Genomic DNA, 144,179 nt, shown 5'->3' with positions numbered 1-144,179 from the left:
GTGGCCCCTCAGTGTTTTAGTTGGGACTTTCCTGTTTATATAGAGAGTTGGAAAAACTTTACAAGTGAGAAACAATTTGGGTTTTCTCTTTCAAAAATTTTCTGTTTTATCTTTTCCTTTGGTTCTATCCTATCTGGAAGTGGACCAACAAATACTGGGGCTTATGCAAACACAGAGGAAGGGCAATATCCACTCCTCTGGGAGAAGAAAGTTGAAATACAAGTTAGGAACGAAGCAAGCATAAATCCAAAGACCGGTTTCCTTACAGCAGAGATGTCAAATAAACAACCAGCATGGAGTGTGGTCTATAGAACTCCCGTGCCAGGTTAAAAGGTAATTCCTATCTGATTTTAGTGTGTTGATGTATTCATTTTTAAAAAATTATAAACATGTATAAAATGTTTATATGAAAATACAGTTTTCTGAGTTAACACGTGGCCCACAGGAATCATTATGTACAGTTTAAGTGGCCCCAATTCTATTTAAGTCTGATAGCCTTACTTTAGAGAATCAAAACCTCAAGAGTTAAGATTAATGAGGAAAACTATTCGCAAAAGCAGGTCCTCAGATCAGAAGGTCAGTATCAGAATAAGAGATAGGATATCAATAAATGATTCATTCAATTTATCTTTCCAGACCCTTCCCACCCTCCTTCCCCCCAACCCATGCTGTGCCACAGTTCAGATCCAATATGGTCCCTCATTCATTAAACCTATGTACACCACTAGCCGTTTTTATTTCAGAAAATAGTGTTACTCATAAAAATATCACTTCATTCTTTATGTAAAATGTCAGAACACTTAGGTGGTGCAGCTGGATAATCCTGTGAGCAGTTGGAATCAGAAATATGACTTCAGACATTTGTATGATCCTGGACAAGCTAGTTGCATCATCTGTAAAATGGGGGTGATAATAATAGCACCTTAGCAGGGTTGGTTGTGAGGATCAAATAAGACCGTGTTTGTAAGATGCTTTGTAAACTTTAAAGCTAGATGTAATTATCATTGTTGCTGTTGTCATAGATTATATATTGATCCGTATCCCTGAGTAAACCCTTTCCCTGGGTCTCAGCTTCCCACTACCTCTTACTCCCTTTTGAGGACCAGGCTCATTAGAGACATCACAAGAAATTATTGAGAGGTAGAAGAGGATGCAAGGAGACAGATTTCATCTCAGTGTAAGGAGCTGCTGAGAGGCAGCGTGGCTTGGAGGAGACTGGCCTCCAAACCAAGTCAGCTGTGAGACTGACTATGGGCAAGTCACTTAAAGTCTTGTTTGTGTAGGCCTGTGTCCTCCAAGTATTCTGATGGTGCAGTAAAAATTTTGTTATTTATAAATTATAGCTATATATTACTGTAATAATAGGTTGTATTATGAAATGCACACAAGAAATAGACATTAAAAGGGGATAAAGATCAATGCAGACAAGACTAGAAGGGAAGCAGAAAGCTGGGAAACAATTTTACAGCCAGAGTTTCTGTTAAAAAACATTTCCATTATATATATAGAGAATTGACTCAAATTTATAAGAATATGAGCCATTCCCCAATTGATAAATGGTCAAAGGATGTGAACAATTTTCAACAAGAAATTAAAACCATATAGTTATATGAAAAGATGCTCTAAATCACTATTGATCAGAGAAATGCAAATTAAAACAATTCTGAGGTACCATTTCACACCTCTCAGATGGGCTAAGATATCAGGGGGAAAAAATGACAATATGGAGGGAATGTGGGAAAACAGGGACACTAATACATTGTTAGTGGAGCTGTGAACCGATCCAACCATTCTGGAAAGCAATTTAATACTATGTCCAAAGGGCCATCAAACTGTTCTGAGTCTGTATTCCAAGGAAATCGTAAAAGAGGGAAAAGGTCCCACAGGTGCAAAAAAATGTCTATAACAGCTCTTTTTCTGGTGTCAATGAATTAGGAATTCAGGGGATGCCCATCAATTGGGGAATGGCTAAATAAATGGTGGCATATGAATGTAATGGAATATTATTGTTTTATGAGAAATGATGAGCAGGCTGATTTCAGGAAAGCCTGGAAAGACTTACATGAATTGATGCTGAGTGAAGTGAGTACTAGGAAAACATGATATATGGCAATAACAAGATTATGTGATGGTACACCTTGATGGGCTTGGCTCTTTTCAAGAATGAGATAATTCAAGGCAATTCCAATAGACCTGAGATGGAAAATGCCAATCACATCCAGAAAGAGAACTATAGGAGACTGAATGTAGATTGAAGAAATTTTTGCTTATTTGTTTTTTCTTGTATTTTTCCTTTTTGTTCTGATTTTTCTTGCACAACATGACAGATGCAGAAATATGTTTAAAATGATTGTATATATTTAACCTATATCAGATTGCTTGCTGTCTTGGGAAGGGGGAGTGAAGGGATGGAAGAAGAAAAATTTGGAACACAAAAACTTATAAGAATGAATGTTGGAAAATATATATGTATTAATAAAAATAAAATACTGCTGAGAGTGTAAAAAAGGGAGAATAAAGATAAAATAAATAATTTTAAGTTATTCTATTTAATAATTATACAACATTTTTGCTCATTTAAACATTATTTTTTTCTCTTTTTTTAGTTAGCTTTTTCTTTTCTTTTCTTTTCTTTTTTTTTTTTAAGCTGGGGTTAAGTGACTTGCCCAGGGTCACACAGCTAGGAAGTATTAAGTGTCTGAGGGCAGATTTGAACTCGCATCCTCCTGAATTCAGGGCTGGTGCTCTATCCACTGCGCCACCTAGCTGCCCCTGAAGCTTTTTATTTTCAAAACATATGCACAGATAATTTTTTAACTTTGAACCTTGCAAAACCTTGTGTTCCAATTCCCCTCCTTTTCTTATTCTCTCCCCCAAATGTCAACCAATCCAATATATGGTAAGATATCTGTTAAATCCAATATATGCACACATATTTATACAATGATCTTGCTGCACAAGAAAAATCAGATCAAAAAGGGGGAAAAAAGAGAAAGAAAATAAAATGCAAGCAAATAACAATAAAAAAAGTGAAAATTCTATGAGTGCTATCTACACTCAGTTCCCACAGTCCTCTCTCTGAGTGTAAAACATTTATTTTTTTAAGTGAGAACAATTGATTTGATATATTTTAGTATTTTTTTAAACTGTGAATATCCTAGCAGATAGGGAAGACTTACAAATATAATTGTTTTAATTATTGACTATTCAATTAATTCAATTTATGTAGTTAGGCAAGCTTGTGAACTTTTCTCAGCTACTTTACTGAAAGTCACAAAAGACAACATTCAAGGCATAAATCAATAAACATTTTTTTAAGTAATCAGAGTAATCACTTTTGGGACAGGACCTGAACTTGGGTGAGTTTTTTGGGATAGGGATCTCCAAGGGGAGGAAATACCTTTTTATGAATGCAGGCCTGTTTCTTCACTACCATTGAAAACTTAATTACTTATCTCAGTGATATTGAACTCAAAGGAATTGGGAGGTAACTAATTTGTAACATGCCTTGGCCTGCTGGGCCCCAGTCTGACACCTCTGACCTGGAGCAGTGAGAAGTTAAGTGATGGTCCAGGATCACCGGGTCTGTGTCAGGGACCGGGCTTAAAACCCAAGTTTTACTGGCTCCCAAACTATTTATTACCCCACACTGCCTTGTGTAATTTGCACTGCTTTTTATATGGTTTCTTTAGCCAAGTTATTTTATTCTATTCTTCTTTTGAAATGATGTGTAGCTACTATTACATTGTGTTTGCATAACTAGTTTTATACAATTATATTCTAACCAGAAAGGACTGGATTCCCCAAAGTCCATCTGTTATCACCTCACTATGTATTTGCAAGTTTTCCCCTCCTCCTTTCCCCTTCCAGTCTAGTGCAGAGTCTCTGAAGAACAGCCAGACTCATCCTTCTCCTGTTCTTCTCCAGGCAGGAGTGAAGATCTCCCTTGCAGAAGGACAGGAAGATCAAATTATTCCTAGGAGCCATATGTGAATGCTAGTCCATAAACATATATTCAGGGCCTGCTACATGGCGGGTACAGTACAAAGTGCCCAGGATACAAAAGAGGCAAAAAGGCAATACCTGCCCCCAAGGAGCCCATAATCTAATAGGTGAGACAATAAAAAACATGTAAAGACAAGGTAGAGGATAAAGAGGAAATAATTAAGTGATGAAAGGTACTAGAATTAAAAAAGAGTTGGGAAGAGATTCTTGTAGAAAATGGAATTTTCACTGCACTTAAATAAAGTCAGGCCAGTAGGCAGTGAGGAGGAAGAGTATTCCAGGCCTAGAAGACAAAGAAAAAGCCCAGTACAGAGAGATAGTCTTTTTTTTTGTAAAACAATGAGGCAGTGTCATTGAATCACAGAGTACCTGATGGGGAGTAAGGTGTAAGAAGACTAGAAAGGTATGAGGGAAGGGCACTAGGAAAGGCAAGAGAAGTTAGGACCAAATAAGATAGAGCATTATAAAATATAAAACACAATTTTGATTATATAAACTTAAGAAATCTTTGCACAGACAAAACTAATGCAATTAAAATTAGAAGGAAAACAAAAAACTGGAAAAAAATTTTCAGCAAGTATCTCTGATAAAGACCACATTTCTCAATTTTAATTAGAACTGAGTCAAATTTGTAAGGATGCAAGTTATCTCCCAATTAAAAAATGATCAAAGGATATGAACAGGTAGTTTTCAGACAAAGAAATCAAAGTTATTTATAATTGCTTGAAGCAAGCAGATCCACCAGCAGACTATTGCAATAAGCCAGGTATGAGATGATAAGGGCCTGTACCAAAAGGATGACAGTGTCAGAGAAGAGCAGGGTTATTTAGAGAGATGTTACAAGGTGAAATCACCAGGCCTTAGCAAATTAGAAATTCTGAGGAGTTGAGAATGATATCTACATTATAAGCCTGAGAGACTAGGAGACTAGTATCACCTTCTACACCTTTCTAGAGAAAGAAGGAGTGGAGGGGGATTTATTTAGGAGGAAAGATAATAAATTTGGTTTTGGACATATTGAGTTTAAGATGTCTTCTGGATATCCATTTTGAAATCTCTAAATGTGCATAAAGTCACCTCATGTGAGACAGGGGTGAAGGAGGAGAGAATGGGGGAAGAGATGTGAGTAATGTGATATGAAAAAGAGCAGTCCCACATATTACCTACGTGTGTAAGACACATCCTCCATAGCAAAGGCCAATGTAAGTATCACATTAGAAGAAAAGTAAAGATGAAAAAAGCACTATTTATGATGACAACAGCTCCAGCCCTTCCTGTGGGAACAAACTGTCGCTTAACTGGTGGGATAATTGTATTCTGCAAACTTTTATACCACAAAATGTTCTTTCCATGGTCATCTGTATGATACTCATCTTTAGTTCTTTGAATGCATTGATATTTTAGGAATAAGTACAAAACAGTATCACTGGTAAAATTTCTGGATTGAAAAGAAATTTTATTTGCTGGATTCTTTTGGAAGACCTGTGATCCTTAATCCAAGGATCTTAAGTTATTTCTGCATATTTCCCTTTAAAAAAAAAACAAAAAAACAAAAAAAAAACCCAGTTGCTTTGTCCTTTATAGAATTAAAATGTTCTTTTTAACAATATTGCCTTTTGTTTTTCTCCAGAATAGTTTCTCCTACTTCCATACTTTCATGTCATTAAAAAAGAAGCTTGAGGTCACTGAAAGTGCTCTAAAATTTTCTGAAAGCAATACAGATTACTTTTCTCCTGTTTTTCAACTCTGGACCCAGCTCATTTTCTCTCTCTATTTTGTCTCAGATACACTCATTCACACATTACTGTACAAACTCCAATGTGTACATCCAGATGATTATTGAGATCTGGGAAAGAAACATTCCTCATCCACTTGGTTTTTCCATATAGATGGAAAAACCAAACTTCTCTGAGAAATCACAAGTCTCCTCTAAAGAACTTTGCAATTTCTTGGGACTATGAAATCAAAATAATGTCATCAGCAAACAAGATTCTGGAGGACTTTATCATCCCAAAGAACCACCTCTTTAACTTGGACTTGGCTCTGGACTTTCTCCATCATGATGGCTAAAGCTTTTTGTGAACATGGATCCTTCAGTTTTATGCCTAGACCAATGTTTATTATCAGAGGGTCATTGAACAAGATTATTTTCATGGTTATATTTTCCAAAAAAATCTTGATATATATGAATGGGAGACCTTGTTGTAATAGTCTACAAGGAAGCATTTTATTCTACTAAGTCAAATCCTTTTTCATAATCAATAACAATAAGCATAATATACTCTCAACATCTTTACTATCTTTAATCATGTGACATAAAAATGAGGCCCATTGTTGAATAAAATTTGAAAAGCTGGTTTGTTCCTGCTCCTTTACTACTTTACTACTCTTGCTATGCCTTCAGTTTCTGTCTTAATGACTTTCATAAATACTTCATATACATGGGAGAGGAGGAATATAGCTTGGCAGGGTTTTTTTGTGGTCCTTTTTTTTTTTTTTTGATGAGGTCTGAGATTTCTTTTCATGTCCTTGACATCTTCCCCTTTTCTAGCTATTTTGCAGATTCATCTCCTAGTACCTTCATAATTATTATGTTCTTTAGTATAGATCCAATTCAGCTACTTTTCTCCATTTTTGTTATTAGTACCATTGTTACCTTCTCTAGAAGTACTTTAGGGATTATGATGCTAGGGTTCAAATGTACCATCCCAAATGGAGAAAACAGTTTGTGGCAATTTCTGCAAATATCTTCAATTTTTCTATGTTTGTAGTCATACTTATATATGGACAAGACATTAAAAAAAAAAAACTTTGTTTGCCTCAGTTTCCTCATCTGTAAAATGGGGATAATAATAGCATAGACTCCTAGGGTTGTTGTGAGGATCAAATAAAATAAAAATTGTAAAGCACTTAGCACATTGCCTGGCACATACTAGGCACGGTATAAATGTGAGTTATCATCATCCTTGAATATCCTTGGAATGATTTTGCTTAGGTGTATAGCTTGCCAAACTTTCTTTAGACTGAGCTTGGCATTCATTACAGCTCTCTGCTTTATGAGACGATACCACTCATAACTGTCCATCATCTTTTTTCAAAATTTTGTAGATGAATTTATATTCTAATCTGATCATGGTTCTTGCAGACATCTTTGTCTGGCAAGTCAGTCAGTCTAATGTTTTCTGAGTAAGGTACTTTCTGGGCTTTTTGGGTATCTTTTTGTAGTAACTAATTTATAATGATTTAATTTGTGGATAGTCAGTACTAATGTCATTTCTCTTATCTATTTTCCATTATTTGATTTCTATAGCTTGTTTAAATAATTCAGAGCTAAATCTTTTTAATCACATGGCACATATTTTTCTCATTATTGTTCTTTCTCATGTATTATATATTCTGACCTTATTTCTTAAGAACTCAATGGTTGCACAGAATTTCAGCATTTATAATAAAAAGGAGCAGGAAAATTTTAATATATTATGGTACATGTCTCCAAATTTTTGTCTTTCATATCTGTTATTCTCTTTTTTGAAGCTTCAAAAAAGAGAATAATAGATATGAAAGACAAAAATATCAAAGCAGAAGAAAAGTAGAATACAATAATGTTAAAAGAACACTTTAATTCAACTGAAACCAAGGTGATTAGTCTAGATTACTCTAAAAGATAAAGACAGGATTACAGAAATAATTTAAGATTATAGGACTGATGGTCATACATCTCCCAGAGGAATACGGCAAAAAAAAAAAATGCTCTGTGATAAGAAATTAAAAAAACTGCACAGAACTTTTAAATATAAGAAACAAATGCATGCATTAAAACAGCTCACAGATTGCTTCTGAAGTATGTAGGGAGAATTCTTCAAATTTTAAGGTATGTAGTTATTCCATTTCAATGTTTCAATAACACATTTTATATCAAGACAGAAGAAAGAATTTAAAATATGAAAGAATGACAATTAGACTAATATAGTATAATAGTATAATAATATAATAACTGTATATATAATAGTATAATAATATAATAAATAGTATAATAATATAATAAATAATATAATAATAAATATAATTATATTATATAATAATATAATAGTATAATAACTGAATCAATACACCAACCATCACACTCTACTAAAAGTAACTAAAAGAATTTTTTATAACTTTATTAGGGAGAACCCTTCTATTGAATCAATCAATTAAAGGCATTCAATGAGGTATAAAAAAGTCTTAAATCAGTTTTGGAGAAGTGAAAACCATTGGACAGGATGAAATAACATCATTGGAAATTGGGATTGATTGATAAGGAAAAGCTCATCTCCTATAAGGCTGGTGTAAAATAGGAAGCCTTTGAGTTGCAGGCTTGCCTAGAAGGGGGAACTCTTATGAGGAAATCACTTGGGGGGAGGAGTGCAACCTGTCTCTTAGCACCCACATCCCCACACCACTGACTAGAGAATGGCAAGAAGCAGCTTTGATGGGCTCCTCGGTATCTTAATATCCCCAGTGGTTGGTGGTAGTATCTAGGAACCAAAGACCAAGATATTTTGGGAAGAGACAATGTCAGGAATCTCCAAGGTGCCAGCAGAAGGCCATGGAGACTTAATTGAGCTCCTCACAAAAGGAACATCCAGGAACTACAAATTAGCCATATTTTTGCTGAACTTGGACCCACTTTCCTCTGTATTCTGTACCTACTTTTGGAAGGGAGTGTTCCCTTTGAGAGCATTGGGGCACAATTGGGGGATATTTACCTGAACTATTTTTACTAGGTCTTTGTAAAATACTTGCTTCTGAGAGTAGTTAAAGCTCAGTCTGTCCAGCTATTTGTTATAAGCTGATAATAAGTGGGTAAAGCACACCTGTGGTGGTTTCTGAGTTCCATGCCCTCAGCGTTACTGCTAGAACAGAAATAGCTGTTGCCCTCTGGGGTCCCAGCCTACTGCTTGTAGGAGTCAAGATAATTTTCTCAGATAGTACAGGATTGTTCTGCATCTGCAAGATGTAACTGGAGAGAAGGAAATGAAATCAATAATCTATTTCACGAGTTAGACTCATACCAGGTGCAGGATGATGTCATGGAGGCTTCAGGGGGAAAAGTAACAACTAGCAACTTTGTCATTCACTCCCCAGGGAGGGATCACAGGCCAGGGTAGACTGAGGAGAGAAGAGGAAAAGTTTCTTGGAGAAGGTAGAGCCTGAGCTGAACCTTGAAAAAAACAAACAAACAGGGATTTTAAGAGGCAAAGGCAAGGAGGGAATTCATTCCAGGAAAGGGGGTACACAGGTGAGAAATGGAGGTCAGGTGTGAGAAATGGCAAGACTGTGGAGTGTATGAAGAAGAATAATCTCTAAAATTAGAAATTTTGGAAAGGTTCAAGTTAGGAAAAGTTTTAAAAGCCACAAGAAAGGATTTATGTTGGATCTTATGGGTAATGATGAACATTGAACTTTGAATAATGGAATGATGATATTCTTATCTTTACATATCCCTCTACAAGAAAGGGAAGATGTGGACAAATCAGATAAAATCAGACAAAAGAAATGGTGACTGGACTATAGAAAGAATGGACACCGCTAAGAAGTATTCTAAGGGGAGTTTAAAAATTTAGGGAGAGGATTTATCTTGGGGATGGAAATTTGATTGTAGCACACCCTCCCTTCTCTTAGAAAGGTTTTACCTACGAAATGCATGCCTGCTGAGGAAAAGAGATGTATAAGTATGCAAAGACAACTAATGCAAATGGAGTGGCAAGGGAGGACTTAGAACCAGAAACAAAATAATATACCCTCATTCTCTCATCAGGATAAGGGTTAATGGTAGATTTTTATCTCAGGATCTGGGACAAATAATTATACTGTCTACATTATATTGTTTCCATCCAACACTATTTCCTTCATGAATTTACATTTGTTGAGATGAGACACAACAGTAGGGAAAAAAAAATAGCCATAATGGCTATAAAATAAAAATTGGATAAAAGAAGGTCAAACCTAGTATTTCAGAAGCTTTACCCTCATGAGGAACACAGAGAAAATGAAGAAGGAATAATGAAGAGAATACCCAATGAATTAAAAAAATAAAATTTAAATTAGTCTGGAAAAGAAGAGAAAAAATGAGGAAAAGAAAAAGGAAGCTTTTTTGGAAAAGAATACAGCAAGAGAAACCTCCTTAAAAGACTGGAGGTCAGGGAAGAAGATTGTGAAACATTTCCTTAACAGTGGGGGAAAGAAGGGTAAAAGAAGGGGAGAATTCAATGAATAATTTTTTTAAAAGATAAATTAACAATTTAAATAAATTCAAGGAATTGGGACTAGGCTGGCAAACAGGATGTGGGGGAAGAAATCAGAGCCTGTGGAATGTAGTGGAAATAAAACTAATTACAAAGGCAAAACATTAATTATAACTAAAGGGATTTAAAAAATCAAAACAAAACTGTAAGAAAACAGAAAAAAATTTAATTTTAAATGTGAATGTTTTAATTCAATAAAATGTGAGAGCATGATGTTGTCTGTGGACAATATTTTTTGACTTTTAAAAAATTTATAGTTTTTTATTTATAAAATATATGCATAGGTAATTTTTCAACATTGACCCTTGCAAAACTTTCTGTTCCAAATTTTCCCCTCCCTTCCCCTCCCTCCCTCCCCCAGATTGCAGGTAGTTCAATACATGTTAAATATGTTAAAGTATATGTTAAATACAATATATGTATACACATTTATACAGTTATCTTGCTGCACAAGAAAAATCAAATCTAGAAAGAAAAAAAAAACCTGAGAAAGAAAACAAAATGCAAGAAAACAACAATAGAAAGAGTGAAAATGCTATGTTGTGGTCCATATTCAGTTCCCACAGCATCTCTCTGGGTGAAGATGGCTTTCTTCATCACTGAACAAGTGGAACTGGCTTGGATCACCTCACTGTTGAAGAGAGCCACATCTGACAGAATTGATCCTTGTATAGTCTTGCTACCATGTATAATGATCTCTGGGTTCTACTCATTTCACTCAGCATCAGTTCATGTCAGTCTCTCCAGACCTCTCTAAAATCAATCTGCTGATCATTTCTTACAGAACAATAATATTCCATAATATTCATATACCACAATTTATTCAGTCATTCTCTAACTGATGGGCATCCATTCAATTTCCAGTTTCTTGCCACAAATATTTTTGCACATACAGGTCCCTTTCCCCCTTTAAGATCTCTTTGAGATATAAGCCCAGTTGAAACACTGCTGGGTCAAAGGGTATGCACAGTTTGATAACTTTTTGAGCATATTCCAAATTGCTCTCAAGAATGGTTGAATCCCTTCACAACCCTACCAACAATGCATCAGTGTCTCAGTTTTCCCACATCCCCTCCAACATTCATCATTATCTTTTTCTGTCATCTTAGCCAATCTGACAGGTGTGTAGTGGTATATCAGAGTTGTCTTAATTTGCAATTCTCTGATCAATAGTGATTTGGAGCACCTTTTCATATGACTAGAAATACCTTCAATTTCTTCATCTGAAAATTGTTTGTTCATATGCTTTGACCATATTTCAGTTGGAGAATGGCTTGAATCCTTATAAATCTGAGTTAATTCTCTCTATTTTTCCTGACATATTTTAAAAGCATCAAGACTGATTGATTATCTTGACAGAACTATACATAAAGGAAGGGAGGAAGGAAGAAATAAAGAAAAATAAATAGATAGAAGAGAGGAAAGGAAGAAAGGGAAGAAAGAAAGGAGGATAGAAAGAAATACAAGACAAGAAAGGAAGAAAGGAAAGGAAAGAAGAAAGGGAGGGAGGTATATGTAACCAGGGAATAGCCAATGAGCCCAGTCATTGCTGTTCTCTACTGATGCAAGCTCCACATGGAGCATGTACCTGCTTGAAGTCCATTAATCATATGGCCACAGAATTGGATTGGTGTACTTCCAAAGTCATCCAGAACCTGGTTCTCCATCAGTTTTTTTTTTCCCCTGACTAGCTGCATTTTAATGAAAAATGATGTTATAAAGGGAGGACCCATGGGCCTGCCCCAGTCTGAGGTGAATTTACATCAGAGGCCTATGAATATGAGCCTCTGTTTTTTGACTATTTGTGCTTATTCTCTCTTGTTTAAGGGATAGGGATTTGACTTTATAAACTTTAAAAGTGAAGAGAATTAGCCACTAAGAAGTCCAAGAATAGAGTCCATACCAGGATTTATGAGGAGGTAGTCTAGCACTTTGGTCCTGGAGCAATGACCTTTGGGACCCAGCAGTGTAACTGAGATATGGACCTTCAGTAGCTATGCTGAATTCAGATATGAACTTGATGGTATGACTGCTATGTAGAAATTGTGTTAAATCTAAGCCCAATTTCCCCAAAGATTGATGTAGTATAGGGAATAATATATTCCAAGGCACTGGGGGAAAATATCTGTACCTTTGTACTTTTGTTTTGGCAAAGTAAATGTCCCTTTATAAAAGATAATGGATATTAATTGGTTAAATGGATCTAGAGCATTACTCATTGGCAGTTAAAAGTGAGAAGAACACTTTAGAATGGATGTCTGAGCTGGTGGAAGTAAAGAAAGACTTAACCTGACACTTTTTTTTCTTTTTTTATTATAGTTTTTTTATTTACCAGATATATGCATGGGTAATTTTTCAGCATTGACAATTGCAAAACCTTTTGTTCCAACTTTTCTCCTCCTTCCCTCCCACCCCTTTCTCCAGATGGCAGATTGACCAATACATGTTAAATATGTTAAAGAATATGTTAAATACAATATATGGATACATGTCCAAACAGTTATTTTGCTGTATAAAAAGAATCGGACTTTGAAATAGTGGACAATTAATCTGACACTTTTGAGAACTCTGAGGGAAAGATATAATTTTTGTCATTTCAGAAGTATTGGTACATATATTTTGATGTTAAATTTGTAAATTACTTAAAATTCAACCTTTACTCTCTTTGTAAAATATAAGTGCCTTAGTATCACCACCACTTTTCCCCTTGTTCAGCCTTTGGTCTGACCTTTTCTTTTTTATCTAATTCTTTATGTATTTAAAAAAAAAAAAAAAAAAAAAAAGATTGGCTTTTTTCCCCCCCACATCCCACTATATAAGCACCTATCAATGACTTGGTCAATGTAATCTGTGATTTTTTAAAAAAATAACCCTATAAAAAAAACCTCTTACATTAAGATAAAAACTAGCGAGCAGTTTAAAAAATATTTTTATGTAACATTCAGGAATTCCTCTCTAGTTTTATTACAAAGCCTCTTTCCTCCCTTTACATTTTTATTTTTAAAAAATAACAAAAGATAACTTTTTAAAATTGATTGTGTTTTTCTCTGGTCCCCAAATTCCCTCTCCTCAACCTGCCCCCATTGCCCCAGGCATGATTATCATTTGTTATGGGATCATAGGAAATGCTAGAGGGTCCTCAGATCAGATTTCAGTTCGCCATGCCTGCAAACCCCCCACACACACTCCATTGGCAGCCTGCTCCCTCTCTTATGGAGGGCCCATGGTCCAGGCTGATCTCAAGAGAGAAGGAAAGCCTGAGCCTGCAGACCACTGTCTACCTGAGCCAAAAAAATTTCCTTATGACCCTTTCTCCTTTCCCAGGCAAGGCAGAAAGGAAATGGAAGAAAGAGGAGGAAAGAGAAAGCAAGGAATTGAGCCAGGAGATGAAGAAGACACCAGGCATCATTGCTACCCTTCCAGCCTCACAAACAGCCTACCCCCATGCCTGGAAAACAAAAGGCCAGAGCAGGAGACAGAGAGCTACTATCCTGCTGCTGAAATTATTGCTGCTGAAACTGCTGCTGCTTGTTGCTGACTAGCTGTTGCTGCTGAAATTGCTGCTGCTGCTACTAATTGCTGCTGCTGAAGCTGCTGCTGCTGACTAGCTGCTTGCTACTGACTAGCTGCTGCTGTGGACTAGCTGCTGCTACTGACTAGCTGCTTGCTACTGACTAGTTGCTGCTGCTGAAGCTGCTGCTGCTACTAACTAGGTGCTTGCTACTGACTAGCTGCTGCTGTGGCCTAGCTGCTGATACTGACTAGCTGCTGCTGGTGAAACTGCTGCTGCTGAAGCTGCTATTGCCCCTGACTAGCTACTCTTACTGACTAGCTGCTGCTACTAACTGCTACTGCTGACTAGCTGCTGCTGTTGACTAACTGCTGCTGCTACTGACTAGCTGCTTATTTTTGTCTAACTGCTGCTGCTGGCTTCACCATCTGGTTGAGATAAAACTTGACAAAGTCCTAAACCACAAAGATGGTCTTTGGATTCCAAATCCATCAATCCTTTATCCATCCAGGTGGGGATCCACCCAGGTATCAAGCCTGTTTGTGAAGTGGAGGCTTTTCTCCACTTTTCTCCAAAATCACTTCGCTTTTTATATATCTACCCTCTGCCTCTCGGAACTATGGGAGACTAGTTATGGAAGTGTAGCCTAGGTTTTAAAACTTTGTCATATTTGAATTTCAGATTAAAAATCTGATAAGATTCTAACCTATGTCTATTGATACTTTTTTTTCTCTTGCCTTTAAGGATTTTTTTTTGGGGGGGAGAGGGGATGCTGAGGTTATTGTAATTATGAAGTTTGATGGTGATAAGGCCTTAGTAAATTGAGTTTTTAGTTTCCCTTTTTAAAAGAGGTGTATTGATTTTTATGACCTCTAGACTTGGAATTCTAGGAAATTAAAAAAAAAAAACAATTTACTAAAATGTGATTAGGACATTCTTTTCTTCAAGGTTATTTTCCTTTGCTTCTTTAAAAAGGTGAAGGGAGACTATAGGTATGGAACATTGTATGTATTCAGACTCAGTTGATATGTTTGCTAGTTTTGCTGAACTATTCCCCCAACCCCCCTTTTTTTTTATTTTATGTAACAAAGGGTGGTTCTGGGAAGGAGAGACCATAGTGATGTGTGACATATACACAAAAAGATTTCAGTAATAAAAAAAAATTTAAAGATTATTCTTTTCAATATTTTGAAGAACACAAGTAACTGAAGATTCCTTTCCTTTATCTGTTCTCCAAATTCAATGCTTTCATCTGTATTGTTTCCAAATCTCTTTCTAGATGAGTTACTTTCTGAACTTGTATATACTTCAACTGCATCATCTACTAATTTGTTTTTCACTGTATTACTATTGCTTTTGGTTGTATCCATTGATATTTTTAAATCTTTATTCATTATCTTTAATTTTGTTGAAATTTGCCATTATCTTCATACAAGACTTTTTTAAAGCTGCACTGAGTTCTTTTAATTCCCCCAAGGATTTCTTATCTGTGTTCACTTCCTCTTTTAATTATTCTCATTATTTTTTTCTAATTTTAATTCTTCCATTAATTCTTTGAGTAGATCTGTTATACGTTGGAACATCTCTTGAGATTTCTTACGATGTTTCCTATCCCCTTTCTAATAGTTTCATTATGTAGTGTTTTTTTTTTTTTCCTGGAGCTTTTTAAACTTAGTTCTCTTGCTCCATAATATTTTTTTAATTTTGTTTTATTAATTAGATTCATCTTTAATTTGTTCATTATTGAAATTCTTTCTATGAATTTTCATTTTCCTTTGAAAATTTCCCTAAATCATATTTCCTTTTAGCATTTCTATGGTTATTTTGAGGGACAGCTTGAAGAGCTTTTTTGTTCACTATGCTTTCTTCTGGGCATTTCCTCTCCCTCTAAACTTTTTGAAAAGACAAATTTTAAAAAGTTCAGAGAAAAGGTAGGTATGAATGATCCTTTGGTCTGAAGCTCTAAAAGGAAAGATGGTTTGACAGGAAGAAATATAGGTATGAGATTCAAAATTCTGATGCTAGTCACGAGTGATCCCCTTGATCCTATTGAGTATATTAAGCAATAAGCATTTAAAGATCCCAATATGGCTTCATAGGGAGTTCTCTAATGAACTTTTAAAAGAAGATTATAAAAGATGGAAACTGGGGCACTTAACCACACACAAAATAGATTCTGCAGAAAAATCACATGGCATTTTGAAAGAATACTGAATTTGGAATAAAAAGACACAAATTTGATTCCTGGCTCTGGCACTCTACATAAGTATTTGGCCTTCGAGATGTAGATGCATTCTGAACTTTAGTTTTTGGTTTTTTTTTTTTCACATTTGAAATGTAGATAATACCTCTGTAGTAGTATTTCTCCCTTCTCCCTCTATGGTATCTCAAGTTTAAAGCAACCTATCACCAAAAAGAATTTATAGAGTATTTATAATGTATCAAGTATGTTAGGGGTCTGGTTGATATTTAATCAAACAAATTAAATATCATAGATATAAAAATAGCATATTCTTTATATTGAGATACAGACTGTAACTATCCATTAGGAACAGGTAAACCAAAATGAAGGACTCTAAAAGGACAAGAAAACATAGGTATCCTTGTCTCAAGGTGATCTAGTTCTACTTCATTTAGGAGAATAACAAACTTCCACAGAGAAATGGAGCCTCCAAAAAGGAGACTGAAAAGAATCTAGCATAGACAAGTTGTATGTGATTTCCATTTTCTCCAAGGGAAGTAGCAATTATAGCAACCTGATTTGGGAAAGTGCCCTTGGGAATCTTTTTTTCCCCCAACAGTATTTTATTTTTCCAAATACATGTAAAGATAGTTTTCAACTTTTATTTTTGTAACTTTGTGTTCTAAATTTTTTCGCTTCCTCTTACCACCTCACCCCAAGACATACATATGCAATCCTTTTGAACATTTTTCTATATTGGTCATGTTGTGCAAGAAAAATCAGACCATGAGAAAGAAAAACAAAAAGCAAAAAGCAAAAAATGAAAATGAAAATACTATGCTTTGATGTTCATTCAGTTTCCTTAGGTCTCTCTTGGCCTGTGATTGGCATTTTCCATCTTCCCTTGAGAATCTTTACCATAATCTGGTACTACAAGGAGGGATCAAATACAAGTCAAGGACTGTTGAATACCAATGGAAGCTAGCAATAGGTCTGTTGGGATGAAGTGTCCAGGGATAATCATAAGTCTATTTTGCTCTTCCTGTCCCTTACTGATTTCTTACTCTATGTAAATAGACCGCTGCCTGTTCCTTGCTGTCCATCTGACTATGTTATTTTCATTCTTTCCCTCTGAAAATGGGAGAAAGATGAATGATAGGGAAAGAAAAAAAAAAAAGAGGGACCTTGCTGAGATATCACAACAGCCTGAGATTGGAATTCTATCCTTTTAAATGTTTAGGAATATCTCTTTCTTTGGTTACTTAAATCTTCAATTAAACTCTAGTTTATGTTACTTTGATTTGTATACATGTCTTTTGAATGTAAAGTTTGAGGGTGAGATTGACAAACTCTTTCCTTAAAGGGAGAAAAAAATCCCACTTTTATCCTTCAAGTGAAAGTTGAATTGGGGGCTAAAGCCCCCTCCCAATTTTTATTATTTCTGATGATTTTCCTCAGTGTATGTTTAGCTCCTTTTGTCCCTGGACTTTATTTCTTCTTGAATTGAATTTGAGAAGAATTAGTAGTGATAGAGTGTATTGCATTAAAAAAATGCATAAAGCATTTATTAAAGACCTTCTAAATGTCAGGCACTGTGCTAAGTGCTGGATATACCACAAAAGATGAAAATAGTCCTTTCCTTCAAGGAGCTCACATATGGGGGGGACACAACATGAAAAAAAACTATTTGTAAACAAGATATATTAGGAAAAATTGAAGATACTCTTAGAGGGAAGTCAATAGCATTAAGGAAGTCTTCTTGCAGATCAAATTGTAGCTAAGACATGAAGGAAGCCAAAGAAGTAGAGATAAGGAGGAAGATGGGGAACAGCCACTAAAAATGTCTAGAGTAGAAAAATATAGTATCTCTTTCAAGTAATAGCAAAGATATCATTGTCCCTGGATTATGAAAGTCTACAAAGGACAGCTATAGGATTTTATATATTTGTTTATTATTTATTGTTTATTGAACTGGGGAGTGACATGGTCACTTTTGGAAGCTCACTGACAGCAGAGTGAAGGATGGACTGGAATGGAAAAGACTCTAGGCAAGGAACCCAATCAGCAGGCAGGCTACTGCAACTGTCCCAGTATGAGATGATGAGCATCTGTACCAGGGTGCAGAGGGGAAAAGAAGCCAGATCCAAGGGAGTCTATGAATGTTAAGGCTGGCTGGATAAGGAGACATCAGGGAAACAGCCAAGGAGAGGAAGCATGACAGAGGGAGCAATCTGATGGAGAAGTTGGGATGGAAATGAATCATTTGTGCATGTAGAGAAATTTGCTTCTGCAAAGAGAAGGCTCACCTCTTAATATGGGGCAGAAGAGAAGGAGATATTAGGGAGTCATTTGAACGGAGTGAGATGAGAAAGGAAGAATTCAGAGCGCTTGACAAATAGCCTCAATTTTAAAAATAAAATAGGAGGTAAGATTCTCAGCTGAGACAGTGGTGGGAAAGAGCTATGGGAGGTTCTTGGAGGAATAAAAAAAGTTTGGAAAAATTGTTGTGATAAGTGGGATAAGGAATTCGTTAGGGAGGTATAAAAGGATTGCTTTGCTACAATAAAGTCTCAGTTGAGAATACGTAATAATAATTTGTAGTCAGTATAGTTTTAGGATTCTCCTAGCTCATGAAAAGCAAAAGCAGTAGGGGTGGGAGTAATCCAAAAGTGGGTCTTAATAGGGAAAGATCAGCAATAGGATAAGGCAACAAGGGACTAGAGGTGATAGTGAAGGGCACCTGGAAAGGGTAGTATGATAGTTAGAGCGATGGACCTAGAGTCGGAAGACCCGAGTTTACATTTGGCTTCACATACTTGTGAAGTGGGCAAGGGTGTGGACATATTGCCCACTGTTTGTCTCAATTTCCTCAGTTATAAAATGGGGATAATAATAGCTTCCAGGGTTATTGTGAGGATCAATGAGATAATATTTGTAAATACTTAACAGAGTGCGTGGAACATAGTAAGTGTTATATAAAAATTCTTCTCTTCCTCCTCCTTCTCTTCTTCTTTCCTCTTCTCCTCTCCCTTCCCCTCTTCCTCTTCCTCCTCCTCCTTCTTTTCTTCCTCCCCTTCTTCTTCTTTCTCTTCTTCCTTCCCCTTTTCCTCTTCCTCCCTCTTTTTCTTCTCCTCCTCCCCTTTGTCTTACTCTTCCTCCTCTTCCTTTTTCTCCCCTTCCTCCTTCTTTTCCCCCTCTTCCTTCTCCTCCTCCCCTTACTTTTTCTCTCCTTCCTCCTCCCCTTCTTCTTCCTTCCCTTCCTCTTCCTAGATTCTACTCTAACATCCTTAACATAGCTAATAGAAGCCTAACTGAGGACATATTATCTCTTATGGGGGGCGATATCTTTACCTGAATATTACAGGTGACAGGAGTTTCTCTTATACATATGGGTATATATTTCCACAGGTATCATACACTAATGGGGGGGGGGAGCTGGACACATAAACAAAGAACACATAGGATGAGGGAAGTTTCATGGAAGACATGCAAGAAACATGTCTGAGGAAAGGAATATCAGTGACCAGAGACCATGAATGAAGGGGCATGAATACCAGGGAAAATGCAATGGAGAAGGGAAATTAAGTGACCAGCAGAGGGCTGCATGATGAAATTGCCAGAGGACATTTGCTGCTCTGAAAGAATTGAAAATATGAATTGAAAATATGAGCTGCCGCAGTTATTGTTTCCTGGCCACGCAGATGGAAGCTCTCTGCTGGTGGATACTCCTCCTGTGGTACGTGGCTCCTTCTACTGTCTGCTGGTCTTCAGGCCATTTGCTCCTACCCTCGAAGATATGAATGAATTATTTATTGGGAAGAGGGCAGATTAGGTCAGAAAACTTTCAGTTTTGCTTCGGAGGGAATGAAGAACAACAGAAATACACAAAGTCGGGGTAGAGCAATTGTTCTCCCAGAAAACTCTGGGCTTCCAGGAGCCTGAGGGAAGTGCAAACACCTGCAGATCAGCTCTAGAATTAACAAACAAACTGCCCCGGGAGCGGCTGGGGTAGGGAGGCTGCCCCAAGTCCTAGAAACTTTCACCCACACGTCCCAGGCCAAGCCCTATATTGGGTCATTTTTGGGGTCCTGATAGACTCAGGATGAATGTAAATAGAGGTCAATTCTGCTTTAACCAGAAACCCTGAGCGGCTTCCCCTCCAAGATTTATTTATTGGGATTTTTGTTGTTGTTGTTTTTAACTAGGTAAAACAGAACATTCTTTGCCTCAATTGATGCCTGATGTAGGTTAAATGCTTTATCCTATTAAAGATAAGATTTAATCTATTAAATCCTATTAAATACATATAAATAAATATAAAAATAAATTAATAAATGTCAATTAAAATTAAATAAATATAAATAAATATTAAAATCCTATTAAAATATTTCCATATTTGTCATATTGTACAAGAAAAATCAGATCAATAGAAAAAAAAACAAGCAAACAAAAAAGGTGAAAATACTGTTTCAGTTCCTATAGTTCTCTCTGGATATGGGATAGCATTTTCCATCCCAAGTCTATTGGAATTATCTTGGTTCACTGTATTACTGAGGTGAGATGACCAACAAATAATGTTACCATGTACAATGCTCTCCTGGTTCTGCTCACTTCACTCAGGATCAGTTTAAGTAAGTCTTTCCAGGTTTTTTTCTAAAATCAGGCTGCTCATTATTTCTTATAGAATAATAATAATATTCTATTACATTCATGTATCAACTTATCCAGCCATTCCTCAACTAAATAAATGGACATTCACTCACTTTCCAGTTTCTTACCACTATAAAAAGCTGCTACAAACATTTTTGCACATATGGGTTCTTTCTTCTCTTTTATGATCTCATTGGGATATAGCCCCAGTAGTAAGTCTGCTGGATCAAAGGGTATGGATAATTTTTAAAATGTTTCTTTCTTTATTTCTTTAAAAAAAAAAAGTTTCTTTTTTCAAAATACATGCAAAGATAATTTTCAACATTTACACTTGCAAAACCTTGTGTTCCAAATTTTTCTCCCTTGCTTTCCCTACCCCCCTCCCTTAAATAGTAAGTAATCCAATATATGTTAAACATATGCAATTCTTCTAAATGTATTTTCACAATTATCTTGCTGTACAAGAAAAATCAGCTCATAATGAAAAAATGAGAAAGAAAACAAAATGCAAGCAAATAACAACAAAAAAAAATGTGAAAATACTATATTATGATCCAAACTCAGGCCCTATAGGCCTTTCTCTGGATGTAGATAGCTCTCTCCGTCACAATACCATTGGAACTGGTCTCATTGTTGGAAAGAGCCATGTCCATCAGAATTGATCATTGTATAGTTTTGCTATTGCCCAGTATAATGATCTCCTGGTTCTGCTCATTTCACTGAGCATCAGTTCCTGTAAGTCTCTCCAGGCCTTTCTGAAATCATCCTGCTGCTCATTTCTTACAGAACAATAATATTCTATAACATTCATATACCATAACTTATTCAGCCATTCTCCAATTGATGGGTATCCGCGTAGTTTCCAGTTTCTGGCCACTACAAGAGTTTCCACAAACATTTTTGCACATATGAGTCCTTTTCCCTCTTTTAAGATCTCTTTGGGATACAGGCCCAGTACAGACAGTGCTGGATCACAGTTTGATATGCACAGTTCAATCGCCCATTGGGCATAGTTCCACCATTCTCCAGAATGGCTCTATCAGTTCACAACTCCACCAACAATGCATCAGTGTCCCAGTTTTCCCACATCCCCTCCAACATTTATCATTATCTTTTTCTGTCATTTTAGCTAATCCAAGAGGTGTGTAATGGTACCTCAGAACTGTCTTAATTTGCATTTCTCTAATCAATAGTGATTCAGAATATTTTTCTTCTGAGTATAAATTGCTTTAATTTCTTCATCTGAAAATGATCTGTTCAAATCCTTTCATCATTTATTAATTGAGGAATGACTTGTATTCTTATCAATTTGACTCCGTTTCCTCTATGTTTTATATATCAGAAACATTGGCTATAAAAAATGTTTCCCAGAGCTTTCTGCTTCCCTTCTAATCTTGGCTGCATTGATTTTGTTTGTGCAAAACCCTGCTAATATAATGTAATCAAAATTATCCATTTTGCATTTCACAATTTTCTCTTGTTCTTCTTTGACCATAAATTCCTCCCTTCTCCACAGATCTGACAGGTAGACTCTCCCTTGCCCTCCTAATTTGCCTATAGTATCACCCTTTATGTCTAAATTATGAACCCATTTCAAAATTATTTTATTATATGTTAGATGTTAGTTAATGCCTAATTCCTGCCATAATATTTTCCAATTTAATTATTGTCCAATGCTGAATTCTTTTCCCAGAAGCTGGAGTCTTTGGGTTTATGAAACACTTGCTTACTTACTGTAGTCATTGACTATTGAAAAAGGGTGTCATTTTTATTTGGGTAGTTTGAAAGTAAGGCTTGGGCTGTGATTAAGGGAGATTAAAATTAGAGGGGATTAAATTAATCCCCTAAAAATTAGGAGAGATTAAAAATTAGAAACTATCTCATACAGATGAGACAAAAAAGAAAAAAATGATATAGAAGTTTGTAAAAGGGAAGGTTAATAATGTTGAAAATTCACTGTCATTGGGAATGAGTTAAAGAAGGAACAACAGATATATCTAGAAGGGTATAAAAGTCTTCTAAATTCAGGAAAGAAATAAGAGGGCCAGAAAGGGTGAGGGGAGAGGATAAGGGAAAGATTCTTGGAGAGCTGAGTAGGTAAAGAAATAGGAGGGCAAGGTAGTGGGTAGAAGTAGAGTGAGGAGGAATAGGAATTGGATGAGAAAGATAAGGAAGAAAAATAGAAAGGAAGAAAATATGCAATAGCTTAGAATATGAATAGAAGGAATTTCTTCATAAAATGAAAACTGATATCAGATTGTTCTCAGGAAATGCTATAAAATGAGAAATACATACAAATATAAAATAAAGGTAAGGAGTAGAATTTATTATATTAAAAAATTTCAGACAAAGTTAAAGCTAAAATAGATTTACTATATGTGAGCCATATTATTCAGTATTGTTTTAGACCACTTAAAATAACCATACAGTATAAAATACTTGAGAGTATATCTGCCAAAACAGACACAGAAACTATATGAATATAAACATAAAATACTTTTTATACAAATAAAATTAGATCTAAATAATTGAAATAATACTTTATTGTTCGTGGGTACATAAAACCAATATAATTTTTTAAAAAAGACAAATTTATCTAAGAAATCTATTTATGTAATGCCATTTCAATTGAATTGCTAAAAAAAAATCATCTTACTACATTAGAAAAATAATAACAGAGTTTATTTAGAAAGTTAGAAGTTCAAGAATTTCAAGGAAACCAGGAGGAAAAAAGATGTAAAGGAAGCTAGTTCAGTAGTATCAGACGTTAAACCATATTTTAAGGTGAGAGTTGTTGAAGTGTAAAATGGATAATTTTGATTATTTTAAATTAATATTTTCTTGTATAAGTAAAACCTGTGCAGCAAGTATAAAGGGAATTCAGAAAATTTGGAAAAAAAATTTTTATAGCCAATCTCTTAGATAGAATGTGATTGGGTTAGAATATTGCTGTAGTATAGAAAATGATCAGGTAGTTGATTTAGAAAAAAACACAAAAATAGATGCTATTCACTTTCAGAAAAACAAGTAACAAGTGGAAATAAGCATAATGTAGTCTTACATATATGCAGAGTGTATATTTGTATATATGTATGTATTTATATATATATATATTTATCTATCTATCTATTTATATTCATGCTTAATTATAGCCTTCTTTATGGAGTAGGGAAGGGGGGGAATAAAATGAAGTGCACAGCAGAGAGCAAAAGAAAACCTACAAGGATGCAAAGAAAAGCTGGGCAGTTTTGAAAATAATGAATAGTATTTATTATGTAGATTTTCTTGAAATAGAAATTTATTGCTTTATGTTGAATCATCTCTTATGTTCTATTGTGTACATGACAATGTGTTTCTTCTGTTTCTTATTTTGCACTTGTTTAAAATAAACTTTAAAACATTTTTAAAAGAATGAATTATTAAATAAATAAGGTTGTGAACACTTAGAAAGGAAAGAATTGGTTACTAGTAGCCAATATAGGTTTAATAGAGAATCTACAGGTATAAAAATTAGCTTAATTTTCCTTTTTTTTTGTGACAGATATATTATATTGACAGATCAAAGAAATACACAGAATTTAACTTTCTTCAAATCGGTGGTTAGAACTGGCATTACAGATACCAAAAGCAAAAAAACAAAAACAAATAAAAACCTCCAAACAGTCCTTTTAATCAAGAAGCTTCTACATTTAACAAAATTTAATTTTAATCTTCTAACCAGGACCTCTAGATATGATACTTCTATTCCCTAGGGAAGTGAATTCACTGACTTTTGGAATTTCTTTCCTAGGAGCTGGATTATAATGCTTGTTAGTCAGTCAACAAAGCATTTGTTAAGTATTTTATTGGCAAAGAAGTTCTAGCCTTCTCCATTTTCCCCACCTGGACTAGTTCACTCCTCCATAGATCTCTACTAGGGGCTCACTATATTGGTGGGATACTTAGCTTGGACACATTAGTCTCTCTGGCAGCAGGGACTATGGGCATGAGGGCCCTATGAAGTCTGGGAGTAGCCATATAAAGGAAAACAGAGGTCAAAAACTGTCTCAAAATTCAAAATAATCACACTGTGGTTAAGTGACATGCCCTACAGCATTATGCTATTCTAAACTTATTCATGGGGCTCATGCATTTTGAGGTCCTACAAAATATTTTCCTTTCTAAACATTTTTCCCACCCCCAGAAAATTATAGGCGTCTCCCATAGGGCCTAACTAAAACTAGTCTTGCCTAAGGATGGGATAGTACATAAGTGCTTTCTACAATTCTGTCTTGGGTCACTGAATTTTAAATCTGGAAGATAATTGTGTTTTAAGGATAATTTTTAAATTTTGTAATGTTTTATTTTTATGTCACCTATATTTCTTTTCTTTTCTTTTTTTTTTTTTAATAATATCTTTTATTTACCAGATATATGCGTGGGTAATTTTACAACACTGACAATTGTCATCACCTATATTTCCAATTTTTTTTTCTCCTTCCCCTCTCTGAGAACCATCCTTTATAAAACAAAGAAGATAAAAGGGGATTGGAGTTTGGGGGCTGGGAATGCAGCAAAACTAACCAACACAAGAACTCAGTCATATGCAGGGATCCCAGTCTGTAGCCTCCCACCTCTGCAGAGAAGGGAGGAAGGTACATTCTCAGAGCACTGTTCAGGGGCCAGCAACATTCAGTTTCATTGTTTTGTTTTGGTTATTCTTCTGGAGATACTTTTGAGATTATATTGTTACATCCGGGCTCTCCATGGGCTCCCAGGGACGATTGGGCAATTGCAGAATAGTCACAATGTCAGAAATCTGGCCTTGGCTGTAACTGACTAGCTAGATCACTGCCTTTCAGGGCCATGGGAAGGAAGGTAGCAAGGGCTTTTCTCTCCTGCTTCCTCCACCCGAACTAAGCTAAAAACCTCCCCCACATGCTGGGGCTGACACTAAATTTATTACTGGGGCAGGTCTCCTGCTCCTGGCTCATCTGCTACCCAGAATTCTAGATTTAGAAGAGCTTCCCTAGCCTAACCCACATGCAAACTGAAAGTGCTTCTGCTAACTTTCCAGCCATTTTTGAAATCCTCCAGTGACTGGGAAACAATCGCTTTCAGAGGTGGACCCTTCCACTTTTAGACAGTAACCATTATTATTATTTTGGGGGGGTGGGAGGAGGAGGCAATCAGGATTAAGTGACTTATCCAGGGTCACACAGCAAAAGTATCTGAGGTCAAATTTGAACTCAGGTCCTCTGATTCCAGACCCTTCCCCCTCTCCCCTTCTCCTCAGCTGCTCCTACAGTAACCATTGTTAGCAAGTGTTCCCTTTCTAGTCAAAAGCTGCCTATTTGTACCTCCTGCTCATGGCAATACAGCACTAAGCTCTCTGGAGCTCTGCAGGAGACCTGTCTTTCCTGTTGTCATGACAACTTCCTAAAGATTCGAATATTGAAGGCCATGTTCTCTCCATTACTCCCTTCAAGGAAGCTATGTCTTCCTCATCTTTTGAGGTTGATTTTTTGAACCTGAGTGTAAAATTTTCATTTATTCCTACTAAATCTGATATTGTTAGATTGGGCCCATTCTATTTTTTTTTTCAAAATCTTCACTCTGTAATCCAATATGTTAGCTATTTCATTAGTTTTTTTCTCTCTTCTCTCTCTCTCTCTCTCTTTTTTTACAGTAAACACTTAGAGGAGATATGGTAGCTGGGAAGGTAAAAAGGAGACTAGCAAAGAATAGTTTCCATTATTGAATTTGGAGACTAGGTCTGGATTGATCATAATACTTCCTGTGTTTTATTTTTTTAAATAATTTTTATACAAATGATGAGGAGAATAAGACAATTTTGATCATGCAAATTTAAAAATTATTGTACAAACAAATCTAATACAATTTAAAATTAGAAGAGAAACAGGTAACTGAGGAAAAAAAATCTTTGTAATAAGTTTTTCTAATAAAGGTCCCATTACTATGACATACAAGGAACTGATTAAATTTATAAGACTAAAAGCAATTTCCCAATAGATATATGATTAAAAGGATACAAAGAGCTAGTTTTCAAAGGAAGAAATCTAGACTATCAGCATACATTTGAAAAAGTTCTTCAAATTATGAATAATTAGAGAAATTCAAATTAAAGTGACTTTGCAGTTGTATGTTATACTCACCAGATGAAAATGGCAAATGTTGGAGGAACTGTGAGAAAACCGGGTACATTAATGCACTATTGGATGGAGCTTGAATTTTAGCAATTCTAGAAAGCAATCTGGAACTTTGCCCAGAAATTTACTAAACTGTGCATGCCTTTGACTAAGTTATAACACTATTAAGCTTACCCTAAAGACAATTGTTTAATCCATGTAGAAAGATATTCTTAGCAACTCTTTTCATGGTAGCCCCCAAATGGAAACTAAAAGGATAGTTAAACAAATTTTGGTATATGAGAGAAAAGCTGGTTTCCATTAATTAAATAAAATGTAAATGAAAACCAAAAAATATATGATTATAATGGAATATTATGGTGCCAGAAGAAATGATGAATGGATAAGTTCAAAAGAAACTGGAAAGATCTTAATGAACTGATGCATAGGAAAATGAACAAAGCTAGAAGAACAATTTATGGAATGATAGTATTATAGAGCTTACAAATTTGAAAGAACAAAAAAGGAACCCAAAAGAATGAAGCAAACATGCCATGCACATCCTGCTAGAGAATTTATAAACTTATGCAGAAGAGACATATTTTCATACGTGTCCCGTGTGGGAATCTCTTTTGCCAGACTACTGAGGATTTTATATTTTTGCTCAGTTGGGGAATATGAGGGGAGAGTAGTTAAGGCCAATTACCTATTTCCCTTCTAATTTTAAAAAAGACAAAAAAAAAGTTTCAAAACGTTTTTAAAGAAATTTGGGTCATAGCCATAAACTATGATACAAAATCAGAGCTGAACTACCTATAAACCTCAGGGTTTTAAGATTGAGTTAAACATGTAAAACAATGGAGTAAAAAGAATTGCTGTTTTTCCTTTGAAAATGTTAACAGGAAAGGGGAAAAAAACAAAATTAGTAAGAAATGGTAAAAAGAACAAAATTCTGTTTTTGAAATCTAATTCCATATGCATATATGTTTATAATTAGAATTATTTTATTAAAATTATTTTTAATAGACTTGGGATGGAAAATGCCATCTGCATCCAGAGAGAGAACTATGAAAATTGATATGAATCTAAGCATAGTGTTTTCATTTTTTTATTTATTTACTTTTTCTTTCTAGAAGTTTTTTCTCTTTTGGTCTAATTTTTCTTGCACAACAACGACAAATGTGAAAATATGTTTAAAAGGACTCCACATGTTTAATTTATATCAGATTGCTTGCTGTTTCGGGAAGGAATGAGGTAAGAAAGGGAGGGGAAAAATTCAGAACTCTAAGTTTTACCAAAATGAATGCTGAAAACTATCTTTACATATATTTGGAAAAATAAAATGCTGTTGAGAAAAAATGTTTTATAATCTTAAAAATCTTTTGCTATTCTTAGATGTTCTTACCTTTTAAATCCTCTTTTACTATTACTCTCTATTCTCTAAAGGTGATGTTTGTGTTTAAAACTATCCTCTCCCCCACTCTATATCCTCTCTTAAGTCCCTTTTTCTTTTCTATATCCCTCCAGTTTATCTGTTGAATATCAATCTATCAAGTTTAATATATAAACTCTATGTGTATGTGTTAAACGCTCTTTGTTCTATTCAAATAAGAATTAGATTCTTGCAATGTCCCCCCCCCCCATCTTTATCTCTATTTATGGACTTTTCTTGCACATCCCAATTTTGAGCTTTTCTTTCTGATCTGGTACCTTGAGGATTTGTAGGAGAGCTCTGCAGCTCCATTTCATGCCATTGTCTTCACCAGACCCTTCAGAGTTTTAAATGATAAATACTCAGGCCTATTCTCATGCAGTTAAACACTGTGATCTATAAGTTAGAGCTAACACTAATCTGAAAGAATCACTTATTTTCCAACTTTAAAATACCAAATAAATATGTTTCTATGATTCTTATTGTTTATTCATTACCTTTATTTCCGAATATATCTCTTCTCCCTCCCTTGTATGATGAGCCCAATCCCTTATAACAAACAATAAAATGAAGATAGAGAAAAATAAAGCAGTTTGGTAAAACTAACTAATCCATTAATAAAGTTTGCTGGTGTATGCTGGTGTATGCAATAATACCCATATTTTCCCAGCAATGACACATGGTTGTGATCCTTGTAAGACAAAAATCTCTAAAAACTCAAAGATGCAGGTGACCTAAAATGAACAGAGACATACATAATGGGCCCAAGACAGTGGGCCAATCAATCAGTCAATTAGTATTTATTTTCAATCAATCAGTCTATTGGCATTTATTAAATACCTACTATGTACAAGGCACTGTACTAGGTACTAGAGATACAAAGAATGAAAGAATTCCTATACTTAATGAGTTTATAATCTAATAGAGGAAACAACAAATAGATATTACATACATGTAACATAAATAATGTCAATAAATACAAATATATATACAAACTGATGTATAATATATAAATATATTCAAAGGTAGCTTTGGAGGGAGGCATTAATATTGGAGGGGACATTGGAAAAGCTTCATGTGGAGCAAAGTGCTAAAAAGAGCAAAGTAGAGCACTGGTCTAAAGTCAGGAGGACCTGAATTCAAATCTGACCTCAGACACTTAACACTTCCTAGCTGTGTGACCCTGGTCCTGGGCAAGTCACTTAACCCCAGCCTCAAAAAAAAAGAAGAAGAAGAAGAAGAAGAAGAAGAAGAAGAAGAAGAAGAAGAAGAAGAAGAAGAAGAAGAAGAAGAAGAAGAAGAAGAAGAAGAAGAAGAAGAAGAAGAAGAAGAAGAAGAAGAAGAAGAAGAAGAAGAAGAAGAAGAAGAAGAAGAAGAAGAAGAAGAAGAAGAAGAAGAAGAAGAAGAAGAAGAAGAAGAAGAAGAAGAAGAAGAAGAAGAAGAAGAAGAAGAAGAAGAAGAAGAAGAAGAAAGAAAAATTAAGGGGAAAATGGGATTAAATATATAAATCTGTCAGTCATCTACGTAGAGATGATAGTTAAACACAGGAAACTAACTATGGATGCTCTCTATGGCCCCTTCTCTTCTCCTGCTATATACTCTATCTCTTGGTAACCTTATTAGATTCCCTGGAATAGAGGGAGAAAGTAGGAGGACCTAGGGAAGAGTCTTGGGGAATATCTACAGTTGGGGGCATGAAGTGGTTGATAAAACCAGCAAAGGTGACTGAGAGGTAATTAGAAATGTAGGAAGTGAAGTTGGAAAGAGTGGTGGGTGCCATGAAAATCCAGAGAAGAAAAAGTATATAGGAGGAAAGAGTAATCAATAGTATCAAATGCAGCAGATGGGTCAAGATTAGGACTGAGAAAAGACCATCAGATTTGGCCACTTTGAAGAGAATAATTTTATTTCAGTCTTAAGGTCAGATGGATACTCATTAAGTTGTGAAAGGAATATCATGAAGGAAATATATAGGTATAAAAGAAAATGGGTTGCCCTTTGGTGAGAGCAAGGGATAACCCACAGATTACTTGTGTGCTGCCTTAGTGCCCTGGCTTATAAACACAGATTGGTGAAGTCTTATAGACGACCCTCTGAATGATCGATGGGACAATAGGGATGAGGATCATATAGGACAATAAGGAATAGAAGGGCTGTGACTGGCACATTAATTAGTGCATTGATGAACTTTGGAGCACAAGCAGAAGCTCTCTTTTACTAATACCAATAAAGCTGGTATATGTGTGTTATGGAACATATGATCTCAGAAAAGTTACAACTTTACATGATTCAAAAGACAATGGAACATTTATATAGCTCCTAGTAAGTGTCAGGCACTTTTCATATATTATCTCACTGATCCCTAGGAGCTATTATTACCCCCACGTTACTATTGAGGAAACTGTGGCAGACAGATTAAATGGCCAGCCCAAAGTCACACAGCTAGTAAGTATCTGAGGCTGCATTTGAACGGAGATGCTCATGATGAGAGGCTCAGCACTCCATCCATCACATCACCTACCTCCGAAAATTACAAATAAAGGAGTATAGACTTCAGGATGTTATCAAATATTACCATATTTCATGACTTGGCAGGAAATGAAAAACTATATAAAAGGCATCATCAAGGATATTTATGACTGGAAAGGATTGTGGGTTTATCTTGGAGAAAAAGTGAAGAGTAACAGAGCAATAACCTAAATTCTACTTTAGTGTTCACAAAAATAGTCAAAAGAATTAAATTAAGCACCTGTGCCTATTAGGTAAAATATGGGTAGAAGAATTATTGGAAAACACAAACGAGAATGGCAAAAGACAAGAAGATATGGAGGGAATGCAACTGATATCACTAGAGGAATCACATCTGGTGAGATCATGGATACATAAAGTAAATATGAAAAAATTGTCATTATAACTATTGTGATTAATTGTGCATTTGTATTCATTGAAAACTCACTAATTTATCTTAATTTTTAAAAGTCAGTCTGACAAAAAACCCTAAATTACAGAATCTTTAAAAAATAAAAATGAAAGTAAAAATAATGTGTAGACAAGATGGAATAGTGGATAGACATTTATTTGACTAAGAATCAGGTAAACCTATAATCAACTCTCACATCTGACACATACAGGCTGTGGGATCTTGGGCAAGTCACTTAACTTCTCAATACCTCCCCTGCAATAATCTAAGGCAGTAATTGCAGAACAACAGAATAAAAACACATAGAAGAAAAAATATTTATAGAAGGAAAGATTGGTCAGTAGTGTCAAATGCTGTAGAAGGGTCAAGAAGGTTGGGGGGAGTGACAGAGACAGCAAGAGAGAGACTGGGGAGTAGAGGGAGGAAGGAAAGGAGGAGAAAAAATGGAGGAAGAAGAAGAGGAGAGAAGAGTAGCCAGAGGGGAATGCAACTGAGGAATCATATATGAGGGTTAGATCATGGATACATTTAAAATATCATTGAGAGAAGGAGTTTCCTTCTCAGGAGCTCCCTATATACTAAAAAAAAATTAGCTTTTTTTGTTTGTTTGTTTTTGTTTTTGTTTAAATCATGAATAAACAAAAATGCTGTTAATAAGTCGTTTTCTTTCTTTTCTTCCTTCCCTTCTCCTATATCTCCTTATTTCCCTTTTCCCCTTCTTCTATCCCTCCTTTCCCTTCTTCCCTCCCTTTCCTTCCTTTTCTTTCCTCTCCTTTTCTCACCCTCTCTTCTTTCTTTCTTTTCTCCTTTTCCCTCTCTGCCTCCCTCTTTTCTGTCCTTTTTTCCTTTCCCTCTTTCCCTTCCACCTTTCCTTTCCTTCCCTCCTTCCTTCTTTCCTGTCCTCTTTTCTTTTCCCTCCCTCTTTCTTTCTTTCTTCCTTTCTTTCTTTCTTTTTTTCTTTCTTTCTCTCTCTTTCTTTTTTTCTTTCTTTCTCTCTCTTTCTTTCTTTCTTTTTTTTCTCTCTCTCTCTTTCTTTCTTTCTTTCTTTCTTTCTTTCTTTCTTTCTTTCTTTCTTTCTTTCTTTCTTTCTTTCTTTCTTTCTTTCTTTCTTTCTTTCTTTCTTTCTTTCTTTCTTTCTTTCTTTCTTTCTTTCTTTCTTTCTTTCTTTCTTTCTTTCTTTCTTTCTTTCTTTCTTTCTTTCTTTCTTTCTTTCTTTCTTTCTTTCTTTCTTTCTTTCTTTCTTTCTTTCTCCTCCTCCCTTCTATCCAATTTTGCCCAGGCCAGAAGTGCAGTAGCCATTCATATCTTATGACTCTGCTTTCTGACCTAAGCCACTTTACCCTTCCTTGTGCAGCCTGGTGCTTCTCTGCTTCCAGGAGCTTACCTTGCTGGTGAGGGACTTAGTGCAGGCTCCCTGCTGGGAGTCCTGAACTCCAGAGCTCAAGTGATCTACCATCTTCAGCCCTCCTCACTTCAATCCAATTCACTTGCATGTCATGGTCCTCTTAGAAAATGAAGAACAACCAAAAACAGCAGCCACCACAGAGACTACAAGGTTGTACCATCTCTCCTGACCAAACTGCTATTCAATGTGCCTAAAAGTTTGACATTTGAATTTAAATAAATTAAATTCTCTCCAATATTTATAGCAGTAATTTGGGTAGCAAACCCAATCTAATAGTTCATAAGCAAACTTTTGTCTAATTATTCTTAAATCTTCAACTAATCATAACTGAATGAGATCTGGTTTTTTTTTGGGGGGGGTTAGCAAACTTGAAATTCTGATTGATTTCCCTCTTATGACTCTATTATGTAATAATTAAGTAAATGGGGCTTTAGAAAGGGAAGGTAACTTTTGTTCCATTTCTGTTCCATCTGGATTTTTCCTATAGTGATGCACATTTGTAGAGAAAAAATTCACTTTGACCTATACCAAATAACAGAGTAAGGGTGTTATAACTGCTAACAGAAGCAGATGGAGTGATGACACACAAAGAGTAACCCAAAAGTTTAACGTGGTGTGTCACAGAAAATGTGAACTTGGATTAGAAGGATGCTAAAGAATTCACAACTTTGGGATGTCTGTTTTGATTTTGAATATCCTCAATGTTAGGACCATTTAGTAGGACCAGTGAATTTTAAGACAACTTAATGATGTAGCAGAGTTAGATTCTGTTACAGAGAAAATTAAAGGCCTAGTTGTGTTAGGGTCCTCTGAGCTGTCTATAAATGCCTCTAAACTTCAATTAAACAAACTTATAAAAGATGTGTGTGCCCATATGAGAGAATCCATGAATAGATCTCAGGTCTGAACTACCCATAAAAGAGAGAGGAGACCTAGGGGTAAAGGAAGGGAGAGAGAGAAGGCTGGCAGGGCCCAAGACTACCTTGAGGTTGGATATTATTTTCTCCAGGCTTGCAGAGGAGTAAAAGACTAGAATTATGTTTATCTGTCCAACCTAAATATTTCTAGCTTTGGGATATAATTATTCTTATGAGTTTAAGCAAAAGATATATAAATAGATATATTTCTATAGTCCCTTTTAAGGGAAGAGATGGATAGCCCCAAGTTTACATCCACCGACTTACCTACTTCCCACCCAAAAGCAACTGAAACCAGAAGATCGTCATGATTAACAAATGAGTAAGTCTATTTACCAAAGTAAACTAGCAAGCAGAAATTAGAGAACTTCTACATATTAAAATACATCAAAAATCACAAAACGGAATGAGCTTTTTATTGGAAGTGAGATGAGAGTTCAGCTCAAACTAAGAAAGAAGCCCCAGATTTAGAGAGGGGGAAAGTCTCTCAACTTTAGAACAAACTGGTGATCCCAGGGTGTTAAGGAGCCATCTTTCCCTATATATCTACAAATTCCATAGGCTTTGGATGAGTGACTCTCCTGAAAAGTGTGCACAAGTTCCTCTCTGAAAAAGTGACTTAAACCATGCATGTCTCTTTCCCCAGTTCCGGCATTAACTCCATCCTTCACCCAGGTCTGCAACATAGCATCAGTATTCTCTCTGCCAATCTGAAGTCATCTCTTCCATGACCAGAGCAGCACTCAAAATATGTCAGGCTTGGGTCAAAGCCTGGATATATTTGCAAGGAGTGATGGCTGGTCATTCTTTCCTGGATCATCTGAACCGTAATTCACAGAACTATTACACTCAATAGTTGTTCAGGGCTTCATCACCCTTTGTGTTAGGGCTATATGTTGAGAGCAACATAAAACAGGAAAATGTATTGATTCTCAGGTTTATCATAAAATGATTTATTATGGATTCTTAAGATGGAGTTCATTAATTTTTTTTAAAGTTTTGGATTTAGAATCACAAGTTAGAATTATAATTCTATTTATTTGGTTTTGTGTGTGTATATATGTGAGGCTATTAGGATTAAGTGACTTGCCCAGGGCCACACAACTCATAAGTCTTAAATATCTCCATTGCACCATCTAGCTGCCTCTAAGTTTTTTTAGAAAAATATTTTGACAGCTGCATTTTACTATATTGGTTTCCTTTGTAATTGTATGTATTTTATTTCATGCATTTAAAAGCGTTATTCTGAGAATAATTTCACAGGATTGTTGTGAGAATGAAATTCATTAATATTTGCAAAGTTCCATATTAAATTCTGACTATTGATGTTAAAGGGGGTTAAAAGGGGTTTATAAGCTTCATTAGATTACCAAAGGGGTCTAGGGTTAAGAATCCTTGGTTTGGATATAATTGAAATTGCCTTTGATTTGAGATAGTTTTCATTTAATTAAATGAAAAACTAAATAAAATAGCAGTATTTGAGTCCCAGGAAAAAATATTTTGTAATTTTGTGCTACTTCTTATATATCTTCAACCAGAGTGTAGCAATATTTGGTCTTTGTTCTTCTCTTGTGCCACCCACCTACATAGATAGCTGTTTTACAAGAAGCTGAGCTTGAACAACAGAGTAGATGAGATACTTTGGGGTCCCTTGGGGAACATAAAAATTAGGCCTTTTATTCTTAGAGCAATTTAATGATGTCAAGCTTTAAAATAAGAATTTCTCTTTGATAACTGCAATCTGAGAAACCAACCTCCACACTAGGTAGCATGGTGGGATGTTGGCAAGCACATCATATAATACAGACGTAATGAAAGCAGCCCACAAAAAAAAAAAAAAAAATATATATATATATATATATATATATATATATTTGTCTGCTGGCATCTGATTTTTGAAAATGGGTCTTTAAAAAATTATTTTTATATTGGAGAAAACTTGGGAGTACTTCCTATTTCAGAAAGAAATGTAGCCATAATGACTATTTAAAAATTTTTCATTTTTCAGAAAGAAACACAGTCACATAATGACTATTTGGTTTCTTAGAGTCAAAGCTGGCCCACCTTAGAGGACAATCGGAACTCTCTCTGGGGACTTGTGAGATAACTTGCATTTCTTGCATTTTTCTAAAACTGTAAAGCAGGAGTAATGAAGTCTTGGAGGACTATAAAAGAACTCTAACTCCTGGGTCTGCAAATTTGTTTTCAAAAAATACTTTGATGACTGTATTTTGATATAATTGGAATCTTTTTAATCAATATATTTTATTTTATTCATTGAAAGGATTATTCTCAGAAAAGGTCTAGAAGTTTCACCAGATTACCAAAAAGGGTCTCTGACATATACAAAAAAGACTTTAAGAACTGTTGGAAAGGCCTGATGTCAAATAGCTGCTTAAGATGTTAGGATCAACAAGGTAAAGATTTGATTTCAGCAGTTTTCATGAAGGCAGAAATAATATTCCTTCAAGTTCACCATGCATGAAATTTTCAAGTATTTTTACTTGGGGAAATTAAAGGAAAAGCTTTTGCTTAAGCAAAAATAACTGGCATAATCTAGGAGGTAAAAGGGAAATCTGCTGAAGATGAATAGGAATAAAATGAAACATTAAGTTACTCAGTGATAGAAGTAAAATGGAAATGAAACAAGATAAATATATTATTTTACTGGAAGATAAAAACTGCATTTACATGAGTGTGTCTGAATTGAATTGGGTGTTTGTTACAGGTTATTTAAATCAACCATTAAAAGAGATACCTCAGTGGAGAATAGCACTGCAAAGGGAACACGCATTTAAGTGTATTGAAAAGAGAGGTGTATTTAGTAATATGGGGGAAAGCATCTTAAAAACTTAATACAATTCCTATTAAATGAAAGAAGCAGAAGGTAAACAAGATGATGCAGTTTCCTAAGTATTTGCAAAATACATGCTGACAAAGAAATGTATAAGAAGTAAAAAAAAGAAGAATCTAACCTAAAATATGGAAATTCAGAGATCAATCAGAAAAGTCATGACTATTAGAAGAGTGACTTAAAATAAATAGTTAAAAGAATTAAACATATAAACATATGTATCTTTTTTTTTTTTAACATATATCTTATTTCACAATGATTGTTGAAGATATTTATGCCTGAATAAATTTGCTTTCACAACTGAGTCTGCCTTCCTGCAGTGAAATTGTAATCCTCTGTTTATGGGTCCACAGTATGTTGCTATTGAAATGATAATGTTGACACAATTACAACTGGTTGGAGCAGGAGATAGGCCAAATGAGGCCTGTGCAGAGAGTGTGGAGAGGAGTGGAGTAGGGAAAATTCAAATAGGTGGACTAATTCAAAATATTTCAAGGAAGGGAGAAAATGGGGTAAATCAAAATTATATCTCACTATAAATAGTGATAACAAATAAAATGAAGGACAGAGCATGTATACAGGAAAAAAAGGCTCAAATAAAAAGTCTTGTGGAACTATGACAGATGAAAAAATTTAAAATATAAGGCTTTATACACAGGAAAAGAGAATTTTAGAACTGACTCTTATTTGAATAAATGGAGCTTTATATTAAGGTCAAGAAAGCAAGTATTTATTAGGCACTTCTTATGTGTCAAAGGCTAAGTGGCACAGGGCATAGTGCCAGGCCTGAATCAAAAAGATTCAGCTTCCTGTTGGTAGTTTCTTACGGAACGATAATATTCCATAACATTCATATACCACAATTTATTCAGCCCTTCTCCAATTGATGGGCATCCACTCAACTTCCAGTTTCTAGCCACTACAAAAAGGGCTGCCACAAACATTCTTGCACATACAGGTCCTTTTCCTTCCTTTAAGATCTCTTTAGGATACAGGCCCAAAATGTTTGTGGCAGCCCTTTTTGTAGTGGCTAGAAACTGGAAAATGAACGGATGCCCATCAATTGGAGAATGGTTGGATAAATTATGGTATATGAAGGTTATAGAATATTATTGTTCTGTAAGAAATGACCAACAGGAGAAATACAGAAAGGCTTGGAGAGACTTACATCAACTGATGCTGAGTGAAATGAGCAGAACTAGATCATTATACACTTCAATAATGATACTGTATGAGGATGTATTCTGATGGAAGTGGATATCTTCAACATAGAGAAGAGCTAATCAATTACAATTGATCAATGATGGACAGAATCAGCTACACCCAGAAAAGGAACACTGTGAAATGAGTGTAAACTGTGAGCATTTTTTGTTTTTCTCCCTAGATTATTTTTACCTTCCGAATCCAATTCTTCCTTTGCGATAACAACAACAAAATTCGGTTCTGCACATATATATTGTACCTAGGATATACTATAACATATTTAATATGTATGGGAATGCCTGCCATCTAGGGGAAGGGGTGGAGGGAAGGAGGGGAAAAATTCGGAACAGAAGGGAGTACAAGGGATAATGTTGTAAAAAATTACCTATGCATATGTATTGTCAAAAAATGTTATAATTATAAAATTAAAAAAAAAAAAAAAAAAAAAAAAAAAAAAAAAAGGATACAGGCCCAATAGAAACCCTGCTGGATCAATGCCTATGAAGTTTGATAACTTTTTGAGCATAGTTTCAAATCATTCTCCAGAATGGCTGAATGCCATCACAGTTCTACCAACAATGTATCAGTGTCCCAGTTTTCCCACATCCCCTCCAACATTTGTGATTGTCAACAAACGTCAGAAGAGCCCCTAGCAATTAAAGTCCCTATAATCTAGTTAGCCCAAGGAGGACAGCTATTCTTAAGGAGTGACCTGTTTGGACCAACCCAGCAGTAAAGTGCCCTGATCACCAAGATGCCAGGTCCTGCAAGCAAAGGAGAGACTGGTCCATATCTAATGAACTTGATAGGAGCAATGTTTGTAGCAACCATTTTAAGTTTGAGTCTAGGGGCTTGTAGGTGGTAAAAAACTTCAAGTTTTGAAGTTTTGTACTTTGGGTCCTGCTACATATCTTCCTAGTAAATATCCCTTTATAAAATCTAATTGGTGTTAATTGGTTAACTGATATTGAGATCAATGGGTAAATTTATATTTGGGTTAGATGATATTAAGATTATAAATGGCTGATTGATATTGGAAGAGATGCAGCAGATAGGGACTTAATGGTACTAAAAATATCCTCCAACCCTAACCCCTAGGATCCTGAGGGGAGAAATAGCCAAGCTCTGGGAATTCCCTATGCTTGACTTAGTACAGATTTGGAAAATGAGCCCCAGAAATGAGTGCTAATATGAAAAATCCTTGAGATTATGACTAGGAATGCAAAGTTTTCTGACAGCATAACTTTTTAGGGTTAGATATGGATAATACAGAAGTTTTTGCCCTTTTTGAATAATGCCCCTTTTCAATAATCTATCACATAAAATGTAACTTTCTCAGCACTACTCCAACTTGAACATGCTTTAGTTGTGACAAGATAATTTCTAATGGCAACTAGGAATTATAAACAGAAGATTATGATCTCTCTGTAGGAAAGAAAGATGGTTGTAAAGGAGGGTTTTTTTGAGGGGAGGGTCAGAGATATCTTCTATAAAGACATGAGTTATAATTTTTTAAATTGTCCTTTTAAAAATAATCACATCTAAATGTTACCTTCACTTAAGAATTTGTGACAATATGGTATGCTTTGATAAGCTATTGTCGAAAAAATATAACTTGATAAACCTAAGTTATTTTTGAAGTAGTCATACCACTTTTTAAATGCTAAATGTCTAAGTAGAAAATATAACCTTAAATATTATAATTATTCTATTATTTATATAAATTTAAGTGAAAAATTCACTTAGGTTTATCAGTGAATCAGTAAAAGCTAGTAAGTCAATAAGCATTTGTTAACCACTTACCATGTGCCAGACATTGTGCAAAGCACCAGGGACATAAAGAAAGGCAAATAGACGGTCCCTGCTTTTTGGGAGTTAACAATTTAATAGAGACAAAAAATTTTGTACAAACAAAATGGGAAATAATCAATAGAGTGAAGGTAGCAGAATGAAAAGAGATTGGGAAAGGCTTCCTGTAGAAGTTAATATTTTAGCTGAGGCTTGAAGGAGGCAGGAGGCAGAGACAAGGAAGGAGAGCATTACAGGCATAGGGGATACCCAATGAAAACGTCAGAGGTCAAGAGATGGAGAGGTTTGTTTGAGGAATAACAAGATCACTGGATCAGAGTACTTGATAGGGAGTGGGGTAGTATTAGGTGTAAAAAAATGAAAAGGTCAGAGGACATATTGATGGGATTTGAGATACTGAAGGGATTTAAATGCCAAGCATATTATGTATTAGATCCTGGAGGCCACAGGAAGCCACTGGAGTTTGTTGAGTAGGGGAGGGTGACATGCATGGACTTTAGGAAAATCACTTCATTAGCTATTAGAAATGGGGAGAGATTTGAGACCCATGGGCCCCCTGCATGCTATTATAATAGTCCAGATCTGAGGTGATAAAGGTCTGCATCAGTGGTAACAGTGTCAGAGGAAAGAAAGGGATCAATATAAGAAATGTTGCAGGGGGGCAGCTAGGTGGCGCAGTGGATAGAGCACCAGCCTTGAATTCAGGAGGACCCGAGTTCAAATCTGGTCTCAGACACTTAACACTTCCTAGCTGTGTGACCCTGGGCAAGTCACTTAACCCCAGCTTCACCAAAAAAAAAAAAAGAAATGTTGCAAAATTTAATCAACAGGTTTTGGCAACAGATTGGTTCTGGGAAATAAGAGAATATGATGAATTGAAGAAAATATCTAGGTTTTGAATACCTAGTGTTCTCTACATAAATAGAAAAATTCAGAATAAGGGAGTATTTTGGGGAAGGGTGTGTCTGAAAGATGATGTACATAATTTTAACATAATTTAAAATCACATTTTAATATGCTATTGTATTCCACTATTTTATTGTAATTCACTGTACATTTAATTTTCACTTTTCAAAATTTGAAATAGTATATATCAACTACTGTATTTTTCATATAGCTCTCTCAAATATTAACTAATTAGTATTGACATTAAAATGTTTTGAGATTCTTCATTTATTGGCATAATATTAATCAATCAACAATATATATTTAGTATATGTCATGAAGAAGTTACTGTGCTGGTACTCTGAGTGATTATTCTGATATTATTTTTTTTAAGGGCACCCCACCTCAATATTTCTTTAGTATAGGAAGTGACTGGTAAGGAAACTTCCTCTGTCAATGAAAATAACTTACAATTTTAGTGAGCAGGGGAAGACTTGAAGTAGGCAGACTTACTATTGCAATAATCCAGACATGAAGTGATGAGGGCTGGCACTAGAGGAGAGAAGATGGTATATTTAAGAGATGCTACAAAGGTTAAATCATCAGGCTTTGTTACAAGATTGAATGGTGGTAGGGGAGAGATAGTGAGGAGCCAAAGATGACCCTTAGGTTTTGAGTCTAAAGAATTTGGGAGGATGATGTTATCCACTACATTAACAGGAATGGGAAGAGAGGGGGGAAAATAATGAGTTTTGTTTTGGTCATATGAAGTTTAAGATGTCTGCTGAACATCCAATTTGAGATGTCTAAAAGGCAGTTAAAGATGTAAAATTGGAGATCAGCAGAGAGGTTGGGACAGGAAAGGTAATTTTGAGAATCATAACTTAGAGATAGTAATTAAATCCATGGGAACTGATGATTTCACCAAATGCAGTAATATAGAGGGAGAAGAGAAGGGCACCTGGAACAGGATCTTGAAGGACTTCTATAGTTAGTGGATGTGAACTGAAAGAGGATCAGCAAAGGAAACAGAAAAGAAACAGGAGAGAATCAGAGTAGAACCAGGAGAGAATGGTGTCCAGAAAACCCGGAGAGAATCCAGTATTAAGCTGGAGACAGTGATTAGTAGAGCCAAAGGCTGTGGAGAAGTCAAGGAGAATGAAGACAGAGAAAAGACTATTGAACTTGGCAACTAAGAGATCATTAGTAACTTTGGAGAGAGCATTTTAGTTAGAAAAATTAGGTTGGAAGCCAGATCATAAAGGGTTTTTTAAAAAAAAGGGTGAGAGGAAAGAAAGTGGGAGTTCCTAGTAAAGACAACCTTTTCAAGGAATTAAGCCTCAAAGGGCAGAAGAGATCTCGGACAATAGTTAGCAGAGAATGAAAGTATCTTGTTAGGATTTTTTCAGGAAAGGGGAGATGTGGACCCTTCTCACAATAATAATTTGTTACATAAATAACTGAAAGAAATAGTAAATTTCATTTAAGAGGTTAATAAAAATAAAGATGTAATTTTTCCTAAACAAGGTAACAGATCTCCTTAAATCTGTGGATTCATGAATTCCTGGTTAAGAACCGTCAAATTAAAAGATGTTTAAGGTCCTTTCCAGTTCAATAATTTTAAGAATCCTCATTATACCATCAGTCTAGAGTAATAAAAATGAGCCTTAAAAACAGTAGTGTACCTCATAAGCTTATTTATAGTAGGTGAACTCACATATGCATGATTCAAAGTTAAAATATGTAAGTCATTCTAAATGTTTTTCCTACTTAATATTATTTTTTCCCAATTACATCTAAAGATAATTTTCAACATTCATTTTTGTAAGCTTTTGAGTTCTAAGTTTTTCTCCCTCCTTTCCTTTACCTCCCCCCTTCCCCAGACAGCAAACAATCTCATACAGGTTAGACATGTACAATCATGTTAAACATATTTCCATATTAGCCATGTTGTGAAAAAAAAATCAGAACAAAAGGGAAAAACCACAAGAAAGTAAAAACAAAAAAAAATGAATGTAGTATGCTATCTGCATTCAGTCTCCATAGTTCTTTCTCTGGACATGGATGGCATTTTCTATTACACATTTTTTGCAATTGTCATGGATTGTCATGTATTGCTGAGAAGTGCTAGGTCTGTCATAGTTGGTCATCAGACAATGTTGCTATTACTGTATTGTGTGTTACTATGTGCTGGTTCTGATCACTCAGAGTCATCCATCTGCTCATCATTTCTTATAGAATAATAGTATTCCATTATGTTCATATGCCACAACTTATTCCCTTCCCCAATTGATGGGCGTCCCCTCAATTTCCAATTCCTTGACACCACCAAAAGAGTTGCTACCAACATTTTTGTACATGTGGCTCCTTTCCCTCTTTTTATGATCTCTTTGGTATACAGACCCAGGAGTGGTACTGCTGGATCAAAGAGTATACACAGGTTTATAGCCCTTTTGGCATAGTTCCAAATTGCTCTCTTAGAATGGTTCACAAATCCACCAACAGTGTATTTATGTTCCAGTTTTCCCACAACCCCTCCAAAGTTTTCCAGTCTTTTCCTGTCATCTTAGCTCAGGGTGGGGAACGTCTGGCCTGCAGGCATGAAATTATTTACTAAGACAACTAAAGGTGATGATGAACTGAAAGCTAGCTACAACCTCCCACTTCTCGGAAGTTGATAATTTTGCAAGGCCCATGAATGATAAAATAACCAAATGGCCTTTGGAGAAAAAAAAAAGGTTCTCCACCCCAGTCTTAGCCAAATTGATAGAAGTGAGGTGTTATCTCAGAGTTGTTTTAATTGGATGTCCCCAGTCAATAATGACAAAGAATTTTTTCATAAAACTATGTATACCTTTAATTTCTTCATCAAATTCATCCTAAATTTAAGAATTTGGAAGAATCACAAAAATTCTTAAGTCTTCTGGAAACAGAATAAGCAGATAACTGGTTTCAACTTAAATTATTTACTAGAATTAATGATATAATATTCTTCATCCTCAATTTCAACTTTTTAAGTACTTTCTTGGTTTATTTGCTTGAATGGTAGGTGTGCATTTTTTTGTAACTGTTAAAAAATGTTTAACAAAAATATAGAAATGTACATCCTCATCCACATCTCTCACATTTAAAATTAATGTTTTTTAAATGTCTTTTTCCCCCCTTTACACTATTATTTCTCAACCTTTTTCAGGTTTGAATTCTCCCTTGTGAAAAAGAAAAACAATCATATATACCAATTACAGAGATAATGTCTGATACTTCTTAGTAACATGCTACAAATTATATGGAGAGGTGCTTATAGCAAAATTTGGATTCTGTCTTCCAGTCCATGGCCAGCTATATCTCCCCCTCAGGGTTCTAGGGACATCTCCAAGAGACTGGGAAAACTTAACAGCTTCAGAAAAAAATTTTTTTTGAAATTTTCTAAAATGTGACCTGCCTTAATCTGTTTTTATTTTCTGGGTACAGTGAGGGCTATCTGTAGCTTGAACTAAATGGAATAGTATTGATGTAATAAACCCAGTGAATTGCCTATGTGAAAGAGGATAAGGTGAGATCTCTTAAATCAGTTGTGAAAATCTAGTTAGGCAAAACCTTACTCCAACTCCCTAGAGTTGGAGTAGGCCTGAAGGTCCTTGAGCATTGATTGACTCAAGGTCATACATACCTAAATTCCCTTCCAGCTATCCTCCTATGACATCATTTTCTCCCTACTTCTATCAAATATGGGCAACTATGTACGTATTGGCCAAGTTCAATTTCTTGGGTAGTTCCCGAGTTTAGAATGTAAGACTTCAGTCAATGAGGAATTGATGGTCAGTGGTGAGAGGGGTATTTGCTTTAGGGACTATTTAAAGTGTAAAACCTGTCCCAAAAGGTGCCTCCTCCTTTCGATTGCTTGTTGGACAGAAGGGACACCTGCTTCTCCTGAGAATGTACAATAAACTTTTGTTTTGCTCCTAGAGATCTCTCCAGCTTTTTATTAAATGGTGACTGTTAGGATTACAAGGTGAGAACTCAGGTTGTCTGGACAGTTCTCTGGCTCAGAATTCACACCTTTGGTTCGGGCCTTTAAAGGGAGTTTATACCTTTGGAATTCTGAGAAAGCAAGTCCATTGGTTGAAGTGTTTCTCACAAGCACCGTTGAGTTCTCACTACAATCCCTGAGAGGATAAAAGATGGTAGCATTGGGTCTGGAGAGTAGTCTACTCTGGGACAGAGTTGGGACGGCACTCTGGAGGAAGAAGAGTCTAGTCTGGGATTGAGTTGAGACGGCGGCCTGGAAGGATAACTTAAGAGATGACCGGATCTTTACAAATCCGGACCTTCAGAGGTGACCACTCACCATTCTGAGCCACAAGATGTAATTGCATTTCATTTTCTGGGTCTTTTTGTATGGATGCTTAGGTTTATCTCTCTTGAAAAACCACAGAAATCTATAGTATATATCTATTTACCTGTCAAATGTTTATCCAATGCTTACTGCATGTCAGATGTTTTATAATTGTTATCTCATTTGATCCTCACAACAACCCTGGCAGGTGGATAATATATTATCATTTTATAAATGAGGAAATTGAGGAACACAGGTTAAGTGACTTGCCCAGGATCACACAGCTATTAAGTACCTGAGACTGGATCTGAATTCAGCTCTTGCAGACTCGAGGTCTTTGGAATTCCAGGCCTAATGCTCTATCCACTATACCACCATTGAGACAGACATATTGTACCCTGGAATTCAGTCCTATACTACTTCTTCACTCAGTAAAGGGTAATCTGCCAGAGTAGCATCAGTAGAATTTCCGTCATCACAATCCTTCTGCTATTTGAATTTAGAATCACAGAATTATGGCAGGCCAGAGTGGTAAAAAGACCTTTAGATGTATGTCTCCATCATACCTAAACAAGAATCCCCTTTAAAACATCTCTGACAAGTGATCATCCAGTATCTACTTGCAGATTTCCAGTAAAGATAAATCTGCTCTTTCCCAAAGTAGTCTTTGTTTTTGAACAGTTCTAATTTTATAGGAAATTCTTCTTTATAGTGAGCCAAAATCTGCTTCTCCAACTTGTCCAACTTGTCAAAAGAACTCAATCTCTCTTCAACATCCATTCCACTACTTTAAGACCATTTCCATGTTCTTCCTAAGAAGAAAGGTCCCCTCTAGGGTGGGGTGATTAGAACTTTTCTACTTTTCCATTAAATTTAGAGTACTATGTTTCTAAGAAAAAAACCAGACTTAAACAAAAAATTTGATCTACATCCACAAGACTGAAGAGAAACAGAAAAAGGTACACAGAACCCTTGAGAACTGTAACTCTGTTGTGGGTATATAAAAAATACTCAAGGATAACTTGATTTTACTGATATAAAAGAAAAAAAGGGGGGTGTAGTAAAGGGAAGGAGGTCGGTTCAGAAAAAGGGGAAGGAGTGATAAAAAGAGGGAAACTACATCCCAGGAAGAGACATAGAAAATACACCATATCTGAGGGAACTTAGTGAGGGGGAGAATCATTGTGTGAATCTTACTCTCATCAGAAGAGGCTCAAAGAGTAAATAATTAACATATTTGTTTTTCAGAGAATTTTCTCTCACCTCATTAAAAGGGGGGAGAGGAAAAGGGAAAAGGAAAAGGGGAATAAGTGAAGGGACTTGGAGGGAGGGGGGAGGGATCCTAAAAAAAAAAAAAAAAAAAAAAAAAAAAGAGGGAGGGTTGCGCGTCACAAGGGGGGTCTGTAAATTAAATATCGGGGAGGGGGATCAGGGGGGTCAAGGGAAAAAAGCATAATCTGGGGATAATACGATGGCAGGAAATACAGAATTAGTAATTTTAACTGTAAATGTAAATGGGATGAACGATCCCATCAAACGGAGACGGATAGTAGATTGGATCAAAAAGCAGAACCCTACAATATGTTGCCTACAGGAAACACACTTAAAGCAGGGAGATACATACAGAGTAAAGGTAAAAGGTTGGAACAGAGCCTATTATGCTTCAGGTAAAGCCAAAAAAGCAGGGGTAGCTATCCTTATCTCAGATCAAGCAAAAGCAGAAGTAGATCTCGTTAAAAAAGATAAGGAAGGAAACTATATCCTGCTGAAAGGTAGCATAAATAATGAAGCCATATCAATACTAAACATATATGCACCAAGTGGTATAGCATCTAACTTTCTAAAGGAAAAGTTAAGAGAACTGCAAGAAGAAATAGACAGTAAAACTATAATAGTGGGAGATCTCAACCTTGCACTCTCAGAATTAGACAAATTAAACCACAAAACAAACAAGAAAGAAATTAAAAAAGTAAATAGAACATTAGAAAAACTAGGTATGATAGACCTTTGGAGAAAACTGAATGGCAATAGGAAGGAATATACTTTCTTCTCAGCAGTTCATGGATCCTATACAAAAATTGACCATATACTAGGACATAAAGATCTCAAAATTAAATGTAGGAAGGCAGAAATAATAAATGCCTTCTTCTCAGATCACAATGCAATAAAAGCTACATTCAGTAAAAAGTTAGGGGTAAATAGACCAAAAAGTAATTGGAAACTGAATAATCTCATCTTAAAGAATGACTGGGTGAAAGAGCAAATTATAGAAACAATTAACAATTTCACCCAAGATAATGATAATGATGAGACATCATATCAAAATCTTTGGGATGCAGCTAAAGCGGTAATAAGGGGAAATTTTATATCTTTAGAGGTTTATTTGAAGAAAATTGAGAAAGAGAAGATTAACGAATTGGGCTTACAACTTAAAAGGCTAGAAAAAGACCAAATTATAAACCCCCAACCAAAAATTAAACTCGAAATACAAAAATTAAAAGGAGAAATCAATAAAATTGAAAGTAAAAAAACTATTGAATTAATAAATAAAACCAAGAGTTGGTTTTATGAAAAAGCCAATAAAATAGATAAACCTTTGGTAAATTTGATCAAAAAAAAGAAAGAGGAAAATCAAATTGATAGTCTTACAAATGAAAAGGGGGATCTTTCCACCAATGAAGAGGAAATTAGAGAAATAATAAGGAGTTACTTTGCCCAACTTTATGCCAATAAATTTGATAACTTAAGTGAAATGGATGACTTCCTCCAAAAATATAGACTCCCTAGATTAACAGAGGAGGAGATAAATTGCTTAAATAGTCCCATTTCAGAAAAAGAAATAGAACAAGCTATTAATCAACTCCCCAGGAAAAAATCCCCAGGGCCAGATGGATTCACATGTGAATTCTACCAAACATTTAAAGAACAATTAGCCCCAATGTTATATAAATTATTTGAAAAAATAGGGGATGAAGGAGTCCTACCAAATTCCTTTTATGACACAGACATGGTACTGATACCTAAACCTGGTAGATCGAAAACTGAGAAAGAAAATTATAGACCAATCTCCTTAATGAATATTGATGCTAAAATCTTAAATAAGATATTAGCAAAAAGACTTCAGAAAATCATCTCCAAGATAATACACTATGATCAAGTAAGATTTATTCCAGGAATGCAGGGCTGGTTTTAATATTAGGAAAACTATTAATATAATTGACCATATTAATAATCAAATTAATAAGAACCATATGATCATCTCAATAGATGCAGAAAAAGCATTTGACAAAATCCAACATCCATTCCTACTAAAAACTCTTGAGAGTATAGGAATAAATGGATTATTCCTTAGAATAATCAGGAGTATATATTTAAGACCGTCAGTAAGCATAATATGCAATAGAAATAAACTGCAACCTTTCCCAGTAAGATCAGGAGTGAAACAAGGTTGCCCACTATCACCATTACTATTCAATATAGTACTAGAAACGCTAGCCTCGGCAATAAGAGCCGAGAAAGAGATTCAAGGAATTAGAGTAGGAAATGAGGAAATTAAACTATCACTTTTTGCAGATGATATGATGGTATACTTAGAGAACCCCAAAGACTCTGCTAAAAAGCTACTAGAAATAATTCAAAATTTCAGCAAAGTGGCAGGATACAAAATAAATCCACATAAATCCTCGGCATTTTTATATATCACTAACAAAATGCAACAGCAAGAGATACAAAGAGAAATTCCATTCCAAACAAATGTTGATAGTATAAAATATTTGGGAATCCATCTACCAAAGAAAAGTCAGGAATTATATGAGAAAAATTACAAAACACTTGCCACAAAAATAAAATCAGATTTAAATAATTGGAAAGACATTCAGTGCTCTTGGATAGGCCGAGCGAATATAATAAAGATGACAATACTCCCCAAACTAATCTATTTATTTAGTGCTATACCAATCAGACTCCCAAGAAACTATTTTAATGACCTAGAAAAAATAACAACAAAATTCATATGGAAGAATAAAAGGTCAAGAATTGCAAGGGAACTAATGAAAAAAAACTCAGAGGAAGGTGGTCTAAGTGTACCTGATCTAAAGCTATATTATATAGCAGCAGTCACCAAAACCATTTGGTATTGGCTAAGAAATAGACCGGTAGATCAGTGGAACAGATTAGATACAAAGGACAAAAAAGGGTACATCTATAGCAATCTAATCTTTGACAAACCCAAAGATTCCAACATTAGGGATAAAAATTCATTATTCGGAAAAAACTGTTGGGAAAACTGGAAATTAGTATGGCAGAAATTAGATATGGATCCACACTTAACACCATATACCAAGATAAGATCAAAATGGGTCCATGATTTAGGCATAAAGAGGGAGATAATAAATAGATTAGAGGAACAGAGGATAATCTACCTCTCAGACTTGTGGAGGAGGAAGGAATTTATGACCAGAGGAGAACTAGAGATCATTATTGATCACAAAATAGAAGATTTTGATTACATCAAACTAAAAAGTTTCTGTATAAATAATACTAATGCAAACAAGATTAGAAGGGAAGTAACAAATTGGGAAAATATTTTTAAAAACAAAGGTTCTGACAAAGGTCTCATTTCCAAAATATATAGAGAACTGACCATAATTTATAAGAAACCAAACCATTCTCCAATTGATAAATGGTCAAAGGATATGAACAGACAATTCTCAGAGGAAGAAATTGAAACTATATCCACTCACATGAAAGAGTGTTCCAAATCACTACTGATCAGAGAAATGCAAATTAAGACCACTCTGAGATACCACTACACACCTGTCAGATTGGCTAAGATGACAGGAACAAATAATGACAAATGTTGGAGGGGATGTGGGGAAATTGGGACACTAATACATTGCTGGTGGAGTTGTGAAAGAATCCAGCCATTCTGGAGAGCAATCTGGAATTATGCCCAAAAAGTTATCAAACTGTGCATACCCTTTGACCCAGCAGCGCTACTACTGGGATTATATCCCAAAGAAATACTAAAGAGCGGAAAGAGACATATATGTGCCAAAATGTTTGTGGCAGCTCTTTTTGTTGTAGCTAGAAACTGGAAGATGAATGGATGTCCATCAGTTGGAGAATGGTTGGGTAAATTATGGTATATGAAGGTTATGGAATATTATTGCTCTGTAAGAAATGACCAGCAGGAGGAATACAGAGAGGGTTGGAGAGACTTAAATCAACTGATGCTGAGTGAAATGAGCAGAACCAGAAGATCACTGTATACTTCAACAACGATACTGTATGAGGATGTATTCTGATGGAAGTGGAAATCTTCAACATAAAGAAGATCCAACTCACTTCCAGTTGATCAATGATGGACAGAGGTAGATACACCCAGAGAAGAAACACTGGGAGGGGAATGTAAATTGTTAGCACTAATATCTGTCTGCCCAGGTTGCATGTACCTTCGGATTCTAATGTTTATTGTGCAACAAGAAAATGATATTCACACACATGTATTGTACTTAGACTATATTGTAACACATGTAAAATGTATGGTATTGCCTGTCGTCGGGGGGAGGGAATAAGGGAGGGGGGGTAATTTGGAAAAATGAATACAAGGGATAATATTATAAAATATATATATATATATAATAAAAAAAATTAAAAAAAAAAATTTAGAGTACTGACAACACAAAATTAGTCAGCAATAAAAACAACAGAACTCAATATGTAATTTTTTCTTCAGTATTTAAACCTGTGCTTTCATCAGTGTGGGGAAATTCTTAATATGGAAATCTTTGCTAATGTTTATCAGAATGTTTTCTTTTACACTTGTAGCCTTGCCTGAAGCATTGAGTTATAACTAACATATTGTTACATAGCAAAAAGATGTCAGAGCCAGAACCCAAGTCTTCCTGGCCACCTACCACCTACCTGTCCAGCCCTTTATCTAGTACACCTTTTCTCTCACTTGTACCTATTTAGGAAGGAAATTAATTGAAATTGGAAACTAACAGATGGTGGGCAGAGGTGAACTTTCTCCTCTCCCATGTGACAGCCTATCCCAGCAGCAGTCTTATTCCAGCATCAAGGCCAATTTAAAAGAGCAAATGTCTGATTTCTCTCCCTTCCACCTTTCATCCCCTAATGTTCAAATGAAAATAATTTACCTATGCACAAAAATAATTCAGCTCTTAAATCTTTTGTTTAGGCTTTACTTTCTTAGCTTAATTCATTCAACTAATATGACTACCAATTTTTATGAATGTCATGTGACACTGTTGACTTATATTGAGTTTATAGCCACCCAAAACTTAAAATCTTTTTCATATGAACTATATGGTCTAATAATATTTGGCACAGCAGATAGAGAATATTCTGATCTTTACTAATTATAAGACTATGGGCAAGTAGTAGTAACCTTTTTTTGGCCTGTTTCCTCATCTATGAAATGGAATAAAATATTCATCATATATATATAAAATATAGAATGTTGTGAGGCTCAAGTGAGATAATATATATAAAATGCACTTCACAAATTATAAAACATTATACTTACCCTCATTAAATTTCATTTTATTAGACTTGGCCTGTCATTTCAGCCTACTGAAACCCCCTTAGATTCCATCTGTGCAATTTGGATTAGTTATCCTTTCAACTTTCATTCAGTCTGCCAATCTGATAAGTGGGTCACCAATGTCTTCCTCTAAATCACTGACAAAAGTGTTGAACAGCACAAAGTCAAAAATAGGTTTCTGGGTCACTTCAGTAGTAAATTTTTTTTTTTTTCAAATCATTATCAGCTCACTAGTATTTAAATCTAGTCAATAAACCAATACTAAATTCAGTTAACTGTGTCATCAACTAGCTCACAGCTCTCCATTTTGCTTCTTAGATTAGTTGCTCCAATTCATAGCACCATCAACAATGCATTCATGTGCTTATTTTTCTAGAATTATCATTTCCAAAAACTGTCATTTTCTCTTTTGGAGTAATTTTTGCTAATCTGATGGATGTAAAATGGAACCTAATTGATTTAATTTTAATTTCCCTAATTACAATTAATGTTTAGCATTTTTTTTCTAATCACTAGGGATATAAAGCTTGGATTTCTTCCTTTGAGAGTTATGTTTATATTCTTCGACCATTTAGCTACTGGGAAATGGCTCTTCATATATATTTAAAAATAAGACCTTCATTAAATAAATTGCTACAAACATTTTCTCCAATTAACTATTTCCTTTCTAATTTTAATTATATTAAATTTGCTTGTACAAAACTTTTAAAAATTTATATAATCAAAACTGTTTTATCTTTGATGATACTCTCTAGTCCTTGTTTTTTCTGTATTTTAAAAATATTTTGACACATTTTCCCTTTTTATCTCTAATACTACTTTCTAACCACATTCCTGACAAACACAGTCAGGGAAAATAATTCAACATTTTGGTCATATCTGAAAATGTACAAATCATTCTTGATTTCCTTTACATTATTGTCATTATTGCGTAATTTGTTTTCTTGGTTATGTTCATTGTACTCTGAATGAACTCACAAATCTTACTAAATTTTTCTGAATATGTCATATTATTCCTTACAATGAAATAATATACCATTATATCCATGTACCGCAATTTGTTAAACCATAAATATATAAGTAAAATAAGAGTTAAATAGATATGAGTAGTTCTTTCCATTATCATTGTCCCATCTATCCAAGTGATGGTCTTAACTTGTTTTAATCTTCTAGCTCTTGGGGTAGCTAAGAAAGCTGTTTGACATACTTAACATTTATCATAGCTTTGGGTCATTCTGAGTTTTAATCCTTCTGATGCTTCTTTAGAATTGTGTCACTCTTCTCTTTTTATGCTCAATTAACAATCCTTGATTCTGTTGTCTTGTTAATGCATTTTTGAAATCTAAATTGATCAGTAAATTTTCTGTGCATCATTCTCCATGACACTGATAAGCACATTTTTGGTGTCCACATCTTCCTGTGGATATGTTAGGTGGATTCTATAATGTAATTAGATATTTTTCTTTTAAAACCAGATTGTTTTGGGAGAAATTAGATGATTCAGTATATAGAGCACCAGCCTTGAAGTCAGGAGGACTGAGTTCAAATATGACCTCAGACACTTAATGCTTCCTAGCTATGTGACTCTGGGCAAGTCACTTAACCCCATTTGCCTTAGGGGGGGAAATTTTTTTTTAAAGATCCATGATTAACACAATCAGATCCTTTTCTTTTTATGGCTCAGATTTTTGTGTTTTTTTTTCCTTAGGTTTCTTTCCTTGAAATCTTAGTACTTTAGCTTCTGAAATTTCAGAAAAATACAAATATAACCAACATATTTTCATCAAATCTACAGAAACACGTGTCACTTTATTACATGATCCAGCAAGGGAGTTCAATTAAGAGGGAACACTTATCTGAATTGCATACCGGATGATGCTCTACCTGAACTATCAATTTAAGATTGGTAAATTACTTCCTTGGTTCATGCACAGGGTGGCCCTTTCTTAGATGTCTACAATAACCCTACAGGTCAGTAATGGATACAGTGTACAAAGGCCCACACCTCCTTTGCCAGGTCTATATTGTTGTAATACCAAAACAGCCTTGATCAGCCATTCATTAGGGAAATAATGAAATACTGCTGAAAGTATTAAGATATTTACCATCTATTCTTAATCCAGAGCCCCCTAAATTGGATTTTACTTTTACAGGTCACTTTTCAATGCCTTTAAGAGATTCTGAAGCCTATTTGCACATTATATTAATTCTGTGAGGTCATTGTACAAAAAATAAAGTGAAAATGAACTATACTAAAGTTTCTATGGAGATAGGTAACTACCATACAGCCACATTTTGTTCTAATTTTGGTCTATCTGGTCTAAAATAATAATTAAATAAAATATTACCATTAGTATGAGAACGGGCAAGACAATTGACTACCTTAAGACTCTACTTCTATGCAGAGCTAAATCCCTTTCCCTGATCAACACTCCTTATATGTACTATGTCCTAGCCCCCATTGTAGCGTAAACACCTTGAGAGAATGAATTCATTTATCCCATAGTCTAGCACAGTACATATACATATCCACCACTTGAGCTTTTTTATTTCTTCATTTATTCCAACAATGTAGTAGCCCTCCTCCCATCTACCTCTGAGCACTTTGTGTGTGAAAGGAAGTAATATACTCACAATCTCTCATTGTCATGAAGAGGGCAATAAGGGTAGAAGACTTTTATTCCCAAAGGATCATAGACCAAAAAGAAAAAAAAAAACAAAACATAGGAAAGATGTCTTTCATTTTTCACTGCAAGCGCCTGATTCCGAGGTGAATAGGATTTGATGGTCTTAGATACTCTGGATTTTTTAAAATTTCTTTTTAAACATTTTAGTTTTAATTGATATCTTTTCTATTACCTTAATTTCTGAATATATTTCCCCCCCCCTTCTTTCCCAATGAATCATATTTTACATATTTTAAAAACATAAAAAGGTAGGGGAAAATGAAAGTCAGCAATACTAACCAATATATCTACTAGTATATGCAATGTTACATATCTATGGTCTCTTGCTTCTGCAAAGAAGGATGTGAGTTTTTCCACCTTTTCTTAGAAGATAACGCTTTGTATATAATGGTCATTATAATATTGTAATCAATTTTTGTTGCTGCTTTTCTGCTTACATTGTTGTAGTATACATAATTTTCCTGGCAATACTCAACTCTACATCACTTCATATACCTTTCCATGCTTTTCAGTTTTCTTTTGGAACAGCAATATTATGCTCAACTTATTTGCCATAATTTGATCCTTTCTCCGATAGACATCTATGTGATTTCCAGCCCAGTTACCATAAAAACTGTTATGATTTTTTTATCTATCTTTATATAATCATCTTGTGCTTAGCAGATTAGTGATTCAAAAAGTGAGGACATTTTTCAGTCACTTTTTAATGAGCATAATTGCACATTTCATTTCAGAATGTTAGACCAGCAGTATATTAGTATCCTCATCTTTCTACAGAAATAAGATTTTTATCTCACCATCTCTGCTCTTGATCAGAGACTCTCCATGTTGAATTACTTCTGGTCTGCAAAAATCATAGTGTGGTTTCAGGGGACCTAGAGTCAGGAAGATTTGAGTTTAGACCTAGTCTTACAAGTGGTGTGACCCTAGGAAAATCATTTGACCTCTCAATTTGAGTTTCCTCATCTGTAAAATAGGAATTCCCATTAATTCTAGCATCTTCTTTGAATGTCCTTTATATGTAGTCAAATCCATGCCAGTACCCACTCATCCACCCCTCCCCCCCACAAGGGATTTGTGAAATGAATACATTTGAAATATCTGTAAAGTGTTTTTGAAATTTTCAAGCACTATATAAATGATATTCTTGCCTCTTAGAACAAAAAAAAAAAAAAGTAGCTCAGTAGCTACTTTTCTGTTACAGTCTGAGTATTTTCATTTTTGGTGGTGTATCTCAAAATTTCTACTTTGTTTTATGGAAAAGTCCTAGGCTCTTAAAATCTCCATGAATTTGAAAAAGGGCAAATGCTAAGAATACATAATTTTAAAATTCCTTAAAATTCTAGTAACACTTGTTAGTGGTAAACATTAAAAATGCAGTTGTAAAATCTTACTTGAGACCCATCTAAAGGACATTCAGAAATAACAAAGGCAGCACAGTGAAATGGAAAGAACATTGGTTCTGGCATCAGAAGGCACGGGTTCAAAGCTGGATTCTAAGGCAAGTTACCTAATCACTGTAGACTTTAGTTTCATTTATAAAATATAGCTAGGTGGCCAGGGGATAGGGCTCCAGGCCTGGAATCAGGAAACCTGAATTCAAATGAAACTTTAGACATTTAGTATTTTATTATAAGTCACTGAACCATTGCCTGCCTCAGTTGCCCTATCTGTAAAATGGGGATTATAATAGCATCATCTCCTAAGGTTATTTTAAGGCTCAAGTGAGAATATTTGTTCTTAGAGCCTGGAATTTTGTAGGTACTATATAAATGCTAGCTATCGGTATTATAAGTTTCTTCCAGCTCTAAATTTTATGACAATGACTTCTCTTTTGAATAACACAAGGTAAAAACATTTAACTGTTGCAAAGATCTCAAAATGAGTTAAAAGTTTGAGTAAATTTAAGTCTCATAATGTGTTTTATATCTTGTCTGTTTCTACTTATCCTAAGCAGAAATAATGACATTATGAGAAAGTTCCAGAAACTGATTTAAAAGATTAGCAGTAAGAAAAACAAATGAGGATTCATCCTTCCATCTCTGTTTGCTGAAAGGGTGAAATGAACATACACAAGTTATATGTCCTGAATCTCCTTAAAAAAAAAAAAAAGAAAAAAGAAAAAGGCAGTCAGGGTAACCTGGCCTTTGTTTTATCTTTTGTCTCCATTTTCTCCACAAGCTCTCGGGATCTATGATTCCTGTAGAAGAGTTACTTCCTCTCATTCAGCTGCAAGATTTTTGACATGGGTATCCTTGCATTTAGTACATTTTCAGTGGATTATATAGATGAAGCAACTTAAATCTCCCCCAAAAAAGCACAAAAACATTTTTATAGCCTAATTTCTTTTACACGATGAAAAAAAGTTCATTATTCAAGAGAAAATGCTGTAAAGCAGGAATGACACTGGAATACCTAGGGGCAACTGCCAGACATCAGTATTTCACACCCTCAAGCCTTCTGTCCTACACCCACCCACCCCCACCAATTGGACCAAAGCTGTAGGAAAGAGGGGAGATCTGTCAAAGTAGTAGGGGAGTCCTAACTATAAGGAGGAGTGCTTAGTGCCCACTGCTGGATACAGAGTTCTGAGTGGGCAGATATGGGAATAATTAGCCAGGATACAGGGCACATAGTAACAAGCTGGAGTCATCTCATACCAGCTTGTGAGAACTGATTGCTAAATTTTCAGTGTGAGCATTTACACCTCAGAACTTAGCAAATGCTACAAATCAGGAATTGAATAATTTGTCTAGACTTATATGATGTAGAAAATGTTATTTATGCCAGTTAAAAAGTGAGTCATGGGTCCATTTCCCTCTCTTTCCTCTGCACCCCCTCTCACACCCATTCTAACTGGTTATTAAACCTTTACCGTCACACCTCTGCAGACCCTTAGCAGAAGAGACAGCAGCAGTTTTGCTCTCCCCAGAATCTCAGAATTGTGGCCCTTTGACATTTCCCCAGAACTTGAACAGATCACTTCTGCAAGGGTAAGGGTCTTGAGTCATGTATACCAGGAGAAGGGCATGGATACCAGGTTCAGCTCACATAAAGTCCAAAATGAAGTCTCCCGCCACAATTCTGTGAGCTAACTACTCCTGCCCAGGTGGTCAGTTTATAGTAACACTACCGTTAAAGTACCAAGTCTTTTAAGTTGTAGGAGACAACTTTTGTCTCCCAGTGACTTGCTTACAAGGAATGATAAAAAAGACATCAGGGGCATGTCTGGTGGGAAAATAGTATTTGCATTTCCAACTCTGTCAGGTAATGTATGAACTTATTTACAAGTGTCATTTCATCTCCACAAGCACTCTGAGAAGTAGGTGCTCTTATCCCCATTTTACAGAAGGGACTTAAGCCCAGCAAGCCCTAACTGTTCCGGTTGTAAAAGGATAGGGATAACAGCTTGAGCGTTGCATTATAGTCACAACATATTGTTGCGCCTGACCTTCATGTCCCCATAGAGGGTTTTGTTGGCAGAGAGGCCATTTCCTTTTACACATGAGGAAACAGGCAGACAGCATGGATTTGATTTGCCCAGGGTCACAAAGTTTGTGTTTAAGTACACATTTGAATTTGGGTCCTGTGACTCCAGGCCCTGCACTTTTTCAGATGCACCACCTAATAATTATTAAGAAGACACAGATGATCTTGGAGGATTTAAGAATATGGGGGCAATAATCATCCAATGGAAATGGAGAAGATGAATGGTAATCTGTACTGATAAGAATAACTACACTAATGATTTCAATATTTAATATTGATCTATAAATATTGAAATATGTTCCTCAGTTCATTTGTCTTTTTTGGTTCCTTCTCAAACTACCTCTATCATAAAAGACAAACTAGTGTAATGAAAAATCATTGTACTTGGCAATCAAAAGACCTGGATTCGAATTCTGATTCTGTCATTAGCCTGACTATGGGAAAGTCAGTTTGCTTTTCTGAGTCTCCCTCAATTGGGAGGAAGGCTCTCTTAAAATTATAGGGTGTTATGTAAATATAAACCATTATAAGTGATCCACAAAATCTACATTGGAAGGGCATACCCTTCCAAATACCCATTAGAAGGGTAGGAGCCATGTTTACAACAAAAGGAATTCTCTGTCAGTTTGGAACATGAAGCTCATTTTGGAATCATAAAATTTTCAAGCTAGAAATAGAACAATGAAAAGGATAATAACTTGGAGTCAGAGGACCCGAGTTCAAACTTTTATCTTTTCTTACCACATGGTTGACCTTGAGCATTTCATCTTTCTAGGCCTGTTCCCTTATCTATAAAAGCAAAGATGGAAGAGATACCTCTTCTAGCCTCTGTTAAATATGATCCTGGAGTCTTAGAGGTCTACTTCAGCGGTTTCAAGCTCAAGCTACTTGTTTGTTTTAATTTATTTGCAACACTTCTATTTATTGCAGGTGGGGTAGTTCTCTGAAGGCAAGTCTTGTGGTGCTATGTTACATTGCACATGTGTATGATGATGTGATTTCAGATTACTGGAGGAAAAAAAATCTGAGGAAAAATATCACAGGCATCCAGAAAGAACTATCAAGGAATCACAGCCGGATCACACAGAATACAAGCAGCTTCTACCATAAAATGAGAAAGCTTGGAATCTGGCATTTCAAAAATGCAAGAGATAGGTTTAAACCCAGAATTTACTTTGTAAATATAATCCAGAGCAATTTAAATAAATGGGAGAGGCCTTTTTAAGCATTTCTGATGAAAAAGTCCAGTTTCAAGTAGAATGTTGAGATAACAAGCTTAAGTCCAAAGTCCAGAAAGTATATTTAATTAAGCAATTGGATCTAAATGACAGTGTTAACATTCTGACAGCTGGAATGGAAATAAATGCCCCTTTAAAACACATCAAAGAATATTAAGAGTTAAAAGACAAAAACTCATCCTGGCAGTGAATTGATTCTATTATAAGGGTTCTAAAAGGGGAAAATGGGAAAGGAAGGTAAAAGGACCACATTAGTATAGCAAGGAGGAAGGAATGGAAATTGGAAATAAGAATAGTAATGAGGTGAGGGCAGTGGGCATCAGTTGAACCTCTGAGAAAAGATTGCATACTTGAAAAGCTTGATTTTTCCAGAAATAATTAAACTTAACAGAGAAACAAGGTACAGGATCGAGGTTAATACTGGGGGAAAAAATGGTCAAAAGCAAGAGACTCCTGATTCATGATGGGACCAAAAGGGATACAGCGTAAAACTAAAATAGATGCCCCTGCTAAGCCACTAACTTAAAAAAACCCTCCACATTATGTTGTATTACATATTTATTTTGTTCAATATTTCCCAATTACATTTTAATCTGGTTCAGATGGCTAGGGAGTTTAGTAGCCATTTGTAGTCCATAGGTCACAAATTTGACACCTCTGCCTTATATTTCCTTTTATTCAGTTGGAGAATGGCTGAACAAATTGTGGCATATGAATTTAATGGACTATTATTTTGTAAGAAATGACACAAGGCATAATTTCAATGAATTCCAAAGTGCAGAGTGAAGTGAGGAGAGCCAGGAGAACAATTTAAACAAGGACAGAAACACTACCAAGGTATAAAACTTTGAAAGACTTCTTTAAGAACTATCTCCAGAACACTGTGAAGAAGTATGGTGATGGACTTGAGTATAAACTTTAAAAAAAATGGCATTGCATAGATTTGTTTGCTTGACTCCATTGGTTACAGGATACTTCCTTTCCTCTTTTACTGGCTAATGTGTGGTAGTGGTGGGAAGTTTATGGGGATAGAGGCTTAGCAATAGTGATGCTACCCAGAAGGCTTTTTTAACTTTTTAAATGTAAAGAAAAAGTTGAAGAGCACAGATAAGGGGAATTTTGAAAATTTAAAGTTTATCACACACACACAAAGCAAGAAGATTCATGGTTTCATATAAATCCCCCTTTTTTTGTGTTCTGCTGTGTATGGAAATGATTTTGTTAAGGTCAGAATTTTTTTTTTTTTTTTTAATTAAAAAGGATTAGACTAATTCTTTGTCTCAGAGGGATGAATCAGGCCCAATGAGAATTTTATAAAACAAGATTTTGGGTCCATTTAAAAATTTCCTAGCAATTAGAATTATCTGAAAGTAGAACAGATTATCTCGGGAGGTAGTAGTGAGTTCTCACAGCAAAAGCTAGAAGACTGGTTGAAAATTTGATAGGGTTTCTTAATCAGATATGATTTGAATTAAATGACCAGGGTCTCTTTCAATTTTGAGGTTCTTTGATTCTTATGTCAAGTCCAAAAGCTATGAATGAAGCTCTTATATATGTTTATCTCAATTCATTACTTAAACCTTAAGGTAATTTATAATGGTTCTTGTTGGCTTTGCAGATAAGTCTAATTCATCAGGTCATAACTAGCTATTTTCCTAATTGATAATACCATTTAAATCAAGGATCAATTTTTAGAGATGTACTAGCCATTGATATGATCCATAAGCCCTCATCAGTTTTAGGGCTCTGAAGATTCTACCACTTAGCTTTTCTCTAAAACCATAGTCACTGTGACTGGAAAGGAGAATGTATCTCAAAATATCAATCCCACTCTTATTTCACTATTACAATCTTATACCACTGGAATTTTTCAAAATGTCCTCTTCTCACAATCTACTCTCCATTCCCACCCCCCTTCTTCCCCACTGCTCCCTTTAAGGTATTACCAGCAAGGGTTCATTGACACAAGACTGGGATTAAGAATGGGATAAAGGATGGGTCAGATAGGCTTGGAACACTGAATAAACAAGAGGAAGAAAAGTGACTGAAATGGGATAGAGCACTGAAAATCTTTGCCTGGGTCCCTCTTTATGCTATATGTTTTTTGAAGCAGTTCTCATCTTGTTCACTCTGACCTCTTTTACCAATGTGCTGACATTTTTTTTGCATCTCTTATTCTGTAGTTCTTAACATTGACGGTTTTAAGGGAGAAGGGACAGGCTTCTTTTGAGGATGGGGAAACATTGACATATGGCTTCTATGATTCCAAACTCTAGAATTTGGATTCTGGATTCTAAGCTCATAGTATATTATAATGCAAATTCACAATGAAAAAGCCCTTATTATCTACATACAATTTTTTAGCCATTTCTCAGAATGCTCTCCATATTGCCTATATTCTGCACTGGGTTATGAAGAAAAAGTGTTGTTAATCTCAAACTATATAAATGAGCTTTTATTCTAATAAAATTGAATTTCTTGCCATTTCCTAATGTCATTCAATACTTTCCTAACTGGGCTTTTGCTCACATCCTAGCTCACTTCTGAGACTAATTCTATCTCTTAGGTCTATCCTGAAATTTTTCAGGCCTCAAGTCAGGAGCCTCCTCTGCCATGAAACTTTCCCTGATATATCCCTTTTGAGAAATGGTCTAGACTCAACCTCTCCTTTCTGCTAATAGTCACATTCATTTGTATTAGTTATTTGTAGTTTCATCTTCCCTATTAGAGTCTAAGGTCCATGAGGGAAAGTATTTCATTTTTGTACAGTTCTCATTCAGAATGGCAAAATACATATGTAGGTGCTCCACAATTGGTTAAGGAGCTTCATGTTAGAGGAACAAAATAGTTGAGGGCAAATCTTAGGTTAAAAAAAAAAGTTTTAGTCAAGCTTCTATTTAAATATAAAAAGAGATGCCCCAAAGATTATTTTGAAATTTTAATCCACCTCTAGTGATATTGCTGGAAAACTCTACTTCGTTTCTCAATAGCAAGAATTTTGACTTGTATATACAAAATTCCCCCCTTCAAGTTTTAAAAATGTCAACAGTCACTAAATGCAAGGGTAGATTTCCTTATAAGGGACTTTGATTAAGGGTTTTTCTATGAACCGAGGAAAATATCTCTGGAGACTTTTAGGGCAGCCGTTACTATGTGGGGACGAGAAACGGGGCACCTTCGGCTGGGTTCCTCACAGTATCTGGGGCAAGTTTGTCCGTAAAGCATTCTCAGCAAGGTATGGGCCCAACGCCGGCCAACAGATAAACAAGGCAACGCACTGGTGCAGGTCGCTCTGAAATGCAGCTCGGCCATTACGTGCGGCCCTCACCTATCCGCTTCCCTCTGGGGAAGGAGGCCCAGGGTTGGCGAGGCCAGGCCTTGGCACCGATCCCCACAGGGATGTTTACCACACACAATAGGGTGAGAGTCTACGGGAATCAAACTCCGAGAGCCTTCCCGATGGGGCCAGGCCCCACCACGCCGGGCGACCTCCCCGACGCCTCACGGGAGCTCCGGCTCCATCCGGGTGTCTAGTACCCTCGACGGGCACGGGGTGCCTGAAGAGAAAGAGCAGGGCTCGGGGCGGAGACTTAAAGCTAGTCACAAACAAGCCCTAAGATCCCCTCCCCCAGGCCCGGGATCCGCCAGCGGCTGGGGCCCGGCCCTGGGGAGCCTGACTCCTCCCGCGACAGCGGCCGCCGCGGCGGCCCTGCCCCCCTTCCCTAAGTGCCTGCCCGCTCGGCTTCACACACACCCTTCCCCCCTCCCCCCAGTCACTCGCCTCCCAGGCCCCGGGCTGCTCTCAGTCACCTCAGAGAAGGGGGAGGGGGTGAGGGAGGTTCAGCCCAACCTCCATTTTCTCCCGACCCCCATCACCTCCACCAGCCAAGGAGAGAGGCCGTCTGGCCCCGCCGCGCAGGCTCAAAGGCCCGGCCAGCCCCAGCGCGCCGCCCCTCCCCCACCCGGCTGCCCCTCCCCGCCCCTTCCCGGAGCCTGCCCGAAGCCCGCCTCCGCGCCTGCCCACCAGCCCGCTTGCTCTCTCGCTAGCTCTCGCGCGCACCCGGGCGCCTGGCCTCCGCGCGTGCTCAATAACTGTCCCCCGAGCAGACCGTCCCACTTCCCCCGCCCCTCCGCTGTTTGAATATTCTAATGAGGGAACACTCTATAGCCTATAGGAGAGCGGGGCGGCCTGTCACATGGCACGGGGACGTGTCAGGGGGGCGGAGCCCGAGCAGCCCCTGCCCGAGTTAAAACCGGAGTGTGAGAGAGAAAAGCGCTTCAGTAGCGAGAGGGGCCGAGAAAGTGGTGACACCGCCGGGGAGCGGGGGGAGTCCCTGAAACTTCTCCCAACAGCCCCAGGGCCAATTTCCCCCCCTCAGCCCAACCCCCTCTTCGCCAGCTCCCGAGTCCCCACTCCCAGCGCCGGGGGTGGGGTGGGGAGCCAGGCCCGTCTCCCGCTGGGACACACACAGGGGCCGGGAGCGGGGACGGGACCCCGAGGCGGGTGGACGGACGGACGGACAGGCAGGCAGGCGGACAGACAGACGGCCGGGCGCCCGGCCCAGCGGGCAGGCAGGCAGGAGGAGGAGGTGGGGGTCCTGTGGGGCAGCCAGGGGCGAGGGGAGTTTCCTCTTAACTATCAAGGGGAGAAACTCCCCTCAGCCGGAGGAGAGACCCCGACCGTGTTTTCCTCCCGGGGGCCGCGCTCCCCCGCCCCACGTAGCAGCGGCCGCCGCTACCGCCGCCTCCACCTCCACCAGCTCCACCACCACCATCTCCTCTTCCTCCACCACCTCGGGCCCCGGTGTCCCTGGCCAGCACTATGCCCATCTTACTGTTCCTGATAGACACGTCCGCCTCTATGAACCAGCGCAGCCATCTGGGCACCACCTACCTGGACACGGCCAAAGGCGCGGTAGAGACCTTCATGAAGGTACCGACTGACCGAGCCCGGTGGCAAACACGGCCGGGGCGGACTCGGGGAGCGGACGAGGAAAGGGTGGGGGGGTAGCGAGGGTGTGGGGGAGACCCGGCTGCGGGAACAGCCAGGCGTGGGGACCCCCCTTCCGCCACCCCCGCGGGCGAGCGGGCGGGCGCTGGGGATCTGGGGTCGGGCGGGGGGCTCCGGGTGCAGATGGGAGGCGGGGGGGGGGAGGACTGGGTGGACCCTGCGTGTGTGCTGTACGGTGGGGAACGGTGGGGAACGGGGGTGCTCGGTTTGCCCGCGATGATGCCTTGTAACCCAGGCTATGTGCTTTCCTCTGCCCGCCCTGTTCTCTCCCTCTTCCCCCCCCTTCCTCGCAGCTCCGTGCCCGGGATCCAGCCAGCCGAGGAGACAGGTATATGCTGGTCACTTTCGAAGAGCCTCCCTATGCTATCAAGGTAAGAGCTCCCGCCCTCCCTCCTTCCCTCTCTCCTCCGCTCTCCGCCCGAGCCTTGCGTTGCCTTCCCTTCCTTGCTTTCCCTTCCTTATTCCTTCCTCTCTCCCTGCTCCCCCTCCCCCCTCCCCATTCACCCTTCATTATGCTCCCCTCCCCCATCCGCCGTGGCTTCGGGCCCTTTTCCCCGTCGTTTTTTCTTGCCGTCTCTCGGCCCCCGCCCCCGCCCCCCCCTGCCCTCGATACTTCTGGGGCCGAGAGACGAGGAGCGGCCGCGACCGCGGCCTTCTGCACGGCGCCCGGATCGGGCTGCCCGCGGCGGCGGCGGCGGCACTGCTAGCAACATGGCCGACATTTCCCCCAGTGTGGTGTGAGCAGCAGCGGCAGCAAGGCACTGTGGGGGATATTTATTCAAGTTAGAGAAGTGACAGCGGCGGCGGCAGCAGCAGCAACTCGAGCTCAAGTTTTGCATTAAAGGGAAATGGGGTCTCGAGCTGCTCCTAGGAACCTGCGTGTCCGCTCGGATCCTCGTCGGGCCGCTGCGGGGCCCGGGAGAGGAGCGCGGGGTCCGCTCTTTCTGCGGAAGTTTAAGGGGAGAGACCGAGTGAGCGCCTTGGGCTTTCTGATATAGGAGCCGCTGCGCCCCTAAATGAATGCCCCGGGGGCTTGGTCAGGCCTTTCCGGAGGGGATTTGGGCTTTGCTGCCGTCTCCAGCCACAGCCCCACGAAGCATCCCTTAGAGGCCTGCGGACCTGGGGGGGTTCTGCCGGCTTGTCCCCAGCGCCGTGCCGGGTGCTCTGCCCGGAAGCGCGGTGTGCAGCGCAGCCGCCCGCGTGGACCTGCCTGCCTTTAATAGTTGGGAAATAAACACTTTTGCATTTTTCTTTTCAGGCTGGATGGAAAGAAAACCACGCCACGTTTATGAATGAACTGAAAAACCTTCAAGCTGAAGGACTTACGACTCTTGGCCAATCCCTAAGGACAGCTTTTGATTTATTAAATTTAAATAGATTAGTAACTGGCATAGACAACTATGGGCAGGTAGGTTCAATACTAAAGTGGGGAAACTAGTTCATTTTCCTAATTTCTGGACAAACAGTTCCAGTAAAAAACTTTTCATAATATAAAATTTAAAAATGTGCCTACTTTCAAAACAGATTTAACTTGGCGGGGGAAACATGCACATGTTAGAGGCATCCTAAGAATAGTTTTGTCCCCTCATGTTGTTATTGAAAAAGCATTTGTTTTCTGAACTTCACCTCTTTATATAATAAGCTGACATTTTCCTACCCTGATATAGTTTAAGAATACCAAAATTCATTTGTGATTAAGAGAAGGAAAAAAATCCTAATGTCCTCTGCTTTACTGTAGTGCTCCACTGTGATCATGTGTGCAACTGTTGGACTGACTTTGAGCCACAGGCATTATTAGGTGCTTAGGAGCTTTCTACATTGTTAGTCAATAAAAATAAAAAAAAAAAAATAGGGAAATTGACCTCTCCTACACCAGTGCTTATCCATTCTCTGTATGTTACTTGTCTGAAGGGTAAGAAAAGTACACTCTCATCTAAGTGCAGACATTTCAAACAATTTCTTGACTACATTAGGATTTCTAAACTTGAAGGATCCAGAATTGGCTTCCACTGATTTTAATGTTAGGTCCAGAGGACAAAGGCTTTTGCTCTGAGCTGCTGCTTCTATTTTTTTTTTTTTTTAATTCACCCCTTTGGGTTTCTCTGAAAGTTATGAAGAACCCTTAACCCCTAAGTCCCTGTATTACAGCTGCTGCTCATCAATTTGAGGATCAGACAAGACCTCTTTTGGAGCCTGGCAACACCATTCTCTAATCAGCGATGGTTCGATGGAGTAATCAAGTTGCTCTGTTAAAACATTCCATGAGACTGCTGGCCTGAGAAATAAAATATATGCCAAAGACCCAAGAGGTTCACTTGTTACCTGGAAGTGCATGCCACTCCTCCTACAGGGATCTATTATAGTTAACATCTGCCCTTGCCCTCCTGTGCTTCCATGAACTATGACTAGTTAGGACTGTTCTCTCCCACTTTGTTTACAAACTCTACTTATAGGAGGAACATAGCTGAATTTCAGTATATTTTTTGGTAACCTGATAGGGAAAAGTAATAGGCATTTTTCATAAGGCTGCTGTGCTAATTGAAAAGAGCAATCTCAAAATGAAATTTGAGAACATAACCTTCAACATAATATGCCTTTTCAGAATCCTCTCTTTAGATGCATTGGAGTTGTCCTCTCTTTTTATAAATATCTGTTTTACACTAGTCTCTGCTCCCTACCCCAGTTAACTCTTTTTTTGGCTAAGAAATTTTTAAGTTTGGCATTGATTGATGCTATGAGAGGACAATGAATTTTTTTGTGCCCTATTAATATGGTAATATATAACATAACAGAGCAAGGACTCAAAATTCATTTAGTTGAATATATCACCCTATTACATGTTTGAAGTTGTTGGCTTTTGAAAAACTATCAGATCCCTTATTCATCACATTTCAAGTGAATAACCTATTTGAATATTTAATTTCTTAGATATAAGAAATAGACTAATTTCTATCTTGCTATTTCCAGATAGACTATGGAAAGCATTAGCATTTAAACTCAAACTTGATAAAAGTTTTTGGAGTATGATGGTATTTCTGTATTTGATATAGCTAGGATAGCTTGAGGTGAAGTGAATTTTATCATGTCTGAATTTTGTAGGAATATAAGTCATTTATGTAGTTGAGTTTTACAGTTTTAGTCCTATTTTGAAGAATAAGCATGAATTCAAGAGTACTAGTGTCTTACATATTCAAGATAACTTTCTCTTGATGTGATAGTTAGCTTAGCCTCTTGATGGCTTTGCCACTCTATCATAAGCTTTAGTAGGTCTTAACAGGTGTGGGAAGCTTTTAAGTATTGGCCAAATTATGGACAATATGTTCAATTTTCAGAAGCCAACCTTAAGTTTAGAGAGCCATTAAATGTTGAACTCAAAAGATAAAACTGATTAAGGCATGTGATTTATGGAGAGTATCTTGTCTCCCTGTTGAAATGGATTCTAGAGTTTTGAGTAGATTCAAGTAGTTTATATAAAGGCTTTTATACTGGACATTCAAGTAGCTGGAAAAAAAAGCTTTTTAAATGAAAACTTCCGTAATTGTCAATTTTAGAAAATAATGAAGTAAATAAGTTGCCTCCTCAAAAGATTTTCCTCGGGTAAATTTAATTTCTAGGCTAGAATAAGTTTCTAGTTTCCTTTTTTGGCTGGGTACCTTTGGTATGCCTCAAGTCAAGTAGGCCCATGAAAATTCTGAGGGACCACTGTCAGCTATGGAGAAATTAAGATTTCTGGAGCTCTAGCAAACCTAAAGCTAGGCAGCAGGTGTGTAACTAGTCTTAACTAGCTAAAATATGGGAAAATATAAGTAAACAGAGTTCTTAAGATGGTAGATGAAATCTACTATGAAACATTTTTACTTTTCTCCAAAACTGGTTATATAAATTAATAGGATTTTGAGCTAGAAGATCTTTGGGATCATCTTTTTTCAAGCTTATTTTACAAAATAAGCTGCCTGTGTGGCCTTAGGCAGTAAGGGACAATACCAGAATTCTTAATGTCTTCGGATAACAACTAGTGCTTGTATATATGCACATATTGCATATATTGAAGCAAAACTATGCTGTGTTTTTGTGATTTGAATCAAATAACTGTTGCAAATCTTTTTTTCCACCATTACCCATTTTACCTTATTGAAAGTGTTGATTAGTTGTAAAAGTAGAACATCTTTTGTGGTGTTGATCATTGGCAGAATCTATAGGCACATATTGTGGAATTGAAACTTTTAAGGAAACGTGGAATATTTCTTATTAATTCCTGAAATACTTCTGGCCAATCCTCTACAGATTATGTACTAAGCACCACTACCATCCACAGTTGAACATACTTTATAAGAAAAAAAGTGCTCCATCAATCAAATGAATATGTTTTTCAGTTCAGATAAGATTTTCCAAATGTGAAACTACAGCTATAACCACATTTTTGTTAGTTACTTATAGCAGCATCTTAATTGAAAGTATAATGAGGGCAGCTAGTTGGTTCAGTGAATAGAGCACCAGCCCTAAAGTTCGGAGGATCAGAGTTCAAATCCAGTCTCAGTACTTCTAGCTGTGTGACCTTGGGCAAGTCACTTAACTTTGTCTCAGAAAGAAAAAAGTAATGACACTGCATATGTACTTAAACCATCTTTTTGAGATCAATTTTAAACTAAAATATTTTTTTAAAAATGCTTTCAAAGGATATACTTTATATACTCCCATTAAAGATCTGAATCTGCCCTAAAATATGGGAAGCTGACATGTTTAAAACTTAAAAGGTCCAAGTTAAAATGAACTTTAATCCTTAATTTTCCTAGTGTCATTTGTTAGTGAAACATTTAAAAAAGTTGCTAAACTATATTAGCTTGACATTTTTTATTTTGAAGTTATTCTCATCAGAAACTTTCTACCCTAATTTGCTTTCTTTTCTCATTCCTTTAACTAGAAAAAATAGTTTGTGTAGCAAGTATAATTTCCCTGCTTAATTAACTATTACAGTATTAATGCTTGTCTTTTATTCATTAGCTAATGTAGTGGATAGACACTCTGGTCAGCTTTGAAATTTGGAAGATCCAGATTCAAATTTTACCCCTAATGCAAACTGTGGGCAAATATTTTAACCTTATAATCCATCCAAGGAACTCTTAAATCTCTCTATCTCCCTTTCTCCCATTCTTTCTGCCACTCTGTATCTGTCATGTATATATACACACAAACACATAAAAATTAAAAAAGCATCATTGGTGGAGTTGTCACTGTAGAAATCACAGGATTATTGAAAAAAATCAATGAGCTTTGATAGACCTGTTTTTATATAAGTTGATTACAATTTTGCCTATTTCTTGTAATTGTTAGATATTTAAATTTAGGTGAAACTAGATTATTCAGGCTCTTCCTTTTAAGTTAGTCATTTGAAAGAAAAAAAATACGTGGATATGTGCCTGATGTATTCAATGTCTAAAAAGTCTTAGTTTTTATTTCAATATTTTTCCTTTTGAAATGATAGAATTTAGAATACTGAAATAGAAGAATCTTTAGGTGGAATTACTTCATTGAATATTTTATTCTCCTGTTTGGTTTAAAAATCCATTTATATGATGTATAATTTTATCTTTAAACATGAAATTGAACTTTAATGTAACTTCCACTTTTGAAGTTCTGAAACCCTGCATTTATGCTGCAGCCTTTTTCTTCCTTCATATAGTCACATGAATTTTCTCCAGAAGTGATTTTTTGGATCTAGAATGTGGGTTTTCTTGCTACTAGTAGTTTAGTATAATGAGAACACACTGTCTTTATAAAAGGGCTTTGGAGGTTGTATTTTTGTCCCAACTTTCAATGATTTATGTGACTTTAGCCAAGATACTTAATTAACCCTTGTGTTTCTCAATTTCATCCACTATAAAATGGAAATGATGTTGCCTGCTCTACTTACCTCATGCGTTTATTATGAGAACCGTGAAAGAATCAGGATTTATTTCAGAGTATAAAATGCTAGATGTAAGGCAGGGTCCTGGATTTAGAGGTGGACTAGTCCAACTCCTTCATCTCACATATATATATAAAAAATAGAGAGAAATTAAAGCTCAACCAGAAGTGAGGAGAGAATACTTTGGCAAGTAGCTGAGCTGGAATTTTTCCCAATTCTTAAATCTCTTTCACTCCTACCTTCCTTTCCTGTCTCCCTCTCTCCCCTCCCTCTCTCTCCCCCTTTCCCTCTATCTCTTTCCCTCCTTCAATCCCCTCCCTCTCTCCCACCCTCTTTCTCCTTTCCTCTTTCTTTCTCCTTTTCCTCCTTCCCCTCTCCCCCCCTTTTCCTTTCTGACATAACTTGGGTCATTAAGATAAAGCATAGAGCAATTCTAGAGAACACGAACTAGTGGAAACTTTATTGCTACCAAATTTAGTTCCATTGCTACTCAAAAGTAGAAATCATTGGTTATTTTTACAAGTGATTTTGTTTACTGGTTGTCTGATTTTCTGTTTAAATTTATAAAGAGAAACAATGAACATGTTCTGGTTTGTGTAATGGAAATGTGAATTGTGTGAAAGCACAAATTTTCACCAAATTTCTGTGCAGTGTAGCCAAAACAACATGACCAAAAAAGTTTGTCACAACAACAACAAAAAGTTTGGTTTATTAAGAGAGTGTGTGTGTGTGTGTGTGTGTGTGTGTGTGTGTATGAATGTTTAGAGAGAGAAATGGTATCTTTTTTTCTTTTCTAAGGTGCATATGTTGAGATAAACCCCTTTGTTTTATAGATTATTAATGGATTTCTTACTTCAGGAGGGGCCCCTCAAGCACTTTTTAACAACACATTGTTTAAAATGAAGTACACCTGTAACAAACACAGCCACTGGGTCTGTGATACTAGACTTATTTAGAAGTTCATTCCTGTCCAACTCTTTTTTTTTTTAATTAATTTTATAATTATACATTTTTTTGACAGTATATATGTATGAGTAATTTTTTTTATAACATTATCCCTTGTATTCATTTTTCCAGATTTTCCCTCCCTCTCTACTCCCTCCCCTAGATGACAAGCAGTCTCATACATTTTACATGTGTTCCTGTCCAACTCTTGGTGACAGTATGGACCATAGCATGCCAGTATTGTCTGTGGGATTTTCTTTGTAAAGATAGTGAAATGGTTTACCATTTCCTTCTCCATTACTATTTCCTACTCTGAACAATACCAAGGGAAGAGAAGTTATGCATGTATTAGATACTTTTAAGTGTTTAAAATTCAAGCTTAAAGGTCAAATGTTAAATTTGAATGAAAGTAAAAGGAAAATTCTGAAACATTTTTTGGAGGAAAAAAGGTGTGATAAAAGTAGATAAAATCACTTGGTATAATTTTTATTTTTTGAGCTAATCAAAGTTTTTGTACACTGTGCCTTGTAATTTTGATCTCTATAGTTTAAAATTTTCAAGATATTGAATTACCTTGATTTTGAAATACTGGCCTGATTTGGGGGAGAGAGGGCAGGAAACAAATGTTCAGGCCATCTAATGTTGTTATTGCCCATTGATAATGAAGCAATAATACCAAAATTTAAAAGTTTCATATATTACTGAAAAACAGTATAATTCTTTATGAATTCTTATGAATTCTTAGAATTTGAGAATTACAATTTGAGATCATTCAGCCTTTTATAACCAGAGACATTAGCCCAGAGGTAGTGAATTTCTTAGTTTAAGACTTGTTGATTTTAGGTAAATTATAATGAAAGGCACCATTACATTTGTCATCACTTTCTATTGTAGTATAAGACATTTTCGTTGGAAAAGAACTACTCATCTTTTTGTTTTAATTAACCATCTGGCCTGATTTATTAAATTATAAGTAATTTAACTGTAATAGTACTAGCAATTAAGTTTTTTTAAAAACAAAGTAACATTCAGCAGAATCTCCCCCCCCCCCCCCATTTTGGTTAAATTTTTTCAGTGATGGTCTAGTTGAGGTGATTATTACTATTTTGGTTTTTAAGTTGTATAGATGCTCAAGTTATATTTTAAATATTTTTAGAGAGCTTTTACATTTGAAGGCATAATGTGATAAATTTTTTTTTTTCAAAGTTTGGGAGTTAACATCCCTGTATTTCAATTGAAGCTGAAACTGACAAGCTTAACTTTCCCAATGTCATACATTAAATATAACAACTGGATTTGAATGACAAATCAAGGAGTTATTTAATTTGATTTAAAAAAAAAAAGCCAAACCATATCCCTACTATATTAAGAAATGATAACTATAGATTACGATGGTATTAGAACATAATGGTTTTTGTGTTTTGACCTCAGAAGATAGCTTCCTTCATAGTATGCTAGATTTTATCACTGAAAAGCTAAATTGGAAGTGATTTCATGGATATTATTGAATTTGTAGTAGGACTTATAGAAGATAGCATAAATGTGAAAATTAGCCTCTTTAGGATGTTTTTGTATAGTCTCAGAAGAGTCTAGATCTTTTGCCATATTAATTATATGTATTCAGATCATAGATAGAATTTAGGCAAGAGTGTTTAATTGTATGACTCTAAACTTCTTTGCAAGTTTAAAATTCATGTAATACTGAAATGTTACCAGTGAAGTCTCCAAGAGATTTCCATCTTGAGGCATCATTGTTGGGATCCATTTTGAGTTTGATAAGCCTTACGTTCCAAGATGTAATTAATTTGATTGCTAGAAAAATTTGAGTTCGTCAAAGATTTGTTGTTACAGTTATATAGCTTTAAAAATCTTTTTAATCCTATAGCAAATATAAAGACATTCCAGATATGATTTTGTACATTAAAGAAGTCTCTAGTGCAGCAAGAATATAGTAGTTGCTTTTCCTGTTGCTTCTGTAAAACGAAGTATTTGCTTTATTATAAATTTACCACCTTAGCTGTGTATCAAATTTATATATATTTCAAAAATTTAAAAATTATTTAAATGGATTATTTTAAATTATCAAAAGATGCTTTTGTTGAGTGGATCTGTACCAGACTTCTTGAGGTAAAAAATTATTTCAAAGATGAACATAAAGGTTCCTTAAATTATTGGGGAAGTCCATATGAGATATAAAAAGTTTTTCTGATCTTCCTTGTAAGAAATTTGGAAATTAAAAGAAGTCTGTGTATGTGAGAAACAACTATTTTGGAAATTGTTCTACTAACTGATAAGCCATGTAACTAATGAATTATTAGCAATACCTGACTAATCAATGAGGAGGAGGAAAAGAAATTTTTTTTTTTTTTTTTTTTTTTTTTTTTTTTTTTTGTGAAAGTCTTGAATTTAGGAATCAAACCATGTCTAAGATTGAAAACTAGTTGTGAGATTCTTTTTTTTTTTTTTTTTTTTTTTTTTAAAATCAAAAATAAACTGTAGTTTACTTTTCTCTTTTCCTAGATGATGGAGATTCCTTAGAAATAGTTGATACTGCCTATAGTTAAACTAGCTTATAGGTGTAATTGAAATTTGATTTCTTAAGAGTACTCTTTAGATTGTTTAGTTTGCAAAATGTTAAGCATGTGAAGTGTATTTATAAATCTTGATTAAAGCCTCTTAACTAAACTTGATTTTGAAGTAGTTGTTTTCCATCTACAGAATACTTTGTCAGTTTTAGAACCATTTTATGTATGTTGCATTGGACCTTTCACATACATATATATATATATATATACATATATATATATATATATATATAAATGTGGGTATGTATACATATATGTGCATATACACATAAATAGATATAAATAGTATTTCAGAACTTAGATAAGGTATAATAGGAAGGAAGAACTTTTATTTTTGAGGGCAACTTTTGAGGGAATTATTTTACTATTTTATAGCAAAGCTAGTGTTTGCTATATGGGAGTATCATGGCATTATAGAAGTTAAACTAGATTTTCATTATTCCAAAAAATATTATCTACATTGTTTTAAGAATTTGACTTTTATGTTCTTGGCACATCTCAAAAGATAAAGTTATTGCTTTTGTAGGGGTTGGGGAGATTTCAGTATTTAATTGAATTTGAATGCTTTTCAAAACATGACCTAGTTTGAGTTAATAATCCATCAACCTATTTTGATAAAATTTGCAAAATTCCATGCACGTGTATTATGAGTTGGGGAAAAAACTAATATTAGTACTTCTAAAATTAAAAATAATAGAAATTTCATTACCATCAATTTTTTAAAATGAATTTTATATCAGTTTTGAATTTCTCCCTATGAAACTCCACTGTTAGTTTTTTCCTTTGTGTTTTTGTGCTTCATAGTAATGTTGTTCAGTTGTTTGAATTGCATTCTACTCTGTGATCCCATTTTGGGTTTTTGTTAGCAAAAATACTGAAGTGTTGTGTCATTTCCTTGTCTGGCTCATTTTACAGATAAGGAAACCAAGGCAAACAAGGTCATACAAGCTCATAAGTCTGGATTTGAACTTGGGGCTTTCCTAACTCCAGGCCCTGCCTTCTGTCTACTGTCATCTACCTGTCTCACAACAATAATAAAAACTGATTTCTGTGTTAACCTTTAGATTCATGCATATAAATATGTAAAAATATATATATATATATATTCAAAACAATCTTATGCAGATAGTACAAATATTCTCCCATTTTCATAGAATCAGAATTGAGGATCAAAGTGTTTTATTGATTTGGCTCTTGTTCACACTGTCATTAAGTGTCAGGCGAACATTGAATTCCATGTCTCTCCTAACTCCCAAAGCCAGCTAGGTTTTCACTAGTAGTAGTACTACTCCTGTCTCCTGTGAATTTTATATAATCCTCTTTAACACGGTAAAAAAAGTAATTGTATAGGATTTGCTATCAAATATAATGCTATCTTGGTATATAAGTTTGATGATTTTTAGTGAATGCAGTTAGAAGGAAGTTTCTTTTAATATTTTATTTTTTTTCATGCATCATTTGAGCCAGTTGTGTTTGCCATCTTAATACTAGTATTTGAGTTTAAAGGTGTATGCAGTTCAATTGTATTTTGTTTTCTGTCAACATGGCCCTTCCACATTGTAAAGAGTTAAGATATATATCAGTTTTTTAAAAAATTCACGAGTTGAGATTTGTAGAAATTGAATCTGGTCTCCTGACACTTGTTTAGCTTCTCATGCTCACTGCATGGGAATATACTTTTTCTCATTTCCCCCTCTTTCACACCTTTGATTTCTTAAGCCTATTTTGTGTGACTTTTGTATTCTTTCATAATTTGGATTCCTTTCAATTAGGATTGTCTATCTACTTATTTTATTTACATTTGATATATTTTTAAAATGTGTTTGTGCTTATATGATTATTAATTACTTCATGAATAACATTTTATTTATTATTTTTCCAGTATCAAATCTGTCTGACTCCAAATTGGTTGTCAAACCTGTTTGATTTCCGTTACTTTTTCCATTTACTGCTATATCTTAGCAATCTTCATTCTATGGTAATTCTATCCAAACCTATCAGAATTCAGTTTAACAGTGAATATTTTAAGATGTTTCAAATTATTAGTCATTTCCATTTCTTTCCTTTGATGCATTAATACTAACACTATCAATTATTGAGTTTCCTACTACTAATTTTTTTTCACAGAATCTTGAATGATTCTTTAATTCTTATACTTAGATTGCTAAATATTTGATCCATTATTTAAACAAAGTCTTGAATGTCATTGGTAGGACATTATCTTAAATATGTCGCTTTCTTTTTCCCTTCTCCTAGTCCTACATTTTGTTTTGGCTCACCTTCCTTCTTAGTCCACTCTTGTTTAAAATGCTAATTTTAAAAAAAATTAATGGGATATAAGTTGGATGTTGTTACTCATTTAATATTAACTTGAAAGAAGTAATAAATATATATAATTTAAAATATCTTCTAACTACTTGGATTTCTAAACATTAACATTTAATTTTTCTCTACCGTCTTCATTTGAGTGAAAAATCAAAATTTTAAAAATCTTGATTTATTCAGACAAATAACTTAAAACTAGAAGCCCTGTGCTCTATTCTTTAGAGTTGTGGGGGGCAGTGAGAGATAATGACTTGGCCAGAGAGCACCTTAAGCCAGTATGTTTCAGAGGCAGAATTTGAAACTAAGTCACTTCAGGTTAGTTTTTGCCTCTCTCTACCTTTAAAAATATTACTGAAATGCTATGAAAATTTTATTTTTGGTCTTAAAATAGTTTTTAGCAAAAACAAAAACCTAAAACTCTAAAACTTAGTATTGGAAAACGGTCTGTACAAATTGAGTATTATTAGTCTTGAGAGATAGAATGAATACATATACAATGATTATGTCTATGAGTTTTAATACTGTGCACTGTAAATTATGTTCTATGACATCGACCTGCAATATGTTTGAATCTGTGTAGTTTATTTTTCTGATTATCAGAAAAAAATTTCTGATTTCTATGTTGCAACTTCCATGGGACAATATTTAGAACGATAAATGCATTTGGAAATTGCTTTAGTTTTTCCTGAAATTAAAAATGAATATTTATTGAGTAATTTAATATTTAATATTTAACATGCTTGGCAATTTAATGATATCTAATCTCTTGCAAGGGAGTAGGAGTAGGATAGATGATGCAATGTGAATTTCTAAGCTGAAGCTCATTTAAAAATATTTTTTCTTGCTTAAGAAGTACTTCTAAAAGGAATGCTAAATATTATGTTTGCATTTTCAAATTTTTTTTTAAATTAAAAAGTTGTCAGACAAGCATGGTATAGTAGAAAGAGCATGAATTAGAGGTATTGGATTAGAGGTTCCTGTTTGAATGTCACATCTGATGCTGCAAGTGATCTTGGGAAAATGATTTAACTGCCCAGAGCCTCAGTTTCCTCATCTATAAATATAAAATTAAGGGATCAAATTATATGATTTATCTCTGAGGATCTTTCCTACTAAAGGAACTTTTAACCTGGAATTCTAATCTTTCTGCATGTAATAGATCCCTTTGGAAATCTGATGAAGCTTATGGACCCTTTTTATAAAGGAAATTATGCTAAAATATACAAAAATAAACTATTAAACAAGACCATAAATTCCAGATTAAGTACTTCTCTGAATTCTCTGAATTTTTTGAATTTTTTTCAACAACAAGGGGTGTCTATTCCACATAAGATTTAGTCATCAACTTCATCTTTTAGCATATCCAAATGAATTTATATTTTTTAAAACATGAATTGTCAGATCAGATTTCTATATTATTTTTATTTTTATTTTTTCATCTTGATTTCTTTAGTAGGTAAATTTCAGGTATTGTTAGAGAATGTTTTCAATATAGATTTGTCTTAAGTGCTGGAACCACAATATACAAAGTGATAAAATATAGTGGTCTTTTTTTTTCTTGCACAGCTTGGTCTTAGCAAACACAGGAAGGGTACTAACAGAAAGATAGCTACTAAGACTGTTTAGATCCCTTCTTTAGGCCAAAGGTGCAAATCAGAAAAATTAAGTCCCCAAAAAGAACCCCTTTTCAGCTTTCTAAAACCCTCAACTTATGAGATGCTCCCTACTACTTTCATCTTATGGAGAAACTAAATTAGATGAAGCCTGAGTTTCATGCTTTGAGTCTTGGACAAATTTCTTAAGTCCACTGATGAGTGATGGTTGTTAAGTTTCCATTATGGAAAAATAAAATACTAGATAACTTTTACCTGTGATATGAAATAATTCCTTTAAAATGTTGCCAGGCTAATTAATAATTGCCAGGTTAGATGGTATTATTATTTTTTAATTATTTTCACAAAGGTGCTAAGTGGTAGGGAGAAGGATTAAAAACCCAGATCCTGACTTAATTCTGGCTCTTATTCTACTATGCCATACAATCAATCTTTCCATGACATTCACATCACCAAATATTGTTATATTATTATTCTCATAAGAAAAAAATTCAAACTAGAAAAGGATGTCCGACATTGTTTATCTAGATCCACAGTCAATGTCTATTACTGAATATTTTTTTCATACCATAATGTTGCTTTCTTTCAACTATAAGGGTATTATCATAGAGCACCTGAGCTCTTCTGTTAATGGTCCAGAATTGTTCATTCCCTCTCTAATGAAGCTTAGTCTCATCTAGCAGGGACTAAAAGGAGATTTTTAAGAGTCCCTCGATTCTGACTGCTACATATTATTTATGTCATTTTGGGCAAGTTACAACCTCTTTAGGTTTCATTTTCCTCTTGTGTAAAATAAAGAAGTTTGATTTTCTAAGGAAGATCTCTATAACTGCTATGATTGAGGGAGGGGAAGGGTCTTTTTTTTAGCCAAAATTTAACTTCCCTGGATCCAAGAAAGATCACCTACACATAGACAAACTTAGGAGAAATCTATCTAGATTAGGTGCTATTTATCCATTTGAGAGAATGTTCTCAACCCCAATATGAGAAGGTAATAGAAAGTGGGTAAGTAATTGAATAGACAGGTTTCTAGCTCTTCCCGAGTGAAATCTTCAAGTTGGCTTCATTCTTCATTAATTATACACAAAATCCCAGGTGATAGTGCAATTACAAAATGTAATGTAATATATCAACCATGTAAATACAAAATAAATGTGACTACTTACACTATCCTTGGCCTAAAATGGGTATTGAAGAAGAGTATGCATAGTGCTCTATGCCAAACTCTATGCCTTATATAATTACTAAACCTTGAAGTTTTAATTCCTTATACAATTTGGCAGAGCTCAAAATCCAGAAGCAGATGAAAATTAGGGAATAGTATTAGATGACCTCCAAGACCATTTTTATATAGGTACTTTATACATAGACATACTGTATATATAGATATATGTGTGTATATATAGATGTATGTGTATATACACACACATACAAACATGAATGTATACATACATATATATATACATGCTAATATTCTTTTCAAGTTTTTATTTAGAAATTCTACCTATTTATAATATTCAATTTATTATAAGCTAAGAAAAAAGTCTTAACTGAAAAGAATTAGAATGTTTTTTACTATGCCAATTTAAAACAAGCAAACCCATAAATATAAGCAATCTAACCAGCAATTTTTTTATAGGACAACAGCCTCAAGAAAATAAATTTAAACTAAAATTCGTTTATAACAAAGAAAACTTTAGCATGTTTTTGATAGCAATCATAACAGAACTTTAATATCAAAACTTTTACATTTATTTTTGCTAGCAAGCAAAAAAAATCTCAACTAGCTATAAAGTTAAAAAGTGGCCTAAAAGTACAGGGGAGACTGATTGAATGGACAGCAAGAGTAGGGTCAGAAAGTTTCTAATAATGCTAATAATAAACATATTTTACCTAAAACAACAGCTAGTAGACAAATGTATTGATGAACCAAAAACATAAAAGAGATGGTTCTTCCCTTTAAATAGAGCATACAGTTGTATGATTCAGTTACTGAATATGAAGTGGATTTATAAGTCTATGTACTTTAAATTCAGCAAATCATCTAATCTAAAGCCATGCTGCTGGGAGTGGGGACTCTTGGGCATTTCTGTTAGTCCCCAGAAATTATTTATACATTATAAATTCTAATTGTCCGTTTTCCTTCTGTATATACATTGGCAAAGATTATATGAAATAGACCTCCTGGAGCTAAGGGACTAGTTAGGATTTTCATGATTATGCCCTTATTTAAAGCTTTACTTTAATAAGTTACTGTAAAAAAAAAAAAAAAAAAATGATTGTTCTCTGGGCTCAGTTTTATGGAGGTATAAGGGAGGTAGTTGGGCATTTGAAGAGATTTTTCTTTTTTATACAGAAGACTTACTAACCAAATGACCAAAAATATAATTTATTTACTGTAATTAAAATATGAAACAACTTAATTTACACCAAGAATTCAATTTATTAACTTTTTACTTATTTTAGGGGAGTTAGAATTCTCGTTTATGCCTCTGGGCCCACATTTTAAAAAAATATTAGAATAACTCAAAATCAAATTAACTCTATACACTCAATTTGGAAAAGAAAAATGTTATCAAATGTAACAGTGAATTGTCATCTTTTGGCAGTTATTGAAAAGGCTTGGTACCATAGGAAGCAAAACTTTATGGTTCAATTAAGGTATGAGATTTCTCTTTGAATTTAATTTTATTTGTACTATTTAAAACATTTATGTAGGAAATCTGTTTTTAAAATGGAATACAATTCAATTTTACAATATTCCATAATTACACTCTGTATATGTGAACAAGCAGAAAGAACATTTGTCAACTAATTGAATGCAGTGAAAATTTTCATGTATTTACAATTTAAATGTTTTAATTACTTAACAGTGTGATAACACTTATATTCTTAAGAAATACCTTAGCAGCTCTTTGAATGAAGAGCCTTTTTTTTTTTGCATGTTTTTCTTGAGTTTCATGTGTTTCTTTACATTTTATGATGAAATGATAGTTCTAATCTATATCAAGGAATGCTATGTGAAATAAGCTAATGGGACTAGCTATAGTTAAAATGGTAAGTTAATGTAATTTATACTACATAATAGCCAAAACTTTCTTTGACTGCTCTTTTTTGTCAAGAAATCCTCTTCTAATATTGTAGTGTGAATTTGTCCTATTGAATGATAACAAGATTTAGGTGAGTTAACTTTTAGTCCCTCTACTGGCAAACTCTTTAATAGCAGGGCGTAAATTTTTGGAGATTCTCTTTTATTGTTATTAATTCATTTATTAATCTCCTGGTATGTATCAGTCACTGTACTAATTAGACATAAGTAATTCAAAACCAAAATGATAATCCCTGTTCTTTAGGAGTTTATATTCCATTTGGGTCCTAAATATTTGCAATTTGTTCAATGTTTTAGCATAGAAAATATTGTTGCCAGTATTCCACATGAACTGAAGTTAGAAAGCCCTTATTTTAAAAATACAAATATTATTAGTTTCAAATAGAGAGGTTTTGAGGGCTATTATTTTGGAGATTAACAACATTGTTTTCCAAAATTGATTGGGTTTATCAAATTGTAGCTTACAGACTTTCTGAATGTTGTCATTTTTCATAAAATCTGATCCTGTGGAACGTACTTATTTGAAGTTCTGATTTGTAGAGTATTGATACTAAATTATAGTTGCTTCTTAGGAAAGTGTCAGAATAGCATTTCATGAATTTAAGATTTCTGAAATTGCAAGAAAAGCTAATTTTCTTGAATTATCCCGTAAGCATAAGCTCTTTAACAATTGTCAACCTTTTCTTTTAAAGTGAATTAATTTTACAGAGAATTTGTTAATCTGATTGATTTTTTTTTTTCATAGATTTAAATCTCCAAAGGGTTTCTTAAAATCCACAAAGATCATCCCTTTCATTTTATAAATAAGGAAAACAGGATACAGAGATGTTTTTACACTCTATTAGTTAAGCATTTGTGTCAGTAATTGATCCCTACTAGTAAGTGCTCTTTCTACTTTGCCATTGCCATTGTACTGCCTGGAAGGATCATGGTCATTTGTTTAGGTTTCATGAAACAAGAGTCATATTTTTGTGAGGAAGGTGGGTTTCTTATTAAGATGGGTTTCTGATTTTATAGTCAAGGTTATTAGTTGGATTCATAACAGGTTCAGTTAAATAGATGTTTTCAAAATCATATCTTTGGAAAGGTATTGATCTATATCTGTTTTCCTTATATATATCTTTAGACATTAAATATTTGAATCTAATGAAGACTTTATTTTATTACCTTGCATTAAAGTATGCCCTTAAAAATGATTTAATAGGTGTGTGATGATTTTATCTATATATAGAGACAAAGATACACACATCTCCTTTATATTCTCACATATACATATGTATGTATATACATAAGTTATAAACTTATGTTCATTCACTTTTACTTTATTATCTTAGAAGATTTGTTCTTAAATGAATGTAGTAGTCCTAATATTTTTTGCTTGGTAACTTGATATTAACCCCAGGAGTAAGCAATTAAAAAAAAACAAGTACAGATGGGGTTAAGAACGGACATGACATGCATTAAGTAGCATATATGCTAGAATCCTATAACATAATTGTAGATTATATGGGGTAGTCAGTTTTGAATGCTATCTGAAAAGGTTCAGTTAATACCAGGAGAATTTTTTGTATATGTCCCTGAAGATTCATTATATAATGTAAGACATCAGCTTTTATATAGCAACTTTCTCAGTATAACCTAAGCAGTTTTTAATCTTTATTTTAATTCATTTAAATTCAACATATACAGTGTGCCAATGATACTGGGCTAACTGGGACATTTTTGGATACAGTTAATATGGGAATTTGATTTACTTGACTATATTTTTATTACATGGGTTTTGTTTTTTTCTTCTCTTTCCTCCAATGGGGTGAGAGAAAATAAATGTGTGTTGATTTTTAAAAAAAAAAGAAAATTCAATGTTTTAAGGTATATTATATATAAGATACTTGGGTGAATACTGAACTTTGTTGATCATTTTGAAAGGCAGCAGAAATCATTTCTTTTAGAAGTGATTTTTTTTTTTCCTGACTAATATCTATAGTAAAGAAGAAACTGACTGATTCTTGAATATACATTTGTATATATTATGGGTTGAGTCTTTTGAGACAAATGGAATGAATGCATGAAAGAATAATATGATAGATATAAAATTAAAAATCTGCATTCTATTGCATACTCTAAATGTTGAAGAATTTCAGAAGATTGTTGGTGAAGGCTACAGTACTTAGTGAAAATTTCATGGAATATATAGTATTTGACCTGAATTTGTAAGCATAGCATGCAGTTTAGGGGGATGGAGAGAATATCCCCTTGGGAGAGGATCTTGAGCAAAGGCAAAGAAGCAGAAATCAGAATGACCAACCTAAATTAGGATAAAAAGTCAGGGAATAAGTATGCCAAGAAATCCCTACACCAAAGCAGTTTGCTGCAACCCTTCAGTAAATTGAGGTCTTTTAGGTCTAGGAGGTTAAAAACATTGTCCGTAGTCAGTGTACCTGAAGTATAGGGCTTATGCTCCTTTAGGTCTTTTTTGCTGAATCCAAATTCAGGTCTCTCTTTTCACTTCCTTTAAAGTTAGGCTGTAGTATATTAGGAAATTGTTGAAGAAATGAATTATGGCTTCATTATTTTGTACATTGGTTATAGAAAGATAGGAATTCTAATTTTTGAGAACATAATGATAGGAAAATATGAATTGAGTATCCATATGGATTCAGGAACGTGTTGACACTGTTGAAGTAATCTGGAGCAAGATTTCTTAAACTTTTTCCACTTGTGACCCCTTTCTGCCCAAATTTGATATGATTCTGTCTATGTGGGTATGTAAAATAAGTATACAAACCAAACTTTTATTTTTTTAAATTATTTTTTTTATTTTAATAGTTTTTATTTACCAGATATATGCATGGGTAATTTTACAACATTGACAATTGCCAAACCTTTTGTTCTAATTTTTCCCTTCCTTCCCCCCCTCCCCTCTGATGGCAGGTTGACCAATACATGTTAAATATGTTAGAGTATAAGTTAAATACAATATATGTATACATGTCCAAACAGTTGTTTTGTTGTACAAAAAGAATTGGACTTTGAAATAGTATGCAATTAGCCTGTGACGGAAATCCAAAATGCAGGTGGACAAAATTAGGATTGGGAATTCTATGTAGTAAACCAAACATTTATTAATAACACATAATTTCAAGACTTCCACACATTTATGAGACCCCAAACTGAAACCTAGTGGACTTGACTTTGAATTGTGGTAGCAGGCATGCAAAATGAGCCTTGTTATAGGGATTTGATTACTATAAATGTATAACGATTAAAGTAAGGGTACAAGGGGAGGAACCTGAACATAGACCTTGCTCCAAGGATGGATTGAATTTATGTGAATAGGGAATGTGTGTGTTAGATAATGTTTTTTGACATAAAAAACAGTGAACAAAATTGACAAAAGAATTGTGATTGACCATATATGTAAACTTCATTTACTTTGGTCTTTAGCATCCACAGTGTATTTTTTTCTTAATGGGGAGAGGCTTGTATGAGCGACTGAAGTGCATCTAAGCCTTCTTTCATATTTAGTGTTCATTTACTAATTTTTTTGGGGGGGAGGGTGACTTGTATTATTGAATAAATAGAATCAGCAAGATTAGAAGGGAAGCAGAAAGCTGGAAAACAATTTTTATATGCATGGTTTTTGATAAAAATCTCATTTTTAAAATACAGAGAACTGGGTCATTTATTAGAATCCAAGTCATTCCCCAATTGATAAATGGTCAAAGGAAATGAACAAAAAATTTTCAGTTGAAGAAATTAAAGCCACTTAATGGCTTTAGTAGAGACACTACTGGACTTCTATCAAAGAGATGATACATAAAAGAGGGAAAAAGAAGGGACCCACATGTGCAAAAATGTTTGTGGAAGCCCTTTTTGTAGTGGCAAAAAACTGGAAATTGAGTGGATGCCCATCAGTTGGAGAATGGCTGAATAAATTATGGTGTATAAATGGTATGGAATATTGTTTTGTAAGAAATGATCAGCAGGATGATAGAGAGGCCTGGAGAAACTTGCATGAACTGCTGATGCTAAGTGAAGCAAGCAGAACTGAAACAAGATAAGAGTTGGGATAGAAAATGCTGTCAGCATCCAGAGAAATATGGAGACTGAATATGTATTGAAGTATACTATTGTCACTTTTTGCTCGCTTGTTTGCTTTTTCTTTTCCTTTTGTTATGACTTTTCTTATACATCATGACAAATATGAAAATATGTTTAAAATGATAACTATCAGGGAGAGAGGTAACAAAATAAGGGAGGGAACACAAATTTGGGACTCAAAATCATAGAAAATGAATGTTGAAAGTTCTTTACATGTATAAGAGAAATAAAATATTAAGAAAAAATAAAGGCAACTAGGCAAATTGCTTAATTAGTGTCTGTTTCCTCATCCATAAAATAGACTTTGACACTTTTTCCCAGGATGGTTGGGATAAAATAAAATATATTTTTTATTTTTTTTAATATAATAATATTATATTTGTAAAGCACTTTGCAAACCTTAAAAACACTGCAAAGTGCTAGCTATTATTATTCTTTTTTTCTCTTTCCTATTTTTGAATATGGAAATGATTACTTTTATGACTTGTCTATATAGTGTCTTGTCTAGTCTTCCTATATATCTTCCTAGTAAAAATTAATTGATAATATTTGGGAGGGGAAACATTTTTGAATATTTGATTTTAAGCCAGAAGTTTAAAGTCTGATTTATTAAAAATTTATTGTACATAATAATGGATAATTTTTTTTTTTTACTCCCTTAGGGAAGAAACCCTTTTTTCCTGGAGCCAGCAATAATTATAACAATTACTGATGGGAGCAAGTTGACTACTACTAGTGGAGTCCAGGAGGAGGTAAGGTTTGTTTCCTTTGGCATTCATAATACAGAAGCAGTTCTTTAAAAAAAAAAAAAAAAAAAAAAAGACAATTTTTGTATTCAGTCAGTTCTTGGTTATCTTATAGTGAATTGTACACACACACACACACACACACACACACACACACACACACACACACACACACCTGTTTCTAAAACCAAATGTAGCATAAACAGTTTGTGGCCCCATGTCTCCTTATCTCCATTAACATGGAAAATTGAAAGTTGGCTATATGAAGTTTAATAGTAGGATGAGTGTTTTGGATCTCTTTTTGGCATAAAATATTTATACTTGGATTTCCTTTTAACTTCCAAAAATAAATTGCATACATTTTTGTGAAATAAGTTAGCTCAAAAATTTTTTTTAAGCTATAAACTTTTTAATTACATAATTGCATTTACTTGAGAACCTTCACATCATTTATTGTCTGAGGGTTTGAATAAGAAAAGATATCAGGTATTTTAAGCATATTCAGTACTCTTAGATGTCTAATTTCATATTCATAATAATAATGTTAGATGTCTAGCTTCATATTCACATGCTTTCAACTAATGAAATTACCATAGCCTATGGAAATATGGTATTGAGTTATTAGAAACATTTGCTAAAAATTTTTTCTTCTGAATCTATAGTAAGCACAGGAACCTGAAACCATAGTTGTTTAAAAGAAAGTTAAAATTTTGTTTAGATCATAATTCAAAATTAAGATGTCCTTTTTTCTTTATAGCATATTAGGTTAAAAATGCTCCTTAGCTAAAATTTTGGCTTATTCACCTCCCTAAGCAGGAATTCACATAAGCTAATTATGTCAATTTAATTAATAGATAATATATTTTACTTATATATTTTAAACTTCTTTCTACTTAATCTTTTCTGATATCTGTTAATAAGTAACCAGTTGTTTTGAGTTAAGTTTTATTTCTTTTTCTCTATATTGGTCATACTTTGGGAAATTTGATGACGCATGAAATAACCAGAAAATAGAAGATAGGTTTGGTGTGATGAGTACTCTTTAAACATTATTCCTTGGTTTTAGTAAATTAATAGTTCTTTCCTGATTTTGTTTTTTGACCTTGTTTGGTTGAATTCACATTGAAAAAAATGTTTTGTTTTCTACTTTTAACTTCTAGTAGAGAGTCCTTTCACTGTATAATTATACATGTGCATGTAAGTAGATATGCACAGATATATATGATGTATATGTGTATTATGTATATGGGTATATGTGCTTTTTGCCCTTCATTAAAAATTACTTTTGGGCATAAGATTAGGTTTTATTTGACAAATCACTGTCTATTTTGAGTTGTTTTGTCTTTTGGTCCTCTCTAGCTCTTTGTTCATATATTTATATATTGTACAATGTTTTTATTTGTGACTAACCTGAGGATATCTTCTATTATATCCCTGGATATATTGGGGAGGAGTCCCAATTGTTGACTTTCAAGTTGGAGAGCTATTCCCATGAGAGAAAGGCAGGGAAGGTGCCCTTTGTTAATATTGTATGATAAGTTATATATTTCTGTGTGTATCATGTTATACTTGTGTGGGAGAATAAACTTGCTGTTTCTGAACTCTTTTATGTAAATACAGTTTGTTCTTAATTTTGTTAATCTGGCTATAAGAGGCTGTTAATGGTTTTTTGTTGCTTGATCTAATTGACTATTACCTTTTCATTACCTTTTTTCCAGGCAATATCTAATATGCTGACTATAAGGATGTTCTGTGGCTATATTAAAATATTAGAACTTTTCTGAGTTACTCAGGGCAATGTGGATTTTTTTTCTTTCAATTAGGAGATATTTACCAAAGAATCAAGAAGTGATCACTGATAATTTTGTAACATTGAGACATTTAAGTATAGTGGATCCTAGTAGAAGGAGCCATAATTTTCATGGTATAATATGTGACAGATGTGAAAATTAAAACTTTACAGATGCTAATTGTTAAAATACTAACATGGGCTTGGTAGGTCACATTTAGTTTGATATATGCCATGACATGAAAAGTTGTTTCATAGTTCATATTTCAGTTATTCTTGCCTTTTCTGTAATTTAATATTTTTGTTTTACTTAAGGTAGACTTAATGATGTTTCATAAATTTAATAATGAAAATAAAGGAATAATACATTATTACTAACACTGAACTGAGGGATTTTGGAAACTCAAGATTAGAAAATTGGTATTTTCTTTTTTTTGGATTTACCTAGTTATCATGCCAGCTTTTTATTGTTATGCTATGCTTTGATAGAAATATTTGGGTGTGGTTTTTTGTTTTTTGTTTTTTTCCCCTTTATTGATATTGAGATTCTATTTTGGGGAAGTGTCTCTGGATCTTACAAATCTGTTGATATTGTGGTCGTTGTGTGTGTGTTACAAACTATGGAACCTGTGGAACTGATACAATAGATTCAGAGTGAAGAATTTTGATTAGAGGAAGAGCTTATTCATTTTTGTTGACCAGAGTTTCCTTGGAACTTTTTTACTTTATGTGATTTAGTTAATTACACTAAGAAACTATGATTTATTTCTTGATTATTTCTAGATGAGTAATGAAAGAGGAAAAACTGGAGTTTTTTTCAGATCACATTTTAAAAGGAAGCTATTTGAAAATCAAAAGAGATGTATATTACAAGTGACATTGATTGTTTTCTGGAAAGACAAGATTTCACTGAAACTTCATTACTGAATTACTTACATTGGATTGATTTTTCTTTTGTCTTATTTTTCATATTATTTTCTATCTGTTCATGATACTACTACTTTCCTCAGTGAATAAATTGCAGGCTTCTCTCTTTGTCTCCAAGGAAGCAGCACCCTACTTCAGAATCATTCTCCTGAATCATATGCCAGTGCTTTGTTCAGGAACTTAGGGTATTTCTCCTTTGTCTGTGTGCAGCCTGGATTTAACCATCTTCTTCAAGGACTTCCATAATCTTACCATATTCTACTATAGTCTATATTGCTTCCTCCTTCCCAACTCATTTGCTTTCAGAGTACCTTTACTGTGTCCAAAGTATGTCATATGAATCTTTTATCTTAAACTTTTGTGTATGCTCTATGCCCTAGGCCTGGAGTAATCACCTCTTCTATGTAAATTTTACATATCTTTAGATAGTTTCATCTGAAGATGATCAGTAATAACAAAAAGAAATAATTACATGACATTTTAAGTTTTAAAATATGCTTTATTTATGTTACCTTATTTGATTCTTAAAATCCTCTTATCCAGATAATTTTAACACTGAAACCTCATCAGGGTTACATTACCTGTCCAGAGTCTCATTGTTGTGTGTAGAACTGAGATATGAATGTGGTACTTCTGAACTCAAATTTAAGTTAGAAAATCAAGTTTAAAAAAAAAAAAAAAAGCTAGTTTTCTTCCCATAGATTCCTCCAGCCATCATACCTTTAGAATCTGTACTATACTGTTTTTAGTTAAATATGACTTGTTTTTCATAGTATCTAGCAGAGTGCTGGATTCATAACTGTGCTCAGTTAATACGAAATTGATTGATCCTAGACAAATTAGTGTTGTGGCCACTAACCTCTAAGGCACACTTTGTACTCCTAAGCTTTAAACCGACAGTCTCCATTTATCTGAGGCACTGCTTTTGTTTATCTTTAAGACAGGGCATCTATCTGGAGGAAGGATGACCTTAAAATAAAAGTTCATAGGAAGTTTTATTTTATCTATCTATCTTTTTTTTTTTTTTTTTTTTCCTGAGGCAATTGGGATTAAGTGACTTGCCCAGGGTTACACAGCTTGGAAGAGTTGAATGTCTGAGGTCGGATTTGAACTCAAGTTCTCTTGACTTCAGGGCTGGTGCTCTCTCTACTGCATCAACTAGCTGCCCCTATATAGTGCCAATTGATCCCTTTATTTCAGAAATTAAGGAAAAATATTGATTCTTTATGCAGATTTTATGCAGACAACTTGTATCATAAAGAGAAATGTGTGCTTTGTAGCAAGTGAACTGTTTTATGAGAGACTTTAAAAAGTTCATTTGTGTGATTTGAGAGGAATGCTTATTACCTGAAAACAAAATTATAGTTGACAATTATAACTGCTTGTTAATTCTCCATAATTTATCTTTTACTTTGAATTGAAGTTTAGTATTAATATAGTATTATTTGCCAATCTAAACATGCAAGAGATCTAAATGAACTAGTTTTAAATTATTCACTATAAAACAGTAAGCCTCTGATTAAAAAAAAAAAAAAAGACATCTTTCTTTATTGTTGTTTTTGTAAATAACATACTTGACCTGAATAATGGACCATATGAGGTCTGTATTTGTTTGTAAAATGACATTGTTATGACATTAACGGATAAAATCATTGAACAAACTGTTGCAAAGGTGACATAGCTAAGTGAGAGCTTATTTTGTATCCCAGATTAAGATTAGGGATGTATATGGTTGTTTTGTTTAATCTGTTTTTTATTTGTTTTCATTTGATGCTGGTGTGTTGTGAGTATGTTTCTCTAAAACATTAGTATAACAATTTATGTATAATTGAGATCTTTTGGTGACATACAAAATCTGTTAGAATAATTTCCTAGCATTGTAACTATAGGTTTTGCACATTTTCAGACAGAATCTTGTAAAACTTATAATTTGTATTTTCAGTCCTGTCACGGAATATTAGCATAGCTCGGAAAACTCACATCACCAGTCAAATTATATTATGGTAGTCAGCTAAGATTTTGATAAACTTCCTTGCTGGCAAACAACTTTTCATTACCTGTTCTACTGATAGCAAGTCCTTTTGTATAACTGATTGCGGCAGTACTACTTTATAGCTAAAATATTCAACCATAGCATGCATCTGGGAGGGTGTAGTTGATGATATTGTTCAGTAGTCAGACCACAAATTCTTTCAGACTATTTTCATTAGCACATAGTGGTAAAATTCTATGGTAGGCATGTTAATTGACATTAAAAATGTTTTTTCTTATCTTGTTGATGGCAATAATGGTTTATCTTTGAAATGCAGAGATATATGTTCATAATTCTATATATATTCATTAATGTTAGGATTTCTTTGGATGCCAAAATTGTATTGTGCTTGCTGTTGGCATTAAGTAAAGACTACAGGTTCTCATTCATTTTCCCAGTAAATAATTCGCAGGTCCATCAGGCAAGCCAGTGTTTTTGGCCTCAAAGCTCTTTTATCAAAATCTGTTTCTAACTTTTTCACAGGGCTTGGTGCTTTAATTTATATAGAGGAAGTTTACTTATGATACAGCTTTGTATGAAATGTCTTTATTGATTTAAATTGGTGTCTTATAATTATGGACAGGTTGGTTGCTCTTGAGAATTTTAGTGAAAGAAAGGATGTAGATTAAGATCCTTTAGAACTTTATATTATTGAGACTGATTTCCCCATGCCATTTTGAAGTTAATGGGGTTTTTTGTTTTTGTTTTTTGAGGCTGGGGTTAAGTGACTTGCCCAGGGTCACACAGCTAGGAAGTGTTAAGTGTCTGAGATCAGATTTGAACTCTTGGGTCCTCCTGAATTCAGGGATGGTGCTCTATCCACTGTGCCACCTAGCTGCCCCCGGGATGTTTGTTTTAATTCAGAAAAACTGAATTGTTAAAATTTTGTGATTATACTCTGCATTTTTATGATATCTGTAGCTATGATATCTGTAGCTACAAATATGAGATGTCTATTGATGCTACTGATGTTTTCATTCTCATTTTCTGAAGTTACTAATTTCTTCCCTAGCTAACTTTATGACCATAGGTATATACCCTAACATTAACTTCTGAGCCACTTCTTACAATGTCTGTACTGCATGACTTCATTCCCACTTAGCCAGCCACCATCCGCGCTCTCTCCTGTTGGTCTTCCTCCTATCTGGTTACTTCCCAGGTCCCCAAAAGACTCCCGTGACTGCCACAGTCATGTGTAAAATCCTTTGTCTGACACAGAAAGCCCTTCCCCTCTTGACCCCTTAATCCCTTTGGTGGCTTCTTCACTTCCCTATACACTTTGAGCAGTCTGCACTGGCTTTTTTGCAGTTCTCACCACCTTGGATACTCCATCTTGCATTTCTCTTCCTTTGCACTCTGTTCTCCCTGCCTGGAATTTTCTTCTCTTTAATTCCCTGTCTTCCTTCAAGGCTCATTTCAAATGCCTCAGTTTGCAAGAGGCCTTTCCTGTATCTCCTAATCTACTTTATTTCAGTTCTGTACAACTCTTCATGACCCCATTTGGGGTTTGTCATTTTCTTCCCTAGCCCACTTTACAAGATAAGGCAAACTGAGGCCAGATTTGTGGGAAGTTGAGTTTTCCTGACTTCAAGCTCAAACTACAGCCTGCTGGCCAGATGCAGCCTGCTGAAGATGTTTATGCACACCCTCCCTCCCCCCTTTATGGCAAATGGGCTGAGGGATGGAGACAGAGTGTGAGCTTTTATTTTTACCATAGTCTGGCCCTTCAACAGTCTGAGGGACAGTGAACTGGCCCCCTATTTAAAAAGTTTGAGGATCACTGTGAGTCTATACTATACATTATGCCACTTAGTATGTAGATATTTGCATATTATCTGTACATTGGAATTTGAACTTTTTTAGGGCAAAGTCTGTTGTGGACTTTGTTTATATCTTCAGTATTTGGCACACTGGTTATAGGTATTGCCAGGAAACTGTTTTAATATATCATGAAATACTCTCTTGAGTGTCCATATTGATGAGATTATAGATCGGTATTACTCTGCATATTTTTTTTTAAATCCAAAATTAGACATAACACTTAATTTATTTTTTTCTAACTTTATGAGAATAGTTTTTATTTCATTGAGTAACCAACAACTAATCCACAATTGGCCTAGAGTGTGTCCATATTCCATCATGTAATATCTGCAATAAAACATCTTTGCATAAATCTTAACTAAAATTATTGAAGGCACTTTATTTGTGTGTGCCTATTTTAAAACAGGTAAATGGGAAGTACCCTAAAAATCATTTTACCTGACAAATATTAGAATGGGCTATCCTATATATTAAACAAGGCTCACTCTACATCTGTCTGCTTTTCTGTATTTTCATTGCCATCCCCTTCCTGCTTTTCTAGTAATGTTTAAGAAGGAACTGGGAGAAATAGCTCCAATCTGTTCCTATATATTCTTCCTTCCTTCCTTCCTTCCTTCCTTCCTTCCTTCCTTCCTTCCTTCCTTCCTTCCTTCCTTCCTTCCTTCCTTCCTTTTTCTTTTTCTTTTTCTTTTTCTTTTTCTTTTTCTTTTTCTTTTTCTTTTTCTTTTTCTTTTTCTTTTTCTTTTTCTTTTTCTTTTTCTTTTTCTTTTTCTTTTTCTTTTTCTTTTTCTTTTTCTTTTTCTTTTTCTTTTTCTTTTTCTTTTTCTTTTTCTTTTTCTTTTTCTTTTTCTTTTTCTTTTTCTTTTTCTTTTTCTTTTTCTTTTTCTTTTTCTTTTTCTTTTTCTTTTTCTTTTTCTTTTTCTTTTTCTTTTTCTTTTTCTTTTTCTTTTTCTTTTTCTTTTTCTTTTTCTTTTTCTTTTTCTTTTTCTTTTTCTTTTTCTTTTTCTTTTTTCTCCTCCCCCCAGGCAATTGGGCTTAAGTGACTTGGCCAGAGTCTGGAAGTGTTAAGTGTTTGAGTTCAGAAGGTCCTCCTGACTTCAGGGCTGGTATTCTATCCACTGCACTCCCTAGTTGCCCCCAGACTATCCACTTTTACTTTCTGGTTGTATTTGTCCCCTTTGGGGACTATCAGCATATTGTGAAAATAATTTTTTATTTTTGAAATATATGACTTTAAAACGTTTTTCTTTGTTTTTAGGTGTGACACCTTATAATTTCTTGGTAAATTCTCAACTTATAATTATTTGGAAAGTGTTTCTCTGTTAGGATATCTTTATTTTCCCATAATGCCACTCCATTATTTAATTTTTTTATTGAGTCATTTGGGAAAAAAGATTTTGAATATTGATATATTTTTAAAATATTTGAAAATGATATTTATAGAATAACTGGCTAGTCTTATTAGAATTGCAGTAATTGAATTAATCAAGTATTTCTGTGGTTTTGTAAGAAAATCTTAAGTTTTTTTTCAGAAGATAAAAGCACCTTGACCTTGCATTTATTACCTTGTCAGAACCAATAAGTAATAAATATGAGAGATTGCACATGTAAGGAAAATTTCATGTAGAAATGTTCTATATTTTCCATCCACAGTTTCTTTCACATAGACTGAAAACAATATATGCGATATAATTACAAATCAGAGACAACACACACAAAAAAAGTGAAAATGAGTAATATTAAATATAAGAACATTTGATTTCCCAAGATAATGTCTTTGAATAATAAGAGCAATGTTTTTCACCAAGTCTGGTAAGAATTTAGTTTAGATAAAATGAAAACTATCATGACTTTGCAAATTGTTAAATCCTAAAATGGATTATCAAGTGAGATTGAGGAATTTTCTTTCAGGAAGTGTTTTAAAATAGGATAAATTCTCATCTGTCCTATATGGTTTTAGGTGTTCCTGCCTTAAAAGACTAGATGATGTCCTGACATCCTTACTGGATAGTAATTCCACACTTGCAACAACTTCTTGGCTAAACATGATATTTGAAAGTAATACTTTCTTAAATGCATTTTAATGCACTTATAATGAATGAACTGGTAGTGGTGAGTACTTGATTTATAGGGACTTTTTAAAGGTGTTTATTTTATAAAGAATCAGTTTCTCAGACTTATAATCCATAATAGGAAATCTTAGGTTATCTTCTTGGGAAGTATGTAGTAAATTGTATTGAAAAATTTCTAGAAATCAGAAAGGAAAATAATAATTTGGCAATTATTAGGATAATATAAGAGACTCCTATTTGCTTTTATTTTAAGACTATCTGATAAGGAACCCTGGGCTAACTAAAGTTGCAGCCCAAATAGATTTAATTTCATCTTGATAACAATACCTTAGAACATTTTATATCTATGAGAGTTTTTTGAAATAATAGAAAATTTACCTTTGGCCACAGTAGATCTTTTTAAAGAAGCAGTTGGATTAAATCCTGAATCTTTTTTTTTTTTTTTTTTTTTTTTTTTGTATTTGATCTTGGAGCTTTTCTTTTTATAGAAAAAATTAAATTACTTGTTTTAAATTATTTTTAGTCACAATTTAAAAAATTGATATCAGAATAATAGAACATGAATTTTATATGTATATCAGTATAAATCAATGGAAATGGATTGTGCAGTTTTAAAGATATAGACCTTGTCCTATTTCATCTGAGGTTGGTTAGTATACAGTATTTTAAGAATTAGTTATCAGAGTTAGTTATCAGGGTGTAAAAAATTGGCATGTGACAGTCTTAGTAACTGATTTTAAAATGCAGATTTGGTGGTTGGGTAGTAATTTTTCTTAAGATTATATGTATATTTTTACATATCTTTGAAAAATTCTGGAATTACAATCCATTTTAGTGCATTTTATGTTATGAGAGAATTTAAGATTGAATATCAGTGTTCTACTAACAGGAAGAACATTCTCATAAGCATTCTTTGTAGCACTAACTGCCTTGGGCCTTCCTTACATCTCTTGACCTGGGATAAGCACTATGCTACTATGAGTTGCTATTGTGATTTGATGGTGGTTTTTTTTTTTCTTTTTCTTTTTCTTTTTTTTTTTTCATTTAGCATTATAAATCTTTTTCTAGTACTGTACTTGTATCAATGGCTTAGCTTTCTAGGTTCTTTTTATTTGTTTTGCTATTTTCCTTCCTATTTTTCCCACTCCATTCTTTTCTGATTTGAAGTAGCAGTTTTACTTTTTAAGACTACTTTTTTTTTTTTTTTTTGAGGGGGGGGTAAGAAATATCTTGTTGAGCAGCTTCAGCAGGATGTTGCAGTTTTGGTCATTGCATCAAAGCAAGCCTACATTTGCATCTAGAGGAGGCTCTTTTGGTTTATTTCCCACCTCCCCCTCCCCACCTCTTGTCTTCTCAGTTTGAGTCACTGATTTTCCCCTTTGTTTTGTTTGTTGTGGTTTTGATGTTTTCTTTCCTTTCAGCTGAAGGAGCAGTCGAGTGGTTTCAAGAAGTGCCAAAGTGCACTGACTGTCTCATGATGACTGGTGCCTCAGGGAGGGTCATGATTCCTGGATACAGGATCGACCTGATCCTGGATGTCACTTCAAGCACTCAGATCGTGGGGGAGATGCCTTGTCTAATGGCTAGTCTTCCTCAGTTCTTCTCAAAAGTCTGATCTAGTCATCCCAGAAGGCCTCAGAAAAAGCCCTAAAGGTGAGCAGAGTAGAGTGTAGTTCTCTCTGGGGGCTGTGAATATATGTTGGAGAATACATTTTTAAGCACAAATGTGACCCAGCAGAACCAGGTTGAATTAGAAAATCAAATCTGATGTAGGATGTTTCATTTCCAACTTTCAGGTATTAGAACTACCCCCAAAATTCAAGACCCATTTAAAGGAAGGGCTCTTGGTCTGCCTCCAGGATTTCAAATCTAGGGCAATAAGGGCAATGGGCCAAATTTTTCTGGGTTAATTAGGTGTGTCCAGATTAACAAGGATTGATCAGTGCTTTGGTTATATAATTTAACTTAGTTATTGGTTATGGCCTTTTAAGAAATTATAACACTTTTAGTAGTATGAATCTCCTGAATTTGATATATATTTACTAATTCTGTTCAGGCTGTTGACTTTCAAGTTTCAACAGTTGGAGAGCTTTTGTAATGCATTGTGGTTTGGTTTTCATAGTTTGCCTTTGATCAGCCTCCTTTGAACCAGTTGCAGATTATAATAGCATTATGCAGATATTGAGGGATCCAACTTTTTAAAAGAATAGTTTCCTGAAGAATATTATCTCTTTATGCCTATATTGTTAGAATAATGAGCCTTTAGACACTAGCAGTTCCCATGATGAAGTGGGCTCTTAAATTTCTGACCATTGCTCTGAATGAAGAGAAGGGTCAATTTTTTTTTCTTGTATTTTTAAGATCTCATAGAATCCATGGTCTGAATTATGAACTTTTGGGAATAGAAACAAAGAATAAGTGTCAGTTTCCAACTACTTCATAATAACTATTCTAACCTATATTAATAATTGCTAGGATGGACTTTTCCAGAATCTTTACAATGAACTTTCTCATCCTGATAAGGTGAGAGCTTGAATGATAGAATCGAGTCTTAATTGAATGAATAATGTTTTTTTAATTCCTACCTCTCTCTAAAGGTAGGCATAATATCTTCAAATACTGATTCCCTGTTGACTATCCTTGAAGGGCAGATAGCTTTGTTTTTAAGATTTTTCGGGAGGGGTAATGATGTTATTTTTATGGTGATCGTTCACTTTGGACCAAACTTGGTATTTGTGGAGTAGGAAGAGATTTGCCAAACTGGACAATATCTGCTTAAATCCGTTTTTCATATGTACTTATGAGTAATATGTTGCTTATAGTGGCACATAAGTCTCAGAGTTCTTCATTTGACCTATTCATTTTTGAAGATGTCTAAGCAGTGGTTCCTAGAGTGCTTTCCTTCACACTTCATTTTCTGAAGTATATCTGTGTACTCTTATAGCTTGGAAAAGTAGCAACGAAAGGGAACGCTTGTGTAGAGAGAATTATGATCTTTCATATAGTGATGTCTAGAAACCATCCAGTAGTTTTGCAGTTGAGTACTGAAGGAGAGGGTCTTCTCAGGTCCATCGGTATTAAGTGGGCTAGGAAATAAGTTGTTATCCCCAATTGGAACCAACTGATTGAGGAAGGAAATGGTATTTCTACTTGAAATTCTACTTGAATAAAATAGGTTGAATAGATTTTTGGCTTATAATTAGTTGCCTTTTTGTCTGTAACTACTGACTTTTTAAAATAATACATCTGTATTTGAAAATTTTATTTATGTTCCTAAAGGACACATTGGAAAAGAAAATGAAAAATTTGGTTTTGAACTGCTGTTACTAGACACAGAATTATTGGAAGAATCCATGGTTAAATAAAGATTATAATCAATAACAAATCTACGTCAATAGCTGTGATTTTTACTTTGTCATCTTTCTTTGAATTTAATGATTAAGATGGCATTCATAGTTTTGAAAATAACAAAAAATAAGTATTTAAAAACTTGGTTTTCATGCTCCCGAGTCTTCATTGACCTCATATATATTCCTCACATGAACTGAATAAACCTTAAATACCCCTATCCTGATATTTAAGAATTGAAACTATTATAATTGTAACACTAGATAAGCTTTTGGTCTAACCCCAATTAAAATTGTAAATCTGGGAAATTTTGCTAAAAGTATCACAAAGCGGAAAATTAAATATAATGATGGGACAGAAGTTGTTTTGATGTGTTTTCATTTATCTGGTCCTTCTCAACAGTTACTTTATAGTTTTCCAAAAATTTTTTAGGTCACAATAATGGAAGTAATTAGGTGACAGTGAATAGAGTACCAGGCCAAGTTGAAATCTGGCTTCAGATATTTAACTATCTATCTGATCCTGAACAAGTTATTGACCTCTGCTCTAGTTTCCTTAACCACTAAGATGGAGATGATAGTGCTTAACTTCCAAGGGTTATTGTAAGAATCAAGTTTTAGCACGATGCCTGGTACATAGTAGGTGTTTAATAAATGTTTCCTTCTCTTGGACAGTAGCTTAAACAATCATATCTATTAATTATCTTGTAATGTAATAAAGTATTCCGGGTCTTGCTTTATTGATTTTCAATAAATATACATAAGATTCATCTTCTTTAGTACTCTATATATTCTATTTATTTTCCCTATGAAATTTAGCTGTCCTCTAGTCTTCTTTCATCTTTCCTTCTTACATATCTGTACTTTGATATGTAGCATTTTTTTCCATGTTCATTATAAATTATTCTTTGTTCCTCTTGCTATTGAAATCTCACACTTAGAGTTTCAACTTGGATGCTTTTTACCTCCATCTGCCCCAAATAAAAGTGATATCTTCCTTCTCAGATTTCTTACAAGTTTGCCTGGCTTTTATTGGAATCTGTGATATTTTATGTTGTTTCATTTAAGGGGAAAGGAGAATGATCTGGAATTCATAAAGCTGGAGTAAGAGAGCTAAGAGGAGAATCCCTAGTTTCCTAAAAGGCTCAGCACAACCACAACCATTTACAAAGAGTTTCTCCTGATTGCCATAGCTACTGGTTCCCCATCCTTGATGAGTTTAATATCTATTTCATAGGTGCTTATAGATACACGTGTTCTTTATGAGGAAACATACATATGCACAGTGTTTACATGTATGTAAATATACATAAATTATAGAATCATATTGTGTGTGCATATATACAGAGAACATAACTCCATTTGACTGGCTATATTATATTGTTCGATTGCCAAATGTACACTTGCCAAAAAGATTATTTTACGGAAACCTCGGACATAATGAGCTCTCACAAGATAGTAAAAGTGATACAAGAATGTTCTCAGGGTCTCTTTTAAAAACTTTAGAATTGATTGATTGTATGACATGGGAGACATTGTCCTGTAAAGGGCTCTGAGTTGGACAACAGAACATTTAAGGCTAATTATCTGATTGGACAATACTCTATAAGCATATGCTTGGAAAATGGCCCTTCCCATTATTCTGTGCTGTCTCTATAATTGATGTATACAGAGAATTGTAGAAGGGACTAGAGGGTGGAGTAAGGCTAGCCAGAGTCACCAGAGTCTCTATGCGGAGAGGAAGAGTGGTGGCGGAGATCCTTTGCGTCCATTCCCTTCACTTATACAGCTGAAGACCAAGGACTTTTGCTTATCCTGACTCCAGCTGATTCTAAGGTATCCAGGGTGCTAGCGCAGTTATCACACTGGCCAGAATTGCCCAGTGTGGTGTGCCCTCATCAGAGAAGGGTCTATTCTCTGTAAGCAAAGCATAATTGAATTAGCCCAAAGAAAATGCAAAATGTGCAAAATTAGACAAGCTACCTCAAATGTTCACATAGACTATTTGTTTCTGACCTATGGCAGAGCATTATGAGCTCGTATTGGTCTGATCAGCCACATTTGGGTTTTAATATAGCGATGTCCTTTTGGTCCTTTTCAAAAACAAAGGACAACAAACTTAACCAATCACATATATGTCCCCTTTTAGACTAGAAGCTCCTAGAAAAAAAGGCCCGCTGTTTTTCATCTTAATATTGCCTGGCTTTTAATAGAGAGCTTTTTGCATAGGAAGCATTTAATGTTAATTGAGTTAAAAACTAATTGTTTGAGTTGTCTTTGCTTTCATACAAACAACTAATTATTGACTGTTTCTTTAGTAAGGAAGTGAAATGTTTGGCCTATGAAAACTAGAGTGAACAGTTGCATAGTGAATAACAGAACTTCCCAGTTCACACAAACCACTTCATGATTGTGTTAGAGAAGTTTATTTTTAAATTAGTTTGGAATTTGTGATGTATTTAAACATCAGTAATAACATTAGGAGTAGTGTACAAGTTTTCAGGCTACAAAAGCCTCCTTAATCCATGATAGACTTGAAATATTGGACATCTGTAATAAAAAGTAAAAAAAAAAATATTACTTTGAATAATTTTATTTATGGTATTCTGCAATAGTATTGAACTCAGGACTAGTCAGGACATCACTTCATGATGAGGGATCAAAATAGGATTTGGGGTGTAAGAAAACATAGTTTCAGTTAGTATAGGATAAGGTGGTACATGATGATTGTTGTGCAGATTTTGAAGGAGACCGAGGTTTAAGAAGTAGTTAATACTAGTCATTTGTCTTATTTCTTTTTTTTAAAAATTGCTTTAATAATATTTTATTTTTTCCAATTACTTGTAAAAATATTTTTCAACATTCCCCCCCCCCCTTTTTTTTTTAAAGCTTTTTTATTTTAAAAAATATGTGCACGGATAATTTTTCAACATTGACATGCAAGCATAGCTTTGTGTTCCAAGTTTTCTACTTCTTTCCCCCATCCCCTCCCCTAGGTGGCATGCAATTCAGTATATATTATACATGTTAAAATATATTAAATCCAATATGTGTGAACATATTTATACAATTATCTTGATGTATAAGAAAAATCAAATCAAGAAGGAAAGAAAATGAGTAAGAAAACAAAATGCAAGAGACAACAACAAAATGAGAATGTTTATGTTATGATCTATACTCAGTTCCCACACTCCTCTCTGGGTGTAGGTGGCTCTCATCATCTCAAGATCATTCAATCATCTCATTTTAATGTTCACTTTTATAAGATTTTGAATTAATTTTATTATTATTATTATTATAGCTTTAAATATATAGATTATTGACTTATAGTTATAAGAAATCAAGCCATTCTCCAATTGATAAATGATCAAAGGATATGAACAGAAAATTCTCAGACATAGAAATTGAAATTATTTCTAGCCATATAAAAAGGTGCTCCAAATCACTATTGACCAGAGAAATGCAAATTAAGACAACTCTGAGATACTACTACATACCTCTCGGATTGGCTAGGATGACAGGAAAGGATAATGAGGAATGTTGGAGGGAATGTGGGAAAACTGGGACACTGATGCATTGTTGGTGGAGTTGTGAATCGATCTATCCATTCTGGAGAGAAATTTGGAACTATGCTCAAAAAACTACCAAACTCTGCATATCCTTTGTTCCAGCAATGTTACTACTGGGCTTATATCCCAAAGAGATCTTAAAGGAGGGAAGGGGACCTACATGTGCAAAAATGTTTGTGCAACAAGAAACTGAAAGTTGAATGGATGCCCATAAGCTGGAGAATGGTTGGGTAAATTATGGTATATGAATGTTATGGAATATTGTTTTATCAGAACCTTTGAATGTAAAAATGTTTTCCCAGTTTATTGCCTTCCTTCTAATCTTGTCTGCATTAGTTTTGCTTGTACAAAAATTTTTTAACTTAATATAATCAAAAATCTCTATTTTGTGATCAATAATGATCTCTAATTCTTTCTTCTCCACAGATCTGAGAGGTAAACTATTCTCTATTCTTCTAATTTATTTATAATCTCATTGTTTATGCCTTATCTTGGTACATGGTGTTAGGTGTGGGTCAATGCCTACTTTCTGCCATAGGTTCCAATTTTCCCAGCAGTTTTTGTCAAGTAGTGCATTCTTATCCCAAAAGTTGGGGTCTTTAGGTTTGTCTAACACTAGATTACTATAATTAGTCATTGACTAGTTTATTCTGTGAACCTAACCTATATCACTGATCAACTGCTCTATTTCTTAACCATTATCAAATGGTTTTGATAACTGCTGCTTTATATTAAGTTTTAGATCTGGTACAGCTAGGCTACCTTCATTTGATTTTTTTTTTTCCCCCATTCCCTTGAAATTCTTGGTCTTTTGTTCTTCCAGATGAATTTTGTTATTTTTTTTCTAGGTCAATAAAATTATTTCTTGGGAGTTTGATTTGTATAGCACTAAATAAATTAGTTTAGGGAGTATTGTCATCTTTATTATATTCACTTAGCCTATTCAAGAGCACTTGATATTTTTCCAATTGCTTAAATTTGACTTTATTTGTGTGGGAAGTGCTTTGTAGTTTTGCTCATGTAATTCCTGACTTTCCTTTGGCAGATAGATTCCTAAATAATTTGTACTATCAGCAGTTATTTTAAATGGAATTTTTCTTTGTATCCCTTACTGCTGGATGTTGTTAATGATGTATAAGAATGCTGGTGACTTATGTGATTTATTTTGTATCCTGCAACTTTGCTAAAGTTGTGGATTACTTCTAATAGTTTTTTAGTTGATTCTCTATAGTTCTCTAAATATACCATCATATCATCTGACCATTTATCAATTGGAGAATGGCTTGATTTCTTATAAATGTAAGTGTATTGAACCAGTCCTACATTCCTGGTATAAATCCTAGTTGGTCATGGTGTATTATCCTGGGTATGATTTTCTGTAATGTCTTTGCTAATATTTCATTTAAGATTTTTGCATCAATATTCATTAGGGAGATTGGTTTATAGTTTTCATTCTACCTGGTTTTAGTAAATTTTCTACCTAGTTTTTTATTTTCTGCTACCTAATTTAGGTATCAGTACCATGTCATAAAAGGAATTTGGTAGGAGTTCTTCATTCCCTATTTTTTAACATAGTTTATATAGTATTAGAGTTAATTGTTCTTTAAATGTTTGGTAGAATTCACATATAAACTCATCTGGTCCTGAGGATTTTTTATTAGGGAGTTTCTTTTTTGAAATAGGACTATTTATGCAATTTATTTCCTCCTCTGTTAATCTGGGCAATTTATATTTTTGTTGGTATTCCTTCATTTCACTTAGGTTATCAAATTTATTGGCATAAAGTTGGGCAAAGTAACTTCTAATTATTCTAATTTCTGCTTCATTGGTGGATAGTTCTCCCTTTTCTTTTTTGAGACAACAATTTGATTTTCCTCTTTTCTTTTTCTAATCAAATTTTCTAAAGGTTTATCTATTTTGTTGGGTTTTTTTTTCATAAAACCAACTGTAAAATTTTGAATTTCAAAAAATGTTTCTCTCCCTAAGACAGCAAGTGAAGCAATCTGACATATATGCATGCAGTCATTTTATTATTTTTTTATTTTAAATTAAAAAAAACATTTATGCAGTAATTATTTTTTCAAATTAATTTTATAATTATAACTTTTTTTTTTGACAGTACATATGCATGGGTAATTTTTTACAACATTATCCCTTGCACTCATTTCTGTTCCAAATTTTCCCTCCTTCCCTCCACCCTCTCCCCTAGATGGCAGGTAGTCCCATACATGTTAAATATGCTATAGTATATTCTATATACAATATATGTGTGCAGAACTGAATTTCTTGTTGCACAGGAAGAATTGGATTCAGAAGGTAAAGATAACTTGGGACGAAAAACAAAAATGCAAACAGTGTAAACTGTTCCTTCCCTGTGTTCCTTCTCTGGGTGTAGCTGATTCTGTCCATCATTGATCAGTTGGAACTGAATTAGATCTTCTCTTTGTTGAAGTGTATAATGATCTCCTGGTTCTGCTCATTTCACTCAGCATCAGTTCATGTAAGTCTCTCCAAGCCTCTCTGTATTCTTCCTGCTGTTCATTTCTTACAGAACAATAATATTCCATAATATTCATATACCATAATTTACCCAACCATTCTCCAATTAATGGGCATCCGTTCATTTTCCAGTTTCTAGCCACTACAAAAAGGGCTCCCACAAACATTTTGGCACATACAGGTCCCTTTCCCTTCTTTAGTATTTCTTTGGGATATAAACATGCAGTCATTTTAAACACATTTTTATATCAATCATGTTGTGAAAGAAAAAACAAAAGGAAAAAACCATGAAAAGGGCAGGGGGCGAGGTGGTGAAAATACAATGCTTTGATCTCTGAAGTTATTTGCCTGAATGTGAATGGCATTTTCCATCTCAAGTCTATTGGAATGGTCTTTGATCAGGCTAGTGTTGAAAAAAACCAAGTGTGCGAATTATGTAATTATCATATAGTTTTGTTATTACTGTGCATAATATTTTTCTTGGTTCTGCTCACTCCACTTAGCATTACCAGTTTGTGCAAGTCTTTGCAAGTCTTTCTGAAATCAGCCCGTTTATCATTTGTTATAGAAAATAATATTTCAGATTCATAGCTAAAAAGAGCTAGTTGGTTCTTAGATTATGTTAAGAAGGCAGTGCTTCCAGGCTTACTTTTCTTCTAGAAAGTCATACTCAGAAACTTTATCTTGGTATGGAGATGAAACTGGGTGCTGGACAGTTGTGCCAGCCAAGGATGTGGTATGACAGGGTCTGTGACCTGATAGGAAGGCAGCTGCTCACATGGTGGATAGAGCATGGGACCTGAAGTCAGGAAAACTTGAGTTCAAGCCCAGCCTCTGGGATAGTTACTTTCCCTCAGTTTCTTTATATATTAAATAAAGATTATATAGTAGTATATACCTTTACAGGATTGTTATAATGATCAGATGAGATGATATTTGTAAAGCACTTAGCACAGTGCCTAGCACTGGCATTAATAGCTTAATAAATGTTTATTCCATTCTTTTCCTCTTTTCCTGGGAATGAATATTTTGCCTTGAAGGCCAAATCTATGTAGGGAGAAGTTCATCAAGTTGCAGATTATTGATGAATTCTTTGATCAAAGCATCCATCAAACAAAAATACAGGATGACCTTCAGCCTTTTACAGTCTCCTCTCCTTTTCTGCAGTGAAAGCAATGTGTGCTAAGTGAAAGTGAAGGCAAAAGAAAGCAATGTGGCTAAGAAGCACAGTTCTCATACTCCCTCTAAATTTCTAACAGCTTTTTGTACTATGAATTTGAGATCCCTGATCAGTAATTAACAAGTAACTGTGACTATAGGATCTGAATCACTTTGAACAGTCACCTAACTTCTCAGGGCTTCAAGTTTTTTGATGGTAAAATGTGAGTTTGACATCATTGCCTATAGGTCCATTATATGTATTGACCCTGACATTTTTGCTATAAACAAAATTGGATAAAAGAAGTAAGTTGCTGTCAAATCCTTGGGAGAGGCAAGTAAAGTTATTGAAAGAATTTTTATTTTATACTTAGAGGCTACAAGAAACGTAATTTCATAGGACATTTTATCACCTTATAATGCTTTTGATAAATATTTTCAAAAAGACCACCATTAAAATACATTTAAATACTTTTGCACCAACATCTATTGTGGAGGTTTAAGAGGTAGGGAGTTTATGAAGATCTCAATAAAACCCTCCAAAGTAGCCAACATACCTTTGATATGAGCACAAAGATAGTAAATTGAAAAATGTTTGGATAAAGATTGAGAGACTTAGATTGTATAGAAATTCATGCCTCTCTAGCATTAATATTTTCTTTGAGAAAAGAATGCATAATATCTCATTGCAAGGACCAAATACAGTTACAAAAAAAGAAATTTATTTTGACAGACAAATGATATGTTATCTGATATGGTAGTCATTTGTGAGTCAGTTGTACAGTCAGAACTCACATGTTAGAATAGACTTTTTTTTACTGCAGAAAGTGAAATTTTTTTTTTTATAAAGCCTTTCCCCCCCCCCAAATATATGCATAGTTTTCAACATTCACCATTGCACCTTGTGCTCCAATTTTTTTTTCTCCCTTCTTGCATATCCTCCCCATGACGGCAAATAATCCAATAAATGTATAATAGACTTCTTAAGCTAACACAAAACTAGAAATGAAAATGTGAAAAAGATTGTATGAAATTGAAAGTTTGTTCTTGACTTACTCAAACAAGTTATTGCTAACAGACCAGAAAGAAGGTGATTGATTATAGTAATTTTAGTGAATGCTTTAGTTAGCAAACCCTGAGTTTGTCAAGCAGAGAGAGATGTAGCCAGTGGCACAACTGGTTTAAAATGCTAACTCATTTGTAATATCTTAAAGAAAAGATGGTTGGAAAATGGTGCTGAATTACCTCATAAGTAATAGACGGTCAAACAGGTTTAAAGAAAGCTTGGTCAAGACTCCACAAAGCAAAGCCATTCTGAGAATATTTTAAGAATAAAAATGAAAGGAAGACCCCATATAAACCTAAAGTAAAAGGGAAAAGCTCTGTAAAGATTTTTGTTACCCTCTCCCCCTCCCCCCTTTTTAATTTAACCATTAAGGATAATTAAGCAATCAAACCATCCTTCTAGATGTAGTGAGAAAGTAAAAATAGTTCTAAAGATAAAAGACAGGAAAAACAGCTAAATTGGAATAAGTTTATATGGAGATTATCTGTCTTGGAGTGAAGCAGTCAGGAGAGCATTCCAGTTATCATTTCACCAGGTATCTGAAAGCCTAGAAGAAATGAGCAGTTACCCACCTACATGGCATATTTGATATTTATATGGCATATAAGATATTTATAATAATCATTTGGGAGGGTGTATTTATAATAGTCACCTAGGGGAGTGTGTGTGTGTGTGTGTGTGTGTGTGTGTGTGTGTGTGTGTGTGTGTGTAGCATGCCAATCAATAATCACCAATATTTACTTGACACATATGCATTTAATAAATGCTTTTTCATTCATTTAGTCCCAGTGATGAAAATATTGATATGGAACTGGTAGTTTTTTAAGTGATAATCTATGCTGGATCTCTTGTTTCATCATCTTAAAATGGCCTACAAGATAGTACTTTGTATTTTAGATTTTGAAAAAGCATGTGGTTTGGTAGATCCAAATGTTGGTTTACAGGTTGTCTTCAGAAGAATATCTCTCATGTCTATGTCACAATTATTTGAGACTTTAAAAAAATTATAACAGAAATAAGCTTGTTTAGTCAGTCTCACAATGCACATGGTTACTATTAGCATTAGATGAGACATACAACTCTTGGCAAAGATGCTTAGCAGTGTAATGGGACAGGCAATGCTGAGTTCAAGCTGAAGGGAAATGGAGCTTTTGTGAATGCTATTATGATAGTCACAGAAGGGATTTTTTATCATGCAGAAGCATTTTGCCTCCCTGTGGAGTTAAACCAAGTAGATGAACACAGTTTTCAAGGTTCCATGTTCTATGACATGTGGATTGTATGAATAATCTAGAGTTTGACTATTATATTCTTGGGATAGGCATTACGATATGGATTAGACTAATAATTAAAAAGGACAGTAGGAAAACAAGTATGATTGGGAATTGCAAAATTAGTTTAATAATCCCAAACCTCCCAACAAAAGCCTATGTTTTAAATACCAGTATTCTATGGTATTATAGATTGGCTATGAGACATGGAACATAAAAGTCTTCAAAAATTTGAACATAAGTATAACAGTGGAAGTTATCAACAGGCAGCACCAGCATATGACAGAGATTTCAAAGAAGTGGAAGAGTAAACAATGAATTCAGGGAAATATATGACCAGAAAAGATGGGTATGTCACATGGAGCATTCACTGTCCATCTCTTCTTCCTTGCCCTTAACTACATGCTTCTTAGTCTCCTCATGCAGTGTCGAGAAAAAGTAAAAAAGGCCTCCAATATTTTTGTTGGATGCCTTGTGGGTAACCTTAGAGGGGGACTACCTCGTCAAAAATTGCACAAATTGGGCAATAACTTTGTTTCAATCAGAGAGGACATTTGAATCAATGAGATACCAGTTTCATTTGAATTTATAGCACATTTCCTAAACTAAGGAAATAATTTTGCTGTGCTCTGTCATGACACATTTCAAATACTGTTTTTGTAAAAGAAAGATAGGAATATTTAACTGGAGAGAAGAGAAGAAAAAAACATTCAGGACTGTCAACCTGGGAGAGAGAGGACCTTAGTTTCTGTTTGGCTTCAAAATGCATTGGGGGGAGGTTGCAAAGAAACACATAGTTTTGAAGTAAGAAAAAACTTTCTAAAAATTAGAATTGATAAGTTCTTCATTATTACAGGTCCTCAAGCAGAGTGTGATGAACGCTTTTCAAATGTTATGTAGGGAATTTCCCCCCCCCCCCCCCCTGCCAGGTATTGGGTAACTAGGTGGCCATTAAAATGACATCTAAATCTGAAATTCTGTGTTTTTATGGTTCTTATATTTTGGAATTAAGAAGTACATCAGACACATTAAGTAAACTCTTTGTGGGTGTTTGGCCGATGTGGTGTTTTTTTTTTTTTTTTTTCAGCATTTGTACCTTTTAATAACTCACAGCAAGAGCTAAATCCAGGGGTTTCACTACTTGCTTTGAGATAAGTTGGTTGCTGACATTTATTTTGTCCATGAATGTTAAAAATTCTTTTAACTTTTAGTCACAATTGTCTTCTGATCTCTTATTTTAAATACTCACGAGATATCTTCATCAAAATGCTTTTGTAGCTTAAATTCAGGCTGTCTAAAACTATTACTATATTTATTCCCAAACTTGACAGTGTTTCTTAAGACATTGATATCATGTAAGCTTTACCCATTTATAGGCTCCTGATATTTTGATTGGATGCCCTGCTTTGCTGCTAGTTCTTCCTTTTAAATATGTCTTATAGTTGTCTTGGTTTCTCTAATTGTATTTTGAGAGAACCAGAAGGAAGCGAATAAACATTTATGTAGTGCTCTTCACTATGCTAAGTACTTTTTACAAGTATTATCTAATCAGAGCCTCTCAACTCTGAGAGATCTTCATTTTACAGATGAAGAAACGGAGGCAAACAGGAAGTGATATACTTGCCCAAGGTCACAGAGCAAATTAATGTTTCTGTTTGGATTTGAACTCAAACTTTGGGTCCAGTATCCATGAGCTGCCACCTATTCTTTCTCGTACTTATATTCCAGAATCATCTACTTGCTTGATAACTGCAAATTGGATTGGATTGGTATTCATATGTTTCTTTTATCCTTCTCCCTACTGGCTTAATCTCATCCATTCTGTCTTTTCCTTCTTGCTCTTGCTGTGCTCAAGTATATATAATTCTCTGCCATATAAAACATTAATTCACAGCTAATTCATCAAGATCCATCTATAGATTGCTTTTGCCTTGCTGATATGGCTTTATCTTCTAACTTTGCCTTAATATGTACCTTATGTATCTGTTTCTCTGCTTCTTCTCCCACTACCCTTGGCTAATCCTTGGTTTCCATGACTTTGGTTACAAAAGTTCCTTAGGCTAGAAGGCACTTTACTTTCCTTTTTATTTATCTGATCTTGCCTATCTTTTGAATGTCTTAGCTCAAACTTCAGCCCTTCTGTGAAACTTAACCTTTATTACTCTAGTGCTCTTTCTTCTTTCTGTGCATTTCTAATATATCACATAATCTAACCTTTGAATATTATTATCTATTACCACTCTGCTTAATATACATTCCTGTCTCTCCCAATGATTATAAATTTCTTGTGCAAAGATGTAATGTTTTTTATTTTGAGAAAAGGGGATATTTCAGCACATAGCACAATGCTAGGTGCTGTAAATATTTCATAAATATTTTGTAATTGATTCTGTTCTAGTTTGGAAAGGAGAAATTTATATAATTTATATTGATAGTAAAATAATGTTCTTCTGAAGCTGTCTTTCCTTGTAAAAGAGGCTGTGTAGAAAGTATAGTGTGAATGAGCAGTATACTGAGAGTTACGTTAGCCTTGGCTTCTCAGTTATAAATCAAGAGATTTGAGTTTCCTCGTATAGATAGAACATGTTGAGTTTGTGCTTGGTGATGCCCAAGATCCCAATTTAATTTAAAAATGTCTGTGTCTCACTTAGAAAATAGAGTTTTACATAAGCATGTCCAGTCTCAGCTCATTCTTGTCTTAAATTTTTCATATGGAGCATTGCTCTTATATATAATATATAAATTCTTTGTTTTATGTTTGTTTATGATAATAACTCACTTGTCTTATGGTCCAAACATTTGAAAGAACTAAGGAATTAAGGGAGTAGAGGAGATTTCCAAAAGATCATACTGGAAAACTATTCATAGCATTAATAGTAGTTGATATTTTTATTCTGTTTTTAAAGTTTACAAAGCATTTTTTACAAATTATACTATGGAGGCTCAGATTAAATGTCTTGTCCATGATTAAAAGCTTGTTAAGTTTTAGAAGTAGGATTTTAGATTCTCAGATCCCTACTCAGAGCCCATTTACTCTTACTTTACAGAGATATAATAAGCTTAATTATCTGTTTTCTAGATCCTGCAAATAAAAGTATTGTTAGGATCCTTTATTTTTGGTCTCAAATGTCACAAATTAATGAATGACTTCAGACAAGTATCTAAGCTGCTCTGAATCTCACTCTTCTTAGTAGAATAATTTGAGTTTGATCAAAAGACTTAAGGAGTTTTAAGAGATCTTAAATTTTCTTAAACCACTTTGGATAGGTGCCTTTCATAATATACTTATCTTTGTATGTGTAACTGCTCTATAATCTCACCCTTTATTTTTTATGTAGTTAAATAAGTATAATCTTTTGTCTAATTTTTTGAATGGTTGATTTTTTATTCAGTGTACTTCCTCTGCTTTTACTGGTAGGGAGACAGCTTTGGGGAAGTACATACTTTTTAAATGTTTATATCTGTAAATTTTTTTTTCTTTTGATGACTATTATGAAAAGGTTGTTATGAAAAATAAACTTTGGGTTATGTGGAAAACTAGGTTTGTCTGAATAGCACAGCGCCTGTAGATTCTGGAGAGTTGGGGTTTAACTTTAATTTTTTATTTAAAAACTTGTAACAGTAAAGTGGAAATTAGCCCTACGATCCAGTGCATGTATGTATAAGTGACTTGCCCTGAGTCATACAGCTAGCAAGTGTCTGAAGGAGGATTTGAATTTGTCTGCCTGATTCCAGGGCTGTTGCTCTATCTACTGTGTCACTTAGCTACCCCTAAATTGATAATTTTCAATCTTCTTTGAGTGAGTTCTAGAATAAGACCAGACAAGTTTAGAAATAATATATATTAAATATAGATTATAACAATAAATATATTAATAATTATTACATATATAATATAATAATATTAATAATATATTATGCATATATATATAATAAATCACTCTGACTTAGGATTAAAGTTAGCTTGAATTCGGAAACCTGAATTTGGTAGTGTTTCTAAGAAAATGTTTTATTCTTAAGGACATTGTACATTAACCTGAATTCTTGGTCAACAAGTAAAGTGCTGACTCAATTTGCCTAAAGATGAGATGAGAGGACTGGTTTCAGGGAAGTACTAATCACTTCTTTACTCTCTTCAGATTGCTTGTAAGTACAAAGGAGTTGTCAGTCTGCTTTGGCTGAAGGTTGCTGAGGTTAGTCTAGAGTCAGGCCATCTGGCAGGTGGTCCTGGACAAGGCTCCGAACTTCTGCCTGCTGCCTTTTTTCCTCAGTTGTAGAAGGGGATGATAATTGTAGTGTTCTTTGTTAATTTTCTGGAGGTCCTTGAGCAGCCTTCTTTTCAGTTCAGTAATTAACATGAGGCTGATGAAGATGGAATCAATCTTTCTCCTTGGCACTGAGAGCTTGAGCCTCTGTCTTCTCTTTATTTAGGGTGTTATAAAACATTTTTTATATTATGTATGAATTTTTATTATTTCTTGTAGAAATTCTGGAGAATGAAATGTGGTGGGTCAGTTAATAGTATAGTTAAATGAGTTTTGAACTGTATGAATGACCAGTGCAGTCGAAAGGGTCATTAATATTTCATGTTGGCTTAGAGGAGTCTCCACAGGAGGTCCTTGGGGATCTGGATATGTTGGGCCTTACTGAAGCAAATTTTCAGATGACATGAAGCTAGAAAGGCTCATTAACATATAGGATAATAATGAGGATTCAAAAAAGATCCTAACATTTGGGCAAATCAAGATAATATGTGATGATAAATATTAACATCTTATACTTCACTTCAAAACATGTCTCAAGAGTGGGGAAAGCATGGCTAGATGGTAGTTCATCTGAAAATGATTTGGGGATTTAAGTGAAGAGTAAGCTCTGTGTAGAGTGACAGAGTGGCCGAGAACGCTATTGCAGCATTGGGCTTGGTTTTAAGACAGGCCTAGCTATTGGTTTAGTCATACTAGTCTGGAGAGGTGTTTAGCTGCAGGCAAGGAAAGCCATTTGATACAATGGTGTATGTCAGGAAGAGGCTAGATTAAGGCCTCCTTAAGAGTCATCAGAAAGAGTTGTAATGCTTAAGCTTGAGGAAAGGAGAAACTTTGTGGGAGTGATGGGGAACAGGAGAGGAGCAATATGATTTAATGGGCTTAACTGATTTGAAAGGCTCTTTTGGAAGAAGAATGAATAATTGAATTTTTCTTGGTCTTAAAGGCAGTGAGTAGAAGTTGCATAGAGGCAAATTTATGCTTATTGTTAGGGAAAACCTTAAATCTATCTAAAAGACCCTTGCTGTCTTGAGACAATGAGTGCCTCCTTGGTGAAGATTTGGAGTCTGGTTGTTTGCTTGGGTGGAGGTTGTACTAGATGACTCCTGGGATCTCTAGAAGTTGGAGAGTTTTCTTTTGTATGATTCTCTGACTCATTTCATATTGAAATCATTTACACCAAAGGTCAAACCTTATAAATTCCTTGTTGTGGTTGTAAGTTTTCTCAAGTATTTTGGTTTATAAAATAGCTATCATCTTTAGATCATTAGGTTAGAAAGCAGTTAGTTATGAGCAAAATTATAAGCCAAGATGATATTCTCTAAAATGTTAAAAAGTACCATAGTTTTAGTGGTTTTATTGAATTTTGTGTTTTCATACAACTTTCAAAAATGGCTCCAGAATGGGATAGAGAGACTACTTGGATTTGGGATTAAGAGTACTGGCTCTAAGAATGGTATCAAAATTTGGTTTGAATAATTAATTGCCTGTCCAGCATTCTATACATACTTAATTGTTGACATTGAGTCTTAAAACTCAAGGAATGTTTGTTCTTAAAATGAAGATTTCGGGAATTTAACTTTTCTAAAACATTGCTGTAATTTTGTTCAGACCTAACAAATATGACTCCCATAGATAGTGACCTAGCTCTATAATATCACTGTTTAGCTTAAATTACACATTCTTAACTGTCTATTGAACATGATGTCCAAAAGACAGCTCATCTCTTGTGCGTTGGATGCATCCTTGTTCTACCTTTTTTTCTATTTCTCTTGAGGACAGTCTCCCAAATCGGCAGATTCCACACATCCACAACTCCTCCCTGCCTCTCGATCTGTAACATAGTTATCATGTCTTCACATTTCTTTTTTTTGTTGTTGTCAGCTGTGTCTGACTCTCCAGAGCCCTTATTTGGGAATTTTTTTCCCCAAAGGTCTTAGAGCAGTTTGCCATTTTCTTCTGCTGCTTATTTTATAGATGAGAAAACTGACGGAAAGAGGCTATAAAGTTTCCTAGAGTCGCCCAGCTAAGAAATGTTTGAGGCTGAATTTGGAGTCAAGAGGACCTAAGATAAAAGTCCAGCCTCAGACACTTGCTGCTTGTGTCACATGATCTCTTTCTCTCATTTTTTTCATGTATAAAATGAGCTGGAGAAAGAATGGTAAATTACTCCAGTATCATTGGGGGTTGGACACAAGTGAAACGACTTAGCATTGTGTCCTGACTCCAGGCCCAGCCCTGTACTGTGAACCACCTAAGTACTTCCTGGACATTTCTCCTACCACAAAATTTCTTTTGTCCATCCCTCTCTCTAATCACATAGCCATTATCCTAGTCAGAACCCTGGTTACCCTTACCTCTTCTCTAACTCATCTTCCTATTTCAAATTTCTGTCTTCAGTCCATCTTCCACAAGACTATCAAACTTGTTTTACTAAAGGCCAAGTCTACTTGCCTATAGGGTACAATAGAAACATCTTGGATGGGTGTTTAAAGCCTCTTAAGAGCTAGCCAATTTTCTTCAACAGTCCTCATCTTTATTTTTTTGCTGCAGTCCTGCCAAACTAGGCCTCTTGATGTTCCTCATACATCTTTCTCATCTTTATTCCTTTACTGTATATGAACTGTCCCTTATCCTATTGCTCTTTACTCTCATCTCTTAAGATCCCTAGTTTCTTTCAGAATTCACCCCCAATGTCATCCTTTGCAGGATGCTTTTCTTAATTATCCTTTCCTCCCATAGCTTCTATTTACGATTTATATACTTAAGTATTACGTATTAAGTATTATGTTTTCTCTTTTGAAAGAATGTAAGCTCCACAAAATAAGCAAATTTATTTGTGTGTGTATATGTGTGTGTGTGTGTGTGTGTGTGTGTGTGTGTGTGTGTGTGTGTGTGTTTTTTATCACCTTACACAATCCCTGGCGTGTTAAATGCTTAGTATATGCTTGTTGATTGATTACAGAGATTTGTGGTACAACCTTTATTTTACTCTTTTCTTGACCTTATTTCCATTGTCTGCCCATATACTTCTGGGAATCCTGGTTAGTGCATAGAAAGAAGATAGAAAAACCAAAAAATGACAACTATTGGAATAAGAGTAGATCTTTAAACTTTTCAAATGCACTATATTATCTATGTGGGTATTTATTATTTGGTAGTATTCTTTAGATCTTTTTTGGCTTTTCATTTATTTGAATGTATAGTCTCTGTGAATATACTAGTAGAAGCTTAGCATGATATCAACCTAATTATTTCATTTATATTATCAGCATTATGGATTATTTATACTTTGACTTTTCCTCATTTCATAATACTTAATGTAGATTTGATTCCATTTTTCTTTTGCATACCCGTATGCCAGCATCACTTTGGCTGTCTTTCTTGTTTTGGTGTTTTTCCTGCCTTTGACATGGATATTTCCAAGAAAGCTCCCACTATCAAGTCTTTGGGGACTTTTTCATATCCTAGACACCATATGCTCTAAGCAGCTATGTTAAACAATAAAGGCCTTATCTTTATCCAATGATTCTTGCCTATATTTGCAATTTTGTAGACACTGTGCTGCTACAAAGAAAAGGATGCAGTACATGAATGCAGCACAAGTTCCTTCCAAATTACAGAAGTGATGGTATTGGGAGGGGGCGGGATTAGGGGAGGAGGGATCATGAGACTCTTGGCATTTTCAGTATATGGATAACCCAAAAAGGGAATGACCAAAGTGGCATATTGATTTTGACTGCTTTTTGAAGTAGCAAAGATTTTATGGAGTTAGGGATCCAAACTGTATACTCTGGATCATACTTCCTCTACATTGCTCCCCACTGCCATTGCCATCTGACTAAGCCAGATGGTAAGAAGCACAAGTTTGATTCTATCCAATAGCCACTAACTGACAATAATGAGGTATCAGCCTTTTGATCTCTCTTACTGTCTTGTTGTCATTATTTCCCTATCATGGGTATTTGGGGAAATATAGCAACAAATAACTTTTAGCCAGACTTCTTTTCTTAAAATTAGGAGTTTTTAAAAGGTGTTGATATTATTAGGAAGGGAGGGCTTGGCTTCTTGTCTCTTTCCAGCTTAACCCTGGCTCCAGGAACTGATAAATTATCAGAAAAATACTTGAATTTTATAACAATGTAGAATAACATTGCCTGTAAATGATCAATTTTGTAAATTCAAAAATCCTTTACTTTTGGTTCTAAAAGGGATAATAAACGTGTATTATTTAAAAAATTTTTTTCTTTAAAGAAATTTAAATCAGATAAATTTAGAATATATATTTATCTATAGTACAGAAGAATTCTTGACCTTTAAAATCTTTACCATGCATTTCCTTTAGTGTGTTTAATGCATAATTGACTTTAAAAACAAAAAATTTACAGAAATAATTCAGAAACATAATAATTGTATGAAATGAGGTATATTTGTTCGGTGGTAAAAGCATTGTAATAATTCAGAGTTCCCAGCAGAGGTCCTCAAAGTTAGGCTTGTAAAGCATTTTTCCCCTTGACATTTAATTTTCTGTTTTTCTTTGTATTATACGAATCTTAATGGCAAGTTAATGTATGGTTTGAGCTATAAAACTGTAATTTTCTTTTTCTTCTTTTTAGCTCCATTTACCTCTTAATTCACCTTTGCCTGGAAGTGAATTGACCAAGGAACCTTTCCGTTGGGATCAGAGACTCTTTGCATTAGTGCTGCGGTTGCCTGGTACCATGGCTGTTGAGTCAGAGCAGTTGACAGGTGTGCCTCTAGATGATTCTGCAATCACACCAATGTGTGAAGTGACAGGAGGTAAGATTTTTGATTTAGAAATTTTAAAAACAGCCCTTAGTTGGCGCTGAACTCAGCATTTTAAAGTGTCTCTACTTCCTAAGGACCTTTGTCTCTCATGGACACCCATCTTGAAGCTAGATTACCTACTTGAGTTGATTTTAAAGAGTAAAATTTCATGGAGGTATTCTAAACTGAGGTGTCTTAAGTATAGAATAACTAGTATGAGATTTATAATCTAGAGTTTTTTAGACTGGTGGAAAAAAACCTTGCTCTGAGATCAGAGCCCCTGCATTCCCATTCCATCTTTGATAACTCTCTAGAGGACCATGACAAGTCATGTAGTTTTTCTGGCTTCAGTTTTTTCATTTATAAGATGAAGGTCTTGAATTAGATGCCTCTGTTTCCAGATCTGATCCTAGAAGCCCTAAAATGAACTTCTATGTAAAAGGGAGGAATCCTTTCCACAAAAGTTGAAAGCATTAAAGTTAGATTGAGTTGTAAGGAAGAACTTCTTGTAAAGATTGTTTATTGGACCCATTATTAAGGAAGATTGCATATAATGGAAGATTGCAGAATACTATTTTAAAATATTTTAAGAACAATAAATCCAAGGACATAACTTCGTAATTAGAGACAAAAGAGGTGGGTAAAAATGAGACTACTTAATTGCTAAGCTAAGTGGATATTAATAACTAACTCCAGGTCACAATAACCACGAGATGTTTGCAAACGGTTTCATAAATCAGTTTGAGACATTCAGATGTAAAGTCAGGTATACTAGTATCACCTATGATATTTCTTTGACCATGGGAGTCTTAAACTTTGTGGTAGGGGAAGGGGGAGGAGGTTGAATGAATGAAAAAATAGTTATGAAGAATTTACTGAGTACTTTCCTAAGCAGTACAGATAGAAAAAATAAGAATCTCTAGTCTCATTTATCATTAAAGAAGATAAAACACAGGAATTTTCCTTTATAAAATAGAAGTAAGGCCCAGTAAACCTTAACATATAGTATTATATTATCTTTTATATTTCATAAAACCATTTCAGTTTCTGTTGGTGAACATTTGATGATCCCAAGAACTTTGACAAGTTCCCGGAAATAGTGTTTGGGGGAGAAGGGGGAGGGAAGTGGGGTGGGGCTGATTGGATTTATGTAGCTATAGGTATTATTATTACCTTTTCTTAGCCTTTTTGTATTTTCTTTTGCATCACTCTCATTTCTCCTCAGTTTTTCCTTTTGAGTTCTTCCATGGCCAAAGATCAGTTCTTAATATTTGTCTTGGAGTTTTGGATACAGGAGCTTTGACTTTATCATCTTTTGAGTGTGTATTTTGATCTTGTCACCATAGTAGCTTTCTGTGGTCAGAATCTTTCTGCTTTTCCCCCCCATTTTTCCACACTATTACTTGGCTTTTGACTCTTGGTTAAAGTAGAGACGTTTCCATGGTGGAAGATCACAGGCTTCAGGGGTCTTGTGCAGCTGATCTCAGAGATCCTTCTAGGGACTTGTACTGTGAGCCAGCATTGCTGCTAGATTTGAGTCTTGCCAGCAAAGAGGCCTCTCAGTCTCCTCCGATCAGCTGTTTCACATCTCTTGCCAGTCCCTACCTTGTATGCTATAATCTCTGGAAGCTGCCTCAGTATCTGCTGCTCCCATAGTTACTGCTGCTGTGGATTCAGTGGCTCCCCTTCAGTGCTGGACTGGGTCTTCCCTCCTCCCTTACTATGCCAAACCTTTCCTACTGAGCTCTCCTTGGCCTCTGTGGGCTGGGAGGTCTGGAGATTGCTGCCGCTGCAGTTAAGATCAAGGCCTCCCAGCCTGTTCTGGTTTCCTGTGGCCTGTTTGCACTCTGGATCCACCCCAATGCCCCCTTTGGCTGAAAAATTGTCAGTCTTTTTGTGGGTTCTGATGCTCTAAAATTTATTTGGAATCATTATTTAAAGGCATTTGGAAGGTGGAAGGGTTTAGGGAAGTAGTCGCTGAATCCCTGCCTTCACTCTGCCATCTTAGCTCCTCCCTGCCCAATTCTTGTTTGTGTATTCATTTTCAAGAATTGCATTTTTTTTTTTTTTAATTTCATCTTGTATTATGCTGAGCCTTTTGCAGGCCTGACACAGTTTTTGAAACCTCAGCTCATAGAATTTAGAACTTGAAGAAACCTTAGAGATTTTATAGTTCAATCTCTTCTTTTTTAAAGATAATTAGATAATTGCTCATTGTGTTTGTAATATTACCTAAGACATAGACAACTGACTTTTTAGTTTTTTTAAATTGATTAGATTGAAAAATCTAAAGATTGTAATATGCAGTTATATACAGTATACAGTTTGAAAATTTCTGTATCTTTCCCCCATTTCTTTCTAGCCCCCCCTTCCTATTCCTCTCCTCTTCCTCTTCTCTCCTTCCCCCCATCTCTCTCTCAATTAGAAATATTGTAGGAATATTGAGAGTGACTTTTGACTTTCAGATTCCAATAAATTTGGGATTGTACAATGCAGTGATACAATTATGGAATGACAGAAGGAAGATTGAGGGTATCTACTAATAAATCTCTCTTCTACTTAGGTAGCTAGCTGGCATACTGTGTTGGGCCTGAAGTCAGGAAAATATGAGATTGTATGGGGCCTCAAACAGTTGATAACTATTAGGTTTTGGAGAAATGACCTATATTTCTGCCTCAGTTTCTCAACTGTAAAATGAAGATGATGATAATAATAAAACCTACTCACAATCTTGTAGTGAGTATCAAATAAGATATTTATATGGCTATTAGCACAGTAACACAGACTCTTAATAGATGCCTCTTCCTATCTCTACTCCCTTCTCCTTTTATGCAATTCTATATTAAAATAATTTTTGCTAAGTAGCTATTGCTTGCAATTCCCTCCTCCCCCCCCCCTTTTTTTTTTTTTTTTTTTTTTTTTTTTTTTTGTTTAGTCCCCCTCTTCCCCAAACAGATGAACCTACAATGTTCTCTGGTCTTGTATTTTAGTCTCTTAGGAATTATAGGATTTTAAAAATTATTTGCAAAATTTAACAGATCCTTCTAGTTAAACTGACAGTAATGGGAATAGAGGAACGTTGCTTATTGTCACCTTTTTATCTATGGGAAGGAAGGCCTAACCCTAACTTTAGCTAGGTTAGATAAATTCTTTTTTTTAGCCTTTCATTGTTAGCTCATTTTAAAAACTAGAATTTTCGTTCTTTTGCTTTCCTGGACTTAATTGAAACACTACTCTAGAGTTTCTATACTTTTAGTGGATCTTGTTTTATGCTATGTATTTATATTCATGTGTCTGCTCTGGACTTACTAATTGATCTTGGTTAAATCTGGTATACTCTTGCAGAGTATAAAGGCAAGTTTTATTTAATAGTCATTTAATCTTTTTTTTTTTTTTTGGGCGGGGGAGGCTGGGGTTAAGTGACTTGCCCAGGGTCTTACAGCTAGGAAGTGTTAAGTGTCTGAGACCAGATTTGAACTCAGGTCCTCCTGAATTCAGGGCTGATGCTCTATCCACTGCTATCTAGCTGCCCCTATAGTGATTTCATCTTAAGACATGTCTATTTATAAAAATTTTCAAGTGATTATAATTCATTTTTAATGTAGTACAGAGCATTTTGATATATTCTATAAAAATAAATTTGGTTTGCCCTTCTCTTGTGACTGGCATTACTTTGGACACTACATAACTATCATGAAACAAGTCACAGTGGAATAGTAGAGGCCTTCTGAGAATTCAACATGTTAATGTAAGTGAATGTTGCCAATATCTCCAACTTAGCACTTAGTAAGAACCTAATATCTCATTATCTCATTAGCACTTAGTAAGAACCTAACAACTCCCTGCCACACCCATCCTCCATATATATTAGATAACAATAACTCCATCATTTGAATACGGTAGCTCAATTTTCAAACCAGTTTGGCTTTATAAAGTTAATTCTCATGAATCTCAGTGATGGGTTGTAAGTTACACTCTTTTGCTTCCTTTTTTCACACCTCTTCCATCTTTAAAACCCTCAGAATTGAATCAGTTCACCTTTATATATCCCCCTTTTCTTATTTAACTCTCCAGACAAATTTTGAAAGTATTAAGTTTCTGAAAGGACCACCATATCTTCTCTCCATATAGCCTTTCACCATCTTGTGAGGAAGCTAGATGGCCTAATATGACTGTGGATAAGTCATTTAACTGCTTATTGGCTTCAGTATCCTCATTTGTAAAATAGGGATCATAATAATGATACCTACTTTCAAGAATTGTGAGAATGAAACGATCTATTTGTAAAGTGTTGCAAAGTTTAAAAGTGCTATACTACTGCTATTGGTAAATGCTGGTTTTTTCCTCAAGAATGCTTAAAAAGCTCTTCCTTTTAAAAGTCAGGTTTTTTTTTTTTTTAATAATTTAGTTTTAACAAGGTATGTCATTTTATTTTATTTTCATTGTAGGCCTCAATTTTGTTATATTAAGTTCCTATGCTAATCCTTCCCTCTCCCACAGTAAGAAATACTTCAGAGTGCTAAGGATTTGGGCTATCTTAGTCTTTGTACCTCCATGACCAGACTGGTCCCTTCTGAGATCCCCAAACCTCATACCTTGTTGGTAGCTCTTTTTTTGGAAAATGCTTTGTTCTCACTGACTATAGATGGAGAAAGTTGCAGGCTACATGTATCTGGCCAATCTGTAAAGTAGTTAAGTGAGGTCTGACTTTTCTGGAGGATACCCTCTCTTCTGTTGCTGGGTGCTTATAAAAGACATTTCAGTGCAGTTTTGAGATGGATAACATGAAATTACTATGGTTCCTATTGGATTTCTTGATTATTATATGATGTGTTCTGATATTTTAGGTTTTTCCTTGAACAACTAGCAATTGTATCCAGAAAACGTCTTGAGAATGCAAAAAAGAGAAGTTTGTGATAGGGCTTAAGTTTAAATATCTCAGTTGGGGCAAAAATCTGTCCACTCTCCCTGTTCCCCAAGTATATATATATACATGTACAGCATGACACTTTTGAAACATGTATAGAAAAATATCACTTGTTTAATATATATTGGATTACTTGCCATCTAGGAGAGGGAAAAATTTTTGGAATACAAGGTTTTGCAAAGGGTGAAAGTTAAAAATTATCTATGTATATATTTTGAAAATAAAAAAACTTTAATTAAAAAACAAATAAAATTAAATTAAAAAAAAACCTGTTTAATATACAGTCTAAATACTGGAAAGGACTTCTCTGAGTACCATGCCAATTAATAAATTTATATCTGCACAAGAAATTTATTTCTAACAAGTGGTCGTTAATGGCTTAAATATTTTTCCTTCCATTACATTTAAGTTAAAGGCAACCAGGGAGCATAGTGGACAGAGTGCTGGTCCTAGAGTCATGAAGTCACCATGCTTTGTTTGCTTACTGCATGCTTCTGGGCAAGTCACTTAACCTTTATCTGTGTCTTCAACTATAAAACGAGTCTACTTCCCAGGTTTGTTGGGATGAAGCACTCGCCAGTGCCTGGTACATTAAGATTTATTTCCTTTGCCCATCCCTAATTTGGCTCTGATTATGGTTTCATCATTTTAGTTCCTTATGTTCCACGAGACTGAGGTCTGTATGTGCAAGGACTAGAGGAGGCAACATAAGGAAAAGAGCACTTGGGTTTGAATCCCATCCATGTTACATGCTCCCTTGGGTTTCCTAGCATGTGATAGATGATATCTGAGGTTCTTTCTTGTTCTAAACCTATGACCCTTTAGTTAAATGGTGGAATTGAAATATAGAACCTGGGTTCAAGTATATTATAGCTAGTAAGCAGCTACGACAGGCAGGTAGCCTGTTGGTGCTGGAGTTGGAGACAGACCAAAATTCAAATGCTGCCTCTTTATTCTGTGACTCTTACTGAGTCAACTAACTTCTTTGATCGTTAGGTTTCCTCATCTGTTATTAAATGGAGATTAATATTTGTAGCACTTTCCTCATGGAGTTCATATGAGGATCAATTTTTTTTTCTTTCCACTTTTTTTTAAATTAATTTTTGTAATTATAACATTTTCTTTGACAGTACATATGCATAGGTAATTTTTTTTTTTTTTTAACAACATTATCCCTTGTACTCTCTTCTGTTCCGAGTTTTTCCCCTCCTTCCCTCCACCCCCTCCCCTAGATGGAAGGCATTCCCATACATATTAAATATCTTATAGTATATCCTAGGTACAATTATATATATATGCAGAACCAAATTTTGTTGTTGTTGTTGCAAAGGAAGGATTGTATGTAAGGTAAAAATAATCTGGGAAGAGAAACAAAACAAAGCAAAACAAAAAAACAATGCTCTCAGTTTACACTCATTTCCCAGTGTTCCTTTTCTGGGTGTAGCTGATTCTGTCCATCATTGATCAATTGGAATTGGATTAGCTCTTCTCTGTGTTGAAGATATCCACTTCCATCAGAATACATCCTCATACAGTATCATTGTTGAAGTGTATAATGATCCCCTAGTTCTACTCGTTTCACTCAGTATCAGTTGATATAAGTCTCTCCAAGCCTCTCTGTATTCCTCCAGTTGGTCATTTCTTACAGAACAATAATATTCTGTAATATTCATATACCATAATTTACCCAACCATTCTCCAATTGATGGACATCCATTCATTTTCCAGTTTCTAGCCACTACAAAAAGGGCTGCCACAAACATTTTGGCACATACAGGTCCCTTTCCCTTCTTTAGTATTTCCTTGGGATATAAGCCCAGTAGTAGCACGGCTGGGTCAAAGGGTATGCACATTTTGATAACTTTTTGGGCATAATTCCAGATTGCTCCATATGTATAATGTTTGTAATGTCCAATAAGTATATGTAATTTATGATAGGATCGTTATGGGGAGAAATCACCATTCCTGGTCCAAAAATTGTTAGTAAAAATTTCTAAAATACACATTGTGTGAATAATGATGATTATTTATTAAATTTTTTATTTTTTGTATAAAGTAATGAGCTTAAATTGACCTTTTATTAGGAGTATCAGAAGTGGGGAGGTTATTTCATTCAGTCAGTATTAAATACCCTCTGTGCAGAGTAGGATGTTTGCCTCTGGGAAGGATGCAATTTAGAAAAATTCTCAATTATAGCTCTTGATCTGTCTGGTAAAGGCAAGGACTTGGGTGCTTAACTAATTTCTGCCTTGCTTTTGTATTTTAGGCCGCTCATATTCTGTATGTTCTCCAAGAATGCTTAATCAATGTCTGGAATCCTTGGTGCAAAAGGTGCAAAGTGGGGTTGTGATAAACTTTGAAAAAGCAGGACCAGATCCTTCCCCCATAGAAGGTAACTGTAATTTCCTTGTAGAATTTTAAAGTAGACATTGTCAGTTGTAAAATTAGAACTGAGAAATTATTTTAGAATGGCAATATGTGAAAATGTTAAAACTTTAATGGTGACCAAAAGAGTGTTTATATAAACTGGTAGATAAGAAGGATCAAGTTCTCCACAACCTACTGTTATTTTCTGTGGAAAAATCCATTCATTTGTTTGGATTAAAAAGGTCAGAGATGAGCCTTGAACTATTAGATCTATTTCTTTACCTGTTGGCAACTTTCATCTGGACTCCCTCTCAGTCTCTTAAGATTATAAACAGAAGAAGATTTTTTTAGGCTTTTTTTAAAAGCCATGAGTGGGTGAAGAGAGAACTCTATAGGCAAAATTTTACTTTTGTTTTCTTTTAGGCTTTAAGGGGTCTATCTCAAAAGTCTGAAAGTTGTTAGTATAGGTGATCTCTTAGAAATAGGTGATAAGACATTTTACAGGTTTGATAACCATAGAATTTTAATATTATAGTGGAGAATTTAAGCTATAAGAAGTAGTGTTCCACAGTTTAGTTTTAGTTGGTCTTGAGTATTTTATTACACAGTAACAAAACTTGTTTGGAGATTCATAGTTTGATTTTACTATGTAAATTTATGTGTTAATTTAATGATAAATGCATTTTTTAAAATACTTTTTTAACTACAGATGGACAGACAGAAATATCAAGACCTTTTGGATCTCAACCTTGGCACAGCTGTCATAAGCTTATTTACGTCAGACCAAACCCTAAAACTGGGGTTCCAATAGGTCACTGGCCTGTTCCAGAATCCTTTTGGCCAGATCAAAATTCTCCAACACTAGTAAGTGTTAGAAATAATGTAGTGAAGGAGCATGTGAAAATACATCTCTTCTTGTTACATCATACTCGTTTTAAAGAATGGGTGGTAAATATACGTAAATATGACAAGTAAAAGGTGTTCTCTTTGAGGTGAAATGCATTCTAAAAGAGGGGTATTTTAGAGGTCAAAGCTCTTGAAGTATAATTAGCATATCAAATTGTTCATTACTGAGTAATTGTAGAAAAGCATAATCATTTTACTTTATAAACTAAAATTATGCTTAAAATTTTTATTTTTTTATATCTGCACAAATGCAGAAAAGTATGCTCCTTAGATCTGGATCTTAAACTTGATTTCAGTATTTCAGGCTATATTTCCCTTTATTCCCACTACGAGCTTTAATTTGTACAAAACTTGAGTGTGAGTTCACAATTAAGTAATGAAAATGAAGATAGTGTTGATGCCATGAAGGAGCTCAATTTACTTTTGAATGCAAATAAATATTTTTTAAAATTTCACCAAATCTCTATTAGAATATATCCCAGAAGTACTTAAAGCAAACCTCCCATCTGCAACACATAGAAAATATTTATTCAGGAGTGGGGGATCTTGACCTTAAGAGTTGTTTATATAAATGTAAATTTTTGCTTGCTTGTAAATTTATATGCATATATATGTACGTATATATATGTAGATACAAGACAACTAGATGGCACAGTGCCTAGCTTAGAGTCAGGAAGACTCCTCTTCCTGAATTCAAATCTGGCCTCAGACACTTAGGAGCTAGGTGACCCTGATCAAGTCACTTAACCTTTTTCCATTTCCTCATCTGCAGAATGAGCTCATTTCATTATGTCATGTTAAATAAGCAAAAGTGACTTCTTTTTAATCATTGTATATAAATAAAGAATGTTTGAATGAGAAGTTCCTTTTATTTTTCATGGTGTCACCTAATACCTAATTGGAAGTGAGAAATTCCCTGATTTAAAAGTTCTACTTAGTGGAAAGATGCCATCATTTTCTTTACCCAGTGTTTGTTTAACATAGTAGGAAAAGGTTTTCTTGTCAGGGAATAATGTATTAGTGGAACCCAATATAGTGAAATAACTGCAGGACTGGGAATTAGAGGCCTTGTTTTTCCCCTTTTTTTCATTACTCACTTAACTCTGGAATTTTAAGCAAGTTCCTTTTCTGCTGGTTTTTCTGAGCTTAATTTTCTCATTTATAAAATCATAAGATTTGGTGATTCCCTCCTATTTCTTGACATTTTCTTTTCATATAACTCTGTTATAGGAATTAAATAATTAAATCTTTCAATATGGAGGAACAGAATCATCCGGGACATTGTACAATCATTTTCAATGTTGGAAAGGATGTTAGAGCTCATCTAATCCAACTAAATCTACTTGATCCATTGTACTAATTATTATTACAATGTCGTTAAACAAATGTCTTCCTCTGAGACTTTTATGAATCTATTGCATTTTTTTTTCCTATGGTATAATAACCAGAAATACATGCACTATTGTATTTTTGGTGCATTATACTGTTTTACAAAATTATTCGTAACTAGGATATTTGTTGAGTTCATAGATAGAGTACAACAAGGATTACTAAATAGTATCAAAGGCAGATCTGTGCTTAGAGAGTAGATAATCAAGGTCTTTGTGCTCAAGAAGCAAATAATTTAATAAAATTATAAGTTAGAAGGAGAGAAGGAAATCTTAACTATTATACTCTCATTTTTAAATGAGGAAAACTGATTCATAGAAATAAATCACTATCTAAGGTCACATAGCAAGTTAGTAGCACACCCCAGACCTAGAATCAGTATTCTTTGCAGATAAAACATGAACACATATCTATGAATCAGTACCATAAGTGGGGCAAAATATAACACTAGAAGGGGAGCACAGATGACTTCCATTGGAGCTAACTGCAAATCACATTGTTTTTAAGCTGCGTCTTGAATTATTACTATTTTCACAGGTAGAACTTTAAGAATTACAGTGTGGGCACAGGTATGGAAAGAGAAGTATTAGTTGGTAGGAATGGTGAGTCCAATTTGGTAGGGTTCAGAGGTTTCATTTTGGTGTGGTAGAGATGGTGGATTTATGATGGAAAGTTAATATTGACCCAGAATGTGAAAGGCTAAGGAGTTTGGACTTCAGTAGGTACTGGGAAGCAATATATAGTTGTTGTTTTTTTGTTTGTTTGTTTTATTTTAGCTGGGAGGATTTTGTATGTTGTTATGTATTATGTATTGTTTGTTATATATTATTGAGAGGGAGAAGAGAAGGGGCCTAGAGGTTGGCAAGTTGTTAACGGTGGTCTGTAAACAAAGTAATGCAGACATGGCAGAAGGAATGGAAAGTTAGAACAGTACTTCAAAAGATTTTATGGCAGTTGATACTTAAATTCGATGATCTAGGAAGAATCAAATCCTGAATAAAGAGTTCCAGGCTGAGGGACTAGGAGAATGATGATTCCATTAATGGAAAAGAGTAAAATTTGGGGCTACAAGTGGGAGAGCCTGATCAGGTTGCTTTTAGAGCGTATGCTTCCTGTGTTCTCACATGAAGCATCCAGCCAGAGTTGTCCACAGGCAGTTGTGTGGAACTGTTATCTCAGAATAACTTTTTGTCTTGTTTTGGTATTCCTGGAACCTAGCAGACCCTGCACATAGTAGAAAACTTAAATAATGATAGTTGGATTGGGTTGAATATTATATGTCTAGAAATGAAGTGAAAGGAAGAGTAAAATTTAGGCTGTTAAAGAAAACTAAAGCGATGAAAATGAGTGTGTGTGTGTGTGTGTGTGTGTGTGTGTGCGCGCGCGGCTATACTGAGGGGGAAACAAGGTGAATCAAAGAAGTTATATTCAATAGGAATTCTGATGGAAGTACTTGTGGAGTTAGGTGTATTTACTGCCTTTGAGAATAATAGTCCCTGTCTTAGCTTCCATTGTTCCTCAAAAATAGTAAAGCTGATATTTTCTTGTTCATTTCATGTTTTTTAATTGCAAGAGATTTCATGGGTTCAAAGACAATCTTTAAAAAAAAAAAAAAAAGATTATGAACAGCTCCTGTTTTCTCCATAAGGCAAATGTTTTGGATTTTTATTTGGAATAAATATTTAATAAATTAATAAATCATTTTGGAAGAGCTGACACTTAGATTCTGATGTTGCCATTATAATAAACAGTAGGAATTTTGATTGTGATTTTCATTATTAACAGGAGGATAGCAGCTGATTTGTATTTACCACATTGTTGTCCAATTATATTTTAGTCTATCATTAATAAGCATACATTTTATATTATAATATAGTTATTAACTTTTATCTTTATAATTAATTCTAGACAAATTATCTTGATTTCTTTAATAAAATTGTCTTAAGCATCCTTAAGGATGCCTTCACTGTTTACTTCCTCTGTCCCCATGTAACTTTTTAAAAAGATGAAATGCAAGTTTTTTCTTATATTGGGATTTTTAAGGATTCCAGAGACTGATAATAGTGAAAGTAGAAAATGTTTTGTAGCAGAAAGGAATATTGTCTTTATTCCTCTGAATATGCAATTTAGCTGCATTATTAAATGTCATAAGCAAATTATAAGATTGATTATAGATTTAGAGCTAGAAAGAACCTTTAATGGTTATTTTTTCCAACTCCATTATTTTATAACTATATATATTATAATATATTTATACATAAATATATATTTATAAAATATAGCATTTTTGTTCTTGATACATTTCTTTGAGAATGCTTAAGAGTTGTTTAAAGTGTTTTGGTGATGATAATTACATTTTTCTATTTAGCCACCTCGGACATCACACCCTGTGGTGAAGTTTTCTTGTACTGACTGTGAACCAATGGTTATTGATAAACTGCCTTTTGACAAATATGAATTAGAACCCTCACCACTGACTCAGTTTATCCTGGAAAGGAAATCCCCTCAAACTTGTTGGCAGGTATGCTAAACATTAAATATATATTAAATTAAAAAAAATTTAATTGATGAATTATTAATAGCTATAAATTAAATCGATATTAATCAGTTTTATCAAGTTTTTATGACTCTTTTTAACAGGTATATGTGAGCAATAGTGCAAAATATAGTGAACTTGGTCATCCTTTTGGTTACTTGAAAGCTAGTACAGCATTGAATTGTGTCAATTTGTTTGTGATGCCTTATAATTATCCAGTCCTCCTTCCTCTTTTAGGTAAGTAATATTTGTTAAACTTCTGTACTTCAGTGTATAAAAAAGTACTTTTTGAAAAACTAATTTTGAGAATTTTTATTAGTGATTTTTCTTCTGACATTAACAATCTGATCATCCATCCTGTGGAAATTTGTATACAGTCACTGAAAATGAGTTAATCAGAGGAAGTACAAAATGATTGTGTCTCTATAAAATGAAATGGTTTATATATGTGTACATAGTAGGTGTACTTTAATTTGAAAATGTTTTCTTTACATGAATTTAACTGCCTTATTTTCTCTGACAGATATTAAAAATCAAAGTTTTATTTGATAATAATGATATCAAATAATGATAGTAAACATTAAGAATTGTTGGCTTCTAGACATTGCTAATATTGCTGCTAAACCTCACAACTATTAGAACTGATCCCCCTCTAAGTCATCTCAGACTAAATAATGGTGGTTACAGCATTATTATCTATATATTCTGTGGCTAACCCTCTCCATTGTGTTGGTAACTTCTGGGATCTGTTATATCTGGATCTTCAATATTTGGGTGATGTGTTTTAATGGGTTTCCACTACTTTTTTGTAACCCTGTCTTTTTGCAAAATTTCATTTAATAGTTGCTTAGAATTTTCTCCCATATTTCAGTCTGCATTTAAAATATCTTTCTAAGAGAAAAAGACTAGAAATCAGGAATTTCATTGAGTGATAACTAATTCAGACTTTCTGGCTTAGCTTTTTATAAATCTAAAGGTACATGTTTTTAAAATAATAAATTTGGAAATGGATTTTTTTATTTCTAAATGCTTAATGGTGGTGGTATCTGTATGTTATGCATTTTTAGATGACTTGTTCAAGGTGCATAAAGCAAAGCCAACAATAAAATGGAGACAGTCATTTGAAAGTTATTTGAAGACCATGCCTCCCTATTATCTTGGGGTAAGATTGAAAGGTTTTTTTTTTTTTTTTGTTTTTTGTTTTTTTTTAATTTTAACGGAGAGCCAATTATATAATTAATGATTTGTTTTATAATAAAAGTTTTATCTTTGAGATTAGCACTTTGTGTCAAATGTTTAGATGACCATTGTATAGTAATTTCAAAGGAAAGTATTTAGAAATTTATAGTGAATTGATATAGTAGATTTGGGGTCAAGGTGCCTGGGTTCAATTTCAGCTTATTCTTATTAACTATGTTCCCATGCTTAGACATGTTACTCAACTCTGAGCCTCAGAATTTGCTCCACTTTCTCTAGTGAGAAAAACTAGCTAACTAATCCAACATTTCTGAGGTGAATGTGTGTGTCTTCATAAAGCAGACTATATTTACACAAAATTGCCTTGGTTATCTAGAAAATTTCATGCTAAAATTGGTGAGATGAGAATGGAAGCCAAAAAGTTGAATTTGGTTACCTGAGTAGAATAAACTTGAATTCTTCCTAGCTGTAATTCTGTTATTGATAATTTTAAATATGTTGAAGTTATATTTAAATGATCACTAATATAAAATATTAAAATTTTTATCAGGGCTTTGAAAATGAGTGTTGGAGCTGCTCAGTGGCCTAGAAAATTTAAGCATGTCATATTCAAAGTAAATATGGCCATTCCACTGATCCTTTTTTGGAACAGCATATAGTCGTTTATTTATATTGGAAATATATTTCAGTAATACTGTCACAGAACTTTGAATAACTTTTCAAGTGAGTGGTTCAAATAAGTTTTATTTGGGTTATTTGAAACATAAATGAACTCTAAAACTTTAGCTGATGTAGGAAACTCTCAGAAATTGTTAACATTAAAAACATTGCTAAATATCATTTAAAAATGATAACCAGAATTCTACTATGTAATGCCAGGATTTTATGAAGTTCATCTATTCTGATGCTGCTTTGCCTTTTCTTCTGCTAACATTCTAGTAAAATGAGAATTTGTAACTTAGAATGTCCAGCAGTGGCAGGGCCCATAGAGTGCATCTGGGCCATTGTTTAGACTTGTAGAGAAGTTGTGGCTTGGTCAAAGTCACAGACATAGGAGTACATGACAGTTGGTATTTGAAACCAAGTTCTTTGTGTCCAGAACCAACATGATTTTGACCTTGGAAAGAAGCCATTTGAGATTTTAGTCTATCTTCATAATGCCATAGACCCAGAAGACACTTTTCTCCACCATATCTCCATAGCAACCGCCGGGATTGGGCTGCATATTATAGGATTGTGACTGTTGTTTTCCTGGCTCTTTATTCACTTATGCACCAATTCACAAAATCTTTCCATATTTCTCTGTATTCATCTAAGAATTCTGTATCACATTTATATATCACAATTGAATATTTTGGTATGCATAGTTAAAATTTCTACATATGCCTAGGAGTGAGATTTCTAGATCAAAGAATATGGTCAGTTTAGTATCTTTTTTTGCATTATCCCAGACTGTCTCTCAGAATAGTTGGATGGAAATGAATTTTGAAAATAGTGTTTTTAAGGGACAGCTAGGTGGCACAGTGGTTAGAGCACCAGCCTTGAACTCAGGAAGCCCTGAGTTCAAATCTGGCCTCAGGCACTTAATACTTCCTAGCTGTGTGACCCTGGGCAAGTCACTTAACCCCAACCTCAAAAAAGAAAAGAAAAGAATGTTTTGAAGATTAACTTAGTTTGAGTCATCTAGGTGGTGCAATGGATAGAGCACAGGTCCTGGAGTTAGGAGGACCTGATTTTAAACCTGGCGTCAGATACTTAACTATGTGTCCATGAACAAATCACTTAACTCTGACCTCACCAAAAAAAGAAATAAATAGATTGGTGTAGTTTGAAGGGTAGATTGCCTGAGTAAGAGAATTCAGCTAAGTGTGCTGTTGTAGTTGTTTAGAAATAATGAAGGACCTGTCTAGAGTGTCATGAGGATTTAGAAGAGAATCTGAGAAATGGAAATGAACAAATGAGTTTGAGAAATAGAAATGATAAGGGATATATCAATTTGAGAAACATTCTTAAGGAGCAAGATTTCTTAAAAGACTGGCTAATAGAGGATTAGAGGAGAAGAATAATCATTTACTACAAGGTTGACAGATAGGGAAGGTAAGTGGATAAGAGCTTTGTTATCAGAAATAGTCTTTGGGGATGAGAGCCATTTATTTATACACATATGAATTAACTTTTTTACATGTTTCTATTTGAATGAATTAGGTAGCATCCAAGAATGGAGGTATACCTTGATAACTGGAGAGAAAAAAAAAATTGTGCAAGTGAGAGATCAGAGTTGAAGATAGAGATTTAGGAGTCAGCATAACAGTGATAAAAGCCATTAATTAAGGGTAAATTTTTCTATAGAGAGGGAATTTACAAACATTTATAAAAAGTATTAGGGTACTTAAGGAAGATTAAAAGATACATTGAGGTGAAGATGCAAGGAGTGCTTGATGAAGCTTACTAGATATAGTGAGGTGGTCATTTATAATGTCATTTTTGTATGTAGTACTTTTAAAGGTTGAAGATGTTTTACATAGTGTCATTTGACCAGCAAAACAGCTCTTTCAAATAGGTAGTGCAGCTATTTATCTTGTTTTATAGTTTAAGAAATGAGCTTGGAGAAGTCAAAAGAGTTATTCCAGGGTTATAGAAAAATATTGAGAGTCAAAATCATGATGTCTATTTGTTTTATAAGACCCCTGGAGCATTATTCTTTACATTGTATACTGGTGACTGCCAGGCCATTACATCTAGGGGAATATTGTAAAGAAGTGTGCTGGAGAATCAGAAGTGGATACAAAGGATTATATTTTAAAAGTTTTGTGAACTTAATGGTTTTTATTATTGGTAATATTCTGTCCTTCAGCTAGCATTTATTAATTGCCTGTTATTTGTAAGTTCTTGTACTAAGGCTATGGAAAGACAAAAGCTTTTTTTTTTTTTTTTTTTTAAAGAATGGAGTTTCTATTCCTCTAAATGTAGAATAATTTGAAAGGGTGGGAGTAGTAGAAGGTGGGTTAATATATTAACTTTCTATTAGTAGGTATAGATTTGTCTTAACCTTCGGCACCATTTTATTAATTTGTGCATTTACATGAGTAGTAAAATGATAAGATATAATTTATGATTTAGAACAAAGCTGTCTTGATTGATAATTTAACAGAATTTAAACCAAATGAGTTAACTTGTAGGCAGCTAGTGGTACAATAAATAGAGTGCCAGGCTTGGAGACTGGAAGACCTGAGTTCAAATCTAGCCTCAATATCATTAACTGTATGACTCTGGACAAGTCATTTAACCCTATTTGCTTTAATTTCCTTATCTGTAAAATGGGAAGGAAATGTCACATCATTCATGAAGAGTCAGACACAACTCAGCAAAACGATTTTTTCCCCAGTGGGCTTTAATGTGATGGTGGTATCTTTTGTATTCAGTAGTTATGTCTTTTAAATAGTTAAACCTGATTATTTTATCTCCCTTTATTAATGCTACCATAGTTTTATTTTCTTGACTGTTGTAATATGTGAGAGATTAAAAGAGACTGTTTTATGTTTTCAGACATGATTTTTTTCCTCAAAAATTTTTCTTTATATTTTAATAAGTTAGGTTTGAATACTTAATAACAATTTCTTTCTTTCTTTTTTTCCTTCTTAGCCCTTGAAGAAAGCTGTTAGAATGATGGGAGCACCTAACCTTATAGCAGACAGTGTGGAATATGGACTTAGTTATAGCGTCATTTCATACCTCAAAAAATTGAGTCAACAGGTAATATTAATAAATAGAAAAATAATTAGGTAGGAAACTTTTGGACTGGGAATTAAGATGGTGAATAAGACTGGAGCCTTTCTTATTGGTTCAGATAGCTTGGCTTCATATAAATTCACTTATCATTAGACTTACTCAGTACTTAGATCCCAAATTTGTATTAAAATTTTTCATAATTAAGTAATTTAAAAATCTATAAGAAAATGAGAAGTCATTCATAGAATAAGTATTAGATAAGATGATGTACACATGGTCTATATGCACTGAATTTATAGTTTTATGTTAAGGTTTTATAATTATTTCTGAACTCACAATTTCAAAAACAGATTTTCTTTGATGTGAACATTGCATGTTTAATTTGAGGTTTTTGTTGGAAGTTTTTGTTTCTTTTTATTGGAAGTAGTGTTATTTTCTTTTGCATATATTAAAATGTATTGGTTTTCTTTTTCCATTTTTGAAGTTTCTTGGGCACACTTAAAAAAGTAACAATAATGGCCATAATTCAAAGTAAATGAAGATACTGTGTCAGTTAAGTCAACAAATGATCTTTTATTTTTGCCAAATTATTATTGTGTGCTATGAAATATAGTACATGTTTAGGATTTATGCATCTGGAAACTGGACATTTCCCTTTGGAAATTGGCTGTTGACTATAAAATGCTGATGGACTACTAGGAAAAATCAAACAAAGTTTCTTGTTTAATGCCTTTTCTCCCCCCCTCTAATAATCTTTATATAACTATATCACTCTGCTATTTGGTAAATGCCTAAAAATTTCATTGTATAGGATAAGAAGTCATGTTGGGTAAATGTTGGTGAAATTTTTGTCCCTATCTCATCATTTTTATATATTATTATGTATAGGTCAATGACATTTTATAATTACTATATTGTAGTATAGTAGCTGTTTTTCATGAAAGTCTTAAGAAATAAGAAAACAGTTATGTAGTGAATTCAGCTCCTCTATGTGAAATTTTACCTTAGATGACTTAGAATTGTGTTAATACATAACCATGTGAATGAGAGTTTTGTTTCTTATATATGATTTTTCATAGTGTATCACATTTTTACTGAGTCTTTTACATAAGATTTAAAATTTTTTTTTTTTATTTTTATAATCTGATTAAAATGTGTAGAATATATCATGTCAACTTCTATTTATTTTGAATTAAGGCCAAAATAGAATCTGATAGAGTCATCGGATCTGTAGGCAAAAAAGTAGTGCAGGAAACTGGAATTAAGGTCCGAAGCCGATCACACAATCTGTCAATGGCATATAGGAAAGATTTTCAACATCTGCTACAGGGAATTAATGAGGAAGTTCCTCACAGACTTCTAGACCTCAACATGAAGGAATACACTGGGTTCCAAGTTGCTTTGCTGAATAAGGTAATTGTAATACATAATAGTACCACCTCAAATATGCTCCTTTGTTATTGAATACAATAAACTCTCTGTTATCTGATGTTCTGCCTATCAAAACTTTGTTACCAGCACTTCCACATGTTTACAGTACAGTAATAATTGATATTCATAATGTTGACCTGAGGCACTGTACAGTTTTGAAATATTTTCAGTTATCAAAGATTAATATCATTTATGTTTGGAATAATTTATTCTGATTCTTTGAAAATTGCTAATTCATGTATACTATAGAACTCCATTAACTATTTCATAAAATATGGTAATTGAAAAGACCTTAAAGATACTATTAGTAAGGCCTCTGGATCAGTAGTCACCCAGGATCAGCTTAAGTGATTTCAGTGGTGGAAGTTTACTACTTTAGACAACCCATTGCATTATTGTGTAGCTCTTATTTTTAGAATGTTGTTCCCCTTTTTTTTCAGGCTAAACTGGTTAAGTAGAATGTTCTGTTCTCTAACCATTTCCCAGATAAGAGAGTTTACTGTATTTCATTTTACATTTATGGAAGTATTGATTTAAATTTTCTCTCCTAAAACTTTAATCTTAGGATTTGAAGCCACAGACCTTTAGAAATGCTTATGATATACCCAGGCGAAATCTTTTGGATCACTTAACAAGGATGAGATCTAATCTTTTGAAGACAACCCGAAAATATCTTAAAGGTCAAGATGAAGGTTAGATGGCTGATTAATTATTTATATTTCCTTTGTTGTTCATACAAACATGATATCATTACTATAAAGCTTCTGTGAGGTTATAATAAAAACCTTTTATAGGAAGTTCTAGCCATAGATCCCAGGGCATTCTCTCCTTTTTACTAAATAACATTTGTTACTTGTTTCTAAAAAGTTGTGTGGATGTAAGGTAGTGAACATGGATTTTCATAGTAGGATTTCTCATTGGGCTTAGGTCTGTACCAGTGAATATTTATAGTATTCTGAAAACCCTGTGTAATATTGCTATAATGGAAATTATCACAACATATTTTACATTTTGAAGACTATTTCCACACTAATAATTTCACATGGAATTTATTCTGATGATAGTTTGGTAAATGATTATATAAGCAGTCTGATGAAATTAATTTAGCAGAATTTTCTTTTGGTTCTATTTTGTTAGATCAAGTGCACAGTGTTCCTATAGCACAAATGGGGAATTACCAAGAGTACCTCAAGCAGATACCTTCTCCTCTTAGAGAACTTGATCCTGACCAACCTCGTAGGCTACATACATTCGGTAACCCCTTCAAGCTAGACAAAAAGGTAACTTTTTAAAGGCTTTCTTTCTTAATATAATTGGGAGACATTTTAAAAATAAATTTAAGCATAATTTAAAAATAACTAATTTCTGGAACATGAACCAAAATGTTGTTAACTTTTTATTACAGAAGTTAAAATACCAATAGTAATGAAGCTTGATAGTAATGCATATCTTAAAAGTTGGGCAGAATAAAAATTTGGTTTGATTATCCTCATTCACTTCCTTTTCAATAAAAGGAACCAGTGTTTAGCATAGAAAAAATTTGACAATGTTTAAAAGAAGAAAAACCTCCTATAGACCACTATATAGTATAATCACTACTATTTCATCATGAAGGGAAGAACCCACTTCTGCCTCTCATCCCTCAATAATTTTTTTTTTAAAACTAAGAAGCCATGTGTATTTCATGTTTTTTAGTATGAATTCTTTCAGTAAGTAGGAATTCTGTATGTTTTTCCAGGAATAAATCAATTTCAGTATTATTACAGTACCTTTTCTCTGATTTTTGTTTGTTTTAAATGGTGATTTAAGACATTATTTATTTTGTATTCTTCAGTTTTCTTTGGTTATTTCTTAGTACTTCCACATAAACTTAACTAATAAAAAGCCTCTATGCTTTTTTTGCCTTTCTCATTTCCTTTTATAGCATTTTGTCCATACTGGAGTAATGTTCTCTAAAGCTTATGAAGATTTGAGTATTTCTAAATAATATATTGAGAATTATTTGCATCCATTGTCTTAAACAAAAGTGAATTTAAAGGGATTCGGCTTACCGTCTTGTACATATCTCAGTTTGTTCACCTGAAGACTAAAATAGAGATTTTTTTCCCCTCTCTTTGGGTTATTGAGTATGTAGTAGTAAGTGGTCTTTTAGGTGCATAATGCATGTTTTTAATTGGGACCTTAATTTTTCTAAGTGGGATCTTTTAAAAATTGTGAAATATTCTTGTTTAATAAGAATATGTTACTGGTTTTACTCATAGGGTATGATGATAGATGAAGCAGATGAATTTGTATCTGGACCTCAGAATAAACACAAACGACCTGGAGAACCAAATATGCAAGGGATCCCCAAAAGACGTCGTTGTATGTCTCCACTTCTAAGAGGAAGGCAGCAGAGTCCTCCAATTGCAAACAATCATATTGGAGGAAAAGGGCCTCCTGTACCTACTGCACAAGCACAGCCAGATCTTATTAAGCCTCTTCCTCTTCACAAAAGTTTGTTATACTTTTTTTTCCCTTTTAATTCTTCTTCTGAATTATATAATGAGATAGTCATTTTGATTAAGCATCAGATATTTTTTTATTTCAATGTGCACATTATATTTCCTCAGAATAAAATTTACTAAGCACTTGGATATTCATGCCATTGCTTTAGGGACTTTGACATTTTCAAAATGTCATTTGTGACTTGTAAATTTATCAAATAAAAAATATGACAATTTCTAAAGCTTATACAAAAGAAAAAGTGATAATTGTAAGAAAAGATAGTGTGGTATAGTTTCAATTTGCTAAATTATCATAAATCTGAAAATAATAATAATCATATCTAACATTAATGTAGCACTTAAAGATTTGCAATGTATTTTGCACTTACTATCTCATTGTAGCTTTACCTTTGAGGTATGGGTTTTAGATATGAGAACACTTGAGCCTCAAAGAAGTGACATTTAACAGATCTAGATCCCCACTAATATGTTCATGAGGCAAGAGTTAAAATCAAATCTGATTGACTCCAGGTCCAGCATTTTATTTATTAGTTCACAGAACAGTATTATCTGGAATCAGATGGCGTATGTGGTGGCATAGAGTCTGTTAAATCAGAATTCAAGTTATGAATTATGAGGTGGCAGTGACCTCAGAGTCCATTTCTTTCGAACCCTTTGTTTTATAGAGGAAGAATCTGAAGTTGAGAGAATTCAAGGAATTTGCCTCAGAGTCAGGCACAGAAATAAGAGCAGAGCTTAGGTTCCCATTTGGGGATGCTGCGCCTTCTTTCTTTCCAAGGCTCCTAATATCACCTCTTGTTTTCAAATCATAATAGCTGGTTAAGTCTAGTTATTCTTCCTTAGCACGCCCCGTGTAGATCACGGGGACAGAATGAGAGAGACAGGTACGGCATAGTCCCTTGAGTGAGGGGGATGTCATCAGTAAACATATATTCATTCCACTAAGTGCAGAACGAAGTATAAAAACAAATTATGTGAATTGTTTCTCTTTCACATGAAGTGACTGACCTACCATCTCTAAAAGGTACACTGCCTGCACATGTATGTAGGCACACAACTTGTTGGCTGCTCTGTCATTGTATAGGGATAGTTTGCCATGCTTAGGTGATGATCTTATAGTCTCTGACTAAATGCTTTCCCATTTGGCCTTGTCTTTATGACCTCTCTTCTCATCTTTGTTTTTAGCTTCAGAAACCACTAATGAGATGGCAGTGGATGATGTGGTTGAGAATCATGTTGCAGACCAACTGTCATCAGACATTGCGTCAAATGCGATGGATTCTGAGTTTTCACCACCCTCTTCTCCAGTCAGTTTATTGGAGCGACCAACCAATCATACAGAGGCTCTTGGCCATGATCATTTAGGAACTAATGACCTTACTGTGGGTGGATTTTTAGAAAATCATGAGGAACCAAGAGATAAAGAACAGTGTGCTGAGGATAACATACCAGCATCTTCACTCAACAAAGGGAAAAAGTTGATGCATTGCAGAAGCCACGAAGAGGTCAACATTGAATTAAAAGCACAAATAATGAAGGAAATTCGAAAGCCAGGAAGAAGTATGTGCTAATATAGATATACCTCAAATATGCTGGAGTTTTATATGACAATAGAGGACTATAATCTATTTGTGACACAGATCTAAATCTATCTCAGTACTGAACAACTTTAGAGCTTAAATGACTTTCATTGCCTTTTCAGTTCCATTTTGAATGCAAAGTTACCTCTCTAGAAATTGAAATTCCTCTCCCAGTATGCAGATATAATAATAGCAAAATTGTGATTTCTGCATTGTATATTTTTTTATTTCAGTCAATGAGCAGCAAGCATTTATTTATTTGAAGGTTACTTAAGATAGTGCTTTATGTGCTTGTTGGCTACATTAGGCCCAAGGTCCCGCATTACTTAAATTTCTTTGTCTCCCATCTCATAGTGCTATATACATATTGTAGACATTTAATAAATGTCTTTTGAAGTTGAATACCATGATAAGTATAACCATAGGGATGTGAACAGTGTTTTAGCTTAAAAACCAGTTATGTGTGGAGAGGGGAGGTGGTATTTATTGCATGCCTTCTTTGTGACAGGCACTGTGCTATATGCCCTTTGCAATTACTATCTTATTTACTCCTCTTGACAACTCCAAGAGGTAGATGATATTATGGTCCCTAACTGATAGTTGAGGAAATTGAGGCAAAGAGGTTAAATGACCTACTCAGGTTCATACAGCCCAGTAGATGTTTGAAATGTCAGTTTTGAACTCAGGTTTTCTTGAGTCCTTTATCCATTATATCAAAATACGTAGGAAATTATTTTAACTTTAAATTCACCATAGTTAACTTACTCATTTCATAAACATTTATTGAGCATCTGATAGTTGTAAAATGTTGGGAGGTAACAAAAAAATGTATGCAATTTCTTGCCCTCAAGAAACTTATAATCCATCATATGAAATATCCTAATTCTTTACACATAAAGCTTGAAAAATCCCTTCTCTACCCTCTCTCACAAGCACTCAATTTTACTTAAATTTTTTTTTCTTAACAGTCGAGAAATACTTGAGTAAAGAAATTATTTGTATCTTGTTTTAGTTGTACATATACAGATGTCTACAAAATTGATGGTTTTAGACCCATTACTTTGCTGGAGGAGCCATCTCAAAATATTAATGTTATAAAAATTACTTTCTTCTTTTGCGCATTTATTTTCCTTAACCACATGTATGGTATACATTATGAATCATAAATCAAAGTGTTAACATTTTTATCTTCATATTTTAGTATGTCATTATTTCTTTGTAAAACAAGTATCTACAAAAGATAATTTAGTAAATGATTACATGAAAACCACTTACTGAAATGTTGCTTTTCTTTCTTTCTTTTTTTTTTTTTTTAAGAATATGAAAGAATCTTCACATTACTGAAACATGTTCAAGGCAGTTTGCAAACAAGACTAATATTTTTACAGAATGTTATTAAAGAAGCATCAAGGTATGTAATCTGAGAACAACAAAACTGTTAAACAAAATAACTGGTCTAGCTTATGTAATTTTATAGAGGATTGTCTTTGACATTTGCATATGCATTCTACATATACTCCCATATATGGACATCTTTTATGTTTAATAAAATTTTATCAGTTAAAAGAATATTCAAGACTCCTCAGAAACCATGGAATAAATGCTTTTATATGTGAGGAGACTTTGGACTATTTCATCTCTCCCAGTCTGTTGCTTTGTTATCTTTTGTTTCTTCAATTTTTGATTTTTCTTATATATTGTAGTTATATAACCATAAATGCTGCTGATTAGAAATAAAAGATTGAATGGAATATTTTTATAGGTGGGAACCTTTCAAAATTAAATGGACTAATGTGGTACAACTAAAATTCTGGCTGACCTACAAGTGTAAAAACTGGTGAATCTAGATCAGATTATTGTGATTGACATAGTTACATGAATTAAGTTGAATTAATTTAAAAAAAATCAGTATTTTAAACCTGAAAGGAATCTTGGCAAACTCTGTGCTGCTCAGGTAATGATTTAAGTGAAAATAGAGCATCTTTTTCTTGGAAGATAACTTATTTATAGAGTAAAGACCATGGTACTGGAACTAGAAGTTCAAGAGACTTGGACTCCTGGTCCTAGCTCTCTCTTTGTGATCTTGGCCAAGTTTCTTCACTTTTTCCTCATCCAAAAAATGAGGGAGCTGGTCCTGAAATCTATGCTGGACCTGGAGCTGAAGTATTTGCATTTGCTTTTTTGATTCTTAATACTCCCTATCCCCTTTGAGGCATCTGGCAGTTGATAGAATCTCACTCAGCCTTATTTTTCCTCATCTACAGATGAGATGAGATGATTCCTTACAGCAGCTGTGGTCTCAGACTTGTAGATCATTTAAGATGAAGATGATAATGAGTCCCTTATGGTTTGGAAGATTTGAATTTATTGCAATTTGATCTAATTATGTTAACCTTACCAGTTTTAGAACTTTTTTTTTGTTTGTTTGTTTGTTTTTGTTTCTATATTTAATTGTACTATTGCTCATTTCATTTTTCTTACCCTTATGTCCATGCTTTGCATATGTTCTTGGACTTATGCCAAGAAGATTGATGTTTCAGTCATTATTTCAGGCCCCTATTTTATGCCATATTCTTAGAAATAATATTTATATACGTTTATTTGGTTTTTATTAAATTGTCCTCCAGGTTTAAATGATTATTTGGTCATTGCAAAGCATGATATCTTATCTTTATAGTAGTTTTATACTCATGTCTCTGAAGTCCTAAGATAAGCCATTTGTAATGTCATACTCTTTATCCCCTTTTAATTAAGTGGTGTTTTTTGTTTTTTGTTTCCCCTCACACAGGTTTAAAAAGCGAATGCTAATAGAGCAATTGGAGGGCTTCTTGGAAGAAATTCATCGCAGATCAAATCAGATAAATCATATTAATAGCAATTAAAAAGAAACTAGAATGTGGCCGCCTCTTTTCCCTCCCTTCCCCCCAAACACAAAGTAAAACTATGACTGAAGGAGTACACTGCTGTGATCTTTGCATTCGTTTTTGACAAGCACTGTTGGCTATTTGAAATACTAAAAGCAGCAAGTCTACAGATCCTGTTTTCATCATTTTACAGTGACCTTTCTTCATTTTGGTTTATTTTTGTAATGTGAAAAGTATCACTCAAGAACATTTTTATTTAACAAACTAAAACAAAAAAATCCCATAGAAATTCTTGCTTGTCATTGACTCTTGCGTGTCAATTTCCCTCAGGTTCTATTTTCTTAATCCAACCTTCAAAATTGTCACCTCTGTTAAGGTTGAATTTTGCCAAAAAAGGAAAAAAAAGAAAAAAAGAAAAGAAAAAAAAGACAAAAAAAGAAAAAGTTACTTTGTAATTTTTTGGGGAAAAAGCACATACATAAAAACAAGGTAATGTTTTGTATATACAGTTATTTTGGATATATTATTGTAAGTTGTACAAATGTATTTTGAAGAATATTTAAGAAAAGCACTTTTGTTATTCCATCAATAAATGCTCTATTTTAATCTTGTGTGTTTTAGGAAGTAGTCAAATTTAAAATAATCCTTTTAAGGAAAATTCTTGATCAGCATAATTTTTAAGTCATCATCTTTTTAGTATTAGAAATATTATACTCTTTGAAGTTTGTGTTTGTTAAGAGTTCAACATAGTCTTATCAAGATCCTTGCAACATATTTATATAATCTGATTGTTTCATTAGAACATTGACCTAAACATATTTCCATTATTACTCCATCTCCAGATTACAGGGAAAAACTATGGAACACAGGTAAACATATAATTAGGACCAGAGAGATGTGGCACAGGAAAGAATGCCTGAAGAAATTCAAAGAATAAAAGCTTAGAACTTTAATTAGTAGCTCTTATACTTCCCCTCGGCTCCTTTTCTTCTGTTTAGAAATAGCTGTTAACTATGAAAGACTAGAAGGCAGGTATTTGGGATACATTTTGCACCACATGTTGGTTCATATAACTAGTCAATCTTCTGAATTGAACATTGGAGGTTCCAGTTGTTTAAGGCAAGAGCTTCAAAGATTGCTGTAATCAAGAAAAGGATCTAGTCTTCCAGTAGCCTATTAAATATTAAGCTTGAATTTTAGAGGAATTGAGAAAATTTTCAGATTATTCTTCCATGTTTCAAGATCTTACTGATAAAGTAAAGAAGGGAACTTGTTTTTCTGGATTATAGTTTTGGTTCATATCCACTGCTCAATTCAGTACCTTGAATAAAGTTAGAGATTACTATTTAGGTAGAAGTCACTGGTTAGTGAATTAGCCAAGGCTAACTGGAGGTTTGAGTATACCCTATTCCTGAGGTCTTAGTATGACTTTGTTTGCACTGATCTGGGCTCAGTCTTATTACTTCTTCTATACACTTTGAAGTTTGATGGCCACAAAAACTGTAGTTTACTGCTAATGGTCTCCACATGTATTTAATAAGCCAAAAGAAAAAAAGAAGTTGATGGATAAAAGAAAAATCAGTGCATGATAACATGTTAGTAGTTTTGTAAGACTTTTCGGGTTCATTCCAGTCACACACCTTTATCCTAGAAGAATTCCGATGTAATAAAAATAGTCACAATTTTGTTGAGGAGAAGAAAGCTGAATGCACAAAGCAAAGTGAAGAAACCACTTTGGAGACCTATTATTCTAGGGGATTTGTAACTCTTCCAATACAGAGGACAGAACCTGTGAATAAAAAAACAAAAACTTAATACAATGCTACTTATATTATTCTAAGCATTTAAAAACCCTTGACCTATACAAAATATCTAAAAGTAAAGTAGCATCTAATTCACTGTTGAGAAGTTAATCACTTAAAATCATTGCAAAATGAAAGCTAAGTATAGAGTATTTGACTTGCTATTTAAGTCTCAATCATAAAAGCTGAGTATGAGGTGGATAGACTAAGTGAAGTCTTTTAGTTAATATTCCTTCTAGATAGGACTATCAGAATACCTGTGGAACAGATTCATTTCATTTTGATTTTCAATAACTGATCATGTAAACATTTTTTCCCATATGTTCAGTATGTCAGTTCTGCTTTTATGTTATCTGTTGGAATGAGTTAAGTCATCGCACTCAATTTATATTAGATTAGCTGGCTCTACCCAGACTGTCACTAGCAAAAGGAGCTCTCTTTCCCAGTCCCCCTCATTTTCTTTTTCATCCACTTGCCTCTCCAGGTCAGTAAGTACAGTCTGTGTCCTCCTGTTTCCAGTGCTTGTACTGCTGTCTCAATGCCTTTATGTTGTGTGTCTCAGTGGTGTTAGGAGAGAGTAAATTCATTTATACTGTATTCAGTCATACAAGGCTGAAAATATTTCTACAGGGATGTTTGCATTTTATCAAGCTGGAATCTTTTAAGCCAAAGGAGTGGATTCTTAATTGTGGAATTTTAATTATTGGCAAAGAGTAAAGAAGTAATTTTGGCCCCTCAATTCAGTTTGTAAAACTGGCCCCAAAGATTTGATTGTCTTCAAGTTTTAAATTATCCCAATTCCCTAGTCCTTTTTGTTATGTTTCATTTATCTTCATGTTCATTGCCTTGTTTTGGAATTCAATTTCAACAGCTCTGATAAAAAAATGATCAGCTTAGTGTACTTCTGTCTAAAATAATGTTGTTGAATTATTTTAACCTAAAACAATGCAGTTAGGGCAAATTCCTCTATCACCTTTTACTGTCTCCTTCATTAGAATCTTTAACTACCAACTTTGAGGCACTAGCAAAGATCTTTTTATTTAATTTTTTAGAGTTTGTTAGAGGTGGAAGGAGAGGAAATAATTGAACCTAAAAGTGCTTCAATATGTATTCATTGTTTTTTGGTTTTTGAAATGACCATTTGAACTCTCAGGGAATTGCCTTTGAATAGACTTTTATATTCACATTGCAATTCCTGATTAAAGCAGTGATTTTAGCGTCTCCTTGAATACTTGAGGCAACACTCTGTTCTTTCACAGATCTTAAAATTTTGATATTATTTTTCAAAAAGATTACATTCCTTCACAGGAAACCTCTAATTTTGAACATGTCCTCATAGCCAGCTATGCTCTGGCCATGCTATTCTGTTGTATTTTTGCCCTATTATATTGTGTTGCTTCAGAGAGACAGTCCAAAATTAACTTCAGTTCTATGTTCTTTGGGATGAACCATTTCTAACTGAGGGTTCATTAAATTCCTGCCTTTGAGGAGTTAATG

At 34.5% G+C, this 144,179-nt stretch overlaps 1 protein-coding gene across 6 annotated transcripts; it reads left to right on the top strand.

Annotated features, from left to right (window-relative positions):
- Positions 1 to 62,772: 62,772 nt before the first annotated feature.
- On the top strand, positions 62,773 to 141,486 carry INTS6 (integrator complex subunit 6). Of its 6 annotated transcripts, XM_074304783.1 has the most exons (18): positions 62,773 to 63,439; positions 63,811 to 63,888; positions 64,776 to 64,925; positions 84,763 to 84,852; positions 115,276 to 115,459; positions 122,641 to 122,766; positions 123,451 to 123,605; positions 127,405 to 127,557; positions 127,677 to 127,809; positions 128,640 to 128,734; positions 132,412 to 132,522; positions 133,696 to 133,911; positions 134,495 to 134,621; positions 135,067 to 135,209; positions 136,191 to 136,425; positions 137,622 to 137,996; positions 139,334 to 139,427; positions 140,805 to 141,486. In XM_074304783.1, exons 1-18 carry the CDS (start codon positions 63,329 to 63,331, stop codon positions 140,896 to 140,898), a joined length of 2,670 nt encoding a protein of 889 aa, XP_074160884.1. In that variant the 5' UTR covers positions 62,773 to 63,328; the 3' UTR covers positions 140,899 to 141,486. The 6 variants fall into 6 exon arrangements, 5 of the variants coding, with proteins under 5 accessions (XP_074160884.1, XP_074160888.1, XP_074160886.1 ...); XM_074304784.1 differs by lacking the exons at positions 62,773 to 63,439; positions 63,811 to 63,888; positions 64,776 to 64,925; positions 84,763 to 84,852 and adding an exon at positions 94,999 to 95,140; XR_012488453.1 differs by lacking the exons at positions 132,412 to 132,522; positions 133,696 to 133,911; positions 134,495 to 134,621; ... (3 more) ...; positions 139,334 to 139,427; positions 140,805 to 141,486 and adding an exon at positions 94,909 to 95,140.
- The last annotated feature ends 2,693 nt before the right edge of the window (positions 141,487 to 144,179 follow it).

Source organism: Sminthopsis crassicaudata, chromosome 3, assembly GCF_048593235.1.
Source record: "Sminthopsis crassicaudata isolate SCR6 chromosome 3, ASM4859323v1, whole genome shotgun sequence".
Classification (NCBI taxonomy): Eukaryota; Metazoa; Chordata; class Mammalia; order Dasyuromorphia; family Dasyuridae; genus Sminthopsis; species Sminthopsis crassicaudata.
The sequence above is the reverse complement of the archived record's forward strand: the minus strand, read 5'-3'. Positions and strand labels throughout refer to the sequence as shown.

Bases quoted from the DNA above. Each gene is read 5' to 3' on its own strand.
- INTS6 (XM_074304783.1), top strand. From the start codon at position 63,329: ATGCCCATCTTACTGTTCCTGATAGACACGTCCGCCTCTATGAACCAG. The intron at 63,440-63,810 runs GTACCGACTGAC...CCTTCCTCGCAG, and splicing joins CGGTAGAGACCTTCATGAAG to CTCCGTGCCCGGGATCCAGC. The intron at 133,912-134,494 runs GTAATTGTAATA...CTTTAATCTTAG, and splicing joins AAGTTGCTTTGCTGAATAAG to GATTTGAAGCCACAGACCTT.